The 109378-nt window shown below is 58.1% G+C and overlaps 5 protein-coding genes across 13 annotated transcripts; 2 read left to right on the top strand and 3 right to left on the bottom strand.

The window, feature by feature from the left end:
* Positions 1-22987: 22987 nt before the first annotated feature.
* MIS (mitotic spindle positioning) lies at positions 22988-40998 on the bottom strand. Of its 3 annotated transcripts, none has more exons than XM_071086908.1 (5): positions 40896-40998; positions 29694-31530; positions 27795-27925; positions 25565-25603; positions 22988-23763 (listed from the first exon to the last, which is right to left on the bottom strand). In XM_071086908.1, the coding sequence occupies exons 2-5, from the start codon at positions 31471-31473 to the stop codon at positions 23674-23676; spliced, it is 2040 nt and encodes a 679-aa protein (XP_070943009.1). In that variant the 5' UTR covers positions 31474-31530; positions 40896-40998; the 3' UTR covers positions 22988-23673. The 3 variants fall into 3 exon arrangements, with proteins under 3 accessions (XP_070943009.1, XP_070943008.1, XP_070943010.1); XM_071086907.1 differs by lacking the exon at positions 40896-40998 and adding an exon at positions 38245-38347; XM_071086909.1 differs by lacking the exon at positions 40896-40998 and adding an exon at positions 36488-36846.
* Positions 40999-41097: 99 nt separating this feature from the next.
* Positions 41098-80946, bottom strand: LOC105486515 (paralemmin). 5 transcript variants are annotated; one of them, XM_011749420.3, is made up of 9 exons: positions 80676-80946; positions 62735-62786; positions 61848-61928; positions 61187-61317; positions 58134-58284; positions 55062-55083; positions 53754-53813; positions 49159-49290; positions 41098-43074 (listed from the first exon to the last, which is right to left on the bottom strand). In XM_011749420.3, exons 1-9 carry the CDS (start codon positions 80678-80680, stop codon positions 42545-42547), a joined length of 1164 nt encoding a protein of 387 aa, XP_011747722.1. In that variant the 5' UTR covers positions 80681-80946; the 3' UTR covers positions 41098-42544. The 5 variants fall into 5 exon arrangements, with proteins under 5 accessions (XP_011747722.1, XP_011747727.1, XP_011747737.1 ...); XM_011749425.3 differs by lacking the exon at positions 80676-80946 and adding an exon at positions 71850-71967; XM_011749435.3 differs by lacking the exon at positions 80676-80946 and adding an exon at positions 69889-70045.
* LOC139360281 (protein SPT2 homolog) lies at positions 69050-72582 on the top strand. 2 transcript variants are annotated; one of them, XM_071086910.1, is made up of 2 exons: positions 69050-69866; positions 71962-72582. In XM_071086910.1, the coding sequence occupies exons 1-2, from the start codon at positions 69154-69156 to the stop codon at positions 72263-72265; spliced, it is 1017 nt and encodes a 338-aa protein (XP_070943011.1). In that variant the 5' UTR covers positions 69050-69153; the 3' UTR covers positions 72266-72582. The 2 variants fall into 2 exon arrangements, 1 of the variants encoding a protein (XP_070943011.1); XR_011617579.1 differs by lacking the exon at positions 69050-69866 and adding an exon at positions 70497-70974.
* A 10669-nt stretch (positions 80947-91615) lies between the features above and the next one.
* On the top strand, positions 91616-98530 carry LOC105486487 (serine protease 57). 2 transcript variants are annotated; one of them, XM_071086911.1, is made up of 5 exons: positions 91616-91827; positions 92208-92364; positions 94696-94840; positions 96511-96774; positions 98089-98530. In XM_071086911.1, exons 1-5 carry the CDS (start codon positions 91749-91751, stop codon positions 98293-98295), a joined length of 852 nt encoding a protein of 283 aa, XP_070943012.1. In that variant the 5' UTR covers positions 91616-91748; the 3' UTR covers positions 98296-98530. The 2 variants fall into 2 exon arrangements, with proteins under 2 accessions (XP_070943012.1, XP_070943013.1); XM_071086912.1 differs by having other exon boundaries at positions 91617-91827; positions 92211-92364.
* Positions 98531-100420: 1890 nt separating this feature from the next.
* On the bottom strand, positions 100421-108142 carry LOC105486528 (follistatin like 3). The gene is made up of 5 exons (XM_011749442.2): positions 107989-108142; positions 106545-106730; positions 103783-103998; positions 102291-102518; positions 100421-102201 (listed from the first exon to the last, which is right to left on the bottom strand). Exons 1-5 carry the CDS (start codon positions 108089-108091, stop codon positions 102143-102145), a joined length of 792 nt encoding a protein of 263 aa, XP_011747744.1. The 5' UTR covers positions 108092-108142; the 3' UTR covers positions 100421-102142.
* Positions 108143-109378: the final 1236 nt, after the last annotated feature.

Genomic DNA, 109378 nt, shown 5'->3' with positions numbered 1-109378 from the left:
GCCTCCCGAGGAGCTGAGATTGCAGGCACCCGCCACCACGCCTGCCTAATTTTTGTATTTTCTTTTTTTTTTTTTTTTTTGAGACGGAGTCTCGCTCTGCCACCCAGGCTGGAGTGCAGTGAAACGATCTCAGCTCACTGCAAGCTCCACCTCCTGGGTTCACGCCATTCTCCTGCCTCAGCCTCCCGAGTAGCTGGGACTACAGGCGTCCGCCACCTCGCCCGGCTAGTTTTTGTATTTTTTAGTAGAGACGGGGTTTCACCGTGTTAGCCAGGATGGTCTCGATCTCCTGACCTCATGATCCACCCGTCTCAGCCTCCCAAAGTGCTGGGATTACAGGCTTGAGCCACCGCGCCTGGCCTTCTCTTTTTTTTTTTTTGAGACGGAGTCTTGCTTTGTCGCCCAGGCTGGAGTGCAGTGGCGCAATCTGGGCTCACTGCAATCTCCGCCTCCCGGGTTCAAGCAATTCTCCTGCCTCAGCCTCCGGAATAGCTGGGATTACAGGCATCCACCACCACGCCCGGCTAATTTTTGTATTTTTAGTAGAGACGGGGTTTCACCGTGTTAGCCAGGATGGTCTCAATCTCCTGACCTCGTGATCCGCCCGCCTCGGCCTCCCAAAGTGCTGGGATTACAGGCGTGAGCCACCACGCCTGGCCTAATTTTTGTATTTTTAGTAGAGACGGGGTTTTACCATGTTGGCTAGGCTGGTCTCGAACTCTTGACCTCAGGTGATCCGCCCACCTCAGCTTCCCAAAGTGCTGGGATGACGGGCGTGAGCCACCGCGCCGGGCCCCGTGTGATCCCATTTCTATGAAATAGCCAAGCTGGGGGTGGTGGCTCACACCTGTCATCCCAGCCCTTTGGGAAGCCCAGGCAGGAGGATCACCTGTGGCCAGGAGTACAAGGCTGTAGTTAGCTGGGATCCCACCACTGCACTGTATCCCAGGCGACAGAGTGAGAGCCCATCTCAAAAAATTAAATAAAGCCAGGCCCAGTGGCTCATGCCTGTCATCCCAGCACTTTGGAGGCCTGAGACAGGCGGAAAACCTGAAAACCCGTCTCTACTAAAAATACAAAAATTAGCCAGGCGTGGTGGCGGCGCCAGTAGTCCCAGCTACTCGGGAGGCTGAGGCAGGAGACCTGCTTGAACCCAGGAGGCAGAGCTTGCAGTGAGCCGAGATGGCGCCACTGCACTCCAGCCTGCGTGACAGAGCGAGACTCTGTCTCAGAAAGAAAAACAAGGAAAGGATGGGGCCGAGTGTGCAGTGGTTCATGCCTGTAATCCTGTCACATTGGGAGGCCGAGGCAGGATTGCTTGAAGGCCAGGACTTTGAAACCACCCTGGGCAACATGGCAAAACCCCGTCTCTACAAAAGAAGTCAAAGAATTAGCTGGGCATGGTGGTGCACGCATGTGGTCTCAGCTACTCGGGAGGCTGAGGCCGTAGGCTCACCAGCGCCCAGGAGACGGAGGCTGTAGTGAACCGAGATTTCACCACTGCACTCCAGCCTGGGCAACAGGGCAAAATCCAGTCTCTAAAACAACAAAAAAAGCAAATAAATAAGGAGGCCGGGCGCGGTGGCTCAAGCCTGTAATCCCTGCACTTTGGGAGGCCGAGACGGGCGGATCACGAGGTCAGGAGATCGAGACCATCCTGGCTAACACGGTGAAACCCCGTCTCTACTAAAAAATACAAAAAAAAAAAAAAAAAAAAAACTAGCCGGGCGTGGTGGCGGGCGCCTGTAGTCCCAGCTACTCGGGAGGCTGAGGCAGGAGAATGGCGTGAACCCGGGAGGCGGAGCTTGCAGTAAGCTGAGATCCGGCCACTGCACTCCAGCCTGGGCGACACAGCGAGATTCCGTCTCAAAAAAAAAAAAAAAACGGCCGGGCGCGGTGGCTCAAGCCTGTAATCCCAGCACTTTGGGAGGCCGAGGCGGGTGGATCACGAGGTCAGGAGATCGAGACTATCCTGGCTAACATGGTGAAACCCCGTCTCTACTAAAAATACAAAAAATTAGCCGGGCGAGGTGGCGGGCGCCTGTAGTCTCAGCTACTCGGGAGGCTGAGGCAGGAGAATGGCGTGAACCCGGGAGGCGGAGCTTGCAGTGAGCTGAGATCCGGCCACTGCACTCCAGCCTGGGGGACAGAGCGAGACTCCGTCTCAAAAAAAAAAAAAAAAAAAACAAATAAGGAACGGGGGGCAGGGGGCTTTCTGTCAACCACCCGCAGCAGCTTGTGGTTCGGAGGGAGACGCGTGGCCTACTAGGTCCCTGCTCCTGCTGGCAATGAGCTGTGTTGGAAGCCGGGGTTGCTAACGACGGACATGAAACAGGTACGGGACAGGGTGCCGCCGGCAGCTGCAGCCAGCCCTGCAGGAAACAGCCGCAGCCAGAGAGAAAGGCAGGAAGGGCCCGGGAGGGTCAGGAAGGCCTGGCTGAGGAGGCAGAATTCGATCTGAGGGGGAAGGGCCGGCCCCTCGGGAACCAGGGCCGCAGAGGAGAAAGCCACAAAGGCAAACTCCCCGGCGTGGGGTGAACGGAGTTCCCTCGAAGATCTGTGTTTGCGCTAACCCCAGGCACCTAGAAACGGGACCTCATGTGGACATAGGGTTTCTGCAGATGTCATTAGTCAGGATGAGATCATTAGGGTGGGCACCACAGCAGCAACAGGCAACTTCAGGAGACAAGGGAAACGTGGACACAGATGCAGAGGAGGCGGCTGTGGGGTGGCAGAGGCAGAACTGGGAGGGGAGCGGCCGCACGTCCAGCAGGGTCAGAGGCGGCCATCAGCACCAGGAGCTGCAAGAGGCCGGGAGGGTCCTCGCCTGGAGCCTCACATACCTTCACTTCAGACTTCCGGCCTCCAGAGACGAGAGTCTATTTGTGTTGTTTTAAGCCGCATGGCCTGCGTACCCGGTCCCGGCAGGCCCCGGAAGCCCGTTTATCCTGCGGGGACTGAGGCTGGCCAGGCGTGCTGGGGCCTCGCGTGGTGATGAGGATGGGAGACAGACATGGGCCGGAGCGCTGGCCCCCCTCCGCGGCCTTGCAAAATTTATTAAAAGGAAGATGTCTTGATACAGAGAGGGAACGTGAGCCGGGCTGTCAGTGATCCAGCGGCCATCTGTTCACCAGCCTGACCACGGGGTCAGCGGCCAAACCCGCAGAGCGGGGAGGGTGGGGAGGGTGGCGGGGGCGGTGGGGGCACAGAGGGCATGGCAGGCCCTGCTCCATGCTTTCCCCCTGGGAGTGGAGACCCCAGCCCTGCAGGCTGCTGCACCCAGGGCTTGTTCTGGGGAACACTCAACACTCTGTCTCCAGCGTCCTCCAGACCTCGGCGTTTTATCCATGGCAGGTGGAAGTTCTGCTCTTTGTAAAAAAAATAGTAAAGTCAGGCCAGGCGCGACGGCTCACGCCTGTGATCCCAGCACACTGGGCGGCCAAGGCGGGTGGATCCCCTGAGGTCAGGAGTTCGAAACCAGCCTGGCCAACCGGGCGAAACCCTGTCTCCACTACAAATAGAAAACTTAGCCAGGCGTGATGGCAGGTGCCTGTAATCCCAGCTACTCGGGAGGCTGAGGCGGGAGCATCGCTCGAGTCCGGGCGGCGGAGGTTGCAGTGAGCCATGATCGCACTAATGCAGTCCAGCCTGGACAACAGAGTGAGACTCGGTATCAAATGAATAAATAAAAGCAAAAACACACAAATAAAAACGTGGCAGTGCCCCTGTCATTCTGCTTCCCCAGAGGTCAGAACTCCGTTGTGAGGGGATGTGGGACCTGGATAGGAAGCTAATTGTGGAGGGAACCAGGCCTAGAAGGAAGAGAGCCTCAGGTGGGCCCAGGATGAAGGAGGAGCAGACACCCGCCAGGCCGCAGCTGCCCCGGGCTTCATTACCGGGAACCCAGGACACCGAAGCCGGAGCTCCCGGAGGTGACTGCTCAGGCATCAATAGTTGATAGCAGGACAGGACACTTGATCTCAGGTCACCCACAGCCGGCTCGGGTGGCCTGGGGCTGGGCCCTGGGGCTGGGTGGAGGCTGCATCACAGGTACCAGTTTGTTCTGGTTTTGATGGGCGTACGGGCCGTGGAGGCTCAGGTGCTTATCCAAGGAGGGCTTCGGGGCTGGGCGCCGTGGCTCCCACCTGTGATCCCAACACTTTGGCAGGCTGAGGTGGGCGCATGGTTTGAGTCCAGGAGATTCAGACCAGCCTGGGTGACACAGTGAGACCCCATCTCTTTTAAAAATTAAAGACAGGGCGCGGGGGCTCACGCCTGTAATCCCAGCACTTTGGGAGGCCGAGACGGGTGGATCACGAGGTCAGGAGATCGAGACCATCCTGGCTAACACGGTGAAACCCCGTCTCTACTAAAAAATGCAAAACACTAGCCGGGCGAAGTTGCGGCGCCTGTAGTCCCAGCTACTCGGGAGGCTGAGGCAGGAGAATGGCGGGAACCCGGGAGGCGGCGCTTGCAGTGAGCCAAGATCCGGCCACTGCACTCCACCCTGGGCGACAGAGGGAGACTCCGTCTGAAAAAAATAAATAAATAAAAATAAAGGCCGGGCGCGGTGGCTCAAGCCTGTAATCCCAGCACTTTGGGAGGCCGAGACGGGCGGATCACGAGGTCAGGAGATCGAGACCATCCTGGCTGACACGGTGAAACCCTGTCTCTACTAAAAAAAAATACAAAAACTTAGCCGGGCGAGGTGGCGGGCGCCTGTAGTCCCAGTTACTCGGGAGGCTGAGGCAGGAGAATGGCGTAAACCCGGGAGGCGGAGCTTGCAGTGAGCCGAGATCCGGCCAGTGCACTCCAGCCTGGGCGACAGAGCGAGACTCCGTCTCAAAAAAAAAAAAAATAAAAAAATAAAAAAATAAATAAAAATAAAAATAAAAAATGAACACTGCCAGGCTGGTCGCAGTGGCTTCCTCCTGTAATCCCAGCACACTGGGAGGCCAACGTGGGCAGATGGCTTGAGTCCAGTTCAGACCAACCTGAGCAACAGGGTAAAACTCTGTCTCTAAATAAACAGCAAAAGAAAGATAAAATGAAGGGCCGGGCGCGGTGGCTCACGCCTGTAATCCCAGCACTTTGGGAGGCCGAGGCGGGCGGATCACAAGGTCAGGAGATCGAGACCACGGTGAAACCCCGTCTCTACTAAAAATACAAAAAATTAGCCGGGCGCGGTTGTGGGCGCCTGTAGTCCCAGCTACTCGGGAGGCTGAGGCAGGAGAATGGCGTGAACCCGGGAGGCGGAGCTTGCAGTGAGCCGAGATCGCGCCACTGCACTCCAGCCTGGGCGACAGAGCGAGACTCCGTCTCAAAAAAAAAAAAAAAAAAAAAGAAAGAAAGATAAAATGAAAACAACAACAAGAAAAGAATAAAAAAAAAAATAAATAAAAATATAAATAATACATAAATAGCAGAAGCGGGAGGACCACTTGAGGTCAATAGTTCAACACCAACCTGGACAACATGGTGAAACCCCGTCTCTACTAAAAATACAAAAATTAGCCAGGCGTGGTGGTTCCTGTAATGCCGGCTACTCGGGAGGCTGAGACAAGAATCCCTTGAACTGAGGAGGCAGAGGTTGCAGTGAGCAGAGATCACGCCACTGCACTCCAGCCTCGGTGACAGAGCGAGGTTCCATCTTCCAGGAAACAAAACAAGACAAAACGTAAACTCTTGTATATGTGTACATATTTATTTCAATGTATTTTATTGGGATTATATTTTCTTTTTTTTTTTTTTTTTTTTTTTTTTGAGACGGAGTCTTGCTCTGTCACCCAGGCTGGAGTGCAGTGGCCGGATCTCAGCTCACTGCAAGCTCCGCCTCCCGGGTTTACGCCATTCTCCTGCCTCAGCCTCCCGAGTAGCTGGGACTACAGGCGCCCGCCACCGCGTCCGGCTAGTTTTTTTTTTTGTATTTTTAGTAGAGACGGGGTTTCACCGTGTTAGCCAGGATGGTCTCGATCTCCTGACCTCGTGATCCGCCCGCCTCGGCCTCCCAAAGTGCTGGGATTACAGGCTTGAGCCACCGCGCCCGGCCTGGGATTATATTTTCTCCTTTATTTTCTTTTTATTCTGAGTTGGCTTAGCTAGGAAACATGCTAATATTCTCTCTTTTTTTTTTTTTTTTTGAGACGGAGTCTCGTCCTGTTGCCCAGGCTGGAGTACAATGGCTTGATCTCAAACTCACTGCAACCTCCGCCTCTCGGGTTCAAGTGATTCTCCTGCTTCATCCTCCTGAGTAGCTGGGATTACAGGCACATGCCGCCATGCCCAGCTAATTTTTGTATTTTTAGTAGAGATGGGGTTTCTCCATGTTGGCCGGGATGGTCTCGAACTCCTGACCTCGTGATCCACCCGCCTCGGCCTCCCAAAGTGCTGGGATTACAGGCGTGAGCCACCGTGCCCCGACAGAAACATGCTAATGTTCTAAATTCTGGTGAAAAATTACTAAGTATAATTGGAAGAAATTCACACAACCCGGGAAGAATATAAACTAAGCCTGCCCTCACATCCGTGGCCTGCCTCAGGTATGCAAGCTCTTCCAAGTTTGCTTCATTTGCCTCAGGACTTTTTTCAAAGCCTATTTCCAAGCCCCAGAATCTACAAGGATGATACAAATGTTTCTTTTTTCTTTTCTTTTTTTTTTTTTGAGACCGAGTCTTGCTTTGTTGCCCAGCTGGAATACAGTGGCTTGATCTTGGCTCACTGCAACCTCCACCTCCTGGGTTCAAGCAATTCTTCTGCCTCAGCCTCCCAAGTAGCTGGGACTACAGGCACCCACCACTGCGCCCAGCTAAGTTTTTGTATTTTTAGTAGAGACAGGGTTTCACTAGGTTGGCCAGGATGTTCTCGATCTCCTGACCTCATGATCCGCCCATCTCGGCCTCCCAAAGTGCTGGGGTTACAGGCCAGAGTCACCAGTCCTCCCCTGAAACATGTTTCTAAAATGTTTTACAAGGTAGCAGCGTAGTGTAACTGTCACACATCGGCTACTGTTCATTTCTTAAGTGGTCCTCAAGACTTTTGTATCCATTTTTTCCCTGATATGCTTGAAAACTAATTTCACGGCCGGGCACAGTGGCTCAAGCCTGTAATCCCAGCACTTTGGGAGGCCGAGACGGGGGGGGGGGGGTGGGGGGGGATCACGAGGTCAGGAGTTCGAGACCATCCTGGCTAACACGGTGAAACCCCGTCTCTACTAAAAAATACAAAAAACTAGCCGGGCGAGGTGGTGGGCGCCTGTAGTCCCGGCTACTCGGGAGGCTGAGGCAGGAGAATGGCGTAAAAACCCGGGAGGCGGAGCTTGCAGTGAGCTGAGATCCGGCCACTGCAGTCCAGCCTGGGCAACAGAGCTAGACTCCGTCTCAAAAAAAAAAAAAAAAAAGAAAACTAATTTCACATTTCCCAGACTTGTGTAGACCAACATTTAAAAATAAGAGTCGGGGTGGGCGCAGTGGTTCACGCCTGTAATCCCAGCACTTTGGGAGGCTGAGGTGGGCGGATCACAAGGTCAGGAGCTCGAGACCATCCTGGCTAACACGGTGAAACCCCGACTCTACTGAAAATACAAAAAATCAGCCGGGCGCAGTGGCGGCACCTGTAGTCCCAGCTACTCGGGAGGCTGAGGCAGGAGAATGGCGTGAACCCGGGAGGCGGAGTTTGCAGTGAGCTTAGATCGCGCCACTGCACTCCAGCCTGGGCGACAGAGCAAGACTCCATCTCAAAAATAATAATAATAGGCCGGGCGCGGTGGCTCACGCCTGTAATCCCAGCACTTTGGGAGGCTGACGCAGGCAGATCACAAGGTCAGGAGATGGAGACCATCCTGGCTAACCTGGTGAAACTCTGTCTCTACTAAAAAATACAAAAAACTAGCCAGGCGAGGTGGTGGGCGCCTGTAGTCCCAGCTGCTCGGGAGGCTGAGGCAGGAGAATGGTGTAAACCCGGGAGGCGGAGCTTGCAGTGAGCTGAGATCCGGCCACTGCACTCCAGCCTGGGTGACAGAGCGAGACTCCGTCTCAAAAAAAAATAATAATAAAAATAATAATAATAATAATAAATAGGCCGGCCGGGAGCGGTGGCTCAAGCCTGTAATCCCAGCACTTTGGGAGGCCAAGACGGGCGGATCACGAGGTCAGGAGATCGAGACCATCCTGGTTAACACGGTGAAACCCCGTCTCTACTAAAAAATACAAAAAACTAGCCGGGCGAGGTGGCGGGCGCCTGTAGTCCCAGCTGCTCGGGAGGCTGAGGCAGGAGAATGGTCTAAACCCGGGAGGCGGAGCTTGCAGTGAGCTGAGATCCGGCCACTGCACCCCAGCCTGGGCGACAGAGCAAGACTCTGTCTCAAAAAATAATAATAATAATAATAATAAATAGGCCAGGTGCGGTGGCTCACGCCTTAATCCTAGCAGTTTGAGAGGCAAAGGCGGGCAGATCACAAGGTCAAGAGATTAAGCCCATCCTGGCCAACAGTGAAACCCCGTCTCTACTAAAAAAAATACAAAAAATTAGCCAGGCGTGGTGGCGGACGCCTGTAGTCCCAGCTACTTGGGAGGCTAAGGCAGGAGAATGGCATAAACCTGGGAGGCGGAGCTTGCAGTGAGCTGAGATCCGGCCACTGCACTCCACCCTGGGCAACAGAGCGAGACTCCGTCTCAAACAAACAAACCAGCAAACACACACCAGCAAACACAGTAAACACATTACAGAGGCTCACGCCTGTAATCCCAGCACTTTGGGAGGCCGAGGCGGGCAGATCATGAGGTCAGGAGATCAAGACCATCCCGGCTAACTCGGTGAAACCCCGTCTCTACTAAACAAAATACAAAAAACTAGCCGGGCGAGGTGGCGGGCGCCTGTAGTCCCAGCTACTCGGGAGGCTGAGGCTGGAGAATGGCATGAACCTGGGAGGCGGAGCTTGCAGTGAGCCGAGATCGCGCCACTGCACTCGAGCCTGGGCGACAGAGTCTCAAAAAAAAAAAAAAGAAGGCCACACTGAGGCCAGTGCGGTGGCTCACGCCTATAATCCCAGCACTTTGGGAGGCCGAGGCAGGCGGATCACTCGAGGTCAGGAGTTCAAGATCCGCTTGGCCAACATGGCGAAACGCTAAAAATGCAAAAATTAGTTGGGCGTGGTGGCACCTGCCTGTAATCCCAACTACTAGGGAGGCTGAGGGAGGAGAATCGCTTGAACCCAACAGGTGGAGGTTGCGGTGAGATGAGATCATGCCACTGCACTCCAGCCTGGGCAACAAGAGCAAAACTCTGTCCAAAAAAAAAAAAAAAATGTAGCCGGGCGTAGTGGCATACGCCTGTAGCTACTTAGGAGATTGAGGCGGGAGGCTCATTTGGGCCAGCGGGGTCCAGGCTGCAGCAAACTATGATTATGTCACTGCCCTCCATCAGAAAGAAAAGGAAGGAAGGAAGGAAGGAAGGAAAAAGGGAAAAGGAAAGGAGAAAGGAAAGGAAAGAAAGAAAGAAAAGAAAGAAAGCCACAGTAATCCTCTTCCCGCCACCCCGAGCTTCTCCATCGAGCCAACAGGGTTAAAATTCCCGGGCATCGGCCGGGCACAGTGGCTCACGCCTGTAATCCCAGCACTTTGGGAAGCCAAGGCGGGCGGATCACAAGGTCAGGAGTTCAAGACCAGCATGACCAACACGGTGAAACCCCTTCTCTACTAAAGAACACAAAAATTAGCTGGGCGTGGTGGCGGCGCCTGTAATCCCAGCTACTCGGGAGGCTGAGGCAGGAGAGTCGCTTGAACCTGGGAGGTGGAGGTCGCAGTGAGCCGAGATTGCACCGCTGCACTCCAGCCTGGGCGACAGACTGAGACTCTGTCTCAAAAAAAAAAAAAAAACCCGGGCATCTTCCTAGAGGAAAATTCTAGAATCCGTGGGGCCACTGCAGGCCCCACTGCCTTCCATCACGCCTGGTTTTATGGGCAGCTTCCTTTTTTTTGCTTGTGATAAAATAGGTCCTAACAATAAAAGTAAACATACCCAGGTGCCCATGTTTATCTCCACGGCACAGCCTCCGGGTTCTGGAATTTTCTTGGTCACTTCCAGATATTGTAGAGAATTCCGGAAGAGCACCACGGACAGCCCAGGCGCGGCCCGGCCAAGGTTTTGGAAACACGTTTTCTTAAATCACCGGATTCCGCCACCAACCTGCAAAGTTGATGGTTTTTTCTCTCCGTGGAACTCTTGTCTCTGAAACCTTCCGCGGGGTTTCCTGGACCCCCAGAGACTGAACAGTTCAAAGCCTTCAGGACCCCTGCCCAGAGGCCCCCAAATCCCCTTCAGTGAGGGCTGCGGCCGGCAAGGAGGAGAGCTTGACCCTATCACCAAAGCAAATTCGGCCGGGTCCTCCAGAACCAGTGTCTCATTTTCTCCTGTTCTATCTCACAGCCAAGAATGAGGGAATGAAACAGAGAAGGAAATAGAGACGGGAGGGCTGGGCGCAGTTTCCACGGTTTCTCCAAGCAAAGCTCCTGCAGGGTTCTCTGGTTTGCAGGGAGAGGCTGGAGGCGCCTGGACATGGGTCCTCGGGGGACCTCCGATTTCTCAGCAGGTCCAGGGTGGCCCTGGCGGGAGGAGGACCCCGCCCACATTCCTGAGATTCCTTCTCTCCTTCCCACATTGTTTGTTTGTTGACTTTAAATTGGACTCTGCCAGGAATTCCTTTTCCTCTTGGGTTTAGAGCAGGAAGGACTTAGCATATCACAGAGTCCCCGCAGCCCAGCTACCGGGTATCCCGGCCTGCTTCCATTTCCCTCCCCTGTCCTGCTCGAGGACCCCCAGGCCAGGCACCCACACCACGGGGGGCTGCGGGACCCTGAGCCTCACTCGTGCCGCCGGCCACCCAGCGTCCCCTGCATCTTTCCCGGGGACTCACACGCCGCCTCGAGGCCACTCGCTCTCTCCGGGTGGATGTCCAGGCCTCCAGCCAGGGCCCAACTCCCGCCCTTCCCTGCTTTGTCTCCAGGGTTGACGGAGGTCGAAAGACCACATTTCTGCCACTTCCAGGGCAGGCTGGGTCGTGATGGACACTGAGGTCTGGACCCAGACGGTGGCCCAGCCTGAACCCCGGACAGCCTGGAACACAGCCACACAACGGCTTCTAGGACAAAACCGTGGTGGGGGTTAAGGTCACCCTCCCAGGCCGCCTGTCTGGAGACCGGCCCCCTCTGTCCGCCGAGCCTGCACTTTGCCCTGCCGCCCCGGGTGTGGCTCACAGAGGAAAAACACGGAGGGAGAGACGGGGACGGGGACTTGTGGCCGTCGCAGCGTCTCACTGCCCCAGCCTTGCTGGACTTGTCTGTAAAGTGGCGATTCGGCTCCCGGTCTGTGGCGACTGTCTGCTGGCCCGGGGTGGACGCGACTCTCCTGTGAGCCGTTGTTTTCCTGAGACAACGCCTGGCGCGATCTCAACCCCCGTTTCCCAGGTTCAAGCGATTCTCCCGCCTCAGCCTCCCGAGTAGCTGGGACTACAGGCACCCACCACCATGCCCGGCTAATTTTCTGTATTTTAGTAGAGACCGAGTTGCATCATGTTGCCCAGGCTGGTCTCGACCTCCTGGGTCCAGACAGTCCGCCCACCTTGGCCTCCCAAAGTACTGGGATTACAGGCATGAGCCTCCGTGGTGTGACTTTGACCTCCTCTCGGGAGGAAAAGTGGGATTAAGTGGGGATGATGTCTGCCGGCCCTCAGCAGGACCATCTGCCAGCGTCTCCACGTTGTGGACCTGAGATTGGTCTCCGGAAGCTGGGGTCCAAGCATTGCCAGGCTCAGCCCTGAATCCTCCACCCGGGCCACTGCCTCTCAAGGCGGCCTCTCCCTGCCCTTGCCCCTCCGCCGCCCCACAGGGCAGACCTGGGTATGCAACGGCCCCATCAACCTTTGTTTCACGAACAAACAAATGCCTGAATTCAGGACCCATGTCGGAGTCAGGCTGTTTCGAACACGTCCCCTTTTTCTTTTTGTGAGATGAAGTTCCCATAACATAGAATTCCAGTGTGGGCAGCCGGGCTCAGTGGCTCACGCCTGTCATCCCAGCACTTTGGGAGGCCAAGGTGGGCGGATCACCTGAGGTCAGGAGTTCGAGACCAGCCTAGCCAACATGATGAAACCCCATCTCTACTAAAAATACAAAATTAGCCGGGCGTGGTGGCGGGTGCCTGTAATCCCAGCTACTCAGGAGGCTGAGGCAGGAGAATCGCCTGAATCCGGGAGGCAGAAGTTGCAGTGAGTCAAGATTGCACCACTGCACTCCAGCCTGGGCAACAGAGAGAGACTCAGTCTCAAAAAAAAAAAAAAAATCCCCCACGGGCAACATAGCAAGACCCCATCTCTATTAAAAATAAAAGGCTGGGTGCGGTGGCTCACGCCTGTAATCCCAGCACTTTGGGAGGCCGAGGCGGGTGGATCACCTGAGGTCAGGAATTTGAGACCAGCCTGGCCAACATGGCAAAATTGTGTCTTTACTAAAAATACAAAAAAATTAGCCAGGCTTGGTGGTGGGCGCCCGTAATCCCAGCTACTCGGGAGGCTGAGGCAGAAGAATGGCGAGAACCCGGGAGGCGGAGCTTGCAGTGAGTCAAGATTGCACCACTGCACTCCAGCCTGGGCGAGAGAGCGAGACTCCGTCTCAAAAAACGAACAAACAAAACCCAACAGCAACAAAAAAAAGAAAGAAAGAAAAAAAAAAAGAAATGTCCAGGACAGACAGACGAAGCCACAGAGACAGGAAGGGGTGCAAGGGTTCCCGGGCTGGAGAGGGGACGGCGAGTGACAGACGATAGATGATGCTCCAATGACAAAGGGTGATGGGAATATCCTGGAATTAGAGGTGCAGGCGGCACAGCAGTGTGGAGGCACCAAATCCCGCTGAATTATTCACTAAAACGTTTAATCCTGTTTTCTTTTTCTTTTTCTTTTCTTTTTTTTTTTTTTCCATGACGGAATCTCTCTCTGTCACCCGGGCTGGAATGCAATGGCACGATCTCGGCTCACTGCAACGTCTGCCTCCCGGGTTCAAGCGATTCTCCTGCCTCAGCCTCCCAAGTAGCTGGGAATACAGACATGAGCCACGGCGCCCGGCCCTGGACATTTCATGGAAATGGGATCACACACTGTGTGGCCTTTTGTGTCTGGCGTCTCTCTGAGACTGACGTCCTCAGGGTGCATCCGTCTTGTGGCCGGCGTCAGAGCCTCGCTCCCCGCTCCTCTCCAGGGCTGAGTCGAGTTCCAGCGCGTGGAGGGCTGTGCTGTGTCCGTGTGTCCATCGCTGGACACCTGGGCTGCTTCCGTCCACGCTTGGCTCTCATGAATCGTGCTGCTGTTTCTTTTTTTTATTTTATTTTTTATCTTTTTATTTATTTATTTTTTTTTTTTGAGACGGAGTCTTGCTGTGTCACCCAGGCTGGAGTGCAATGGCCAGATCTCGGCTCACTGCAAGCTCCGCCTCCCGGGTTCACGCCATTCTCCTGCCTCAGCCTCCCGAGTAGCTGGGACTACAGGCGCCCGCCACCTCGCCCGGCTAGTTTTTTTTGTATTTTTTAGTAGAGACGGGGTTTCACCGTGTTAGCCAGGATGGTCTCGATCTCCTGACCTCGTGATCCACCCGTCTCGGCCTCCCAAAGTGCTGGGATTACAGGCTTGAGCCACCGCGCCCGGCCTTATTTTTTTTTGAGACAGAGTCTCGCTCTGTCACCCAGGCTGGAGTGCGGTGACGCGATCTCAGCTCACTGCAAGCTCCGCCTCCCGGGTTCACGCCATTCTCCTGCCTCGGCCTCCAGAGTAGCTGGGACTACAGGCACCGCCACCTCGCCTGGCTAATTTTTTGTATTTTTAGTAGAGACGGGGTTTCACCGTGTTAGCCAGGCTGGTCTCGATCTCCTGACCTCGTGATCCGCCGGCCTCGGCCTCCCAAAGTGCTGGGATCACAGGCGTGAGCCACCGCGCCGGCTGATGCTGCTGTTTCTGTCCACGCTGGGCTCTTGTAATCCTGCTGCTGTGGACAGGGTATGCTCGTCTATTGGGAGCCGCCGTGTTTGGTTATCTGGGGTGGGCTCCTCGCCGGGGCACCCTGGGGTTAGACGGCGCTGCCGTCTGGCTTTCCGAAGTGCTGGTCCGTGTTTTCCACGGCGGCTTCCTGCTTCCCATCCCGTCCCAGCAGCCGGCGTGGCTTCTCCTGTGGGACTAAACCCAGGGCCCAGGATTCAGACACCAGGGTGCGGCCTCAGCCTCGGCTCAGAGCTCAGGGCCCAGGGCTCAGGGCGTGTGTTCCTCCTCCGAAAACCGTGTGCCCAGGAGGAAATTGGGAAATTTCAGCAAGTTCAGGCAAATCCTCTTGGAAGCTGCTTCAGACCCGGTGGGCTGGAAAAACTGGCCTGGGATGTTTCCTGCCCCAGTTTTCTGAGTCTGGAAGTTCCTTTCCCTGAGAAGAGACGTTCCTGCAGGTCGGTGATGGTCTGTGTGTGGCCGCCCGTGGCTTCCTTGTTTGTTTGTCTCTTTGTTTGTTTTGATTCAAAGTCTCGCTCTGTCGCCCAGGCCGGAGTGCAATGGCGGGATCTCGGCTCACGGCAACCTCCGCCTCCCGGGTTCAAGCGATTCTCCTGCCTCAGCCTCCCGAGTAGCTGGAGCTAAAGGCATGTGCCACCGCGCCCGGCTAATGTTTGTGTTTTTAGCAAAGACGAGGTTTTGCCATGTTGGCCGGGATGGTCTCAAACTCCTGACCTCAGGAGATCCCAAAGTGTTGGGCCTCGGCCTCCCAAAGTGCTGGGATTACAGGCATGAGCCACCATGCCCAGCCTCTATTTTACTATTTAAAATTTTTTTTTTGGCCGGGCGCGGTGGCTCAAGCCTGTAATCCCAGCACTTTGGGAGGCCAAGGCAGGTGGATCACGAGGTTAGGAGATCGAGACCATCCCTGGCTAACATGGTGAAACCCCGTCTCTACTAAAAATACAAAAAACTAGCCAGGCGAGGTGGCGGGCGCCTGTAGCCCCAGCTACTCAGAGGCTGAGGCAGGAGAATGGCGTGAACCCAGGAGGCGGAGCTTGCAGTGAGCCGAGATCGCGCCACTGCACTCCAGCCTGGATGACAGAGCGAGACTCCGTCTCAAAAAAAAAAAAAAAAAAAAAATTTTTTTTTTCTTTTGGCTGGGCACAGTGACTCACGCCTGTAATCCCAGCACTTTGAGAGGCTGAGGCAGGTGGATCACCTGAGGTCAGGAGTTCGAGACCAGTCTGGCCAACATGGCAAAACCCCAGCTCTACTAAAAATACAAAAACTAGCTGGGCCTGGTGGCGGGTGCCTATAATCCCAGATACCCTGGAGGCTGAGGCAGGAGGATCGCTTGAACCCGGAAGGCGGAGGTTGCAGTGAGCTGAGATCATGCCGTTGCACTCTACTCTGGGTGACAGGGTGAGACTCTGTCTCAAAATAAACATTTCTTTTTTTTTTTTTTTGAGACAAGGTCTTGCTCTCTTACCCAGGCTGGAGTGCAGTGGTGCAGTCATAGCTCACTGCAGCCTCGACCTCCTGGTCTCAAGTGATCCTCCCACCTCAGCCTCCTGGGCAACTGGGACGCACCACCACGCCTGAATAATTTTTGTATTTTCTTTTTTAGAGATTGGGGTCTTGCTATGTTGCCCAAGCTGGTCTCAATCTCCTGACCTCAAGCAACCGTCCCACCTCGGCCTCCTGAACTGCTGGGATGAGAGGTGCGAGCCACTGTGCCCGGCCTGCAGCTCTGCCATTCAGAACAAGTCTGGAAGTCTGGAAGTCACCAAGGCATCCTTCAGCAGGCAAGCAGGTAAACGTCGACAATGGAACGTTATCTGGGGCTATAAGGAAAAGTGAGGAGGTGCCCTAAATGCATATTCTTTAAAAAAATAAATATATATATGTATATAGTATATATACTCTACAGAGTCTCGCTCTGTCGCCCAGGCTGGAGTGCAGTGGCGCGATCTCAGCTCACTGCAAGCTCTGCCTCCCGGGTTCACGCCATTCTCCTGCCTCAGCCTCCCGAGTAGCTGGGACTACAGGCGCCACGCCCGGCTAATTTTTGTATTTTGTTTAGTAGAGACGGGGTTTCACCGTGTTAGCCAGGATGGTCTCCATCTCCTGACCTCGTGATCTGCCTGCCTCGGCCTCCCAAAGTGCTGGGATTACAGGCGTGAGCCACCGCGCCTGGCCACACCCGGCTAATTTTTGTATTTTTACTAGAGACAGGGTTTTACCGTGTTGGCCAGGCTGGTCTTGAACTCCTGACCCCAGGCGATTCATCCGCCTCAGCCTCCCAAAGTACTGGGATTACAGGCGTCAGCCACCGCGCCCGGCCGTATTTTTTAATTTTTGAGATGGAGCCTCCGTCTGTCTCTCAGGCTGGAGTGCAGTGGTACAGTCTCAACTCATTGCGACGTCCACCTCCCAGGTCCGAGGGATTCTCTTGCCTCAGCCCCCTGAGTAGCTGGGATTACAGGAGCCCGCCACCATGCCCAGCTAATTTTTGTCTTTTTAGTAGAGATGGGGTTTGACCATGTTGGCCAGACCGGTCTCCAACTCCTGATCCCAGGTGATCCGCCCGCCTCGGCCTCCCAGTGTACTGCGATCACAGGCGTGAGGCACCGCGCCCAGCCTGTCTTCTCCTTTTGTTCATTGTGAATCAGGCCGCCTCGAACACTCCTAGGGACCTGTTTTCCTTTCTCTGGGTAGAGACCCTGTCGTGGGATTGTTTAGTCGCAGAGGGACCTCCAGGCTGTTTCTGCGGCCTGACTGGCGGCTTTGAGGTCCCAGGGAGGCTGCCCGGGGCACGGGAAGAATGAGGTGATACCTTGCAGATGCCCCCTGGGTGGAATCACTGATCCGGCCAACGACTTATTCAGGACAGCAGCTTGGTGGAGCCAGAACTTTCCATAGATTCCGGTTATAAACAGGGCTGGTGTGAGCACCTGGCTGTCGGGCCGGGGGGCAGGCTTGTCCTGTGATCGCTGGAGCCCCGGAGTTGGAAGCTGCAGTGAACTATGATCACGGCACCGCACTCCAGCCTGGGTGGCAGAGGCAGAGCCCATCTCTATCTTAATGAATTAATTTTTTTTTTTTTTTTTTTTTGAGACGGAGTCTCGCTCTGTCGCCCAGGCTGGAGTGCAGTGGCTGGATGGATCTCAGCTCACTGCAAGCTCCGCCTCCCGGGTTCACGCCATTCTCCTGCCTCAGCCTCCCGAGTAGCTGGGACTACAGGCGCCCGCCACCTCGCCCGGCTAGTTTTTTGTATTTTTTTTTTAGTAGAGACGGGGTTTCACCATGTTAGCCAGGATGGTCTCGATCTCCTGACCTCGTGATCCGCCCGTCTCGGCCTCCCAAAGTGCTGGGATTACAGGCTTGAGCCACCGTGCCCGGCCTTTTTTTTTTTTTTGAGACAGAGTCTTGCTCTGTCTCCCAGGCTGGAGTGCAGTGGCCGGATCTCAGCTCACTGCAAGCTCTGCCTCCGGGGTTCACGCCATTCTCCTGCCTCAGCCTCCCGAGTAGCTGGGACCACAGGCGCCCGCCACCTCGCCCGGCTAGTTTTTTTTGTATTTTTAGTACAGATGGGGCTTCACTGTGTTCGCCAGGATGGTCTCGATCTCCTGACCTCGTGATCTGCCCGCCTCGGCCTCCCAAAGTGCTGGGATGACAGGCATGAGCCACCGCACCCGGCCCTGCAGGCTCAATTTTCAACATCTAAATAGTTGGTCAGGGCCGGGCGCAGCAACTCACGCCTGTCATCCCAGCACTTTGGGAGGATGAGGCGGGAGAATCACTTGAGGAGTTCAAGCCCAGCCTGGGAAACATGGTGAGAACCCCATCTCTACAAATAATTTTTTTAAAAAAATGGAGTCTCGCTCAATTGCCCAGGCTGGAGTGCAGTGGCACGGTCTCAGCTCACTGCAACCTCCACCTCCCAGGTTCAAGGGATTCTCCTGCCTCAGCTTCCTCATGGCTGGGATTACAGGTGACCGCCACCACAACCCGGGTAATTATTTTTTTCTTAGTAGAGACGGGATTTTGCCATGTTGACCAGGCTGGTCTTGAACTCTTGACCTCAGATGATCCGCCTGCCTCGGCCTCCCGAAGTACTGGGATTACAGGCGTGAGCCACCGCGCCCGGCCCTGTCCAGGCTTTCAAGGAGCACGAAGCAAACCCCATCCGGTTACAGGAATGAAGACCTGAGAGCAGCAGGCATGTTTTCTCCGTGGCGGGGCGAGGGCTGCGGCTGCATCCTTGGCGTTTGCCGCCCTCTGGTGGCAGCGTACGTTGGCTCCTTGCCAGCTCACATCAGAACGTCACATGGAAGTGGCTGTTAATTTACTCGGTCAACAACAACCAGAACCAACATTCATGCTTATTCCTCACTGATTTTTGCCAGGTGTCCGGTGACCCTCATGACGTCCCCCAGGGCAGGGATGTCAGTGTAACGACTTCACTTACAGATAAGGACGCGGACGCTGGGAGAGGTGTAGGCCTTGTCCAGGGTCCCTCAGGGCCAAGTGGCAGAGCTGGGACTCCGTCCTGGGCTTGGAGCCTGAGCTCCCAACGCTGAAGGAACCTGGGGATACTGTGTGGCGCCTGGAACCAGCTGAGCCTGAAGCTGGCCCTTCATTGATGTTTCAGTTATGGGAAGCCATAAAGCCTGATTTTGCCAAAGTCAGTCTGAGTTGCATTTGCTTGTGTCCTCTCCTAAATCTTTCTTTCTTTCTTTTTTTTTTTTTTTTTTTTTTTTTTTTTTTTTTTTTTGAGACGGAGTCTCGCTCTGTCACCCAGGCTGGAGTGCAGTGGCCGGATCTCAGCTCACTGCAAGCTCCGCCTCCCGGGTTTACGCCATTCTCCGGCCTCAGCCTCCCGAGTAGCTGGGACTACAGGCGCCCGCCACCTCGCCCGGCTAGTTTTTTGTATTTCTTAATAGAGACGGGGTTTCACCGTGTTAGCCAGGATGGTCTCGATCTCCTGACCTCGTGATCCGCCCGTCTCGGCCTCCCAAAGTGCTGGGATTACAGGCTTGAGCCACCGCGCCCGGCCTCTTTCTTTCTTTCTTTCTTTCTTTTCTTTTTTTTTTTTTTTGTGAGACCAAGTCTTGCTCTGTTGCCCAGGCTGGAGTGTAGTGGCGCAATCTCAGCTCGCTGCCACCTCTGTCTCCCGGGTTCAAGCGATTCTCAGTCTCCTCAGTAGCTGGGACTAGGCACGTGCTACCAAGCCTGGCTAATTTTTTGTATTTTTATTACTTATTTATTTATTTATTCTTATTTTTTGAGGTGGAGTCTGGCTCTTGTTGCCCAGCCTGGAGTGCAGTGGTGTGATCTCAGCTCATTATAGCCTCCGCCTCCCGGGTTCAAGTGATTCTCCTGCCTCCGCCTCCTGAGTATCTGGGATTACAGGCGCCCGCCACAGCGCCGGCTAATTTTTTGTATTTACTAGAGACAGGGTTTCACCATGTTGGTCAGGCTGGTCTCGAACTCCTGACCTCAGGTGATCCACCTCCTGCCTCAGCCTCCCAAAATGCCGGGATTACAGGTTTGAGCTACCATGCCCGGCCCCTGCAGGGTTAATTAAAATGGAGTTGAGGCCAGGTGCGGTGACTCACGCCTGTAACCCCAGCACTTTGGGAACCTGAGGCGGGTGGATCATCTGAGGTCTGGAGTTCCAGACCATCCTGCTCAACATGGGGAAACCCCGTCTCTACCAAAAATACAAAAAATTAGCCGGACGTGGTGGCGGATGCCTGTAATCCCAGCTACTCCGGAGGTTGAGGCAGGAGAATGGCTCGAACCCAGGAGGCGGAGGTTGCAGTGAGCAGAGATTGCGCCACTGCACTCCAGCCTGGGCGACAGCGTGAGACTCTGTCTCAAAAAACAAACAAACAGAAAAGAGAATTCCGCTCCCTTTCCCAGCATATCATGATACACTGAGCCGGGAGGAAACCAGGAAAGAGTATGAACTCCCTCCTGCTAGCAGTGAGCGCCAGCAGACAGTTATACCCGCCCCACAGGCCTGCTGTGATTGCTGTGATGTCCCGGGCCTTCCAGACACGCTCTCCCGCCCCTGGGAATTTCACTAGGAATTCATCTAACCTCTCACAGAATACCTTCTGGAATGTGTCTGCTCAGCAGGCAGAATTCTGTCTGATTTTCCAAGGGGCTGACTCATTACAGGAATTAAACTAAATCTGTTTTTTTTTGAGAGACAGTCTTGCTCTGTCGCCCAGGCTGGAGTGCAGTGGTGCAATCTCGGCTCACTGCAACCTCCGCCTCTCAGGTTCAAGCGATTCTCCTGCCTCAGCCTCCGGAGTAGCTGGGATTACAGGTGCCTGCCACCACGCCCGGCTAATTTTTGTATTTTTATTAGGGACAGAGACAGGGAGACAGACATGGAGAGAGAGGCCAGAACACCAGAGACAGACAGACAGAGAGGAGACAGAAAGGGCTGGGGACCTGGCGTTAGGTCTGGAGGGTAGATCCTGGCCTCTGATCCAGAGTTGGGGGTGGATGTCACTTCCTGCAACGAAGCAGGCGGTTCTTCTCCAACCCAGAACCCGGGGACAGCGAGGGGCGTTACAGGGTCAGGGGAGATCCTGCCGAGCCCCTGACAGCTGGGGCCGCTGTGGGACCATCTCGCTGCAGGACGATGGGCAGGGTGAGTTGAGGTGTCCAACTGGGATTATATGCAAATAATGCAGACCTTGGTGACGCGGTGTCTGGCAACAGGCCACAGCCAGGGCCAGGGATATTGGAGACGGGGACCCTGGCAGCACGCAGAGCCTTGCCCTTTGGTCTCGGCAGGGGGCTTGTGCAGGGCACAACCTGTGCAACAGTCCTGGGCGGACCTGAGCAGAGGTGACTGAAGGGTCACGGAGAAGGGGGATGTCGAGATCTTCTGTGGTGGGCAGAACAACGGCCCCAAAGACATCCTTGTCCTAATCCCTGGGACCTGTGGCCATGTTGCCTCTCACTGCAGAAGCACCTGCAGCTGGGACTGAGTGACCCTGAGACAGGAGAGCATCCTGGGTGACCTGGAGGCCCAGTGTCCTCACAGCATCCTCACGAGAGGAGGCAGGAAGGTGAGCCTGAGAGAGACGGAAAGAGGTTGCTTTTTTTTTTTTTTTCAGGACGGAGTCTCACTCTGTCACACAGACTGGAGTACAGGGGCACCATCTCGGCTCACTGCAACCTCCGCCTCCCGGGTTGGAGCAATTCTCCTGCTTCAGCCTCCCGAGTAGCTGGGATTACAGGGGTGCACCATCACGCCCAGCTAATTTTTGTATTTTTAGTAGAGATGGGGTTTGGCCATGTTGGCCAGGCTGATCTTGAACTCCTGACCTCAGAGGATCCACCCGACTCGGTCTCCCAGAATGCTGGGATTCAGGTGTGAGCCACTGGACCTGGCCTTTTGTTTTGTTTTTGAGACGGAGTTTCGTTCTTGTTGCCCAGGCTGGAGTGCAGTGGCGCGATCTTGGCTCACTGCAACCTCCGCCTCCCCAGTTCAAGCGATTCTCCTGCCTCAGCCTCCCAAGTAGCTGGGATTACAGGCATGAGCCACCACGCCCGGCTAATTTTTTGTAGTTTTAGTAGAGCTCAGGTGATTCGCCCTCCTCGGCCTCCCAAAGTGTTGGGTTTACAGGCGTGAGCCACCGCGCCCGGCCCTGTCTGTTGTTTTAAGTCATTAAGTGGGTGATTTGTTACAGTGACCAGTGTACAGAGGCTCACACGTCCTCAGAGCACAGGGACAGAGGGACATATCATGGGGCATCGGGGGAGGATGGGCTGCCAGACGATGGAGAAACTGATGGGACTCACCCAAAGCTGTGCGTGAGGGCCTCCCTTTCTGCAGACCCCACATTCAGTTTTGGGGGCTGAAATAGAATTGCCCTGACATGAAAGAAGTCACCACTGTGGGCACCGAGGCTCCCTCTATGGACACATAACTTGCCTCCTCCATCAGACTGGGGTCTCCCTGAGGGCAGAGGCCTCCTCCGTCAGACTGGGGTCTCCCTGAAGACAGGGGCTGTCCCTCCTCCCTCAGTCTCTGCTCTGCCCAGACGTAGCCCCTCTGCCCCCTTCCCCAGCCTCCCCAGGGCCCCCACAGCCCCCAGTGCCCAGCTATTTCGGTTCCACATCTGCCTGCCTGGGCCCGGCGTGGGCCGCCTTAAAGATGGATTCTTAAAATAGTCACCGCGCAGTTTTCCCTGAGGCAGTGCGGCGGGCACTGAGCAGCCAAGGAGGGGCCGCTGGCCTGGCTGTAATTAACACCCGCTGCTCCCAGCAGGGTTGGGGGAGCCTGGGGGCCGAGGCCTGCTTTGGGGTGTGCCTGAGGACACCCCCCTGCCATCAGGCACTGAATCCGATGTCAATGGTCCCCATGGGCTGAGAGCTTTACATAAATTCCTCCTCCTACTGCCCAGGAGCCTGGTCCTTTCCTTACCCTGTGTGTCAGAGGGAAACTGAGGCATGGGCCAGTGAGAGGACCCCCCCACCTAAGGCCACACAGCAGGCAGCAGAGCCAGGACTCGGGTCCAGCGCCCACGCCTCTGACCAGTAGGATCTGGCTTCCCTAGATGTGAGCCTGGTATACATGCAGAGCCAAATTAATGACCCTCCAGCCTCCTCTGAGACCAGAGCGGCGAGGGATTCAGCAAATGCTTAATAAGCACCCTGGGTACTGCTAGGGACCTGGTGAGACTGGGCTGGAGGAGCTGGGCTGGGGAGTTTGGGCCCTGGGCCCGCTGTTGCTAACGGTGCCTCTCCATGATCAACTGTCAGTCACCGAACAAGCATCAGCTAAGCACCTACTGCATGCGGACGCTACGAACCCCCATGGGAACCTGACAACCTCACAGGCTCACGGCCTAGCCGGGTGGAACCTAATGTCGCCAAGAAAGTGAAACAGACAGGCGAGGCCCAGGGGGCTTTGTCCACACCAGGCAGGGGCCGAGGCAGGCAGCTCAAACCAGGTTTATTTCATGGCATTTTGGGGGTGTGGGACGAAGATCCCCCTCCAGCCCCTAAATTGGGCCTTTTTTTCTCCCAGGTGACGGGGACCATCCTCATGGGATCCCATCGATGTCAGAGCCCTGTGCCCACCAGGTGTGTCTGGGTACACCAAGGTGAAGGGTTTGAGGGCTGCACAGGGGCCCCCAGCACTGGAAGTTTGGCCTCCTCCCTCAGACTGGATGGTTTCCCAGGGTTGGAAAGGGGCAGGTCTCCTCCCTCAGACCCACGGCTGCTCAAGGTGCTGCATCTGTGCCTCCCTCTTTGACCGGTCCCTCCGCCCTCAGACCAGCAGAAACAAATTACGCCTGAAAATGGAGGGGTGGGTCTCCTTCTTTCTTAGACCCAGAGCATTTGGCAAAGTCTTGGAAGCAGAAAGAATCGGCAGGGGTACCATTTCATCCCCAAAAGCATTAGACCCCAAAGGCAGAAACATTTCTAAAGGAAGATAGACACGGAAACGAAAAACCCTCCAGTCCCAAATGCGCCCGTGGCGGGATTGTTGGCAGATGAGCTGTGGTTCTTGGATCCTGGATCTAGGACCCATTTCCTAGGGTGGGGGCTTGGCGATGGTCTTGGCAGTTCCCACAAGGGTCAGGGCAGGGCAGGGGGTGGGCGCCCCATCCTGAGGCTCAGTCATCCTCCTCACTGGCGTAGATGCGGGATTCCCAGCGCTCTGCCATGGCGTTCTTGTGACGGGTCACCCGTATGGCTTCCAGGACCTGCAAAAAAGAGGCATGAATTCCCCCGACCCAGGTCCTAGCCACACCCGCAAGACATCTCCTCCAACTGCCAATTCATTAGAGAGGCTTAGAACAGGGGTAAAGTAGGATCCCCTCCTCTGTTTCAGACCCTCTGCTCCTAGTAATATGACCAAAGAATATGCTAACTCATGCTGACCTCCAGCGCAGGAAAAGTGTCTGTATTTGACTTTTTTTTTTTTTTTGAGACAGAGTCTCGCTCTGTCGCCCAGGCTGGGGTGCAGTGGCCGGATCTCAGCTCACTGCAAGCTCCACCTCCCGGGTTTACGTCATTCTCCTGCCTCAGCCTCCCGAGTAGCTGGGACTACAGGCGCCCGCAACATCGCCCAGCTAGTTTTTTTTGTATTTTTTTTAGTAGAGACGGGGTTTCACCGTGTTAGCCAGGATGGTCGCGATCTCCTGACCTGTGATCTGCCCGTCTCGGCCTCCCAAAGTGCTGGGATTACAGGCGTGAGCCACCGCGCCCGGCCCATTTTTTTGTTTTTGAGATGGAGTCTCACTCTATCACCCAGGCTGGAGTACAGTGGCGCGATCTCAGCTCACTGCAAGCTCCACCTCCCAGGTTCACACCATTCTCCTGCCTCAGCCTCCCAAGTAGCTGGGACTACAGGCACCGCCACCTCGCCCGGCTAATTTTTTGTATTTTTAGTAGAGACGGGGTTTCACCATGTTAGCCAGGATGGTCTCAATCTCCCGCCCTCGTGATCCGCCCGCCTCGGCCTCCCAAAGTGCTGGGATTACAGGTGTGAGCCACTGCGCCTGGCCAGTAAATTTGGCATTTTGGATTCAGCTCAAAAAGGGGTCGGGTATGGTGGCTCATGCCTATAATCCCAGAAATTTGGTGGGCTGAGGTGGGAGGATCCCTTGAATGCAGGAATTCGAGACCAGCCCGGGCAACCTAGTGAGACTTTGTCTGTACAAAAAAATTAAAAATAAACTATCTGGGTGTGGTGGCACATTCCTATGACCCTACTTGGGAGGCTGAGGTGGGAGGATTGCTTGAGCCCAGGAGATCAAAGCTGCAGTGAGTTGGGATCACATCATAGCACTCCAGCCTGGGTGATAGAGTGACAGCCTGTCTCAAAATAAGTAAGTAAGTAAATAAATAAATAAAAATTTAAAAATGTAAAGGAAAAGAAAAAGGAGGGCCACACACGTGTGCCATAAACCAACTGGGGGCTCGGCTTGAACAGTCTCGGATGCATCTCTCACGCAAAGAAAGTGCCTTTGGCCGGGCGCAGTGGCTCACTCCTGTAATCCCAGCACTCTGGGAGGTGGAGGCGGGAGAATCACCTGAGGTCAGGAGTTCAAGACCATCCTGGCCAACATGGTGAAACCCCGTCTCTGGTGGCAGGTGCCTATAGTCCCAGCTACTTGGGAGGCTGAGGCAGGAGAATTGCTCGAACCTGAGAGGCAGAGGTCGCAGTGAGCCGAGGTCACGCCACTGCAGTCCAGCCTCGATGACACAGCAAGACTCCGTCCCTCCACCCCCCAAAAAAATTGCTTTTGTTTGGAGTCTAACCTCACAAACCTTCACCACGTGGTGGAGAGGTGGTGTGTAAACCCTCTTCTCCTAACCCATGCCCATGGCAGACATCACAAGCAGATCACAGCAAAATCCACCTCAAGCAGACACTACCAATTGAGAAGACACCCAATACGATCCCCACACCTGGAGGAAGGGGCTTCCATTGACCTCTGCGTGCAAGGTCACAGATGTGGGGGGAAAGACTTGAGTCTTCGTGCCCAGGAGCATACTCACCTCTGAGTTAATACCGTCCGAGGGGTCGATGCCAGCGTACTGCATGAAAGGAACACAAGTCAGCCCCGGCCTTTCTGCCCTGCCCCGGGCAGAGTCCACCCAGAGCTCCCGCATAGCCCTGTCCGTCACCATGTGCGGAAGAATGGAAGGCATCCCCTGCCCTCAGTGTTCTCAACACGTGTCCCACGGTCACCCAGACTCACAGCCATCCCCCTTGCTGTTCCCCTCAGTGCAGCCTCTGTCCAACATTCATGATTTTATTTATTTATTTATTTATTTATTTTGGGTCTGAGTCTTGCTCTGTCACCCAGCCTGGAGTGCAGTGGCACCATCTCGTCTCACTGCAGCTTCCACCTCTCGGGTGGAGCCTCCCTAGTAGCCTCCCTTTAGCCGGGCGTGGTGGTGGCGCCTGTAATCCCAGCTACATGGGGGACCGAGGCGGGAGAATCGCTTGAACCCGGGATGTAGAGCTTGCAGTGAGCCGAGATCACACCACTGCACTCCAGCCTGGGTGACAGAGTGAGACTCCATCCCAAAAAAAAAAAAAAAAAAAACCATAATATTCCTCACAGCATTAAATATTCCTCATGTCATTAAAAGTGACGTGAGGAATATTTTCTTTTTTTTTCGAGACAGAGTTTCACTGTCACCCAGGCTGGAGTGCAGTGGCACCATCTCGGCGCACCGCAAGCTCCGCCTCCCGGGTTTATGCCATTCTCCTGCCTCAGCCTCCCGAGTAGCTGGGACTACAGGTGCCGCCACCTCGCCCGGCTAATTTTTTGTATTTTTAGTAGAGACGGGGTTTCACCGTGTTAGCCAGGATGGTCTCGATCTCCTGACCTCGTGATCCACCCGCCTCGGCCTCCCAAAGTGCTGGATTACAGGCGTGAGCCACCGTGCCCGGCCAAGGAATATTTCATATCGACAGAAGGAGCTCTCATCCAAGAGGATAAACATATACGAACAATTTCGGATCTCACAATAGCATCGAAATTCATAAAGCAAAACCCCTAAGGCAAAGCTCTGTGACCTATAGGTCCTGGAGTCAAGCCTGGGTTCATGAGCTGCCTAACCCTGGGCATGTGAGACCACCAGGGCACTAACAGTGGGGTTCACTGGAAGCCCCGAGCCAGCGTACAACAGGCACAGCCCTCCTTCTCTCCCTCTCCCTCCCTCCGTCCCTTCCTTCCTTGCTTTGTTCCTTCCCTCCTTCCCTCCCTCCCTCCTGCCTTCTCTTCCTCGTTTTTTCTTTTCTTTTCTTTTTTTTTTTTCTTTTTTTGGAGACAGAGTCTCGCGCTGTCACCCAGGCTGGAGTGCAGGGGCATGATCTCAGTTCACTGCAAGCTCCGCCTCCCGGGTTTACGCCATTCTCCTGCCTCAGCCTCCCAAGTAGCTGGGACTACAGGCGCCCGCCACCTTGCCTGACTAGTTTTTTGTATTTTTAGTAGAGATGGGGTTTCACCATGTTAGCCAGGATGATCTCGATCTCCTGACCTCGTGATCCGCCCGCCTCAGCCTCCCAAGGTGCTGGGATTACAGGCGTGAGCCACTGTGCCCGGCCTCTCTCTCTCTTTCTTAGAACTAAATATCTGTGGCCAGGTGCAGCGGCTCACGCCTGTAATCCCAGCACCTTGGGAGGCCCAAGTGGGCAGGCCACTTGAGGTCAGGAGTTCGAGACCAGCCTGGCTAACATGGTGAAACCACATCTCTACTAAAAATACAAAAAAAATTAGCCAGGTGTGGTGGCGGACGCCTGTAATCCCAGCTACTCGGGAGGCTGAGGCAGGAGAATCACTTCAACTTGGGAGGCGGAGGCTGCAGTGAGCCGAGATCATGCCACTGCACTCCAGCCTGGGCGACAGAGCGAGACTCCATCTCAAAATTAAAAAAAAAAATGAAACTAATGCTGGTGATGACAAATTGCCAGTGTCCTCCTCCTGCAAGCAGAGTTGGTCCTTCGGTCTTTGATCCTGGAGATGACCTCCTGATGGGGACAAAGACCCCAGCTTATATGGCCTCTCCAAGCAAAAGCCCAGAGATAGGAGGGCACCCAGTTTATCATCTTTTACCTGACATCTGCAGGCGACTGAGGCACGGCCAGGGGTCGGGGCAGTAAGGGAGACAGTGCTTGAACCCGGGTCAGGCTTGAGTCCTGCTCGAACCTCCTGTGGCCCTAATAGGGGCTGTCTGATCTCAGCCTGGCTTCTGCAGAGACGGGTTCCAGACTCACCCACTGCTCCTTTTTTCTCTGCCCAGGAGAAGCACCGTCCACTGAATCTTCCACTGTCCACGCCAGGCTTGAGTGCAGGTGGATGGGGCTGAAGAAGGGAGACTCGGACACGGAGTAACTGCCTGTGATGCCTGTGGGGGGCAGGGAGGGCAGAACACGAGAACATTTGTCAGACTTCTGCTCGGGAGACAGAGTCTCTAGCCAGAGACAGGTGTATGGACAGACAGAGCAGATGACTAGCTGGGAAACTGACAGATTGACCGAAGTAGCCAGTCAGGAGAAGTTGGATGCACAGATGTGCTGACATGCAAGGTGAAAAATATTAAAAGTAACACAAGGGGCCGGGCGCGGTGGCTCAAGCCTGTAATCCCAGCACTTTGGGAGGCCGAGACGGGCGGATCATGAGGTCAGGAGATCGAGACCATCCTGGCTAACACGGTGAAACCCCGTCTCTACTAAAAAATACAAAAAACTAGCCGGGCGAGGTGGCGGGCGCCTGTAGTCCCAGCTACTCGGGAGGCTGAGGCAGGAGAATGGCGTGAACCCGGGAGGCGGAGCTTGCAGTGAGCTGAGATCCGGCCACTGCACTCCAGCCTGGGCGGCAGAGCGAGACTCCGTCTCAAAAAAAAAAAAAAAAAAAAAAGCCGGGCGCGGTGGCTCAAGCCTGTAATCCCAGCACTTTGGGAGGCCGAGACGGGTGGATCACGAGGTCAGGAGATCGAGGCCATCCTGGCTAACACGGTGAAACCCCGTCTCTACTTAAAAAATACAAAAAATTAGCCGGGCGTGGTGGCGGGCGCCTGTGGTCCCAGCTACTCGGGAGGCTGAGGCAGGAGAATCGCGTGAACCCGGGAGGCGGAGCTTGCAGTGAGCCGAGATCGCGCCACTGCACTCCAACCTGGGCGACAGAGTGAGACTCCTAAAAAAAAAAAAAAAAAAAAAAAAAAAGTAACACAAGGAATATTTCATATTGACAAAAAGGTGCCATTGTCCAAGAGGATAAACATATATGAACAGGCCAGGTGTGGTGGCTCACGCTTGTAATCCCAGCACTTTGGGAGGCCAAGGCAGGGTGGATCGTCTGAGGTCAGGAGTTCGAGACCAGGCTGGCCAATATGATGAAACCCCGTCTCTACTAAAAATACAAAAACTAGCCGGGCGTGGTGGCGCATGCCTGTAATCCCAGCTACTAGGGAAGTTGAGGCAGGAGAATCACTTGAACCCGGGAGGCGGAGGTTGCAGTGAGCTGAGATCACACCATTGCACTCCAACCTGGGCAACAGAGTGAGACTCCATCCGAAAACAAAACAAAGCAAACCACAAAACATACATGAACATTTATGCACCTAACAACAAGGCATCCAAATCCATAAAGCAAAAGCCCTAAGGTAAAGTTGACACTTCTCTCCAAAATCTACATTTTTTTTTTTTTTTTGAGATGGAGTCTCGCTCTGTCGCCCAGGCTGGAGTGCAGTGGCGTGATCTCAGCTCACTGCAAGCTCCGCCTCCTGGGTTCACGCCATTCTCCTGCCTCAGCCTCCCGAGTAGCTGGGACTACAGGCGCCCGCCAGCTTGCCCGGCTAGGTTTTTGTATTTTTTAGTAGAGACGGGGTTTCACCATGTTGGCCAGATGGTCTCGATCTCCTGACCTCATGATCCGCCCGTCTCGGCCTCCCAAAGTGCTGGGATTACAGGCTTGAGCCACTGCGCCCGGCCCAAAATCTACATTTTTAATAGACAGATAGACAAACCAGCAGACCCAGGGGATGAACAGTTAGGAGGCGTTGTCTCCCCAACCCCAGCCCTTCCTGACAGCCTCAAACTCCACCTCCCCACCCTCCCCTGCTCCAGCCTCTGCCGCCCTGATCCAAGCAGCCAGTCCCTGGAGCCCCTTCTCACCAGATGCCTGGGAGGAACTCCTGGAGTCCTGGTCACAGTTCTCGTCTGGCGTTGGGGAGAAGACCTCTGGGAAGAGAGCATTCCTCCGCTCCTCTGCCACCTCTCGCTCCCGGCGCAGGACACTCTCCCTCTCCCTTTCCAGCAGGTCAGATGACTGGGACTTCTGCAGCCTCAAGGCCGGGGCCCCGGCCACCTCCCGGCCCCAGCCACGGGGAACTTGGGCCTGCTGGGGCTCGTCTGGGGCCCTGAACCGCAGAGGACGCAGGCGGAAGTATTCCCACCTCACGACACCCCTGTTGGCTTGCAGGGATCCCCGAGGAGGCTTCGATGGCTCCTGCTTTGTGCTCAGGGGTTTTCCGGAGGACTCTGAGAGGTGCCTGGGGGACATCGTGGCCTTTGGTGAAGCTGTAGCCTTGGCCTCCACCGTGGAGAAGCTGCTGGGCTTGCCGAATGCTCTGAAGGCCGAGAATTCTAGCTGGGGGTTCCCGGGGCTCAGGTACGGCTGGTAGGCATCAGGTGGGATACGGTTTACCTTCCTTACTTCTGGAGCTGGGTCAGCCGCACGGGCATCTGGGGCCGGACTGAGGATGGAGTCCGAGCTGAGGGCTCTCCGGAGTCCGGGCTGGGGATCCTCCGAGACCCAGTCGGGTGTGGACGCCCGGCCCACCTGCAGGCCCTGCCGTCGGTGGTCCTCCTCGCGCTGTGTCTCCTGTACCATGTCCCGCTGCACGTAGAGGGACGGACGCCCTCTCTCCCGCCGTGGGGTTGTGATCAGGCTAACCTTGGTCAGCAGTGGCCTGGCTGGGATTTCCACCAGCTCCTGGTGGTCGGTTCCCCGCCCAAGCCCCCTCTGCTCTCGCAGGTCTGCCTCACGCTCCTGAGCCAGTCGGATCTCCCGCTCGATGGGCGTCTCCTTGGGGGTCTCCGGGGACTCCACTGGGGCCAGGGAGCCAGGGTCATCCACAACTTGGACACTGGCCCAGGTGGGCACGGCACGCACCTTGTTCTCTTCCCTGACCACCCCCTTCACCTGGGGCTTGATGGGGACTACATGCCCGTTGGCGAGGTGGGGCTTGTCGAAGGCCTTGGGGGCCTGGCTGACCCCTGGGGATGTGCCTGCGGGGGCCCCCCTGGCCGGGGAGCTATGAGGGACCTCCTTGTTCGCCTGCTCCAGACTCAGGAACTGCTGTCTCGCTGCCAGGAAGTCAATCTGCTCCCTGTCAACTGCGTTCTCCTCCAGGGGCGTGGACCGAGGTGGGCCGGGGGTCCTGGGGTCTCTGTGGTCAGGGGCGCCCTGGAGCGTGGCCACGGTGCCACTCTTCCTGACTGCCTGGCCCTGGATGACGGCCCAGCGCTCCCGCTCCAGGTCGCGTGGCCTCCTGGGGACAGTGTCCCCAGCATCCAGGTGGTACATCTTCATCTCCTCGTCCTCCTCGTCCTCCGGGTGCAGGGTCCGTGTTGAGCGTCCCTGGTGGGCATCCCTGGCGCCCAGGCGGTAAACCTTCGAACCCTCATCCTCCCCGTCCTCCGAGTGGAGTCCCCGTGGGGACGGCTGGCCAGGGTAGGCATGCACGCTGTAGGACACCCCCCGCCTCCCCACGCCCTGCTGGGCCTTGTGGTCAGTGGACCATGTCTGCGGCTCATCCTGGCCCCAGCCGCTGGCCTCGGGGCCCGTGCACACCAGATGGTATGTGTAGCTGGTGTCTCCATCCAGCACCAGGCCGGTGGCACGGTGTGTCTGCGGGATGCCCAGGATGGGGTATCTGGTCACGCGGTCCATCTTCTCCAGGGTCTTGGCCTCTACCTTCCTCCCGTGGGCTGGAGACCTCTGGGCTCACTGAGGGAGGAGAAGGAAATGATGGCCATCAAGTCAGAGCACCTGGGGAGAGGAACAGTTTCCAGTCCCCCAAAGGGCAAAGTGTCCATCAAATGGCCTTTGTGATTGGTTCAGGGTTGGGTGACACAGTCCAGCCAGTCGCACCCGCCCATTCTCTAACCTCTGTGATTGGCTCAGGGATGGGGAAGTAACCCAGCCTGGCCAATCGGAGCATCCCACCTTCTGGCCTCTGTGATTGGTTCAAAGATGGATAAATGACTCCTCCTGACCAATCACAGCAGCCCACCCTCTGGCCTCTGTGATTGGTTCCAAGATGGGTAAGTCACCTGCTCCAGCCAGTGAGCACATTTCACCCTCTGGCCTCTGTAATTGGTTCAGAGATGAGCACGTGACCCAGTCTAGCCAATGACATGAGACCCTGGGACTTTACACTTAATGCGGAAGATGGGATCGTCTTGCCGCTGGTCTTGTTAGGCTGATGGGATGAGACCGTGAATTGCTGGGGGCAGAAGTCCCCCCAACGGGTGCAGCTTGCTTGGGAGCAAGCCCAACACCAACAAAGCATCCTGAAAACTTTTAAGCTCCCTGATTCCGACTGTACCTGAATCTCTGAACGCCCCGTTACTACCCCAACAACTCGCATTATATGTATCTAACATTTGCAGCCCAATAAAATCAGGGTGCCCTGCCCACCTTATCTCCCAGACACACACCCCTGCCACGTGGAGTCCAGCTCAGCCTTGAGTTTTTTTTTTTTTTGAGAAGGAGTCTCCCCCTGTCACTCAGCTGGAGTGCAGTGGTGCCATCCCGGCTCACTGCAACCTCCACCTTCTGGGTTCAAGTGATTCTCCTGCCTCAGCCTCCCAAGTAGCTGGGACTGAAGGCACCTGCCCCCACACCTGGCTAATTTTTGTATTTTTAGTAGAGATGGGGTTTCACCATGTTGACCAGGCTGGTCTTGAACTCCTGACCATGTGATCTGCCTGCCTCGGCCTCCTAAAGTGTTGGGATTACAGGCATGAGCCACCGCACCCAGACTTTTACAATTTTTATTTATTATTTTATTTAGAGACCGAGTTTTGCTCTTGTTGCCAGGCTGGAGTGCAGTGGCGTGATCTGGGCTCACTGCAACCTCCACCTCCCGGGTTCAAGTGAGTCTCATACCTCAGCCTCCTGAGTAGTAGGGATTACAGGCGTCCGCCACCACGCTTGGCTAATTTTTTTTTTTGGATTTTTAGTAGAGATGGGGTTTGGTCATGCTGGCCAGGCTGGTCTCGAACACCTGACCTCAGGTGATCCGCCTGCCTCTGCCTCCCAAAGTGCTGGGATTACAGACGTGAGCCACCACACCCGGCCGTTTTTTATTTTTTGAGACTGAGTTTCGCTCTTGTTGCCCAGGCTGGAGTGCAGTGGCACGATCTCGGCTCACTGCAACCTCCACCTCCTGGGTTCAAGCAATGCTCCTGCCTCAGCCTCCCAAGTAGCTGGGATTACAGGCATGCGCCACCACACCCTGATAATTTTGTATTTTTAGTAGAGATAGCGTTTCTCCATGTTGGTCAGGCTGGTCTCAAACTCCCGACCTCAGGTGATCCGCCCACCTCAGCCTCCCAAAATGCTGAGATTACAGGCATGAGCCACTGTGCCGGACTGATTTTTATTTTTATTTATTTATTTTTGAGGTGATGTCTCGCTCTGTCACCCAGGCTGGAGTGCAGTGGCACGATTTCAACTCACTGCAACCTTTGCCTCCCAGTTCAACCGATTCTCCTACCTCAGCCTCCCAAGGAGCTGGGATTACAGGTGCCTGCTACCACGCCCAGCTAATTTTTGTACTTTGAGTAGAGATGAGGTCTTACCATGTTGACCAGGCTGGTCTTGAACTGCTGACCTCAGGTGATCCACCCTTCTTGGCCTCCCAAAGTGCTGGGATTACAGGTGTGAACTACAGTGCCTGGCCTGATTTTTATTTATTTATTTATTTATTTATTTATTTATTTATTTATTTTATTTTATTTTATTTATTTATTTATTATTTTTAAAGACAGGGTCTCCCTCTGTTGCACAGGCTGGATGCAGTGGCACAATGTTGGCTCACTGCAACCTCTGCTTCCCAGGTTCAAGCAATTCTCGTGCCTCAGCCTCCTGAGTAGCTGGGATTACAGGCGCCCACCTCCACGCCTGGCTAATTTTTTGTATTTTTAGTAGACACGGGGTTTCACCATGTTGGCCAGGCTGGTCTCGAACTCCTGACCTCAGGTGATCTGCCCGTCTCGGCCTCCCAAAGTGCTGGGATGACAGGCGTGAGCCACCGCGCCTGGCCTCAGCCTTAATCTCTGAAGCCTCCCTGGGCTGTGCCATGTTTATCTGCGTCTCCTGTGCACAGACCCTTTCCACCCTGAGCTCACTCTGAGACTCCTGGTGCGGGATTTTTCTGTCTGACAATGATAGATGGTCCCTTGCTGAGGGATGTCAAATGGAGAAACTGAGGCCCAGAGAGGAGAAGGACTGACAGCAACTCCAGTTTCCCGACTCCCACATCCTGGTTCTCCACCCTGCCCTGCCCAGCTGGACACCTTGTCCCATCTGAGACACCACCCCCACCTGGGTATTATCGCCATAAAGCCAGGATGGGCAAAGGAATGCCGTGGACCTTGTCCTGCTGGGCCCAGGTGGGGCCGTGGAGCCTGCGGGTGACACCCTGACCCAGTGCCCTCGGGCTCTCGGCCCTCTCCCAAGGGTCCAGGTTGCTGTGGGGCTCTGTTCCAGGAGCCTTCCCGAAGGTCACACACTGCTCGCACGCTTCTGTGGCTCCTGGCATCTGCAGGGCACAGTTCTCACACTGTGCTCCTGGCCTTAGCACAAAACCCCAAATTCTATGGGCACCTCCACCCGAAACCAGACCCTCCTCTTGTACCCCAAACCAGGCCCTCTTCCTCCACCCCAAACCTTGCCCTCCTCCTCCACCTGCAGCTCTCTCTGCTTCCAGGCCACCTGTTTCAGCTTCTCCACAGCTTCCTCTGCTGAAGCCCACGGACACCTCCTCCAGGAAGTAACCCAGATTGCCCCTCCCTCAGAGCCATCATCTGAGCACCTCCTTCATGTCAGGCCTTGTACGGAGCACCCATCTTAGGCATCGTCTTTTTTTGAGACGGAGTCTCACTCACTCTGCTGACCAGGCTGGAGTGCAATGATGTGATCTCGGCTCACTGCAACCTCCACCTCCCAGGTTCAAGCAATTCTCCTGGCTCAGCCTCCTGAGTAGCTGGGACTACAGGCGCCCGCCACTGCACCTGGCTAATTTTTGTATTTTTAGTAGATACGGGTTTCACCATATTGGCCAGGTTGGTCTTGAACTCCTGACCTCAGGTGATCGCCTGCCTCGGCCTCCCAAAGTGCAGGGACTACAGGCGTGAGTCACTACATCCAGCAGGCATCATCTTTTATAGTTGAGGAAAGGAAGGCTCACCTGAGGACACAGGGACCTCAAAAGCTTGAGCTTCTCCTGACTTAAAAAAAGCACTGTTGGCCAGGCACAGCAGCTCACGCCTGTAAACCCAGCACTTTGGGAGGCCGAGGTGGGTGGATCACCTGAGGTCAGGAGTTTGAGACTAGCCTGACCAACTTGGTGAATTTTAGTCTCTACCAAAAATACAAAAATTAGCTGGGCATGGTGGCGGGCACTGGTAATCCCAGCTACTTGGTAGGCTGAGGTGGGAGAATCACTTGAACCTGGGAGGCGGAGGTTGCAGTGAGCCGAGATTGTACCACTGCCCTCCAGCCTGGGCGACGGAGCAAGACCCTGTCTCAGAAGTAAAACAAACAAACCCCCAAAAGCAGGACTGTTGCTCCCAGGCCCACCAAGGCTATTATTTCGATCGGTTGCCTTTATACCAACCAGCAGCATTTTTTTTTTTAGAGACAGGGCGGCCGGGCGCGGTGGCTCACACCTGTAATCCCAGCACTTTGGGAGGCCGAGACGGGCGGATCACGAGGTCAGGAGATCGAGACCATCCTGGCCAACACGGTGAAACCCCGTCTCTACTAAAAAGACAAAAAAAATTAGCCAGGCGAGGTGGCGGCGCCTGTAGTCCCAGCTACTCGGGAGGCTGAGGCAGGAGAATGGCATGAACCCGGGAGGCGGAGCTTGCAGTGAGCCAAGATCTGGCCACTGCACTCCCGCCTGGGCGACAGAGCAAGACTCCGTCTCAAAAAAAAAAAAAAAAAAAGAGAGAGACAGGGGCTTGCTGTGTCGCCCAGGCTGGGGTACAGTGGCATAATCTTGGCTCACTGCAGCCTTGAACCCCTGGGCTCAAGCAGTCCTCCTGTGTCAACCTCCCTCATAGCTGGGACCACAGGCATGCACCACTGTGCCTGGCTCGTTTTTTAGTTTTTTGTAAAGATGGGGGTCTCACTATGTTGCCCAGGCTGGTCTGGAACTCCTGGGCTCAAGTGGCCCTCCTACCTCGGCCTCCCAAAGTTTGCTGAGATTACAGGTGTGAGCCACCGTGCCTGGCCCCTCGATGTAGTTCTAAAACGAAAAACTCAGCCCCTCTCTGAACTGGAAAGTGGCATCAAACAGCATCAAGTGGAGAGATTGTGGGGAGCTGTGTTTTAACCAACACGCAATGTGTCATGCAATCTCCCGCGCGTATCAAATGTCAGAAACGAAAATAGGGGAAACATTGAACACCAGGCAGCATTGGTGAATAAATCCCACACAAACGGACTGGGCTTTCCTCCCAAAGCGTGACGCACAGACAGCTCCCCTGACCTGAGGCCTCCTCCCCCATGGACGCCGCCTGCTCGGCTCACTGAAGGCCTCGCCTTCTCCCACCCAAAACCGTCAGCCCAGGCCTCGCCCTCTCCTGCTGTGGTCACAGGTCAGCATCCTTCCTGCAGCCCAGAGCCTGGAATACAGCAGGCGCCTAATACCGGCTGAGCAAACACCACTCACCCCAGCTGCTCAGACACGGGGGTCAGGCTCACTGCGGAATGCAGAACGGCCCCATCATGCCTTCTGGCCCTGAAGGGCGGGGCAGGTCCATGCCCTGCACCCTGGGACTCCCCGGGCAGGGCGGGTGCAGGAATGTTTGCCGAGTGAGTGGACAGAGGTTTACACAGCGGGATTTATAACCCACATCAGACGTCAACTCCAGGAGAAAGGGAGCTGTCCGCCCAGCCTTGCGCAGGTGCTGGGTCTTCTGGTGGGGTGGGGTGGGGATGAAGGCACGGCATCCTCTGCTCATTCCTCCCCAGTGATTCACTGAAGCCAGCGGGTGGGGCCTGGGGTCCGGCTCTTGGGTTCAAGGCCACTGGGCCCACTCCCCTGCTGCCTGTGCCTCCGTGCCACCCCCCCTCCTTTTTTCTGAGACAGAGTCTTGCTCTGTCGCCCAGGCTGGAGTGCAGTGGCGCGATCTCCGTTCACTGCAACCTCCGCCTCCCGGGTTCACACCATTCTCCTGCCTCAGCCTCCCGAGTGGCTGGGACTACAGGTGCCCGCCAGCACGCCCCGCTAATTTTTGTATTTTTAGTAGAGATGGGGTTTCACCGTGTCGGCCAAAAAAACCCTGGCTCCACGGTGGCTCTCGTGGCCGGCATTCCCCACGGGAAAGCCCTTGGGAAGTGACCCTGCCCATTCGGGGGAAAAGCCCCAGGACGGAAGACGGCCCCTGCAAGGCCCCGCGGTGGTTAAGGACCTCGGCGTCCTGCGACTCCTCCTGCAACATCTTGGAACCGTTTTTGACTCCGGTTTTCGGGAGAGGGAGCTGAGACCCAGAGAGGAGAACCTGCTCATCTGAGGTCACACAGTGATGACACAGCAAGTGTCTGAAGCCAGTGTTCAGACTTTGCTCCCAATCACCTCCTCCTACAGGAAGCCCCCCGAGTTGCTCCTCCCAGCCCCACCCCGCACCCTGCTGATACCAGAATGAAACTGGGTTTATGGACCCTGGTGCCGCACCTCCCTCCTCATCAGCCAGTTGGCCTCCATCCGAGGGGCAAAGGTTCCCTTGCGGGGCCGGGACTCAGGCACGGAGGCCATGCAGCAGGGAGGGGCGGTTCCTCTTTCCCATCCCTCAGGGTTGCAGTCATCTCTGAGTCATCTCGGCTCCTTGGGCTCCTGGGCGGAGCTCCACGGCAGACGCTGGCTGCGTCCCCTGCTGCCTCCCGGGATTCAGCTAGAACCTCGCCCCCACTCAAGGACCCAGGCCAAGTCCCCAGCCCAGCCTGAGGCTGCTCCACCTGCACTCAGCCACCCCTCCTCCGTGTCCCCAAACCAGCCCCCGGCCCCACGGGGGTGTTTTACTGCCCAGATCCTTCCAGTCAGGGGCCCGGCAGGACGGATAAGCATCTCTCCAGAAGCTTCTGAATTCCCAGAACATACAGGGGCCCCTTTGACCTCTGACCATGGGGGTGCCAACTCGGCCCCTCCCTCGGAGGGTTCTGGGATTTGGGGTTCAAAAGCCCCAGCAGAGTTCAGGACAAAGGGCCTCTGCTCTCCCAGTGGGTGCCCTTGAGGCCCCAGAGCACCTGGCGGGGGAGCAGAGGGAAGGCACCCCAGGAGGCTCCAGGGCGATGGCCTCTCTGGACCCCAAGTGCCCCAGGCAGGCAGATCCCGCCCACCAGACACACGACGCCCCCACCGCAAATGTGGGTCCAAGCACCTCACACAGGACCCCCGCCCGGCCTGACCCAGGGCGCCCCCAGGCTCACCCGCCGGCTCCTGGCTCCACAGCCTACAGCCTGCAGCCTCAGCTCTGGGGCCTGGATGGGCACAGAGGCCTCCCAGCTCCGCCCTGCCCGCCGGGTTGCCAGGGGACAGAGGCACCACCCAGGGAAGGCAGGTGTGCCCCCTCCCCCCGCCCCACCTGGGCTCAGGAAACAAAGTCCAGAGAAGGAGGAGGGAGAAAGACGATACCAGTCTGGGTGAGGGCGGGTACCGTGCCCGCTGCCCGCTGCCCTTCCGCCCCCAGGGCCTCCACACGGCCCCGAGGAGCCAGAACTCAGCCGAACCTCCCTTGGCTGCCTGGCCCTCCCGCCGCCTCTCAGCACCGCTCAGAGAGGGTCAGCAGGTGCCCAGGGTCACACAGCAGCTCAGCGGCGACAATGGCCTGTGTCTCCCGGAGGCTCGGAGGGGCTGAGTCCGGATCCCATCCGTGCCTTCCGGCCCAGCCCACCCCTTGGGGCAACTCCCCTAGACGGCCGCCTCCTTCTTGCATAAACCAGGCTCGGCAGACTCTGGAGGCAGATTCTCGGTGTGGTCTGGGTTCTGATCCCACCTGACCTCTCTTGGCTGTTTCCTCCTCTGGGACATGGGGGAACATCACGTCCAGGCTCCCTCACGGCTGCTGGGGGGAATTCCCCAGACCCCATCCACATAAAAATAAAATGTGGGGGGGCTGGGTGCAGTGACTCACGCCTGTAATCCCAGCACTTTGGGAGGCCGAGGCGGGCGGATCACCTGAGGTCAGGAGTTCGAGACCAGCCTGGCCAACACGGTGAAACCCCGTCTCTACTAAAAATACAAAAATTAGCAGGGTGTGGTGGCGGGCGCCTGTAATCCCAGCTACTCAGGAGGCTGAGGCAGGAGAATCGCTTGAACCCAGGAAGTGGAGGTTGCAGTGAGCCGAGATCACGCCACTGCACTCCAGCCTGGGCAATAGAGTAAGACTCCAACTCAAAAAAAAAAAAAAAGAACCGCACGAGGCCATCAAAAGACGCAGGCCCCCCTGAGAGATGGGGACGCGGAGCTCTCAAGGCGCCTGTGGTCCTCCTGGATTCTTGATCAAGGCGCAGAGGCCTTGCTGGGACTGTGGGGAGCCCAGCATCTGTGGGGAAGTCAGGCCACTGGGCCTAGCGCCGTCTGTGAGGGCAGCGAACACAGCTGAGGAGGCGGGGGACTCAGTTCCCCAGTCTGGGGCTCTGTCCTGACCTACCCGCTGGCTGCTTGTGGAGCCGCTCTGAACCTCGGTCTCTTCTTCCAGTAAAAAGGCCCCAGCTCTGAATCCAGCAGGGCTGCTGGATGGGGACGCTTGGTTTGTTTTGTTTTTTTTTTGAGACGGACTCTCGCTCTTGTCACCCAGGCTGGAGTGCAGTGGCCCGATCTCGGCTCACTGCAACCTCCCCTGTTCAAGCGATTCTCCTGCCTCAGCCTCAGGAGATTACAGGCACCCGCCCCCACGTGCAGCCAATTTTGTATTTTTAGTGGAGACGGGGTTTTCCCATGTTGGCCAGGCTGGTCTCGAACTCCTGGCCTCAGGTGATCCGCCCGCGTTGGCCTCCCAAAGTGCTGGGATTACAGGTGTGAGCCACCGCGCCCAGCCAGGATGGGGGTGTTTAAGGACAGATCTGGATAAACGACCCACCCCAAAGGACAGCATGTCACCTAATGCTGCTGGGTGTGTGAAAGCCCAGGGTGTGTGGCCTCCCACCGCCGCCCCCCACCACCGCCTCCCACGACCCCTTCATGTCCTTTCCTCCCTGGCTTGTAAATAGGGAAACTGAGGCACAGAACACTTAAAATCGCGCCCCAGGAATGGCCCGGGGTTAGGCTGCAATTGGAACCTGAGTTCCCTCATTCATACCCTCCACCACACTCACCACTTCATTGGGGAAAACTGAGGCCTCAACAGGGCGGAGGCTGGATCCCCCATGAGCTGGGGGCATTGTGGAGACGTCCCACACCCAGGCTGAGGCCGGCCTCCCACTCAGGGCTTCGAAGGCCTATTTTATTTTATTTGAGACAGAGTCTCGCTCTGTCGCCCAGGCTGGAGCGCAGTGGCGCGATCTCAGCTCACTGCAGCCTCCGCCTCCCGGGTTCATGCCATTCTCCTGCCTCAGCCTCCCGAGTAGCTGGGACTACGGGTGCCCGCCACCACGCCCGGCTAATTTTTGTATTCTTAGTAGAGATGGGGTTTCAATATGTGGCCAGGATGGTCTCGATCTCTTGATCTTGTGATCCGCCCACCACGGCCTCCCACAGTACTGGGATTGCAGGTGTGAGCCACCGTGCCCGGCCATGAAGGCTTATTTTACAGATGGAGAAATTGAGGCCCAGAGGAGGAGGCAGGGACTTCTCCAAGACCTCAGAGGGACACAGAGTGGGGCTGGGGTGGGGGACACCTTCCCTGGAGCACGACGCTGGTCTCTACAGACACCTCCTCCCCAGGCCTCCTGTGTCTTTCCCAGGGGCCGGCTTCTCTGCAGAGCTTGTAGGTGTCCAGGGGACCCTCTGTCATCACCCAGGGGCTGTGAGCCCAGTAAAGGAAGGAACCAAAGGACAGGACGGGGCGGCCGCAGAACCCAAGAGCTCCCCAGGAAGCCAAGCCTGCCCCCCACAGCAGCCCCTTACCGCCAGGCCTTACCTGCACAGTGGGGATTCCGACTCCTCCCACCACCACCCCTGGCGCCCAGGGGGAGCCCAGCAGGTGAGCAGGTGCAGGCAGGTGAAGCCAGCTCACCAGAACCCTGCTCAGCCTCCCCTTTATGGCTCAAAGGCCGGCAGGCCCCACCCCCTGGCCTGGTCACGCCTTCCTCGCCGGGTTGAAAGCCAAGAACTCTAGGAACTGGGGCTGTTCACGCTGTTTATTTGCTTCTCTGGGAAAATCAAGAACATCGGGGACCTCGTCACACACCAAAAGCGGAGGGGGCAGCAAGGGCACTTCAACGAAGGCTCGCGGCTCGAGGGACTCGGGCGGACTCGAGGGAGGAGGACGGGGTCCCGTGGCTGACGCCCAGGTCACCCCCGAGAGGGCCTCTCCTCCCAGCCACCCAGGGGCAGAGCGGAGGCAGGGACCCAGGCTCCCATCCGAGGTGGCCCCTGTACCTGGAGGTGGCCTGAGCACTGCGCACCAGGCTGGAGGCCCCCGGGGGAGGGACCAAGTTGGGGCCTGGTTGTCCAAAGCCAACGCGTGAGAAGTTGTCTGTGAGAATGTGCATGAATGCACCTCTGGGGACGGGTGTAGCTGCCCCCAGGAGGGAAGCCCCTTGCCATTTCCAGTAAGAGGGGGCTGGGGGCAGGCTCACATTGGTCTGGGTGGCAAATGAGGGTCCCTTGCTCCAACCAAGAGGCTTCCTGTCCCAGGCTGTGTCCCTCTCTCCACTGCCCAGTCATGCTCCAAGCCCAGCAGAGCTGGCAGGTGGGGCCTGATCTCTGGGGTGTGGTTGGGAAGACCCAGGATCCTGGCCCAGGCAGGTTGGAGAAGAGGCCGGGGCGGCCCCTGCGGTCCCCAAATTAGCACCAGGAGGAAGGAGGGCCCAGTGGGGGCGGGAGCTCGGGACAAGGAGTGGCTCACTCGGTCCCTGCCCCGTGCAGGGGACAGGTTGATGACCCCTGGTTCGCCCCCTCTAGAACACAGCCCAGGGTTTTCCGGCCCCTCCCGGGTGGGGGCATATCCCCGGTTCCCCCTCCCCCAGACTCCGCTGTCCACTGGTTGGGCCCATACAGGGCATGGGGGACACAGCGGAGGGGCCTGTCCTCCACCCAACGCTTTTGAGGCCCAAAGAGGCACGGCCTCACCCCAACTGCCTGAGATTGGGGGGCCAGCGCCTTGGCTAGGGAACCCCGTGGAGCCCCACTTCCCACCCCCGGCTCCCGGGGCCCTCTCTGGCAGGGTGTCCCCTCAGAGAAAGGCACAGGCGGGAGGCCCAGAGGGTGGCAGGCTGGCCTGGGCCACGTGGAGGCCGCGGGTCCCACCCGCCAGGACCCCGGTGGGCGCGAGCCGCGTCTGTGAAGCTGCCGTGACATGGGGGGGGTCCTTGTCTCGGGAGAAGCGGGTCTGTCCTGTCTCTCTCCTACCAGGCACGAGTGCACGGCTCTGGTTTCGGGGGGAGCGTTGGGGCGTGGTGACGGGTGGGGGGCCCCCGTCCCTCTTTCCAGTCAAAGAAAACTCGGAAGGAACATGTAACAACACGCCAAGTCCTGGACCCGTGAGGCCGTGGGTGGAGGGTGGGCAGGCGCCGGGCTGGTGGGTGTCTGTGGTGTGGGGTGGGGGCCGGGGTCTCGGGGGCCGGCTCACATGATCAAGCAGCATTTGCAACGCTGCTTCTTCATGTCGAGGTCCTGGGGGTCGCTGGTGGTGGCCTCCGGCCCGGCCTGATTCTCTTCCCTGGAGCCAGCCTCTGCGGGAGGCTCGGCGGCACTGCCGTTGGGCGGCGCGGGCTCCTTGGGCTCGGCCGCGTCTTCGATGACCACCAGCTCTGCCGTGATGGTGTCTTGAAGGCCCAGCACCTTCTTGGTCTCGGCCTCATCCTCTACATTCTGGTAACCCATGAAGATCATTGTGACCGGGGGCTCCTGGCCGGGCTGGATCCCCGGCGGGCCGGACGTGGCCTCGCCTGGCTGTGCCTGCACGCCGGTGATCTCCCGTCTGGAGGGCGTGGTCCGGGCTGCCTCCTCCACAGCGCCCCGGGTCTCTGCCGCCCCGGCTGTGGACCCTGCCTCGCTCAGCGTGACCTCGTCTGCTTTGTGGATGAGTTCGTCCACCTCAGAGGAGCTCAGGGGGTGGATCCCGTTCTCGGCGGTGCCGTCCACAGCATGGACCACTGTACAAGGAGAGACAGAGAGAGTGACCTGGCTCAAGGCAGGAGAGACAGAGAGTGACCTGGCTCGAGGCAGGAGGGACAGAGAGAGTGACCTGGCTCGAGACAGGAGGGACAGAGAGAGTGACCTGGCTCGAGGCAGGAGAGACAGAGAGAGTGACCTGGCTCGAGGCAGGAGGGACAGAGAGAGTGACCTGGCTCGAGGCAGGAGGGACAGAGAGAGTGACCTGGCTCGAGGCAGGAGGGACACCTGGGCAAGGCTTGTATCCTCCTCGAGGCTAAACAGGAAATCACGAACTAGATTACACCTTCAGAACTGACAATTAAAGCCCCTGCTGGCATCTGTAGATGCAGCCAAAGCGGTAAAATGAGGAAAAAAAATTTTTTTTTTTGGGACAGAGTCTCACTCTGTCGCCAGGCTGGAGTGCAGTGGTGCAATCTTGGCTCGATGCAAGCTCCACTTCCCGGGTTCAAGCGATTCTCCTACCTCAGCCTCCGAAGTAGCTGGGACTACAGGTGCCCGCCACTACGCCCGGCTAATTTTGTATTTTTAGTAGAGACAGGTTGTCTCCATGTTGGCCAGGCTGTTCTTGAACTCCCAACCTTAGGTGATCCACCCATCTCAGCCTCCCAAAGTGCTGGGATTACAGGTGTGAGCCACCGCACCCAGCCGACAAGGAAAATTTATAGGCACAAAAGTATTTATTAGGAATCGAAAAAGAGTGGAAAGGAATGAATTAGGATTTTTTTTTTTTTTTTTTTGAGACGGAGTCTCACTCTGTCGCCCGGGCTGGAGTGCAGTGGCGCGATCTCGGCTCACTGCAAGCTCCGTCTCCCGGGTTTATGCCATTCTCCTGCCTCAGCCTCCCGAGTAGCTGGGACTACAGGCGCCGCCACCACGCCCGGCTAGTTTTTTGTATTTTTTAGTAGAGACGGGGGTTTCACCGTGTTAGCCAGGATGGTCTTGATCTCCTGACCTCGTGATCCGCCCGTCTCGGCCTCCCAAAGTGCTGGGATTACAGGCTTGAGCCACCGCGCCCGGCCTAGGATTTTTTTTAAATTTTCTGAGATGGAGTTGCCCAGGCTGGAGAGCAGTGGCGCAATCTCATCTCACCACAACCTCCGCCTCCCTAGTTGAAGCAATTCTCCTGCCTGAGCCTCCTGAGTAGCTGGGATTACAGGCGTGAGCCAACATGCTTGGCTCATTTTTTGTATTTTTAGTAGAGACAGGCTGGTCTCAAACTCCTGACCTCAAGTGATCTGCCCACCTCCCCCTCCCAAAATGCTGGGATGACAGGCGTGAGCCACCGTGCCCGGCCTGTAATTCCATATCCTTTAGCCAACTAGCTCCCATGTGATCACCCTGAAAAGTAAGGATTCTTCTCCATCGTAAAGATAGCAAAAATGAAAGTTCAAAGAAGGGGCACGACTGGGCCAAGGTCACACAGCTAAACCCCTGTTCCTCCCCCGCGTCGAGGCCTGTTTCTCTTATACAAGACAGGACTACCCACCCTGGGGAACTGGAGGTTACACGTTACAGGGATTCTTTTTCTTTTTTTTTTCCTTTATTTGAGACGAGTGTCGTTCTGTCACCCAGGCTGGAGTGCGGTGGCGCAATCTCGGCTCACTGCAACCTCCACCTCCCTAGTTCACGCAATTCTCCTGCCTCAGCCTCCTGAGTAGCTGGGCTTACAGGTGCCCGCCACCCCATCCGGCTAATTTTTTGTGTATTTTTAGTAGAGATGGGGTTTCACTATGTTGGCCAGACTGGTCTTGAACTCCTGACCTTGTGATCCACCCGCCTCGGCCTCCCAAAGTGCTGGGATTACAGGCATGAGCCACCGCGCCAGCATTTTTTTTTTTTTTTTTTTGAGACAGAGTTTTGCTCTTGTTGCCCAGGCTGGAGTGTAGTGGTGTGATCTCAGTTCACTGCAACCTCCACCTCCCAGGTTCAAGCAATCCTCCTGCCTCAGTCTCTAGGGTAGCTGGGATTACAGGTACCTGCCACTACACCCAGCTGATCCTTGTATGTTTAGTAGAGATGGGGTTTCACCATGTTGGCCAGGCTGGTCTCGAACTCCAGGCCTCAGGTGATCTGCCTGCCTTGGCCTCCCAAGGTGCTGGGATTACAGGTGTGAGCCACCGTGCCCGGCCTTTACAGGGATTCTGATTTTTTCCATCTATGGGTGTATTTGATTGACCTTAAATTAACATTTTCATTCATTTTAACTTAAGTTAAAGTTTCATTCATTTATTTTTTGTATTCTAGGAACTGCCCTAAAGGCTACGCATTTTCCTCTGAGTTCTGCTTTGGCTGTATCCTACGAGTTAGATGTTACTCACTTTCAAGTGTAAATAGTTTTTAATTCCCAGTTTGACTGACTGCCATGGGAAGCCACAATTTATTTAGGAGGGTGTTTTTAAATTTCAGGGAGTAGAGGAACACAGACAGAAGATACAAACTCTGTAACAATCCTAAAACCTCCTTGGCAGCCTGGGTCGTGGTGGTCACTTTCTGACAGTGTTCCGTGCTTGAAAAGAACGTGTATTTTCCACTGGTAGCATTTTATATATATAATCACTCTTGCTAAATGTGCTTCCCAAGTCTTTCCAAATTTCCTTATCTGTGTCTGACTTGACACTTTTTCAGCTCTGTTGGACTCTCCAAGGGACAGAGTCCAGCACCCCACGACTCCCTGCTATGATCTGATGCCAGCCCCAGCTCACAGCCCTGCAAATTCCTTCTAGAATCATGTCTGCCTGGGCCGTGCTGGGAGTTGGAAGGGACGCAATGGGGGGCCCCAGGGACTCGCCTCCTCCCGGCCAAGGGTCAGGGCTCCCGTTCCTGGCTACAGGTCAGAAGGAAAGTGTTCTCCACTTTCAGTTTTGAAGTCCCCAGGGAGGGGAGTCCATGCTTCAAGGCCTCTCAGTGACTTTGGGCTGGAGGCCCGGAGGGTGGGGTGTGTCTGGATCAGGCGAAACTGAATTCAGTGTCTCCCACTGGCCGCTGTCCCAAGACAGGAATCGGAGCCCTCGGCTGCCATGGAAACAGATCACCTGCCTGTGGCTAAGCAACCAGTGTCCAGCCTGGCAGGTCTGGAATCCCCAGGGGCCAGGCTGAGGAGGGTGGAGTGACCGGGGGTGAGGACCTCGTCTGGAAGACGAGGCATGGGGACTTCCCAAGGCCACACAGCTGGGGATGGCTGGAGCTGAGATGCCGCCAGGGCCACACCCCAAGGCCACCCCAGAGCTGGGCTGTGGGGGTCCCTCTGACAGCATCTGGGGCACCGCAGAGGCCAAGGTGCCTGAGAACAGAAGGCTTTGGGAATGCAAACCACAGGGAGGCCCCCGTTCACGCCACCAGGACGCCACGAGAATGGGCTACAGGCGTTGGCGAGGACGTGGAGAAACTGGACCCTTGTCTGTGACCTGTGGGAACGGGACGGTGCAGCTGCCGTGGAAAATGGCAGGTCCTCACTGAGCTCAACACAGTCACCTCAGGACCCAGACGTTCGCTCCTAGGTGTACACCCAAAGGCCTCGGAAGCAGGGGCGGAAACAAATACTTGCACACAAATTTCCTAGCATGCTACTCACAGTAGCCAAAGGGTAGCAACAGCTCAAATGTCTACAGATGGAAGAAGGTCCACTCAACCTGTGGAATAGTATTCAGCCATGAAAAGGAGCCAGCTCCAACCCACACCACAGTGCCGATGCACCTTGGGGATGTCACGCCAGACACAGAAGGCCACGTACAGTGTGTGACCCCATTTCTTTTCTTTTTTTTTTTTTGAGACAGAGTTTCACTCTTGTCGCCCAGGCTGGAGGGCAATGGCACGATCACGGCTCACTGCAACCTCCGCCTCCTGGGTTCAAGTGATTCTCCTGCTTCAGCCTCCCAAGTATCTGGGACTACAGGCATGTGCCACCACATCCAGCTACTTTTTGTATTTTTAGCAGAGACGGGGTTTCTCCATGTTGGCCAGGCTGGTCTCGAACTCCTGACCTCAGTTGATCCACCCACCTCGGCCTCCCAAAGTGCTGGGATTACAGACGTGAGCCACCGTACCCGGCCATGTGATCCCATTTCTATGAAATGTCGAGGACAGGCCAATCCAGAGAGATAGGAGGGGATGTGTGGGCGCCAGTGCTGGGGAGGGGACGGGGGTGATAGCTGATAGGGACGGGGCTTCTGTCCTCTCTTTTTTTTGAGACAGGATCTTGGTGTGTTGCCCAGGCTGGAGTGCAGGGGTGCCATCTCAGCTCATTGCAGTGTCCCGGGCCCAGGTGGGTCTCCCAGTAAGGTGGAATTTTATGGTCTGCGAATTATATCTCACAAAGAAAAAGAGGCTGGGTGCGGTGACTCACGCCTGTGGTCTCAGCATTTTGGGAGGCCGAGGCAGGAGGATCACTTGAGCCCAGGAGCTGGAGGCTGCAGTGAGCCGCGATGGCGTTGCAGCACTGCGGCCTGGGCGACAGAGTGAAACTCTTCCTCCAGAAAATAAATCAATAAAAAGAAAAGAGAGAGAACGAAAGAGACTGGGGTTTTGTGCGGAGCTTCCCTCCTCCTCCTGGGATCCCTGGCATCTCCCACAGCCTGTTTGCCTCTTGACCGGGAGGAGCCCTTAAAACACAGACCTCAGCACCGTCAGGACCGAACCCACCCAAGGCTTCCCAAAGCCCTCAGGACACGGCCCTGCCTGTCCCTGTCCCCCTGCCTCCAGGCAAAGCACCCTTCTCCTGCATGAGACCAGTTCCTCAACTCCCTGATCAACCTGGCTCCCCTCACCCCTGCAGCCCGGCTCCCCTCACCCCTGCAGCCCAGTTCCCCTCACCGCTGCAGCCCAGCTCCCCTCACCGCTGCAGCTCAGTTCCCCTCACTTCTGCAGCCTGGCTCCCCTCACCCCTGCAGCTCAGTTCCCCTCACTTCTGCAGCCCGGCTCCCCTCACCCCTGCAGCTCAGTTCCCCTCGCCCCTGCAGCCCGGTTCTCCTCACCCCTGCAGCCCACCTCTCCTCACTCCTGTAGCCCATCTCTCCTCACTCCTGTAGCCCGTCTCCCCTCACCCCTGCAGATGGCCCCTCTCACCCCTGCAGCCCGATTCTCCTCATCCCTGCAGCCCATCTCCCTTTCCTCTTGCAACCCATCTCCCTTCACCCCTGCAGACTGACTCCTCTCACCCCTGCAGCCTGTCTCCTCTCACCCCAGGAGCCCGGCTCCCCTCACCCCTCCAGTCCAGCAAACTCCATCCTACTTCAGGGCCTTTGCAGGTGCTGCGGCTCTGCCAGGCGTGGTTCCCATGCACTGAGTGCCTCTGATGAGCCCCTGCTTACCTCCTCTGGGAAGCCTCCCCCCACCCCATCCTCGCCCTGTGAGACCCTCTCACAGCCCTCTGGATGTGCATTTTCTGTAGCTTTTATCACACTAGCAATTCTTTTTTTCTTTTTATTTTTATATTGTTAACAGACAGGGTCTCACTCGGTTGCCCAGGTTGGAGTGCAGTGGTGTGATCATGGCTCATTACAGCCTCAACCTCCTGGGCCCAAGGGATCCTCCCATCTCAGCCTCCCAAGTAGCTGGGACCACAGGCACGCACCACCATGCCAGGGTAATTTTTTTTTTTTTTTTTTTTTGTAGAGACAGGGCCTTGCTATGCTGCCCAGGCTGGTCTCAAACTTCTGGGCTCAAGCAATCCTCCTGCCTCAGCCTCCCAAAGTGCTGGGACTAAAGGCGTGAGCCCCTGTGCTAGCAGTAATTTAAATGAATTATTTGGAGCTCCAGATGGAAGGGCCTGGTTTGCCACCCAGCGAGGACAGAAGCTGAATCTACCTCCAGATTTCCCTCCAGAGCCCGGCTGGGTACCTGGCACCCGGCTCAGCTTTCTGGAGTGGACGAATGATTGGGCAGTGGGCACGGGGCTGAACGACCTCTGAGCCCAGCCGTGGGCCGCAGGGGGTGACGCCCTGGCCTGAAAGCGTCATCTGCTTCACGTCCCGACTCCGGGGTGACGCTGGGCCCACACGCCAGGAGCACACTCGTTCAGGGCTCCGGCCCGGGCGGAGGGAGGGCAGGGGCCGGGGTGTGCGTACCTTTGGTTTCGTCCTCGTAGACTTTGATGCCCTGAGGGAGCGGCTGCCGAGGGAGCAGCGTGGTGCTGGACAGCACCCTGGTCTCCCCTGTCACCTTGTCCTTCTCCACAGTGATCTCAACCGAGTACATGGCTGGCACGAGAGTCACGGGGTTACGCCACAGCCCGCCCGCCCCCGCGCCCCCCGCCGGGCTGCGGCCAAGCCAGGGAGGGGGGAGCTAGCAGCACAGAGCCAAGCAGCGATGGGGCAGGAGGAGCTGGGGATGCCGGGGCACCTTCTCGACGCGGCCCTCCCCAGTTCTACATCCCTCCATAGCTCCCCAGTACCCGGGGCGCCCGGTCTGAACACCTCTGCTTGGTGTTCGAGGCCCCATCCTGCTGTCCGCCCAGATGGTCCTCATCCCTGTCCTCTGCACTGTGTCCTCTGTTTGGCCACCAAACTCTTGTCTGTCAAGCTCAAGTTCCAGCCTAGCCCTTTGGAAAGGCTTCACTGTTCCCAGATCATTTTAATTTTTTTTTGAGATGGAGCCTCGCTCTGTCGCCCAGGCCGGAGCGCAGTGGTGTCATCTGGGTCCACCTCCCGGGATAAAGTGATTCTCCTGCCTCAGCCTCCTGAGTAGCTGGGATTACAGGCACGCACCACCACGCCTGACTAATTATTGTATTTTTAGTAGAGACGGGGTTTCTCTATGTTGGTCAGGCTGGTCTCAAACTCCTGACCTCAGGTGATCCGCCTGCCTTGGCCTCCCAAAGTGCTGGGATTACAGGTGTGAGCCACTGCGCCTGGCCTATTATTTAAATCGATAGAGGGTCTCGCTCTGTCGGCCAGGCTGGAGTGCGGTGCCCCGATCACAGCTCACGGCAGTCAGGACCTTCCTGGCTCAAGTCATTCTCCCACCTCAGCCTCCTGGGTAGTTGGGACCACAGGTGTGTGCCACCATGCCCGGCTAATTTATCTTTTCTGGAAATGGGGGTCTCACTATATTGCCCAGGCTGGTCTCAAACTCCTGGGCTCAAGCAATCCTCCCACCTCGGCCTCCCAAAGTGCTGGGATTATAGACGTGAGCCCTCAAGCGCCACCATTCCTGGTTTCTCAGAGGGGCAGGTGAGTCCCAGGGAGACCCTGCCTTGCCTGGGGTCATGGCCAAGATTGGGGCTCAGTCTGCAGACCCACAGTCCCCAGCCTGACCTGTGCCCCGCCCCGACCACCCAAACCCCCGGGACTCAACACCTCCTTCCAGCTGACCTTCTTTCTTTTTTTTTTTTTTTGAGACGGAGTCTCGCTGTGTCTCCCAGGCTGGAGTGCAGTGGCCGGATCTCAGCTCACTGCAAGCTCCGCCTCCCGGGTTCACGCCATTCTCCTGCCTCAGCCTCCCAAGTAGCTGGGACTACAGGCGCCCGCCACCTCGCCCGGCTAGTTTTTTGTATTTTTTAGTACAGACGGGGTTTCACCGTGTTAGCCAGGCTGGTCTCGATCTCCTGACCTCGTGATCCTCCCGTCTCAGCCTCCCAAAGTGCTGGGATTACAGGCGTGAGCCACCGCGCCCGGCCGCCTCCTTCCAGCTGACTGTTGGACATGCCATTATCTATTCAGACTCAGAGAATGAAGGAGACCCTCGTGAGATAGTTGAACATCGCTACTCATCAGGGCCCTGACTCCACACTCAGCTCCCCATCCCCTGCTCTGTAAAAGTGATTCCCACAGAAGCCACACACAGCCTACATCCTAACAGCGACTGGTGGCTGCCCTCCACCCCAGGCCTGCTCAACGATGCCGAGCACCGCGGGTCATCAAGCACCTCCCAGAGACCCCGCCCCGCAGTGGGAGCTGAACAGGGCTGCCAGGACTACTGGCCTGACCCGTGACACTGCACCCCAGGTGCGGCCCAGCCTCAGGGCCTCTGCACGGGCTGTTCCCAATGCCTGGCACACCCTTCCCCCAGATAGCCGCGTGACCTGCTCCCTCGCCACTTCTGAGTGCCCGTCGGTCCCCACTGTGGGCAGCCCTGCCATCGCCCAGCCCCTCGGCCCCCACAGCCACCTCGTTTCCTTCCTCCCACCCCACCTCGACGCTCAGGCCCGGCTGCGGCCCTGGACTCTGCTCCGGGGACCTCGTCCAGGCACCGGGCTCCAATCTCCTGCACGCCCATCCCCACCAGGACCTTGGCCTGGATTCAGCCTCTATCCACAAAAGCCCCACTCTCACATTCTGTAACACCACTCCCCATCTGCCCCTACGCCTGCCCACTACGCCTGGCTCTTCCCACCCGCTGGGGGCAGCTCAGTCCTCCCTTTTTTTTTTTTTTTTTTTGAGACAAAGTTTTGTTCTTGTTGCCAAGGCTGGAGTGCAGGGGTGCGATCTCAGCTCGCTGCAACCTCTGCCTCCTGGGTTCAACCGATTCTCCTGCCTCAGCCTCCCGAGTAGCTGGGACTACAGGCACCCGCCACCACGCCCAGCTAATTTTTTGTATTTTTAGTAGAGACGGGGTTTCACTGTGTTAGCCAGGATGGTCTTGATCTCCTGACCTCATGATCCGCCCGCCTCGGCCTCCCAAAGTGCTGGGATTACAGGCGTGAGCTACCGCGCCCGGCCGGTACTCCCTGCCTCTTATCCTCCCACACCCGTTTCTCTTCAAACCCTGGGGGCTCCACCTTCAGAACACAGGGAACCGCCCACTGCTCGCCCCTCCACCGCCCATCCCAGCCTCCTTCCCCAGCAGCCCTGTCCCCTCCGCCTGGCACCGTCCACGGTCTGTTCTCCCCGCGGTCACCAGAGGGCGTGAGTGACCACGGAGTCGGGGCGGTCCCGGCTTTGCTTACAGCCCCCTATGGTTCCCGCCTCCCTCCCTCTCCCATCCCGCCGCAGGGCCCTGAACAATCTCTCCATCTTCTCCCCTCCGCCCTCTCCCCCTCCTCACGCTGCTCCAGCCACACCGGCCTCCTGGCTGTTCCTCCAACACCCCAGGCCCTGTCCTGCCTCGGGGCCTCTGTACTGGCCGTGCCCTCTGCTTGGAACACCTTCCTCCAGATAGCTGCGTGCCTTGCTCCCCCAGCACCTTTGGGTCTTTACTCAGACGTCACCTCTCAAATGTTGAACGCTCCCCTCCCGAGCCCTGTGGTTCAAATCCTCCTTCCTCCAACTCAACGTCCTTGGCCTCACTTTTCTTCTGTAGTAGAGGCTGTGGCCCTCATTAGAACACCTGCTCCCCTAATGCCTGGCATACAGCAGGCGCTTGATAAGCATGTCGGGTGAAGGGACGACTGTTTTTCAACCCTATATCCCTGCACAGCCTCAGCCCTCCACCCCAGACAGCTAGTCCAGAGCTGCCCACACTGTTGAGCAGGTCGCGCACTGCACAAAGTCAGTGGCCATGGGGACCAGTGGGGGACCTGGTCCCCGGTGTCTGCCAGGGCTGGTCTCACTGGCACAGAGGCCCACAGGCACCACCTGCTCTGACACATTAATGCCTCTGTCTGCTGCATCCTGGGGCAACCCCCACCCTGGACCGTGCTGGAGACCTGGGCCTCTGGGTGGCTCTCCTTCCTTCCAGCCCTGTCCTGTCCTGGCCAGCCACCCCAGAGTCCTTCTTCACCTCCCTGCCTTCCTGCTTTTTCTGAGACAGAGTCTTGCTCGTGTCGCCCAGGCTGGAGTGCAGTGAGGCGATCTCAGCTCACTACAAACTCTGCCTCCTGGGTTCAAGCGATTCCCCTGCCTCAGCCTCCCGAGTAGCTGGGATTACAGGCGTGCACCACCACGCCAGGCTAATTTTTGTATTTTAGCAGAGACGGGGTATCACCATGTTGGCCAGGCTGGTTTTGAACTCCTGACTTCAGGCGATCCACTCACCCCGGCCTCCCAAAGTGCTGCGGTTACAGGTGTGAGCCACCGCGCCGGGCCCTCTGCCTTGCTCCTATGCTGTTCCAGCTCACTCACACCGCAGTGGTTTTGCCGACTGCGATGATTTTCCATTACTGGGCTCCTGTCCTGTGCCAGGCCCCAGAATGGCGTACCGAGGTCCCACCCCTCTGGCAGGTGGAGAAATTCAAGACACCGGCACCACGTGGCATGCCAGGGGTTCGAGCCCGACTTGAGCACCGTGTGGCACTCGGCGTCAACCCCGAGCTTCCCCTGCTTCTTGGAAGCGCAGCAGCGCCGGGGACCTGGCTTGGTTGCCTCCAGGGACGGGGAGCTCACTCTCCCGGGGCAGCCGGTCCTACTGCCCAAGGACCGGAGCAGGTAAGATTTGCAGCGAGCGTGTTCAGGCGTGAGCACCACCCCCCGTGGGCCCCAGGAGGGAGCCGTGAGGTTAGGGTGGAATGAAAGCCGTGGGGTTGCATCGGTTAGAGCCGCCATGCGTGGGGCCCGTCTTCTCAGGGAAGCATGGGCCGGCGTGGGACGAGGACACAAAGCACAGGGGGCCCCACCCCAGGCTCAGAGCCTCGGCCGTGGTCCAGCCACCACCCCCACAACCACAGCCCGGCCAGACGCTGCGGAGAGCAGGTCGGTGTCGCCCCCACCCCACCCGGCCCTCCAGGACCGAGACTTGGCCCGATGGCGGCTGGATCTGGGGCCCAGAGCCTGGGGGACCAACCCACCTGCCTTCATCATGGGGGAGCCGTCAACCGTCCTCACGGGCGTGTTGGAGACTCGCTTGTCTGCACAGGAGGGGAGGTGGAGAGAGAGACGGGGGTCAGAGGAGAGGTCACACGGACCCCCTAGACAGCCCAACACCCCTTCACACAAGTGCATCTGGACCCCCACATGCACCGGGGCCCCTGACCCCACCCAGACCCCACACAGATACAGGCACCTGGGCCCCCAGACCCTCGGACCCCACACAGATACAGGCACCTGGGCCCCCCTGACACCCAGACCCCACACAGACACAGGCACCTGGGCCCCCTAGACCCCCAGACCATACCCAGACCCCACACAGACGCAGGCACCTGGGCCCCCCGACACCCAGACCCCACACAGACACAGGCACCTGGGCCCCTCCAGACCCCTAGAAAATCCCACAGCCACCCCCGTAGTTCATTCCTCATCCTCAGTCCAGTGATTTTCACAAAATCCCTGAGAGGCCTGCCTAGATTTTTTTAATGATTAATTTTTAATTCTACAGTAAGACAAGGAGACACTTCCTTATGAATAATTAACACACACAAACCAGGCCAGAGGCACTTCAGACGCCAGCGTCAACCCTGGCTGCCGACTGTCCCGCTATCGATATGGAAGCGTGAAGTGCATTTTACAGACAGGGTCTCGCTCTGTCGCCCAGGCTGGGGTGCAGTGGTGCGATCACAGCTGACCGTCGTCTCAACCTCCTGGGCTCAAGCGATCCTCCCACCTCAGCCTCCCCAGCAGCTGGGACTACAGGCGCGCAACACAACCCGGCTAATTTTTTTGTATTTTTAGTAGAGATGGGGTTTCGCTATATTGGCCAGGCTGGTCTCGAACTCCTGACCTCAAGGGATCCACCTGTCTCAGCCTTCCAGAGCGCTGGGGTCACAGGCCTGAACCACTGGGCCCGGCCGGTGGCTAATTTTTTTATGTTTGGCAGAGACAGGGTCTCCCTGTGTTGCCCAGGCTGTTCTTGAACTCCTGGTTTCAAGCGATCCTCCTGCCTCAGCCTCCCAAAGTGCTGGAATTACAGGCATAAGCCACCGCACCCGGCTAATTGTTTTTGTATTTTTTCACTAGACACTGAGTTTCGCCATGTTGGCCAGGCTGGTCTCGAACTCCTGACCTCAGGTGATCCACCCGCCTTGGCCTCCCAAAGCGCTGGGATCACAGGCCTGAGGCCCCAGCACCTGTTACTTTGTAGCTGCACTCCCCGCCCTGCCATCCCCTCTGTGGCCACCAGAGTGCGCCCAGGCCCCACGAGTTCCTTCCAGAAGCCCTACCTTTGGGTGTGCCCACCGGGGTCTGCAAGAAAGAAGAGAGAGGGGTCGGGGTGTCAGCATCCCCGGGCAGAGGAAGGGGAGCCCCGGGGTCAGGAGCCTGGGAAGGGCTGGCACAGTGGGTGAGGTCACACGCGCCCGCTTCTCATCCCATCCTCTTGGGACTCTGGCCAGAAACACCCAGGTCATCTTTCTTTCTTCTTTTTTTTGAGACGGAGTTTTGCTCTTGTCGCCCAGGCTGGAGTGCAACGGGGCAATCTCGGCTCACTGCAGCCTCCGCCTCCTGGGTTCAAGCGATTCTCGTGCCTCAGCCTCCCCAGTAGCTGGGATTACAGGCACGCGCCACCACACCCAGCTAATTTTTAGTAGAGACGGGGTTTCTCCACGTTGGCCAGGCTGGTTTTGATCCCCTGACCTCAGGTGATCCGCCCACCTCGGCCTCCCAAAGTGCTGGGATTACAGGCGTGAGCCACCACTCATTTCTCGTTTCTTTTCTCCCTCCCCTCCTGCCCCCGCATCAGTGGCTCCCGCAGGCCGCCCTGAATCCAGCCGGCTCCTCTGTGCCCCTTCAGTCCGGTCTTGAACTCCTGCTCTCAAGTGAGCCTCCTGCCGTGGCCTCCTGGGAGCCACTGCGCAAGGCCCAGGGTCTAGCGTCTCCTGCCTGAGCCGGTTCTGCCCTGCGTGGTCAGACCCTGCACACAGGCCCTTCTCCCTGAACGGTGCCCTGGCCTCCCTGGTCTTCCTGCTGTTTCTGGGACACACTCTTGACTCACGGCCGTGGTGTCTGATGTTCCCTCGCTCCACTCTACCCCATCACGTCACCGGGTGTGCCCCTCAGGAAGGCAGGGACCGTGCACGTGTACTGCTGGGCCTCCCACACCAGCTCAATCACCCTTCAGGGAAAAAAGCGCCTGGAGAACTCCTATTCAAACTTCAAAACCCACTTCCTTGGCCAGGTGCAGTGGCTCATGCCTGTAATCCCAGCACTCTGGGAGGCTGAGGTGGGCGGATCACCTGAGGTCACGAGTTCGAGACCAGTGTGACCAACATGGTGAAACCCCGTCTCTACTAAAAACTAAAATGAGCCAGGCGTGGTGGCACATGCCTGTAATCCCATATACTTGGGAGGCTGAGGCAGGAGAATCACTTGAACCCGGGAGGCAGAGGTTGCAGTGAGCCGAGATCGTGCCATTGCACTCCAGCCTGGGTAACAAGAGTGAAACTCTGTCTCAAAAAAAAAACCACAAAGAAAATACCCCACGTCCTCCAGGACACCCGCCCAGCCCTCCCACGAATGAGGAACTTCCTTGGGGATTTCACAGCGCCTTGGGCTTCCCACCTCTTCAGCCTGACCATGCTCCCTGGGTGGTTACTGACTCATGGCCATCTTCCCACCTGACATGAGCTCAGTGAGGTCCGGGACTGTGCCCAGAACCAGGTCTTTTTTTTTGTTTTTGAGACAGGATCTCGCTCTGTCACCCAGGCTGGAGTGTCATGGCGGGATCTCGGCTCACTGCAACCTCTGCCTCCAGAGTTCAAGCGATTCTCAGCTTCCTGACCAGCTGAGATCACAGGTGCCCCCACGACATCCGGTGAATTTTTGTATTTTTAGTAGATACGGGGTTTCATCATGTTGGTCAGGCTGGTCTTGTTGAACTCCTGACCTCAAATGATGTGCCCGCCTCTGCCTCCCAAAGTGCTGGGATTACAGGCGTGAGCTGCCAAGCCCGGCCAAGGGTCTGGTTTTTTTTTTTGTTTTTTTTTTTTTTTTTGAGACGGAGTCTTGCTCAGTCGCCCAGGCTGGAGTGCAGTGGCCGGATCTCAGCTCACTGCAAGCTCCGCCTCCCAGGTTCCCACCATTCTCCTGCCTCAGCCTCCCGAGTAGCTGGGACCACAGGCGCCCGCCAACACGCCCGGCTAATTTTTTGTATTTTTAGTAGAGACGGGGTTTCACCGTGTTAGCCAGGATGGTCTCGATCTCCTGACCTTGTGATCCACCCGTCTCGGCCTCCCAAAGTGCTGGGATTACAGGCGTGAGCTGCCAAGCCCGGCCGAGGGTCTGGTTTTAACATAGTCTGGCTTAGATGGCAGATGCCAGATTCAACAGCTGAGACCACTAAGGACCACTCAGCTGCGTGGCCTCCAGCCAGCCTCTGTGGGCCGGGGTTTTACTCCCATCAAACGGAGATGCTGTTCCCATGGGAACGGCTTTCTGGAGGCTCAGCCACACAAAACAATGCAGGGGTTCAACAGAAACCATGACAACCCCAGCCCGGGCAGCAGAGGGAGACCCCGTTTGGTGGCGTGCACCCGTGGTCCCAGCTACTTGGGAGGCTGAGGCGGGAGGATCGCTGGAGCTGGGGAAGTTGAGGCTGCAGTGGACTGTGGTTGTGCCACCGCACTCTGGCCTGGGTGAGAGTGAGACCCTGTGTCAAAAACAAAAACAACAACAACAAAAAACAGGCCAAGTAAGGTGGCTCCCGCCTGTAATCCCAGCACTTTGGGAGGCTGAGGGGCGGGTCACCTGAGGTCAGGAGTTTGGGACCAGCCTGGCCAACATGCGGAAACTTCGTCTCTACTAAAAATACAAAAAAATTAGCCGGGTGTGGTGGCGGGCGCCTGTGGTCCCAGCTGCTCGGGAGGCTGAGGCAGGAGAATCGCTTGAGCCTGGGAGCGGAGGTTGCGAGACCGCACCACTGCACTCCCGCCTGGGCAACGCAACGAGACTCCGTCTCAAAAACCAACAAAAACAAAAACCAAAAAACACCATGGCCAAAACCACCAGCACCCACCAGCACCGGGTCTCCTGCCGTTCCCCGAGCCCTCTAATGCCCCCAGTGGTGGCTGCTCCCATTACTCCCCCGTCTTACAGATGGGGAAACCGAGGCCCAGCGAGGCAAAACCACATGTCCCGGCTCACACAGCTGGGAAGTGGCTCCGGTGAGCTTGAAATCGAGTGCCTGGCTCTAGTCTGTGCCTCTCCCCTCAGCCGCGCTGACATGGAAGGGCTGCGGTCTTGCTCTGGGGCCAACGGGAGTGGGGGCCTGGGGATCCGCCCCCCGGTCACCCCCTTACCTGCTGTGAATTCATCACCACCTCTGTCTTGCGCTCCTCCTTGGCTGGACTCGGGGCCGGGGCCCGGACCGGGCTCGGGGCCACTGCGTTCTCCTTGGCCGCGGCTGGGGCGGAGTCTCCATGCTCCAGCACCTCAATTTCCTTCTCCAACCTGGGGAGAGGGTGTGCGTGAGGGTGACTCCTGTATCCCCACAGGGCTCTGGGCACCTTTTGTACGACAGCTCCCAAATTTCTTCTTTTTGAGACAGATTCTTGCTCGTTGCCCAGGCTGGAGTGCAATGGCTTGATCTTGGCTCACCGCAACCTCCACCTCCCGGGTTTAAGGGATTCTCCTGCCTCAGCCTCCCGAGTAGCTGGGATGACAGGCATGCACCACTACACCCGGCTAATCTTTTGTATTTTTAATAGAGATGGCGTTTCACTATGATGGCCAGGCTGGTCTTGAACTCCTGACCTCAGGTGATCTGCCCGCCTCGTCCTCCCAAAATGCTGGGATTACAGGCGTAGCCACCGCGCCTGGCCCAGCTCTCTGAATTCAAAGCTCCCAGGCAACCCCATGGTGTTCACGGTGGGGGAAACTGAGGCACGGAGTGCAAAAGCTTCACAGCCAGCAGGTAGCAGAGGCGGGATTCAAACCAGGGCTGGCTCCCCGTGTCCCCTGACCTCCGGCCTGTGCCGTTTATGTCACTATCTGTATCAAACGAACTCTTTCCCGCTCAAATTTGTGTATTTTAACAGGAAACTTTATCTCACCGGGAAACTGGAAAAACCATGTCACTTTCCAAGTGTTAGAAGATAATGGGACAAATAGATCCAGGAAAACAAAACCGGGATATGAAATCCCAGCCCCGGGCTTTGGCAAGGGCGGGCGGCACTCACAGCAGCTCAGCCCCAGCCCCAGGACAAGGCAGACGGAGGCTGAGTCCGTAGGTCTAACAAGGTGGGCTCGGGCTGGCGGGCTGGACACAGAGCCAGACCCGCGTCCCCCCCATACAAGAAGAGGGGTCCAGCCCACAGTCAGCCTGGAGGGCTTCCTGTAGGAGGTGTCTGGGCAGAGCCCAAGCTGGCAGAAGGTAGTGGAGACCCAGAGCAGCTCAGTTTCAGCACCTGAGAAGCGGGTTTCCCCGGGGAGGGGTGAAGCCGAGGCCTCTGAAAGCAAACTAGGCCTCAAGCCAGGTCTTCATCCTCCATCGAGGGGCCTGAGCCTGGGCCCACTAGGGCTGTGTGAAAAGAATCCCAACGTGCCCAGCCACCACGGCCAGTAACTCCCACTGCATTCGCCCAGGTGTCTGACCGTCCACCTCTCTGCAAACAGGGCCAGGCCCGTCTCAGCTCCACCTGTCTGAACATCCCGTTCAGCCCAGGGACACAGCTGGTGCTTAATGTTTGCTGGAATTAAGATGCACAGTGGGGCCGGTTGCAGTGGCTCACGCCTATAATCCCAGCACTTTGGGAGGCCGAGGCGGGCAGATCACCTAAGGTCGGGAGTTTGAGACCAGCCTGACCAACATGGAGAAACCCTGTTTCTACTAAAAATGCAAAATTAGCCGGGGGGTGGTGGCGGGCGCCTGTAGTCCCAGCTACTTGGGAGGCTGAGGCAGGAGAATCGCTTGAATCCAGGAAGGGGAGGCTGCAGTGAGCCGTGATCACGCCACTGCACTCCAGCCTTGGTGACAGAGCGGGACTCCATCTCAAAAAAAGAAAAAAAAAAAAAGACACACCGTGGGTTTTTTGCCCTGGTCCACAGGTGAGGAAACTGAGGCCCAGGGAGTCGGTAACACTCAGCTCATTCCAAGGCCCCAAACCCACCAGAACTGCCCCACCCTGTCCATACCTTTCATTTTTCTTTTTTCTTTTTTTTTTTTAGATGGAGTCTCGCTCTATCTCCCAGGCTGCAGTGCAATGGCGAGATCTTGGCTCAAGGCAACCTCTGCCTCCCGGGTTCAAGTGATTCTCCTGCCTCAGCCTCCCGAGTAGCTGGGATTACAGGTGCGTGCCACCATGCCAGGCTAATTTTATATTTTTAGTAGAGACGGGGTTTCTCCAGGCTGGTCTCAAGCTCCTGATCTCAAGTGATCCTCCCGCCTCGGCTTCCCAAGTGCTGGGATTACAGGCGTGAGCCACTGTGCTCAGCCTGTCCATGCCTTTGAACGCCCTGCCAGGGAGGGAATTCCATCTCGAACACCCTCAACATGCTTTCTTCAAAGCGAATGGGCAGAACCGGGCAGGGAGGGGCCCCCACGGGGGTCAGAACCCAGCGTCCAGGCGGGGCCTGCGAGGTCTGAGTGACCCGGCCGGCCGGCCTCCCGCCTCTGGGCCCTTCCCTGGCCAGGGCAGACTCTGAAATCCTGGTTGTCACTTCCCTCCGCCCTGACCCTGCTGCCCCGAGCAGAGCCTGGGCCTCCTGCCCGCCGGAAACTCCAGGCCTTTGGTCCCAGCCCCCACAGGGATGGCCCCTTTCCCCATCCTGTCCCCATCCTGCCCCCGCCCGAGCTTCCTGCGGGCCCAGCTGCTCTGTGTCCCTGTTCGCACCGCGGGAGAGCTCGCCCGCCAGCTGGGCTGGCGCCAGGAAGCCCCCGGGGAGGCCAGTGCCGGCAACACCCAGCCCCAGGGACCCGCCAGCTCCATCCCGAATCCCTCGCTGGCTCGAATGGGGGTGGCGGGAGGGGAAAGGGGTGACTCCCTGCCCGAGGTCACGCAGCCAGCCTCTGCCCCCAGCAAGCTGCCCCAGGCCCAGGTGGATGCCCCGGCCTGCCCCGGCCTGCGTCCCCCTCAAAGCACGTTGGGTCCTGGCCTGCCCCGTTCACACATCCCCCTCAAAGCACACTGACGACTCTTCCCATACCCTCCCGGGAGCCTGTGGTCCCCGAGGCCCCGCCCAGCCTGGTCGCACCCACGCTGTGGCCCTCACCTGGACACCGAGTCCTCCAGCAGCCCCCGAGGCCCCGCCCAGCCCGGTCGCACCCACGCTGTGGCCCTCACCTGGACACCGAGTCCTCCAGCAGCCCCCGAGGCCCCGCCCAGCCCGGTCGCACCCACGCTGTGGCCCTCACCTGGACACCGAGTCCTCCAGCAGCCGTGTCTTCTGCTCATCCTCCTGCATCTGCCTCCTCAGGTCCTCGTCCCCCTCCGAGGCCGAGGACGGCGTCCCCTCCAGCAGCCAGCGCTCCCGCAGTGCCTTGGACTGGGCAGCAGGGGTCCAGGTCAGAGTCGGGGGCAGGACCAGGGTCAGGGTTGGGGTCAGGATTAAGATCGAGGTCAGGATCAGGGTCAGAATCAGGGTCGGGTTTGGGGTCAGGACCAAGGTTGGGGTCAGGTCAGGGTCAGAGTCAGAACTGAGGTTGGGGTCAGGGTTGGAGGCAGGGTCAGGGTTGAGGTCAGGGTCAGGGTTTGGGTCAGGGTTGGGGTCGGGGTCAAGGTTGAGGTCAGGGTCAGGTTTGGGGTCAGGGTCGGGGTCAGGTTTGGGGTCGGGGTCAGGGTTGGGGTCGGGGTCAGGGTTGAGGTCAGGGTCAGGCTTGGGGTCAGGGTCAGGGTCAGGTTTGGGGTCAGGGTTGAGGTCAGGGTCAGGCTTGGAGTCGGGGTCAGGGTTGGGCAGGGGTCCGGGGCTGGGTCACCTCCGCCTCACTGCCGACCCTGCTCCCCAACCCTGGGTCCTGCCCGCGCTCCCTAACCTTGGGCCCCGCCACGCTCCCTAACCCTGGGCCCTGCCCGTACCTTTAGATGCTGCAGCTGCCTCCGCTCGTCCTCCAGCTGCCGGCGCTTGTTCTCGATCTCCGCCTGCCGCTTCCGCTTCTCCTGTGGGGAGGGCCGGGTGGGGTCGGGGCTGGGCGTGGGGGCCCTGGAGATCCCCCAACACCCGCGCCAGGCTCTGCCCAGCCCGACCCTGCTTCCTCCGTCCGTGGATCCCCGTGGCCCACCGGCTCCCAGGTGACAGCGGTTCGCACCACTGTACTCCAGCCCGGGGCCGCAGCGCGAGACCCTCTCTTGAAAACGAATGATTGGCCGGGCGCGGCGGCTCACGCCTATCATCCTAACACTTTGGGAGGCCGAGGCGGGAGGATCACTTGAGTTCAGGAGATCGAGACCAGCCTGGCCAACATGGTAAAACCCCGTCTCTACTAAAAATACAAAAATTAGCCGGGCGCGGTGGTGGGTGCCTGTCATCCCAGCTACTTGAGAGGCTGAGGCAGGAGAATGACTTGAAGCTGGGAAACAGGCCACATCCCGGGAGGGTTGGGTCACGGAGAGGGTCTTCTGACCCCGAGGGGGCCTTCTTGGGCTGGAGACCACCAAGACGGCACCAGAGCACATCTGTGCTCCCCCCACCAAAGCTTATCTTCCTGCAGGACGAGGACAAGGCTCCAGGGAAGGCCAGGCTCAGTTTCCCCGCTGACCCATCAGGGAGAGGGAGGCCGGGGGTCCAGGAGCTATGGACTCAGGGGGTCTCCACTTTCATTCTCTGCGGGTCAGCAGGACTCAAGTTTCCCAAGCAAATAACTCACCACCCCCATGCCCTGGTTCCAGGTCCTAGGACAGGCCCAGGCCTGAGACCCCAGGTCCCCCAACCCCCCACCCCGACCACACTGTCTGCGGGGACTCACTGCGATGGCCTGCAGCCGCTCCTGCTGGGACGTGGTCTCTGCCACCAGGACCCTGTGGGAGGGAGATAAGGTCAAGCTCTGGTTCACTGAGCCCTGCCGCCCGTCAAACGTGGTTCAAATCCCAGCTCTGCCTCTTCCCCTAGGGGTAACCAGGGCAAGTGATTTCATCTCTGAACCCCAGTTTCCCCTTCTGTAAAGTGGGACCTTCCCTGTCCCCTCAGAGGCCAGGACAGGAGGGGACGAGGCTCTGCCTAGCGACCAGGAAGGGTTTGGGGAGAAGGGGACACTGAGGCAGGGCCACCGAGGATGCACAGGCGTTCACCAGGCATCAAAGGCCAGAGAAGCGTGTTTCAGGAAGAAGGAAGTGTATTACCTCCTGGCGCAGACCAGAAGACGGAGCGGGACAGTCCTCTCCGCACCCTCCTGCCCACCTAGACCTACTCTGCAGCCCCAGGAGGGCCAAACGGGGTGAAAGACCCACCAGCCCCACCTCCTAAGCCTCGGCTTGCAAAAGCCCAGAGAGGGAGATAAGCCTCCTGAGGACACACAGCAAAGAAGCCAAGTCCGGATTCAACCCCAGACTCGCTCTCATCCAATCGTTGTTGTTTGTTTTTTTGAGACAGAGTCTCGCTCTGTCGCCCAGGCTGGAGTGCAGAGGTGCGATCTCAGCTCACTGCAGCCTTCGCTTCCCAGGTTCAAGCGACTCTCCTGCCTCAGCCTCCTGGGTAGCTGGGATTACAGGCACCGGCCACCACGCCCAGCTAATTTCTGTTTTTTGTTTTTTTGAGACAGAGTCTCGCTCTGTCGCCCAGGCTGGAGAACAGTGGCATGATCCCCACTCACTGCAAACTCCGCCGCCTCCCAGGTTCCCGCCATTCTCCTGCCTCAGCCTCCCTAGAAACTGGGACTACAGGCGCCTGCCACCACGCCCGGCTAATTTTTTTGTATTTTCAGTAGAGACAGGGTTTCACCGTGTTTGCCAGGATGGTCTTGATCTCTTGACCTCATGATCTGCCCGCCTCGGCCTCCCAAAGCGCTGGGATGACAGGCGTGAGCCACCGCGCCCGGCCAGTTTTTGTTTTTTTAATAGAGACGGGGTTTCACCATGTTGGCCAGGCTGGTCTCGAACTCCTAACCTCAGGTGATCCACCTGCCTGGGACTCCCAAAGTGCTGAGATTACAGGCGTGAGCCACCCTGCCGGGCCCAATCATTGTCTTTTGACAAGAGCCCACCCAGTGCTGCTGTAGCCTCACCTCCCAGGGCTGTTATGCGGTAGGCACTTAACAAATATCAGGAGCAGCTGAGGCAGGCAAATCACTTGAGGTCAGGAGTTCAAGACCAGCCTGGCCAACATGGTGAAACTCCGTCTCTACCAAGAAATACTAAAATTAGCTGGGCATGGAGGCTGAGGCACAAGAATTGCTCCCAGCTACCCAGGAGGCTGAGGTGGGAGAATTGCTTGAACCTGGGAGGTTGAGGCTGCAGTGAGCCGAGATCACGCCACTGCACTCCAGCCTGGGTAACAGAGTTAGACCCTGTCACAAATCAAAACAAAACCAGAACCACGGCTGCTCACGCCTGTAATTTTAGCACTTTGGGAGGCCAAGGTGGGAGGATTTCTGCAGCCCAGGAGTTTGCGACCAGCCTAGGCAATCTGGTAAGACCCCATCTCTACCAAAAATAAAAAAAGTAAATTATCCAGGTGTGGCGGTGTGCGCCTGTAGTCCCAGCTACTTGGGAGGCTAAGGCGGGAGGATCGCTTGAGCCTGGGAGGTCCAGGGGGCAGTGAGCTGTGACCCCACCACTGTACTCCAGCCTGGGCGGCAGCACGAGACTCTGTCTCAAAAAATGAATGAATGAATTGCTGGGCACGGTGGCTAACACTTGTAATCCCAACACTTCGGGAGGCCGAGGCGGGCGGATCACCTGAGGTCAGGAGTTCTAGACCAGCCAGGCCAACATGGTGAAATCCCGTGTCTACTAAAAATACAAAAATTAGCCAGGCGTGGTGGCGGGCGCCTGTAGTCCCAGGTATTCGGAGGCCGAGACAGGAGAATCGCTTGAACCCGGGGAGTGGAGGTTGAAGTGAGCCGAGATAGCGCCACTGCACTCCAGCCTGGGCGACAGAGCGAGACTCCGCCTCAAACGAACGAACGAAATGAATGAATGAATACCAGTGCTGCCGGATACGCCTGAAGGGACAGGGCTTCCCGCCTCAAAGATACAGGGCCCTCTGCGGGGTGGGAAGGAGATCCAGGAACCGAAGCCCTGGCCACCCCCACCAGGCACCCACCACACGCTCACTCGCCCCGGAAGGAACCGAGGAATTCCGTGGTTCTCTGACCTCCCCACAGAACCTCACCCTGCAGCTCCAAAACCTGAAGCACAACCCCCCTCACCCCTCTGCCGGCCCGCGGTCCACACCCCGAGTTCAGGGTACCCTGCCCCCCTGCTTTCTCGCTTCCCCTCCCACCTGCCAGAAGAGGAGCTTTGCCACCCAACCCCTCCCGTCCCTGCTCTGTGGGCCCTCGGAAAGCTCCAAAAGTAGTTTTGGAAAGCTTCCCTCGAAAGCTCCTCGGAAAGTAGTAGGTGCTTAGTAAAATGCAAAGAGCAGGCCGGGCGCGGTGGCTCACGCCTGTAATCCCAGCACTTCAGGAGGCCGAGGCAGGTGGATCACCTGAGGTCAGAAGTTCAAGACCAGCCTGGCCAGCATGGTGAAACCCTGCCTCTACCAAAAATATAAAAATTAGCCAAGCGTGATGGCAGGCACCTGTAAAACGAGCTACTCGGCCGGGCGCGGTGGCTCACGCCTGTAATCCCAGCACTTTGGGAGGCCGAGGCAGGCGGATCACGAGGTCAGGAGATCGAGACCATCCTGGCTAACACGGTGAAACCCCGTCTCTACTAAAAATACAAAAAATTAGCCGGGCGAGGTGGCGGGCGCCTGTAGTCCCAGCTACTCGGGAGGCTGAGGCAGGAGAATGGCGGGAACCCGGGAGGCGGAGCTTGCAGTGAGCCGAGATCCAGCCACAGCACTCCAGCCTGGGCGACAGAGCGAGACTCCGTCTCAAAAAACAAAAAAACAGCTACTTGAGCTAAGGCAGGAGAATTGATTGAACCCAGGAGGCAGCTGCAGTGAGCAGAGATCACGCCACTGTACTCCAGCCAGGGCAACAAAACGAGACTCCACCGAAAGCAAAACGACGACGACAACAAAAACGCAAGCAGCACCGAAGCCCTAGACTGGGGCTGAGCTCAGCCTTGACTGCCAGCGACCCTCAGGCTTCCAGAGCTGGTGCAGTGGGGCAGGGAGAGGACGGCAGGGGTTGGCGGTGGGTGTCCCAGACCCAAGTAGGGGATTTCTGGAGAATCAGCCCCATGTCCCGAGCAATGCCAGGGCTCTGGGCAGCATCCACAGCGGGAGGCCCGGGCTGACGGGCAGGGACTGGAGGGAACCAGGGATGGGGGGGTGGGAGACAGGTTCCCCCAGTCCCCCGTCTTATCTTCCCAGAGACTGAAATTACAGCCCGCCCTTTGTGCCCGCCGCCACCCACAGCCCTCTCAGCCTGGTGTCAGGGCCCAGAGCCAGCCCTGCCTCCGAAGAGCCCCCATGCCTCTCTGGGCATCAGTTTCCCCATCCGCACAAACACGGAGGCACAGATACCTGCAGCTCCAAGGCCTCCTATGGCGTCCCCCTTGTGCTGCCGTCCCCTCCCCCTGTTCAGCAGAGAAAATGAAACTGCACAGAGCACTAGCTCACCACCCAGCCCCGGCCCGGGAGGCTGCTCCAGGTCAAGACCTCCCTGGAGCCCGAGGCGCCCCGCCTGCCCACCCCACTCGGGTTCGGTTTCCTGGCCCTGCTGAGGCCTGTGAAGTTGTCCGGCTCCCATGCCCCAGAGGCGACCCCACCGGCTCCTCCCTTCCTGGCAGGTGACACCTACCCTTCCCAGTGCCTCCCAGGGGCCCAGGAGCATGAGCTGCGCCCTCTCTGGCTTCCCCTTCTCCCTCCTCAGGGAGGCTGGGTTCAGCTGCGTCCACTGGGTGGGGTTCAGGAAAGGCTTGATCCAGCTTTCTGGCTTGGGGTCCTTCCTGAATGGCCAGATCAGCTGGAGTTCTGGGTCAGTCCCACATGAACGGGTGAAGCAGGCAGTGAACCCTCCACTGTGCGTTCCCCTGAGGCCCGGGCCCTCGCTTCCTGCCCACCCCACATTCCCCACCCTAGCCCAGGCATCCAGTGTTCCCTGACAACCCCCTGCCGCCTCACAGCTCCCTCTCCACCTGCCAGCCAGAGGCAGCTTCTCAAAAAGAGAATCAGACCCTAGACCAGGTGTGGTGGTTCAAGCCTGTAATCCCAGCACTTTGGGAGGCCAAGGCCAGTGGACTGCTTGAGCCCAGGAGTTCGAGACCAGCCTGGACAACGTAGCAAGATCCTGTCTCCACATAAATAAATAAATGCATGCCAGGTGTGTCCCTGTGGTCCCAGCTACTTGGGAGGCTGAGGTAGGAGGGTCACTTGAGCCCAGGAGATTGAAGCTGGGTCAAGCCGTGATTGTGCCACTGTCTCTGGCCTGGGTGATAGAGCAAGACCTTGTCTCAAAAATAAAAATTTAAGGCTGGGCGCGGTGGCTCACGCCTGTAATCCCAGCACTTTGGGAGGCTGAGGCAGGTGGATCACGAGGTCAGGAGATCGAGACCATCCTGGCCAACATGGTGAAACCCCGTCTCTACTAAAAATACAAAAAATTAGCTGGGCATGGTGGCAGGCGCCTGTAGTCCCATCTACTCAGGAGGCTGAGGCAGGAGAATGGCGTGAACCCGGGAGGCGGAGCTTGAAATGAGCCAGGATCGTGCCACTGCACTCCAGCCCGGGCGACAGAGCGAGACTCCGTCTCAAAAAATAAATAAAATAAAATAAAAATAAATAAATAAATATTTTTTAAAATGGGCCAGGCATGGTGGCTTACACCTGGAATCGAGCACTTGGGGAGGTCAAGGTGGGTGGATCACCTGAAGTTGGGAGTTCGAGACCAGCGTGACCAACACGGAGAAACCCCGTCTCTACTAAAAATACAAAATTAGCTGGGCATGGTGACAGGCACCTGTAATCCCAGCTACTCAGGAGGCCAAGGCAGGAGAATCGCTTGAACCCGGGAGGCGGAGGTTGCGGTGAGCCGAGATCACTCCATTGCACTCCAGCCTGGGCAACACAAGAGAAACTCCGTCTCAAAAAACAAAACAAAAAAATTTTTAAAAATTTTTGAAAAGGCCAGGTACGGTGGCTCATGCCTGTAATCCTAGCACTTCGGGAGGCCAAGGTGGGTGGGTCACTTGAGGTCAGGAGTTCGAGACCAGCCTGGCCAACATGGCAAAACTCTGTCTCTACTAAAAATACAAAAATTAGCTGGGGGTGGGGGCGCGTGCTCGTAATCTCAGCTACTCGGGAGGCTGAGGCAGGAGAATTCCTTGAACCCAGGAGGCAGACGTTGCAGTCAACCAAGATCACGCCAGTGCACTCCAGCCTGTTCATCAGAGTGAAACCCTATCTTAAAATAATAATGATAATCAGTCAGACCCTGTCCCTCTCCTGCTCTAGAAGCTCCTTGGCTCCCACCAGCCCTTGAAGGAACCCCCAGGTCGGCCCCTTCACTTCCCCCTTGGTCGGTCTATTCCTGCAGGGTCCCCCCGGCTGTGCACAAGCCCCTCTACCCCAGGGCCTCTCACACACGGTTCCCCCTGCCCGGCACCCTCTTCCCGTGGCTGTAAGCCACGTCCAGGGAGGGCACGGGCACAGACTGGAACAACCGACCAACCCCGGGCCACCCCACAGTCCTGGTTTCCAGCTGTAAGCGGGCTCGGGGCCAACCCGGAGGGAGCAGAGCTGGGGCAGGAGGGCTGCAAAACGGCGGGACCCCTGGGTCCCAGGATCAGGCTGGACGCCGCCTGCCCAGGGCCTGTCCCCATCCGTCCCCATCCGGCAAGCAGGTGGCCGCTCGGACCAGACCCGGGGACAGAGTGTGGCTGTGTGGCCGCCTCCCAGGCTGGAGACAAGGCGGTAGTGTCTGTCCTCGGGCAGCTTGTCCCTGCCGGGCCGGCCAGGGCGGGGAATGTCAGGCGGGCGGGCAGGGGACGCGCGGGAAGCAGCCTCAGGGCGCAGGCCCCTCCCCAGGAGGCACAGGATGCGCCCCCCTCGCCCTTCCCCAGGCCCAGGCGCTCCCCTGGCTCCTCCCCAGGCCCGGACACCTCCCTCGTTCCTCCCCCCTCCCCGGGCCCGGGCGCCCCCCTCGCCCCTTCCCAGAACACGCAGGATGCGTCCCCCTCGCCCCTCCCCAGGCCCGGGCGCCCCCCTCGCCCCTTCCCAGAACACGCAGGATGCGCCCCCCTCGCCCCTCCCCAGGCCCGGGCGCCGCCGCCCCGGGTGATGGATGGCGGGGCCCGCGGGAGGCGGTCGCCGTGGCAACCGCGCGGTCCCCATGGCAACGCCGAGGCCCGGCGCGCGGGGGTGGGGCCGGCGCAGCATCTCCCGCCCCCGCCCCTTGGGGGGGTTGGGGGGGCCGAGGCTTCGGGCCTGGGGCGGCCTAGAGGGGCGGGAGGGGTCGGGCATTTCTCCCCCGCGCTGCGGCTGGGGGCGGGGAGAGGGGTCCCGTCTGGGCGTCCGGGGGGCGCCCGCCCAGGAAGGGGCTTCCATCCGGGAGGGGTGTGGACCCGCCCCCGACGCCGGGTAGCCAAGGTCAGGTCGGCAGAACGCTCCACGTCACAGATCCGAAAAATCACGCGAAATAGGGCCACGACTCACGGATCAAAACGGCCACAAACCGAGAACGCCTCCCCCGGCGCTCACTCCCTCCTGCGGCCCAGTTCACAGATGGGGAAACTGAGGAAACGGCCACAAACCGAGAACGCCTCCCCCAGCACTCACTCCCTCCTGCGGCCGGGTCCGCCCCATTTCACCGACGGGGAAACTGAGGCCGAGCAGGGCGCTGTGCAGATGGCCTTCGCCAGGCGTTCATCCTCCTGCGGGCGGGGCCCGCCAGGCGCGGGGGAGTCTCGTTCCCGTTTGATCAGCGAGGCCGGGACCAGGACCCCGGAGCAGGGGCTTCCCGGGCTCCCCTGGGCTCCCGGAGGGAAGCAGAGGTCAGATCACAAAAGGTCTTACATGCTGGGCGGAGGAGCTGAGTCCGGGGCAAAGGCGTGGAAAGGCTCGGGGCGGCGGCGGTCCTGGTGCTGCTGGGGGTCCCGGGGCAGGTGCTGGGTCTCGGAGCCTCCCTGGCTCCCGGCAGCCGCGCAGAGCCCCTGGAGCGCCACACCCCCCGCCCGACGCCCACCCCGGCGCGCACAGGCCTCCCGTCCCCGCGATGCTTTTTACGGCGCGTGGCGGTGTGGGCGGCTCGGGGCCCGGCGAGGGCGTCGTCTGGAGCGCGTGAGATAATCCGGCTCCAGGAGATGAGCTACTGAGGCCCAAACCGCACGAGAGAGCCCCGCAGAGGCCTCCGCGGTGCGGGGCGTTGGTGCTGGAGGGGTCCAGAGAGGTTACGCAATGGCCAAGGTCACCCAGCGAGCAGGGCGGGCCCCGTCCGGGGCGGGAGGGGCGTGTGTGGGATGGGGGCGTCGCACTTGTCCTTCCAGAACCCAGCCCCGGCAGCTCCAGCCAGAACGAGGGGGTCCCTGCCCAGGCAGGCGCCGAGCCCAGCGCCGGGAACATTCCTGCTGCTAATTGAAAGGAAAGAGCTGACGGTGACCTTGGCCATGGTGGGGGGTGGGGGAGTCACGCGGGGCTGCGAGGTGTGGGGTGAGGGGGGAGCAGGGCGGCCCCTTCCCCCACTGGGCAGGGGATGGAGTTCGGGGAGTCTGGACCTCAGCTGCTTCCCAGTTCAGGTGATACTCGGTCCTCAGAGCCTGTGTCTGCCCTGAGTACTGGCGCCCCCGGCCCTGCTTCCTCCACCACCCTGCCCTGCTCCAAGCCCTAGTGTCAGCCCCTCACCCTTCAATAGCTCCCAGCTTCCCCTTTCCCTTCTCCACTGCCAAGATCAGATCCAGCACAGCCACCTCCTCCAGGCAGCCTTCCACGAAGGAACCTCCTCCCAGCCCTCCCAGGACACAGCACGGAGACCACCCCTGTCTCTGGGACACCAAGAACCCTAAATGGGTTAAGGCAGAGAAGCATCACCCGGTGGGGAGAGAAGACGGAGGTCAAAGCAGGCCACAGACGTACAGAAGCAGACCTGTTGCCTATTAACCTGGGGTAGGAAGGGAGAAAAGCTGGACCCTGCCCGGGCCCTCACAGGAAGATGGGGCAGTGAGGCGTGAACTGGGCCTTCCCTGGCTTTCTGCAGGGTCTCAGGGCAAACCCTGCTGCAGGGGCCCCATGGTCCTTCCCCACCCGACAGCACTGCAGCCACACTGCTGAGACACCCCACAGAGCTCCCACCACAGGGCCCCTGCGCTGGCTGCACCCCGGCCTGGTGCACAGTCACCCAGACCTCCACAGGCCTCACGCCCAAGGCCTTTCTGCAGACGTCACCTCCTCATTTAGGCCTCTTCCGGCCTAATTTTCAGCCCCGATCACCCCCTGCAGCCATCTCCACCAGGACCACTTTTCTTATCTTTTTCTTTTTTTTAAGATGGACCTCTCTCTGTCGCCCAGGCTGAAGTGCGGTGGCACGATCTCGGCTCACTGCAACCTCCGCCTCCTGGGTTCAAGTGATTCTCCTGCCTCAGCCTCTTGAGTAGCTGGGATTACAGGAGCCCACCACCACGCCCAGCTAATTTTTGTATTTTTAGTAGAGACAGGGTTTCACCATGTTGGCCAGGCTGGTCTTGAACTCCTGACCTCAGGTGATTCACCCGCCTCAGCCTCCCAAAGAGCTGGGATTACAGGTGTGATCTTGTCTTCCCACCAGGACAGCAACTGTGCCATTTTTGTCCCTGCCACATCCCTGGGACCAGGCATACAGTAGGTGCTCAATAAATGCTCGCTGCCCCAGGGAGTCAATGAGGGTCTTTCCATCTTCAAAGGAAGCCCCCAGCCCCCTCTTCTCACACTCCCGCCACTCCCAGGGCCACCTGTCATCTGATCACTTCCTCTTCTTTTTAAAGAAACTGACTGTCACGACTTACATTTCTGTAAAGCAGGACCCGGACTCCTCAGTGTGAACGGAGCAGAAGTTCCAACCACCTCGGGGGGGAACCACAGATTCACAGATAAACCAACCCGGGTGTCCCTCCACAGATGCTCTGGTAAACGCAACGTGGCTGTCCACACACTTGAACACAACTCAGCCGTGAACAGGAGCGAGGCTCTGACCCAGGCCACAGCACAGATGCACCTTGAGGACGTCACCCTCAGTGAGAGACGCCAGACACACAAGGCCATGCAGTGTGTGATCCCATGTCTGTGGAATGTCCAGGACCTGCTGATCCAGAGACAGGAAGGGGATTGGCTCCCTGGGGGCCGGGGAAGGGAATGGGAGGGGACACGTAATGGGGACAGGGCTTGTTTTGGGGGTGATGAAAGCGTTCTAAAATTGCGGTGAAAGATACACAACCCTGCTGGGCGTGGTGGCTCACACTGGAATCCCAGCACTTTGGGAGGCCAAGGCAGGTGGATCACAAGGTCAAGAGATCGAGACTATCCTGGCCAATATGGTGAAACCCCGTCTCTACTAAAAATACAGAAATTAGCTGAGCATGGTGGCACGTGCACCTGTAATCTCAGCTACTCAGGAGGCTGAGGCAGGAGAATGGCTTGAACCCGGGAGGTGGAGGTTGCAGTGAGCCAGGATGACACCACTGCACTCCAGCCTGGGTGACAGAGAGAGACTCCATCTCAAAAAAAAAAAAAAAAAAGAAAGATACACAACCCTGCAGCGTACTAAAAACGACTGAGCTGTACACTAAACAGCCAGACTGTGTGGCATGTAAATTATATTTTAATAAAGCTGTTAAGAATTATATACATAGAGACATGTGTATACATATCTGTGTGCGTGTGTAATGGGAACGCCAGCCTTCTCAACAAGGGCCAGGGCAAGGCAGGGACTGGGGTCCTTCCCAACCCCCATGGGGCGTTGAAGCCCCTGCTGGTCCTGCCCTGAGACTTTCCATGGTTGGAAGCATTTGAATACAAACTGTTGAGGACATCAGCTTCTTGCTCCCTGATGGAGTTACTGAAGCACCCCAGGCCTCTGTCCCACCCTGGCCTTCAGGGTCCCGCATCACTGCCTCCATTGCCCACAGCCTCTGCCCACCCAGGCGGGGCTCCCAGGCCTGGCCCCGTCCCACCACCAGTGTTGACCATGCAGTGCCTCCCACTCAGCAGGCCTCACTTTGGTCCTAATCTAAGTCTTTTTTTTTTTTTTTTTTTGAGAGAGAGAGTCTTGCTCTGTCACCCAGGCTGCAGTGTAATGGCACAATCTTGGCTCACTGCAACCTCTGCCTCCTGGGTTCAAGCGATTCCCCTGCCTCAGCCTCCCAAGTAGCTGAGACTACAGGCGCCCACTACCACGCCCGGCTAATTTTTGTTATTTTTAGTAGAGACAGGGTTTCACCATGTTGGCCAGGCTGGTCTCCAACCCCTGACCTCAAGTGATCCACCTGCCTCGGCCTCCCAAAGTCCTGGGATTACAGGTGTGAGCCACCGCAATTGGCCCTAATTTAAGTCTTGCCCATCCCAAGGCCTGCTCCTCTGGCTGGCTCCCCTTTCCTCTCCCCACCCAGTCCAGGCTCTGTCCCGGTGACCGGCTCTGACTGTCCCTGAATTCCTGTTTAAAACCCTGGGGCAGGAGACGGCCACTCTGGCCTGATTTTACACTCCTCAGACACCAAGACGTCCACTCAGCCATCCTCCCAGAGGGCCGCCTCCATCCCCTCATGTATCCAGGGTCCAGGCCACCTCTCCCTGGCCAGGGTGCCCTGTCCCTGTGGGCATCGCTGACCACACACAGTTCTGAAATCCTGTGTTCGCCCTCCTAGACATGGGGTCCTGCCCCCTCTGCCTCTGCCATTTCTCTCCATGCAGCCCCGGTGGCCAAAATCAAGGCTTGGCCATGACTTGCTCCTCCCTGGTCTTACCCCTCAGCTGCCAGAATCTTTTTTTGATGACCAGGTCAGCCATTGCTCCTCCCCTGCCCACACACTATCCATGACTCCCCGTCCTGGCACTCAAGGCCCAGCAGGAACAAACACCGGTCAGCCATTGCTCCTCCCCTGCCCACACACTATCCATGACTCCCCATCCTGGCACTCAAGGCCCAGCAGGAACAAACACCGAAGAATATTCTCTTCTTCCAACACTTTCCCACCTCTAGTCCCTCCACAAGGTGCACCCTTCTGCCGGCCTGGATGAACCCTGAAACATCCTTCTCAGAAAAGGTTCACGGACTGGATCAGGAAGCCCTTCTCACACGTCAGGGAAGACCCTCTATGGCCTTCCAGACCCTTCTGATCCTGCACAGCATGAGGATGGTGAGGAGGGAGCATTTGTTCGATAAACAAATGACGGGTTTCCTAGATCAAGAAAGGATGAGAAGAAACAGGGGCCCACACTCAGAAAAAAGTGATACAATTTTTTTTTTTTTTTTTTTTTTTTTTGAGACAGTCTCGCTCTGTCGCCCAGGCTGGAGTGCAATGGTGCAATCTTGGCTCACCAAAATCTCTGCCTCCTGGGTTGAAGCAATTCTCCTGCCTCGGCCTCCCGAGTAGCTGGGACTACAGGCGCCTGCCACCACACCCGGCTAATTTTTTGTATTTTTAGTAGAGACGGGGTTTCACCATGTTAGCCAAGATGGTCTCGATCTCCTGACCTTGTAATCCTCCCACCTCAGCCTCCCAAAGAGCTGGCATTACAGGCATGAGCCACCGCGCCCAGCCGAGATGAAGCTTTTAAAGAACATCAGGTTGGGTGCAGTGGCTCACACGTGTGTAATCCCAGCACTCTGGGAAGCTGAGGTGGGAGAATTGCTTAAGCCCAGGAGTTTGAGACCAGCCTGGGCAACACAGGGAGACCCTGTCTCTACAAAAACAAAACAAAATAATTAGCTGGGTGTGGTGGTGGCACCTGTAGTCCCAGCTACTCAAGATGCTGGGTGCAGGATCACGTGAGCCCGGGATGTTGAGGCTGCAGTGAGCTATGATCACACCTCTGCACTCCAGCCTGGGGGACACAGGGAGACTCAGTCTAATAAAAAGAAGGCCAGGCGCAGTGGCTCACGCCTGTAATCCCAGCAGTTTGGGAGGCTGAGGCTGGCCGATCACAAGGTCAGAAGATCAAGACTATCCTGGCTAACACGGTGAAATCCTATCTCTACTAAAAACACACAAAAAAAATTAGCCGGGCGAGGTGGCGGGCGCCTGTATTCCCAGCTACTCGGGAGGCTGAGGCAGGAGAATGGCGTGAACTCAGGAGGCGGAGCTTGCAGTGAGCCGAGATCACGCCACTGTACTCCAGCCTGGGCGACAGAGCGAGACTCCATATCAAAAAAAAAAAAAAAAAAAAAAAGAAGGCGGCCGGGTGCGGTGGCTCACACATTTAATCCCAGCACTTTGGGAGGCTGAGGAGGGCATATCATGAGGTGAGGAGATTGAGACCATCCTGGCTAACACAGTGAAACCCCATCTCTACTAAAAATACAAAAGTTAGCTGGGCATCGTGGTGCACGCCTGTAGTCTCAGCTACTCAGGAGGCTGAGGCAGGAGAATCGCTTGAACCAGGGAGGCAGACATTGCAGTGAGCTGAGATCGCGCCACTGCACTCCAGCCTAGGCGACAGAGTGAGACGCTGTCTCAAAAATGAAAGAAAGAAAGAGAGAGAGAGAGACAAAGAAAGAAAGAATGAAAGAAAGAAAAGAAAGAAAGAAGGAAAGAAAAGGAAGGAAAGAAGGAAGGAACGAACGAACGAACGAACATAGGCTGGGCACGGTGGCTCGTGCCTGTAATCCCAGCACTTTGTGAGGCCGAGGCAGACAGATCACTTGAGGCCAGGAGTTCGAGGCCAGCCCGGCCAACATGGCGAAATCCCGTCTCTACTAAGAAACATACAAAAAATTAGCCAGGCGTGGTGGCGCATGCCTGGAGTCCCAGCCACTTGAGAGGCTGAGGCATGAGAATCGTGTGAACCCAGGAGGCAGAGGTTGTAATGAGCCAAGATAGCACCACTGTGCTCCAGCCTGGGTGACACTGAGACTCCGTCTCAAACAAACAAACAAAAAGAACATAAGCCCATTTTCAAGCTTCAAAATCCGAGGCCCTTGAGGCCGAACCTGGCTAATGGGGTAGAGGCAGAGACGCCCCCACTACGTGGTGCTCAGAGGGTCCAGGCCCATAAGCACCTGCCCCTCCTCTAACCCTGCCTCCCCCAAGAATGGCAGTCACGTCCCCATTCGCCAGATGAGAATAGTGAGGCCCAGAGGAGAGAGACATGCCAGGGCGCGACGGGGAGTCGGGACACCCCCTATCCACACTCCTCTCCCAAATCACAGAACGGTGTGGGTGGGCACAGAAGCAGGGCAGATGCCCCAGGAGCCAAGACCACTGACAAGGCCAATGTCTGTGTTTCTCAGTAAACACACCACGAACGAAAGCTGACACCAGGATGTCTGATATCCAGAACCACGCCCCACAGGACCACAACCCCCAGACACAGGTACCCAAAACCCTCCCTCATCCCCGACCTCAGCGGCTTAGAGGGAGCACGCTCGGACCACCCAGCAGCGAACTCCCATCCACGCCTCTGCAGCTGTGTGTCCTTACACGTGCCACTGGACCGCCCGGTACCTCAGTTTCCCTCTCGCACAGGGCTTCCGTAAGGATCAAGGGAGTGGCTGTGCACGGTGCCTCACACTTGTAATCCCAGCATTTTGGGAGGCCCAGGTGGGCAGATCACCTGAGGTCAGGAGTTTGAGACCCACCTGCCCAACATGGCAAAACCTCATCTCTACTAAAAATACAGAGGTTAGCTGGGCGTGTTAGCGGGAGCCTGTAGTCCCAGCTACTCAGGAGGCTGAGTCAGAAGAATCGCTCGAACCCAGGAAGTGGAGGTTGCAGTGAGCTGAGATCGCACCACTGCACTTCAGCCTGGTCGACAGAAAGAGACTCTGTCTCAAAAAAAAAAAAAAAAAAAAAAAGGCGTCGTGGCTCACGCCTGTAATCCCAGCATTTTGGGAGGCCAAGGTGGGCGGATCACATGGTCAGGAGATCGAGACCATCCTGGCTAACACGGTGAAACCCCGTCTCTACCAAAAATACAGGCCGGGCGCGGTGGCTCAAGCCTGTAATCCCAGCACTTTGGGAGGCCGAGACAGGTGGATCACAAGGTCAGGAGATCGAGACCATCCTGGCGAACACGGTGAAACCCCGTCTCTACTAAAAAATACAAAAAAACTAGCCGGGCGAGGTGGCGGTGCCTGTAGTCCCAGCTACGCGGGAGGCTGAGGCAGGAGAATGGCGTGAACCCGGGAGGCGGAGCTTGCAGTGAGCTGAGATCCGGCCACTGCACTCCAGCCTGGGCGACAGAGCGAGACTCCGTCTAAAAAAAAAAAAAATTAGCTGGGCACGATGGCATGAACCTGTAGTCCCAGCTACTCGGGAGGCTGAGGCAGGAGAATCACTTGAACCCGGGAGGCAGATGTTGCAGTGAGCCGAGATTGCGCCACTGCGCTCCACCCTGGGCGACAGAGCAAGACTCTGTCTCAAAAAAAAGGATCAAGGGTCAAGGGAGTTTTCACACATAAAGCACTCGGAACAGGGCCGTGGAAAAAGCAAGTGCCGGCCGGGCGCGTGGCTCACGTCTGTCATCCCAGCACTTTGGGGAGGCCCAGGCGGGCGGATCACTTAGGTCAGGAGTTCAAGACCATCCTGGGCAACATGGTGAAACCCTGCCTCTACTAAAAATACAAAAATTAGCCGGGCGTGGTGGTGGGCGCCTGTAGTCATGGCTACTCGGGAGGCTGAGGCAGGAGAATTGCTTGAACCCAGGAGGCGGAGGTTGCAGTGACTGGAGATCCTACCGCTGCACTCCAGCGTGGACAACAGAGAGATACTCTGTCTCCAAAAGAAAAAAAAAAAAAAGCATCAAAGGAATTCACACGTAGAGCACTCAGAACAGAGCTGTGGAAAAGGCAGGTACCCACTTAATGGTTGCTGAGTGAATAAATTACATAAATTATGCCTACACTTCTCAAACCGCCTTCCTGTGCAATGACGCGCACCTGTCGTCCCAGCTACTTGGGAGGCTGAGGCCGGGAAGTCCCTTGAGGCCAGGAGTTCCAGACTGGCCTGGGCAACATGGAAAAAAAGAAAGAAACCACCTTCCCAAGTTCCACTGCCTCCCGGACAGCATCTGTCTATTCCTTGCCTTCAAAGCCACTGAAATTTAAATCAGATCACCTTGTTTTAGAAAGAAACATTATACTGTGATCAAGACTGAGCAAACCAGAACCAGAAGCCAGGTCCATAAACAAGAGAACACGGAGGAAGAAACAGATACAATGAAAATAAAAGCTTGCTGTTAAATTCAATTATCACTAGATACTGTTACCTTTTAACAGGCTCTGCCTCTCAATCAAAATGGGGATTAGCAAGTCTGAAGGAGCGTTAAGGACCCTGTTAGCACCCAACACGGAGAGTTTCTTCTTGAAAATTTCCAGGTCTGCGAGCAGGGAGGAGTCTGGGTCGGTCTTGACCATCTGTCCAGGCCCAAGTCTGTTCTCCCCATCCTGGAGGTTTGAGCCTTGCCTTTACCCAGGACGGGGCTGTGGGTGCTGGAGAATGGCTGCTCCAAGCCCAATTATCTTTATTTTACCAGCCAGACCATGTGTCACTCAGGGGCCACACAAACCCTCCCAGACCACAGAGATTCTCCCCAACTCCTTCCCGGACGGTCTCCTCACCCCAGCACCCTGGCAGCGGTTAGCAACCCCCTAGTTTTCCTTAAACCCTCACTTTAACAAAAAATTATTTAACCTGTTCTTGAATGACATTTACAATTCTTTAAATTCTTAAATTCATTTGTGAAACTTTCCAGCGAGACAGGCACCACCATAAACCACAGCCAGCTCCCGTGTCTTCGACTGGAAAATCTGTGGAAACGGGAGGAGGCAAGCGACCACGTTCTAGCGGACCGGGCCTTCGTGCCTGAAGCCCGCTCGGGAGAAGAACGAAGGGGCAGGTGTCCAAGACGGGCCAGCACCAGATGGGCCTGTCCCCACCCATTGTCAGCCCGGGAACCGGGGAGAGAGGCGTCCTCGCATGGCGGCTCACAGCCGGTTAATGCTGGGTGCCTGTCCCATATGTGTGTCCCCGAAAGCAGTGATGATCCAATGGGGACCTGTGGGCCACCTCTGACGCAGGACGGAGAAGTCGTGGGGCAGAGCAGGAGGCACCGAGCCCCCCACCACCAGGTGCTGTGTGACTGGGGGGGGTGAGGGGGGCAGCAGCTTCTTTCTAGGCCTCAGTATCCCCCGTGGGAAAAGGAAGGGGTGGCAGGAAGGAAACAATGGGCCCGACTCGGAGTGTTCCGTGACACCCCTCCTCTGGGTGGGAGATCTCCGTAGTCCTCCTAGGCAGCCCCTTCCCCACAGCCACACCCTGCCCAGGCCTGGCTGTCGGAGGCCCAGAGGCTCCCCCGGGGCCTGGAGAGCAGGGCAGATAAACAAGGCTGTGGGGTGGGGGTGTGGACCAGGCAAGTCTGGGCCCTGGCTCCCCTGAGCCCCTGGCTGAGCTCCCGGGGCGGGGTGACTAGGAGCGGGGTCAGGCCTTTGTCTGGGTTTTCAAAAGCGGAGGACACTGGGTGTCTCGCTTTCCCAGGGAGGGAGGGAGGCAGCGGCCCCCACCCAGCCGCGGGCGTGGCGGGTCAGGGGTGAGTCCCCCGGGGAAAGTTGGCGGCTTAGAAAACACGCCCAGTGGGAAGGGCAGGGGGCCACAGGCGGCCTCCAGATCCGGTCTTCTGTCCTCGGGCTGGGGTGGGGACCCGGGCCCCAGCAGGGCAGCTGGCCCCCCTGTCCTGAAGTGGGTAGGTGGGTGACCCCAGGAGGCGCCTCCTGACCCCTGCCCGTGCAGTGCCCACCTGTGGGAGTGAGGGGCAGGGGGGCACCCGAGCACCGGGAGGAGGGGACCGGTCCCCGAAATTACCATGCGCCCTCGCTTGGTACCTGTTGTGCAAAGGAACCCTCCACTGCCCAGCACTCCCGACCCCACACAGGCGCAGGCATGCGGGGGTCCAGGGATCCCAGCCCGGGGCCAGCCCACTCGTGAAGCTACACCATTGGAGCCCCAGCTCCGAGACACTTCCCCAACAGGGCATCCGACCCAGGCGCCCCGCTGGAAAGCGCCGGTTCCTCTCCCCTCTCACATCCCGGAGACCCGGGAAGCCGAGGGCAGCCCCTCTCCCGCCAGCGGTAACTCGGGACCTGGGCAGTGGCGGGGGGCTCGGGACACCCCTGGAGGCCTTTGGGAAGGGCGGGGGTGGGGGAGCACCGGCCCGCGCGCGCGTCCAGGGCGCCAGGAGCGGTGCGCTCAGGCTGGGGGGGGGAAGGGTGCTTGAGCGCGAGGCCGGACCGCTGCAATCCGGGGAGGGGTCGCTCCATCTCCCCGGGGCCACCCACAGGTGGCCGAGAGCCGAGGCTCGCCCTGGAGACGCGGGCGGGGCGCGGGCGGAGACTCGAGCCTCCCCCTCCCCGAGTCCTGGACTGGCCCGAGCCGCCGCTGCCCGGGTCCCCACGCGCCGGTGGGTGGGCAGCCGGGGTCGGGGAGCGGGGAGGCCTCCCGGCAGGCGCGGCCCAGCCCGAGTCTCTTCCCGGCTGAGCTGCGGCCCCAGCAGCTCCGCGCCGCCTCCTGCTCCTCGCGGGGGCCGCGACGCCCCCAGTGGGGGCGCGAGAGAGGGGGCCTCCCCCCTCCCCGGCTCCCGGCGCTCCGGGCCCCCAGCCCCGCGACCCGAGCGCGCCTACTCACTCCATCTCCCCGCCGAGGTCCGGGTGGGTCCGCGGTGCCGGGCGGGGGCGGGCGCGGGAGGCGCGCGGGGGAGGGGAGGGGAGGGGAGGGGAGGGGGACGCGGCCGGGCGGGGGCCGGGGAGGGCTAAGGCCTGGCGGCCGGGGCTGCGCGGCGCGGGGGCGGCGGCACCGGCTCGGGCATCGCCCCGCGCAAAGCGGCTGTTTATTGTCCGGGCGGCGGCGGGCGCAGGGGGTGGGCTGGGCGCGCGCGTCTCCGGCGCGCTCCCCTCTCCCTCCCGCCCGCCCCGCTCCCCGCCCCGCTCCCCTCCCACCTCCCCGCGCTGCGAGCGGGCGCTGCGCCTCCTGCCGGCCGTGCCACCACCCCCCGCCCCGCGCGCCCCGCCCCGGGGCACCCCTGAGAAGGGCCTAGGTCTGGGCGCGGCGCTGGGACCCGGCTGTCACCAAGTCCCGCCCCTCCCCAGCTCCCGGGCCCGAGCCGGGACCCTCGCGAAGTCAGACAACAAGCAAAGGCCTTTCCCGAGAGCCCAGGTGCCGAGGGGGACACACATTTCAGGGCGAGCGAGGGGATCGGGGGGTCGTGACAGCTCCCTGCACCCCAGGCCCCGCCCGCAGGGTCCCCAGGCCTCCTTTGCGGGAGTATCTGGTGGAGGGCGCTGTGTCTGCAGAGGCCGGCGGTTGGGATGGAGACAACCGCAGGTACTGATGTGTCTGGGCCCCGGCTGGGAGCTGAGCCTGGTCCGGGGCTGGAAGTAGGCCGATGAATTTAATCGGCCCCAGGGCTCCCATGGCACACTCAGTGAAGGCCCAGCGACCAGACCACCAGAGTGAGTGAGACGGACGATGGAGGATCAGGGAGAGCTCCGGCTTTGTCCTCAGAGCACTGGGGAGCCACAGCAGGAGACAGGCAGGACCTGTCTTCCCCAACATGTAGGTCGTGGGCCCAGCTTCCCGGTTTCCCATGAGAACACTGCAGCCCTGCCCCAGCACACCTACTCCTGCGGGTCCAGGCTGGGCAGGAAGGAAAGATTCTTCCAAACTCCTTAGTTTTCTTATAAAACGGTTGTCCTCTGCCGATGTTTGCTGAACGGCTGTAGATTTAAAGGAAAGTAACCCTGATGAGCTGTGGAGAAGGATGTACCCCAGGCTGAAGAGGGCTATCAACACCTTTTCTATAGTCCTCCCTTTTTACAGTGAATGTGTATTCCTTTTAGCATTTAAGACAATAAATTAGCAAAGGTAAACAAAGCAAAGATCTTATGGAATATCAGGGGTCCTGGGTCTGATTCTTAGCTCACCCACCTCCAAGCTGTGTGACCCTGAGTCTGTTTCTTAACCTCTCAGAGCCTCATTTCCCGCCCCCCACTTAGGACTGTGGGAGGGTTAACTGAGTGAGTACACACAAAGGGCTTGGCACAGGGCCCAGCACACACTCGCTCAGGGCTTGGCAAACTTTTTCTGTAAAGGGCCAGAGAGTAAATATTTTCAGCATTGCAGGCCACAGTCTCTGCGGCAATGACTGTGCTCTGCCATTGCAGTGAGAAAGTAGCCAGAGGCAATATGTAAAACCATGGGCACGGCTGTGTACCCATAAAACTTTATTTACAAAAACAGGCAGTGGGCCAGAGCTGATCCGAGGGCCATAGTTGACTGACTCCTAAACTAGGCACCCAATAAAACTGACCTGTGAATCATTTCTTCACTGCCCCTTGGCCTCTGTGTTCTTTTAGTCCAAAGTGATTTATTGAACATCTACTGTATGCCTGACACCGTTAGTCACCTGGGATGCAGAAATTCTGTTTTTGTGGCCGGGCGCCGTGACTCACGCCTATAATCCCAGCTCTGAGGCGGGTGGATCACAAAGTCAAAAGTTTGAGACCAGCCTGGCTAACATGGCAAACCCCTTCTTTCTTTTTTTGGGGGGGAGGGGTGGGGGACAGAGTTTCACTCTTGTTGCCTAGGTTGGAGTGCAGTGGCGCGATCTCAGCTCACTGCAACCTCCATCTCCTAAGTTCAAGCGATTCTCCTGCCTCAGCCTCCCCGGTAGCTGGGATTATAGGCATGCGCCACCATGCTCGGCTACTTTTGTATTTTTAGTACAGATGGGGTTTCTCCAAGTTGGTCAGGCTGGTCTCAAACTCCCGACCTCAGGTGATCGCCCCGCCTCAGCCTCCCAAAGTGCTGGGATTACAGAATGAGCCATCGCGCCCAGGGAGCAAAACCCCTTCTCTACTCAAAATACAAAATTTAGCTGGGCATGGTTGTGCGCACCTGTAATCCCAGCTACTCGGGAGGCTAAGGCAGGAGAATGGCCAGGTGCCGAGGGGGACACACATTTCAGGGCGAGCGAGGGGATCGGGGGGTCCTGACAGCTCCCTGCACCCCAGGCCCCGCCCGCAGGGTCCCCAGGCCTCCTTTGCGGGAGTATCTGGTGGAGGGCGCTGTGCCTGCAGAGGCCGGCGGTTGGGATGGAGACAACCGCAGGTACTGATGTATCTGGGCCCCGGCTGGGAGCTGAGCCTGGTCCGGGGCTGGAAGTAGGCCGATGAATTTAATCGGTCCCAGGGCTCCCATGGCACACTCAGTGAAGGCCCAGCGACCAGACCACCAGAGTGAGTGAGACGGACGATGGAGGATCAGGGAGAGCTCCGGCTTTGTCCTCAGAGCACTGGGGAGCCACAGCAGGAGACAGGCAGGAGAATGGCTTGAAGCCGGGAGGCAGAAGTTGCAGTGAGCAGAGATTGCGCCACTGCACTCCAGCCTGGGCGACAGAACAAGACGCCATCTCAAAAAAAAAAAAAAAAAAAAAAGTTCCGTCCTTGGAGAAACAGTGTTTTTTGTCCCCTACATAAATGATTCAGGGTGAATGAAGTGACTCTTACCTGTAATCCCAACACTTCAGGAGACTGAAGCAGGAGGATCACTTGAATCCAGGAGTTCAAGACCCTGGGCTACATAGTGAGACTCCCATTTCTACAAAAGATTAGAAATTAGTTGGGCATGATGGTGTGCGCCTGTGGTCCCAGCTACTTGGGAAGCTAAGGTGGGAGGATCGCATGAGCCTGGGAGGTTGAGGCTCCAGTGAGCCATGATCATGCCACTGCACTCCAGCCTGGGCAACAGAGCCAGATCCTGGCTCAAAATAAAATGAATGATTCAGGGCCAGGCACAGTGGCTTACACCTGTAATCCTAGCACTTTGGAGGCTGAGAAGGGAGGATCATTTGAGCCCAGGACTTTGAGATCAGTCTGGGTATCATAGCAAGACCCCATCTCTACAAAAATTTTTTAAAAATTAGCCAGGTGAGGTGTCATACACCTGTAGTTCCAGTTTCTCACAGGCTGAGGTAGGAAGATCAGTTGAACCCAGGAGATGGAGGCTGCAGTGAGCTGTGATAGCACCACTGCACCCCAGCCTGGGTGACAGAGCTAGACCCTATCTCAAAAATAAAATTTAGGCCGGGCGCGGTGGCTCAAGCCTGTAATCCCAGCACTTTGGGAGGCCGAGGCGGGCGGATCACGAGGTCAGGAGATCGAGACCATCCTGGTTAACACGGTGAAACCCCGTCTCTACTAAAAAATACAAAAAACTAGCCGGGCGAGGTGGCGGGCGCCTGCAGTCCCAGCTACTTGGGAGGCTGAGGCAGGAGAATGGCGTGAACTCGGGAGACGGAGCTTGCAGTGAGCTGAGATCCGGCCACTGCACTCCAGCCTGGGTGACAGAGCGAGACTCCGTCTCAAAAAAATAAATAAATAAAAATAAAAAATAAAATTTTAAAAAATTAAAAATAAAATAAATGATTCAGGGTTTGAAGGTGGTGGATGCATTTTGTGTAAAAATAAGAGGACGTGGAGGAGGCCGTGGGGAGGCAAAGGGACTGCTGGGATCATTTCTCCCACCATCCCAGCTCTAAACCTCCGGGGCTCACACCTCCCTCCAAGCAAAAGCCAAATTCCTCCTGCCACTCTCAAGGCCCAGCACGAAAAACACGCGCCGCCCACACATCCAGACTCAAGCACACAGAGGCCTGGAGGTGGGGAGGGAGGCATTCCGGGTGGCCGGAAAGGCCTGGACAAAGAGGCCTGGAGGTGGGACAAGGTGGGGTGTGGAGGTGGGACAAGGTGGGGTGTGCAGGTGGGACAAGGTGAGGTGTGTAGTGGACCCGAGAGAAGCTGCCTTGAGTTGACCTTCACACCCTCACTTCCACCGCCTCACTGCGCTCACCCACCCACAGGCACTGCAGCGCCCATCCGCGTCCTGGGGGGAGCAGTCACTGCACTGAGGCTCAGTCCCCTGCACCTCGGACGCCCCACCCAGCTTCCGAAGCAATGTTGGCCCCGCCCCCAGGACGCTGGCCCCGCCCCTGAACCTCGGACTCGCCGCCCGGGCAATCTCGGCTCCGCACCCGGCCCCGGGCCCCGCCCTCTGCACCCTGGTCCCGCCTCCCAGCCGCCTAGGCCATCTCGGCCCCGCCCCGACCCCGCCCCATGCACCACGGCCTCGCCCCCGACATCGGCTCCACCTCCCAGCATCCCAGGCAATGTCGGCCCCGCCCCCTGCGCCTCGGCTCCGCCTCCCAGGCAATGTAGGCCCCGCCCCTGCACCTCGGCCCCGCCTCCCAGGCAATGTAGGCCCCGCCCCTGCACCTCGGCCCCGCCTCCCAGGCAATGTAGGCCCCGCCCCTGCACCTCGGCCCCGCCTCCAGGCTTCCAGGGTGTTGTTGACCCGACCCCTTCCTGGACTCAGGGACAGGGGAAGATTGAGGTTTCCCGGAGGGCGCCCCTGCCCTTCCTACTTCCCTAGAGCTCCACCCCAGGGCTCCGCCCCCCACACTCCCCCACTCCTGGCAGATCTGGCCACCCTCTGGAGGCTTGGACGACCGGAAGCTCTAGGGGGGCCCCAAAACCTCACTCCACCCCTGTCCCTGAGTCAGAGACCCCCTCGCCTCTCCCCAGTTGTGACTTTAGCTGAGGCCTTGTGGCCCCCACCCCAACCCTGAGCCGTGTCACCTCCAGGTCTCCCCAACTCCTCTCCCCACTCCACTCTTTCTCCAGAGAAATATGCCCTGGCCTGCCCCAGCTCAAACATCATCTATGGCTCCCCAGTGCCCTGCAGCCCCACAAGGCAGAGCTGAGACCAGACAATCCCGTCTCTTCCCTGTTCACCTCTCCTTGCCCCACAACCAGCTTGGGCTTCAACCGTCCAGACACCTGCTGTTAGACGCCTTGTGTGTTCCTCTGGGAAGAACTTCCCCAGCTTCCCCATTGTCACTGGGTTCCCTCGGTACCTTTTTATTTTAAGTTTTTTGAATAAGATAGGGTCTCACTCTGTCACCCAATCTGGAGTGCAGTGACGTGATCTTGGCTCACTGCAGCCTCGACCTCCCACATCAGGTAATCCTCCCACCCCAGCCTCCTGAGTATCTGGGACTACAGGCATGCACCACCACACGTGGCCAATTTTTTTTTTTTAGATAGAGTCTTGCTCTGTCGCCCAGGCTGGAGTTCGGTGGCACGATCTTGGCTCACTGCAACCTCCACCTCCTGGGTTTAAGCCATCCTTCCACCTTAGCCTCCCGAGTAGCTGGGATTACAGGCGCCCACCACCACGTCTGGCTAATTTTTGTATTTTTAGTAGAGACGGGGTTTCACCATGTTGGCCAGGCTGGTCTGGAGCTCCTGATCTCAGGTGATCTGCCTGCCTCGACCTCCCAAGGTGCGGGGATTACAGGCGTGAGCCACCATGCCCGGCCAGCCTTGCTGAATTCTCACCAGCAGTCTCAGTGTTGCCCCAGGGCCACCCGTTCCCTAGATGGGAAAACCAAGGTCAGAGAGCTCTGGGAAGCAGGGCCTTTAGGCAGCTCAGGGACCCCCAACAGCGGCCAAGCCAGCCCTCTTTTTTTTTTTTTTTTTTTTTTTGAGACGGGGTCTTGCTCTGTCACCCAGGCTGGAGTGCAGTGGCCGGATCTCAGCTCACTGCAAGCTCCGCCTCCCAGGTTCACGCCATTCTCCTGCCTCAGCCTCCCGAGTAGCTGGGACTACAGGCGCCCGCCACCTCGCCCGGCTAGTTTTTTGTATTTTTTAGTAGAGACGGGGTTTCACCGGGTTCGCCAGGATGGTCTCGATCTCCTGACCTTGTGATCCGCCCGTCTCGGCCTCCCAAAGTGCTGGGATTACAGGCTTGAGCCACCGCGCCCAGCCAAGCCAGCCCTCTTCAGTCTGGCTGGAAGGCGGTGTTGGGTTGTGCTATGTGTATTTTTTTTTTTTTTTGAGACAGAATCGAACTCCTGACCTCTTGGTATCCGCCTGCCTTGGTCTCCCAAAGTGCTGCGATTACAGGCATGAGCCACTGTGCCCAGCAGTGCTATGTGTATTCTTTTTTTTTTTTTTTGAGACGGACTCTTGCTCTGTCCCCCAGGCTGGAGTGCAGTGGCCGGATCTCAGCTCACTGCAAGCTCCGCCTCCCGGGTTTACGCCATTCTCCTGCCTCAGCCTCCCTAGTAGCTGGGACTACAGGCGCCCGCCACCACGCCTAGCTAATTTTTGGTATTTTTAGTAGAGACGGGGTTTCACCGTGTTAGGCAGGATGGTCTCGATCTCCTGACCTCGTGATCTGCCCGTCTTGGCCTCCCAAAGTGCTGGGATCACAGACGTGAGCCACCGCGTCCTGCTTTTGCTTTTTTTTTTTTTTTTTAATTACCCTGGTGGTTTTGTGAGCCTGTGGTCCCAGCTATGGGGAAGGCGGAGGCAGGAGGGAGAGGCTGCAGTGAGCTGTGATTGCACCACTGCATTTCGGTCTCAGCAACCAGGCAATATCTTGTCTTGAAAAACAATTTTTTGCAGGGGAGGGGCCAGGTGTGGCGGCTCACGTCTGTCACCCCAGCACTTTCGGAGGCCGAGGCAGGTGGATCGCCTGCCGTCAGGAGTTCAAGACCAGCCTGACCAACATGGTGAAACCCCATCTCTACTAAAAATACAAAAAATTAGCCGGGCATGGTGGCAGGCACCTGCAATCCCAGGTACTTGGGAGGCTGAGGCAGGAGAATCACTTGAACCCGGGAGGCGGAGCTTGCAGTAAGTTGAGATGGTGCCACTGCACTCCATCCTGGGTGACAGAGCGAGATTCCGTCTTAAAAAAATAAAATAGGCCGGGCGCAGTGGCTCACGCCTGTAATCCCAGCACTTTGGGAGGCCGAAGCGGGTGGATCACGAGGTCGTGAGATAGAGACCATCCTGGCTCACACGGTGAAACCCCATCTCTACTAAAAATATGAAAAATTAGCCGGGTGTGGTGGCGGGCGCCTGTAATCCCAGCTACTCGGGAGGCAGGAGAATGGCGTGAACCCTTGAGGCGAAGCTTGCAGTGAGCCGAGATCGGGCCACCACACTCCAGCCTGGGCGACAGAGCGAGACTCCAACTCAAAAAGAAATAAAAATAAAAATAAAATAAAATAAAATAAATATTTAAAATTAAATACAATAAATGAAGCCATTGTCACCACTGCTGTTGACTCCTTGCAGTGGCTGGTGTCTGAACTCCTGAAGAGTCCCCCAAATCCGCCATGGAGAGGCCCTCCGGGAAAATCGCAGTCCAGCAGTTCATGCACCAACACCCTGTGCTGTGCGGCCCCAGACAAACCGGCTCCCCTCTCTGGGCCTCAGTTTGGTAAGTGGGAACAACGATCCCCACTCAGCTCCTCCTCAGAGCTGCCAGGAGCTCGGTTTTCTGAGATGCCGGAGGACGGTTATTTATTTCACAACTGTTCACCAAAAGGGAAGGAAACGGCCCAGCTCTGGGTAGAATCGGCCGTGACAGGCAGTGGGAGCTCCTCTGAGGCTGCAGCCCTGGCCCCCTGGCTCCTGACTGTGTGGAGGGGCTAAGGTGCTTACCCTCTCTGTACCGTGTCCCCGTCAGCGACCAGGAGAGGGACAGCACCCTGGGGGCATGAAGTTCCACACTCCTGCAGCTTCGGGCAATTCTCCTTCTGAGGCCCCTGGAGCTGGGGCCGTTTTCCAGGTCTCTGCCTTGGTGCTCCCCGACGGAGGGCAGCAGGAGAGGTAGGAGCAAGCCCAGGGGACCCACTAGTGCTGACGTGATGACCTGGAGACCAGAGTGCCCGCTGTCCAGTCCTTCAACCGTATTGACGGACGGCCGGGCGCGGTGGCTCATGCCTGTAATCCCAGAACTTTGGGAGGCCGAGGCAGGCAGATCACTTGAGCTCAGGAGTTTGAGACCAGCCTGGGCAATATGATAAAACCCCATCTCTGCCAACAAAACCAAACAACACAAAAATTAGCTGGGCGGGGTGGCAGGCACCTGTAATCCCAGCTACTCAGAAGGCTGAGGCAGAAGGAATCACTTTAACCCAGGAGGCAGAGGCTGCAGTGAGCTGAGATCGAACCACTGCACTCCAGCCTGGGCGACAGAACGAGACTCTGTCTCTAAAAGATAAAAACAGGGCCAGGCGCAGTGGCTCACACCTGTAATCCCAGCACTTTGGCAGGCTGAGGCAGATGAATCACCTGAGATCAGGAGTTCAAGACCAGCCTGGCCAACATGGCAAAACTCTGACTCTACTAAAAAGTACAAAAATTAGGTCGGGCGTGGTGGCTCACGCCTGTAATCCCAGCACTTTGGGAGGCCGAGGCTGGTGGATCACGAGGTCAGGAGATTGAGACCATCCTGGCTAACACGGTGAAACCCCGTCTCTACCAAAAATACAAAAAATTAGCCAGGCATGGTGGCAGGCGCCTGTAGCCCCAGCTACTGAGGAGGCTGAGGCAAGAGAATGGTGTGAACCCGGGAGGTGGAGCTTGCCGTGAGCCGAGATCGCACCACTGCACTCCAGCCTGGGCAACAGAGCGATACTCCATCTCAAAAATAAATAAATAAATAAATAAATAAACAAAAAGAAAAAAAAAAAAAAGGAAACAAAAACCAGTATTAGGAGGGGCGCGGTGGCTCACATCTGTAGTTCCAGCACTTTGGGAGGCTAAGGCAGGCGGATCATGAGGTCAGGAGATCGAGACCAGCCTGGCCAACACGGTGAAACCCCGTCTCTACTAAAAATACAAAAAAAAATTAGCCAGGCGAGGTGGCGGGCGCCTGTAGTCCCAGCTACTCGGGAGGCTGAGGCAGGAAAATGGCGTGAACCCGGGAGGTGGAGCTTGCAGTGAGCTGAGATCCGGCCACTGCACTCCAGCCTGGGCGACAGAGCGAGACTCCGTCTCAAAAAAAAAAAAAAGAAATGGCACCAGTTTATTCTCTGACAGTGCTGGAGGTCAGAAGCCCGCACAGGCCTCGCTGAGCTGGTGAAGGCATCAGTAGGTCCGGCTTTTCCCGGAGGCTCCAGGGGAAAACTCTTCTCCTGCCTGCACCTCACAGATCCCGAGTTCTTTGTGGGACCTTTATATACCTTCCTCTCGATGCGTTTCCTGTTGCTTCATTTCACTTCCTTCTTTATTGGGAACACTTTACATTTGGTAAAACACAGGTCTGGAGCGTTCACCGGTGACTTCTTTGTATTTTTTTTTGAGATGGACCTCAGGTGATCCACCTTTTTTTTGAGACTCTGTTTCCCAGGCTGGAGTGCAGAAGCACGATCTCGGCTCACTGCCACCTCCATCTCCCGGTTCAAGCGATTCTCCTGCCTCAGCCTCCCAAGTAGCTGGGATTACAGGCGCCCGCCACCACGCCCAGCTAATTTTTGTATTTTTAGTAGAGATGGGGTTTCACCATGTTAGCCAGGCTGGTCTAAAACTCCCGACCTCAGGTGATCCGCTCACCTCGACCTCCCAAAGTGCTGGGATTACAGGTGTGAGCCACCGCGCCTGCCCCAGCCTGTCCACTGTTAAACGCTGACGAGCACCGCACTGCCAGCCACCACTGTGAATGCCATCACCCAGCTGTGTGAGCTGCACTTTACGACCTGAGCTTCGCCACTAACAACACTCCCACTGAAAGGTGAAGACCTGCCAGGCCAGGCGCGGTGGCTCACGCCTGTCATCCCAGCACTTTGGGAGGCTGAGGCGGGTGGATCACCTGAGGTCGGGAGTTCGAGACCAGCCTGACCAACATGGTGAAACCCCGTCTCTACTAAACACAAAATTAGCCAGGTGTGGTGTCAGGCGCTGGTAATGCCAGCTACTAGGGAGGCTGAGGAAGGAGAATCGCTTGAACCCAGGAGGCAGAGGTTGCAGTGAGCTGAGATCATGCCATTACACTCCAGCTTGGGCAACAAGAGCGAGACTCCTTCCACAAAAAAAGAAAAAGAGGCCAAGCACAGAGTGGTGGCTCACGTCTGTAATCCCAGCACTTTGGGAGGCTGAGGCGGGCGGATCTTGAGGTCAGGAGATCGAGACCATCCTGGCTAACACGGTGAAACCCCGTCTTTACTAAAAAATACAAAAAACTAGCCGGGCGTGGTGGAGGGCGCCTGTAGTCCCAGCTACTCGGGAGGCTGAGGCAGGAGAACGGCGTGAACCCGGGAGGCGGAGCTTGCAGTGAGCCGAGATCACACCACTGCACTCCAGCCTGGGCAACAGAGTGAGACTCTGTCTCAAAAAAATAATAATAATAAAATAAAGGCAGAAATCATCAGAGCTTCCCAGGAGACCAGCCTTCCTCACTGTCCCCACAGTCCTGAGGTGGGCACTGGGGTTGGAGATGGGAAGACTGGGGTTTGGGGGGGGGGGGGCCGGAGGGGAGCTGCAGGGTCTCCAGTGCCGCTGTGACCTCGGCTCTTCAGAAAGCTCCCCACACATGCTGAGCTGTGTTGAGGCTGGGTAAACTGAGGCACAGAGGGGTTGAGCGCCTTGCTGAGGTCACTTGCAGCCCCAGAGCTGTCTCCCCCACCCCTGTTTCCGGCCCAGGCGGCGGTGATTATTATCAACATGATTATTATCAGCCACCACCTGCGACCATCGATTTCCCAGAAACGGCCGGCTGGGGTTCAGGCGTTGCTGGTGGGGCCTCCTGACCACAGGCCACAGTCGGGCTCCCCCTTTCCGGCCGTTGGCTGAGGGTGGGAGCCACGGCCCGGAGACCTCTGCAGGGAGACACCAGCCCGTATCCGCCATGGGGCCTGGGTCGGGGGCCTGGGGACGTCTGCTGCTGACCGTGGCCACTGCCCTGATGCTGCCCATGAAGCCCCCCGGTGAGGAGCCCCCCGGATCCCCACCCAGGCCCCCGCCAAGTCCCCGTAGGGCGGCCACACCCAGGAGCCCCCAGTCCCCGGAGAACCCTGGGGAGAGCTCCACCCGCTCCATCTGCCAAGCGCCCGTGACTGCCTCTGCTGGAAATGGGTGCAAATCCGACGGGGGTCTCGGGCCGGCCCGCCCCGCCCTGGATCTCCCGGTCTCGGGAGCCCCTCCCAGCACAACTGGGGGGCTTGTCTGGGCTGTGTCTCCAGCTCTCTGTGTCTGTCTGTCTCGCATCTCACCCGTCTGTGTCTCGGCCGCTCCTTCTCCCCCTGCCCTGACCCCAGCCCGTCAGCCCTTCCTCCTGCCTCGTTCCTGACTCGGGCTGTCCCTCCAGCAGGCTCCTGGGGGGCCCAGATCATCGGTGGCCATGAAGTGACCCCCCACTCCAGGCCCTACATGGCTTCCGTGCGCTTCGGGGGCCAGCATCACTGTGGAGGCTTCCTGCTGCGAGCCCGCTGGGTGGTCTCGGCCGCCCACTGCTTCAGCCACAGGTGAGCTCACCTGTCGGGCCCCTTCTCTCTGGACACCGTGTCCCAACATGAGGGGAACTCCAGGCTGGTGGGGGGGGCTGGAGGCGCGGCAACCCGGGACGGACCCATCCCTTGCCTGTGGGGGCTCCTGTAGGAGGGGGCGTCTCAGTGGGGGTCAGATTTAAGGGGCAACAAAGGGAAAACAGGAGGAGAAGTCAGGGAGGCAGAGGAAGCACAAAAGAAGCACCAGGGGCAACAAGTATATATTCTGTGACTGTAACTGTTACTATGTTCTTTTTTTTTTTTTTTTTTTTTTTTGAGACAGTCTCTGTCCCCCAGGCTGGAGTGCAATGGTGCAAACTCAGCTCAATGCAGCCTCTGCCTCTCGGGTTCAAGCGATTCTCCTGCCTCAGCCTCCCGAGTAGCTGGGATTACAGACATCTGTCACCACGCCTGGTGAATTTTTGTTATTTTTAGTAGAGACGGGATTTCACCATGTTGGCCAGGCTGGTCTGGAACTCCTGACCTCAAATGATTCACCTGCCTCTGCCTCCCAAAGTGCTGGGATTGCAGGTGGGAGCCACCGCGCCCGGCCTCATTTTAAATATGCTGTTATAATAACTATTAAGATGAATATTGGGGCCAAGGTGGGTGGGCCCCCTCCTGCCGGAGCCGCCACCAGGCAAGAGATGGGTTGGTCCTGGGCTGCGGTGTCCCCTGCTCCCCCGCCAGCCTGGAGTCCCCTCACGTTGGGACATGGTGGGTTGTTTGAGGTCAGGAGTTCGAGACCAGCCTGGCCAACATGGTGAAATTCTGTCTGTACTAAAAATACAAAAATTAGTCAGGCGTGGTGGTGAGTGGCTGTAACCCCAGCTACTCGGGAGGCTGAGACAGGAGAATCACTTGGACCCGGGAGGTGGAGGTTGCAGTGAGCTGAGATGGTGCCACTGCCCTCCAGCCTGAGTGGCAGAGCCAGACTCTGTCTCAAAGGAAGAAAAAAAGAAAGGAATATTGGGGCTGGGCGCAGACAGTCACATCTGGCAGGAGGCCAAGGCAGGAGGATCACTTGCCTCCAGGAGTTCAAGATCAGCCTGGGCAACAAAATGAAACCCCCCGTCTCTACAAAAAATACAAAAATTAGTCAGGAGTAGTGGTGTGCTTCTGTGGTCCCAGCTACTCAGGAGTTCGAGACCAGCCTGGCCAACATGCTGAAACCTCGTCTCTACTAAAAATACAAAAATTAGCCGGGTGTGGTGGTGCGTGCCTGTAGTCCCAGCTGCTTGAAGGGCTGAGGCAAGAGAATCACTGGAACCCGGGGTGCGGTGAGCCAAGATCACACTCCAGCCTGGGGGGACAGAGTGAGACTCTGTCTAAAAAATAAAAAAAAGAAAAAGAATATAAAGTTGGTGTAAAAGTAATTGTTTTTTGTTGTTGTTGTTGTTGTTGTTTTTTGTTTTTTTTTTTTGTTTTTTTTTTTTGAGACGGAGTCTCGCTCTGCTGCCCAGGCTGGAGTGCAGTGGCCGGATCTCAGCTCACTGCAAGCTCCGCCTCCCGGGTTCACGCCATTCTCCTGCCTCAGCCTCCCCAGTAGCTGGGACTACAGGCGCTGGCCACCTCGCCCGGCTAGTTTTTTGTATTTTTTAGTAGAGACGGGGTTGTTGTTGTTTTGTTGTTGTTGTTTTGAGACGGAGCCTCGCTCTGTCGCCCAGGCTGGAGTGAGCGGCGCGATCACAGCTCACTGCAAGCTTTGCCTCCTGGGTTCCCGCCATTCTCCTGCCTCAGCCTCCCGTGTAGCTGGGACTACAGGCGGCTGCCACCTCGCCCGGCTAATTTTTTGTATTTTTAGTAGAGACGGGGTTTCACCGTGTTAGCCAGGATGGTCTCAATCTCCTGACCTCGTGATCCGCCCGCCTCGGCCTCCTAAAGTGCTGGGATCACAGGCGTGAGCCACCGCGCCTGGCAAAGTAATTTTTTTTGAGACAGAGTTTTGCTCTGTCACCCAGACTGGAGTGCAGTAGGGTGATCTCAGCTCACTGCAACCTCTTCCTCCCGGGTTCAAGCGATTCTCCTGCCTCAGCCTCCTGAGTAGCTGGGATTACAGGCGCCCGCCACCACGCTCGGCTAATTTTGTATTTTTGGTAAAGACAGGGTTTCACCACGTTGGCCAGGCTGGTCTCGAACTCCTGGCCTCGTGATCCGCCCGCCTCGGCCTCCCAAAGTGCTGGGATGACAGGCGTGAGTTACCGCGCCCGGCCTGGGCCTCTGTTTCATAGATGAGTAGACTGAGGCCCAGGACAGGCCCAGGACAGGCAGCCTCTCACCCCTGTCTCGCCTACCCCTTCCTGCCCGCAGAGACCTCCGCACCGGCCTGGTGGTGCTGGGCGCCCATGCCCTGCGTACCGCAGAGCCCACCCAGCAGGTGTTTGGTATCAGCGCTATCACCAACCACCCCGACTTCCACCCTGTGACCCACGTCAACGACATCTGCCTGCTGCGGGTGAGCCTGGGGTGGGGGGGCCCGTAGGAGTATCTGACACACGTTTGGTTTTTGAGAGAGTCTCGCTCTGTCGCCCAGGCTGGAGTGCAGTGGCGCGATCTCGGCTCACCGCAAGCTCGACCCCCCGGGCTCAGGCGATTCTCCCGCCTCAGCCTCCCGAGTAGCTGGGATCACAGGCGCCTCCACCACGCCCGGCTAATTTTTATATTTTTGGTAGAAATGAGGTTTCACCGCCGGGCGCGGTGGCTCAAGCCTGTAATGCCAGCACTTTGGGAGGCCGAGGCGGGTGGATCACGAGGTCAGGAGATCGAGACCATCCTGGCTAACACGGTGAAACCCCGTCTGTACTAAAAATACAAAAATTTAGCCGGGCATGGTGGCGGGCGCCTGTAGTCCCAGCTACCTCGGCTGAGGCAGGAGAATGATGTGAGCCCGGGAGGCGGAGCTTGCAGTGAGCCGAGATCGGGCCACTGCTCTCCAGCCCGGCCGACAGAGCGAGACTCCGTCTGAAAAAAAAAAAGATAAAAGGAGGCAGCAAGCGCCAGTGGCTGAAGCTTTTGGGTGAATTTTTCTCATCCGTGAAACCCTGAAGCCTGGAAGCTGCTCTGGTTCACCCAGGCCATTGTACAGATGGGGAAACTGAGGCTGGGGGAGACATCAGGAATGTCAGGGATGTACCCAAGATGCACGAGTCAGAGAACCAGAGCCAGGGATTAGAGCCATCCTTCCCAGGCCTGTTCACTGAGTATCAGCCACGTGCCGGGTGCCAGGGCCAGGGCCAGAGGCCCGGTGCTGGGCCACGCAGAGCCCAGAGTGTCACACAATCTTCACTTGGTAAACCAGCCTTGACGGGCTGCAGGGAGCCCAGAGGAGACTCATGTCCTAGCCTGGCAATCTGGGAAGACTTCCTGGGACAGGTGGCATCCGTGCTGAGATGTGGAGGCTGAACAGGAAAACGGTCCAGGCTGGGGGTCTGGTGTGAGCAGAGGTGCGTGGCAGGCCCAGGGAGTGGCTGTAAATTCATCCTGTCCGGCCAGAGGGGAGGCTGAGGCTGGAGAGCCCTCAGAGGCCCTGGCTGGTGAGCAAAGAGGTTTTGTCCTGAGGGCACTGGGGAGCCAAGGGAGGGCTTAGAGCAAGGAAGGAGATGGGGTTTGAAAGACTCTTTGAGACCGGGCACGGTGGCTCACTCTGTAATCCCAGCACTTTGGGAGGCCGAGGCGGGTGGATCACCTGAGGTCAGGAGTTGGAGACCAGCCTGGCCAACGTGGTGAAACCCCATTCCTACTAAAATAACAAAATTAGCCAGGTGTGGTGGTGCACGCCTGTAATCCCAGCTACTTGGGAGGCCGAGGCAGGAGAATGGGTTGAACCCGGGAGGCGGAGGTTGCAGTGAGCTGAGATCGCACCACTACAGTCCAGCCTGGACAACAGTGAGACTCTCAAAAAAAAAGAAAAAAAGAAAGACCCTTTGGGCAGCTGACGGTGACACTGGAGACCCAAGGGATAGGGGTTTATGTTGGCAGAAGGAACGGGGCCTCCTGACCCGGCCTCATGGTGGCCACCATTGATTTCACTTCACAAGGGCAGAACCAGGGGTCCCATGGATAAACTGAGGCAGGACCGGGGATGGGGAGGGAGCCTGGTGGCCTGAACTCATGCTCTCCCTGTAGCTGAACGGCTCTGCTGTCCTGGGCCCTGCAGTGGGGCTGCTGAGGCTGCCAGGGAGACGGGCCAGGCCCCCCACAGCCGGGACACGGTGCCGGGTGGCTGGCTGGGGCTTCGTGTCTGACTTTGAGGATCTGCCGCCTGGACTGATGGAGGCCGAGGTCCGAGTGCTGGACCTGGACGTCTGCAACAGCTCCTGGAAGGGCCACCTGAGCCATACGATGCTCTGCACCCGCAGTGGGGACAGGCACAGGCGAGGCTTCTGCTCAGTAAGATCCCCTCCCCGCTCCACCCACTTACTGTACGGGGAAACCAAGGCCCACAGAGACAGTCAGGGCCAGGAAGGGCCTTGGGAACTGAGTCCCATTGATATTGGACCAGATGGAGAAGTTGAGACCCAGGAAAGGCAGGGAGTTGGCAAGGGTCACGCAGGGCTGTCATGTTCAGTTGCGCAGGTTGTGCACTGCACAAAGAGCCACACACTTGTGTATTTGCACAAGCAGTGTTCAGTAGAAGGTAGTAACAGATTGAGAGGAAGCAGCTCCCACTCCTAAAATCTTGTCGGATAAACGAATCCCCTGGTGCTAAGGGAGACACGGGGCCTGGAAGGTCTTTTGCAGGCAAGAGAGCGACTTGGTTCAGGACACACACTCTGGAGCCCGGCAGCCCAAGCCCAGGAGAAACGAGACTGTCCACTTTCCCAATGTGTGACCTTGGAAATCTCATTTGATTTCTCTGGGCTTCTTCTTCTTTTTTTTTTTTTTTTTTTTTTGAGACGGAGTCTCGCTCTGTCGCCCGGGCTGGAGTACAGTGGCCGGATCTCAGCTCACTGCAAGCTCCGCCTCCCGGGTTTAGCCATTCTCCTGCCTCAGCCTCCCGAGTAGCTGGGACTACAGGCGCCCGCCACCTCGCCCGGCTAGTTTTTTGTATTTTTTAGTAGAGACGGGGTTTCACCGTGTTAGCCAGGATGGTCTCGATCTCCTGACCTCGTGATTCGCCCGTCTCGGCCTCCCAAAGTGCTGGGATTACAGGCTTGAGCCACCGCGCCCGGCCGGGCCTCTTCTTCTCTATCTGTAAAACTGCCACCCGAATAGTTTCTGGTGTCAGAGTGGATTCCAGATGGCAGTTAGGAGGGTAGGATGAGGGATTTTAGGGTGAGTATTCGGGGAGCCCTCTCCAAGGAGAGCACCTTTGAGCTGAGACTTGAAGGAATCCTTAGAAGATTGGAGGAAACACATGCAAGGCAGAGAGACCCATTACTGGAGGGCGGCCGCGTACAGCTGTGCAGGTTGTGCACTGCCCAGAGCACTGCAGACTCGAATGTACATAGGCAGCCTCCAGCACAGGCCAGGAACAGGCCTCCAGGCTGTGCAAAGGCTGGAGCACCGAGGAGGCTGGTGGGGGAGGCGGGCAGAGAAGTGGGTGGGGGCCGGGTCCTCAGGGCCTGGATGGCAGAGATGAGTTTACTTTTTCCTTGGAGAGCAGTAGGGAGTCACAGAGGGTTCTGAGGCAGGGAGGGCGGTGGTGAGATGTGCCTGCCGCAGCTCCCAGAGGCCCTGACCTCACCTCTCCTTTTACTCCAGGCCGACTCCGGGGGGCCCCTGGTGTGCAGGAACCGGGCTCACGGCCTCGTGTCGTTCTCCGGCCTCTGGTGCGGCGACCCGAAGACCCCCGACGTGTACACGCAGGTGTCCTCCTTTGTGGCCTGGATCTGGGACGTGGTTCGGCGGAGCAGCCCCCAGCCCGGACCCCTGCGTGGGACCACCAGGCCCCCAGGAGTCGTCGCCTGAGCCACAGCCTTGCGGCATGCAAATGAGGTTGCTGCTCGAGGCCTGGAATGTTCCATGGCTGGGGCAGGGGGTCCCTGGGGCCCCAGACACCGGGAAACCTGATGTTCAGGGTTGGGGTGGGACGGCCAGCGGCGGGGGACACCCGTTCCATATGCAAAGGCAGAATCTAATCCAGTAAAATGTTAACTGACTTCCAGCCTCACCCGCGGGCGGTCAGCGGCAGGGTCCACCCGTGTTTGTGTCACGGCTCCTTGTCCGCAGCCCCTTTCCACCTTCCCATGCCCCCCACCGTGAACCCCTCTGGGTCCACCTCCGCAGGCCTGCAGCCCACACTCCTGCAGCCTCCCACCTGGAACGCTGTGCCTCCACCTCCCTCCAGCCGGCTAACCACAGCACAGATGAGTAGGCTGGGAAACGGAGGCTAGGAAGCCCTGAGCTCCCTCTGCAGGGCGTGGGGGCCGCTGGACACCAGTGCGGGCTTGCGCCGGCCACACCATAGAATCCCAAGAGGGTCTGGCCTCCCATCCAGCCTGGCGTTCATCCTCTGAAAACCACGGAGAATAGCGCCAGGTGCACGGCAAGTCCCAGCTGATGTTACTGTCACAGCTTGTTATTGTGTTATTTTTTATTTTTAAATTTTATTTATTTCTTTCTTATTAATTATTAATTTTTATTTTTATTTATTTTTTTGAGATGGAGTCTCGCTCTGTCGCCCAGGCTGGAGTGCAGTGGCGCAATCTCGGCTCACTGCAAGCTCTGCCTCCCGGGTTCATGCGATTCTCCTGCCTCAGCCTCCGGAGGCTGGGACCACAGCACCCGCCACCACGCCCAGCTAATTTTTTTTGTATTTTTTAGTAGAGACGGGGTTCCACTGTGTTAGCCAGGATGGTCTCCATCTCCGGACCTCGTGATCCACCCGCCTCGGCCTCCCAAAGTGCTGGAATTACAGGCGTGAGCCAACGCGCCCGGCCTTTTTTTTATTATTATTATTTTGAAACAGAGTCTCCTTCTGTCACCCAGGCTGGAGTGCAGAGGTGCGATCTCGGCTCACTGCAACCTCCTCCTCCTGAGTTAAAGCGATTCTCTCGCCTCACCCTCCCACGTAGCTGGGATTACATGCACGTGACACCACAGCTGGCTAATTTTTTTTTTTTTTTTTCAAGATAGAGTCTTGCTCTGTCACCCAGGCTGGAGTACAGCGGCACGATCTTGGCTCACTGCAACCTCTGCCTCCCAGGTTCAAGCAATTCTCCTGTCTCAGTTTCCTGAGTAGCTGGGATTACAGGCACCCGCCACTACACCTGGCTAATTTTTGTATTTTTAGTAGAGACAGGGTTTCACCATGTTGGCCAGGCTGGTCTCGAACTCCTGACCTTGTGCCTCACCTGCCTCAGCCTCCCAAACTGCTGGGATTACAGGCATGAACCACCACTGCTGGCTGATTTTGCTATTATTATTATTTTAGAAACAGTGTCTCACTGTGTCACCAGGCTGGAGTGCAGTGGTGCCATCGTAGCTCACTGCAGCCTTGACAACCTGGGCTCAAGCCATCTTCCCACCTCAGCCTCCTGAGTAGCTGGGACTACAGGGGCACTTGACCTTTTTTTTTTTTTTAAATGTAGATACACGGGGGTCTCACTATATTGCCCAGGCTGGTCTGAAACTCCTGGCCTCAAGTGATCCACCCACTTTGGCCTCTCAAAGCGCTGGGATTACAGGGGTGAGCTACCCTGCCCTGGCCCTAATCCTGTTATTGTTATTACTGCTATTGTTCACCCAAGTCCTTCAAGGCTGGGCCTCCATTTCTGGGCCCCAAGCCAGCTGGTGTCTTAGGGGTGCCCTAAGCCATCTTGTTTATCCTGTGTGCCCTCCCAAAAGGCCAATTTCCTCTCCCTCCCCTCCCGCACTGCCTCAGCCCCTCCTGGGCTTGTCCACTGCCTGGAGAGGCACTGAGGCCCAGAGGTGGCCAGAGGCTGCCCAAGGACTAATGCTGGGTCTCTCTTCTGGTGCCTCCAGAGCCCCCACACAGCACCCCAGGCCCCAGGCCCCAGGCTGCCAATCCCATGGCCGAGGGGGTGGCCTGAAGCCCTGAGAGACGAGACAAACTGAGGCCTGGACACCCCAAAATAGCTTGAGTCTTTATTTCTTTGGTGAGGCAGGGCCCCAGGGTGGGGAGGGCTGCCTGGTTGAGGCTCCCGTAGACCCACCAGCCCAGGGGCACTTTTCTGGGCACCACAGGTAAGGCACTACCTGGGGGCTGGAGGAGGATGCCCAAGCTCCCGGCACTCCTCACCCCAGACCGGGGAAGCTGGATTTCCTCCACATTGTCCCCTCCCCATAGCTGGTCTGAGGCTCTGGTTTACACGCAGGCACAGGTAGGCAATTCTGAGCGACAACCCAGATGGAGGGGAGGGTGAGCCGTCGTGGGACAACTGGCCCAAGACCAGCACCTGGCTGGTGTCGCCAGCTCCGGCTGTGCTGGTGGGTGAGGCAGGTCTGGCATGTAGCCGGGGCGGGCTACATGTAGGGGACCGAGAAGCTCTGGGTGTGAACCCCACTGTGGAGGCAGCAGGCACCTAGTGGTGCTGCTGGGACACCCGGCTCCAGGACTCCAGATGTCACACATCCGTGAGTCTTGGTGTCTACACCCCCCTCGGGGCCAGTGGGTGAGCAGGGGTCCGTGGTCCCTGCCGGAGTCCCCCCAAAGTGGACTGGGCTCCCCTGGACACAGTGCCCTGTGCTGAGCTGCCGCTGGCTGCCGCATGCCTGAGACCATGTGATGTCGCCTAGTGAACTGACCATGGACGGCAGCAGGGGAGGCGCTGGGCAGTTCTGTGGCTGAGCACGGCCCGTGTCAGGAGGACAGGCCGTGCCCTTTCCCATGGGTCACACTGGGCATTTCTCAACGGCCTTCGCAGGATGGGAAGGGGCATACAGAGGCAGTGGGGAACCTGGAGTTCTTGGGCTGGCAGGGAACAGTGGCAGCCTTCTTGGCCTTCATGAAGGGCCTGGCTTGCTGGACTGAGGTCACAGTGTTCTGAGGTCCCCACACGCACTCAGACTAGACCCTCCGTACACACCCAGGCTAGACCCTCCTTACACACCCAGGCTAGACCCTCCGTACTCACCCAGGCTAGATCCTCCGTACTCACCCAGGCTAGACCCTCCGTACACACCCAGGCTAGACCCTCCGTACACACCCAGGCTAGACCCTCCGTACTCACCCAGGCTAGACCCTCCTTACACACCCAGGCTAGACCCTCCGTACTCACCCAGGCTAGACCCTCCGTACTCACCCAGGCTAGACCCTCCTTACACACCCAGGCTAGACCCTCCGTACTCACCCAGGCTAGACCCTCCGTACTCACCCAGGCTAGACCTTCCGTACACACCCAGGCTAGACCTCCTCTGCTCCTCCTGGCCTAAGCCCAAGGCCCCTGTTCTAGGATGGTTGGGGCTGAGAAAAGCAGTCATGCCTCTTCAGGAATTACCAGCAGGGAATGCCCAGCCCTCTTAATGGTAGCAATAATTAACAGGTTTATCCCCAAAGGAGCAGAGCAGAAGTGTGGAGTCCTCCCCAGCAATAGGTCTTAGGGTAGGGGCTGGAGCTTCTTAGAGAAAGGCCCTAAATCAGGGGCTCGGTGTCCGGAATGCAGGTCTACCCCACCCACCAGCCGGCCCCCAGGCCTCCTTTCCTCAGTCCTTCCAGGGGGGTTCTGGGATCCCCAAGTGGTCCGAATCCAGGCCCTAGGGAGTGTCCGTGGGATATAAATTAGACTCTGCTGTGGCAATAAATAACGGGGTGGGGGGCGGCCTCGGGCACCAGGCCCAGGCCTGTCCTGCAGGCTCACACGAAGTTCTCTTCCTCTTCCTCCGACTCACCATCTGGCGGCTCCTCAGGGGTGCCTGCAAGGGTGGATAAGAGCATTGAGGGCGCGGGGCAGGGGGTTCTCCGGCCCCCAGGACAGGTCTGTGCCCTCGCCCTGCGTTTGCACCTGCGCAGCTGCCCGCGTGGCGCACACCGATGGAGCGGCCCAGGAAGCAGGTGGCCTGGCGCAGGTGGCACGAGGAGATGTAGGTGACGTTGTTGTTGCCGCAAAGCTCCTGGCCGGGGCTGGAGGGCACAGGGCAGGGCGCCGCCCGACACACCACGCAGTGGGCGCTGCCAGTCTGGTCCACGACGCACGACTGTGGCCGCGGGCACACCACGCGCTCACAGGACTCTGCAGGCCAGGTGCCAGGGACAGTTCAGGAGACATCTCGCTGAGAACCCCGCAGGGCTCTTGGCCCCAAGACCTGCCCTTAACCCCCAAGTTGAGAAAACCCTCTGGTAGGACACAAGCCCCCCGCACCTCCCCATGAGCCCCCCTCTCCATCCCACCCCTTGAGCTCCACCCACAAGCCCTGCCCCTCCAATTGTACCCAGGAGCCACACCCATTCCAGGAACCCCGCCCCTTATGTTACCCAAAAGTCCCACCCCCTAAAGCTCCCACAAGCCCCACCCCCCGATTGTACCCAGAAGTCACTCCCCTTCCAGAAGCCCCACCCCTTACATTAGCCATAAGCCACACCCCCTTACCACCACAAAGCCCCGCCCACAATCAAGCTCCACCCAGAAACCCTGCTCCTCCCACGAGCCTCGCCCCTTGTTACCCAGAAGTCCAACCCCCCATAGAACTCACAAGCCCTGCCCCTCCGATTCTACCCAGGAGTCTCTCCCCTTCCAGAAGTCCCACCTCTTGCTTTAGCCATAAGCCCCACCCTCTTACCACCCACAAAGCCCCGCCCCTCCACGAGCCCAACCAACCCCCTCAGGCTCCACCCACAAGCCTTGCCCCTCCCATTTTACCCAGGAGCCACACCTCCTCGTAAGCCCTCACCCTTGTTACCCAAAGCCCCGCCCCTCCGCGACTGCGGGGCCGCCCACCCAAGCTCCACCCACAAATCCCCGCCCATCTCCACCCAGGAACCACGCCCCAGTCAAGAGCCCCGCCCCTTCCATGACCCAAAGTCTCACCCCCTGGTTCCATCATGCCCTTCTGCTTACACCCACAAGCCCCTCGCTGCGTCACACTCCCGCTCTGACCATGCCACATACCTCTCGCCCAATGTGAGCCCCAGAGGCCCACTACTTTCCAAATCCCAACCCTACAAAAGACCCCACCCCGTAATACTCCCTCGGAAGTGTAAACGCGCCCTTAATTAGGCCCCACCGCGACCCACGTGACATATAGTGGGCTGGAGGCCCCGCCCCCACGCACTGCGGCAGCGGCCCCGCCCCTCCAGCAGGCCCCGCCCCCAGAGGCCGGGCCGTCACGTAGGCCTCGCCCTCACGCATTGCAGCAGCAGCTCCGTAACGTGACGCTCAGGTCCGGGTGGCCCCGCCCCAGGCCCCGCCCCCACGTACTGCGGCAGCAGCCTCGATACGTGACGCGCAGGTCTGGTAGGTCCCGCCCCGCCCCTCCACAGACCCCGCCCCCACGTACTGCGGCAGCGGCCCCGGTACATGACGCGCAGGTCCGGGTGGCCGCGGCAGCGCGCGGCTCGCAGCTCGCACTCGTCGCGGTAGGTGGCGCCGTCTGAGCCGCAGACCTGCAGCCGCGCCGGGAGCCCAGAGCAGTCGGGCGCGCACTCGCAGCGCGGGCGGCCCCCCAGCATGCGGCACGCCTTGCCCGGGCCGCACTCCACGCCGTCGCACGAATCTGCGGACACAGGACACGCGCGTGGGGCCGGGCATGGGAGGTTCCCGGGCGTGGGGCCGCGCGAAGGCCTCGGGGCCTCTCCCTGCGCCCCCTCTGCAGGGCGGAGGCGGGGGCGCCGTCCCAGGTCAGGGTCAGTCGGAGTCGGGGCGTTCGGGTTCCCAGGGGCAGGGCTACGGGTCGGGGCGCGGGACCGGTGGGGCTGGGGACGGGGGCTGGGCTCGGTGCGCGCAGGCCGCGGGGTCTCTGCCCGGAATCGGGGTCCGGCGGAGCTACGCAGCCTCGGGCCGCTCCTCCTTGTAGCTGGCTGACGTCTGCCCCCGATGCACGCGCTTTTCTGGGAAGGCCGGAGGGGCCCCAGCTGCGTCAGCCCGGGGTGTTCCGCCCTTGCCAGGCGCGAGTCTGGGGCTGCCGGAATCTTCCCCAGGAGGCGTCGGGGAGGGCGGGGCTCTGGACACCCCTCCTGGCCTGGGGAGCGATTCCAGGGGAGGGGGCCGCCCACAGCCCTAGGCCTCTGAACCAGGAGTTGCCCCGCAGCCCCACTGCTCAGGCAGGGATACTGAGGTCCTGCTAGGAAACTCTCTCTGGGGTCCCCGCCCCCGCTTTTCATGTGATGTTCATCGCCACCTAGGCTCATTGCATCCTCCCATCATTTTACAGATGGGGAAACTGAGGCCGGGTCGCAGCTATGAGTGCAGGGGACCCAAGCACCTCAGCTTGAAAGCTGCAGCAGGACCCAGATGACCGATCCCCTTTCTGTTGTCTGTGGGTCTGGTGGGGCCTCTGAACACAGCTGTTGTTTTATGTGTCAGCCTCAGTTTCTCTGTGTGTAAAGCGGGGCTGACGGGGGAGCCCCAATTACAAGGCAGTCAGGCACTCCTTAGAGGATGGCCAGCGCCCCCCACGCAGCCCTGCAGGGCATGTGGGCCGCACCTGGGCGGCCCACGCACAGCGGCTCACAGGCACATCTGGAAATGCTTGGCCAGGATGGCTTTCATACAAGCGAGAACGGAAGGGGGCCTGAGTTCCCGTCCCCAGGGCGGCCAAATGAGGTTGGGGGTGGGGGGTCCTGGGCCGTCTCATGCCCAGGCCAGGCACTTTTTGAAGTCTGTCCTCCTTCCAGAAGCCAGAGGGGGGTCTGGAGGGAGCCAGGGGTATGTGGCAATGAGTTCAGGACAACCCAGCCAGGCTGATCTGGGATTAATCACATCTCAGAGGCCAACAGAGTTCCTCAGCCTGGCCTTCGGGTCTGCACCCCTCAGCTCCAGCCTCCCCCTGGCTCCTCTGACTCACCCCACCCACCAGGACCTAACCTCAAGCCATGTTCTCTCCTGATCCCCACTCCCATACTGACTCCATCTGGCAAACTCCTAGACATCCCCCAACACCCCAGCTCTAATGCCCACCTCCTTCAAGTTGTGTCCCAACAAAGGCATGGTGGCTCATGCCTGTAATCCCAGCACTTTGGGAGGCCAAAGCTGGCAGATCACTTGAGGTCAGGAGTTTGAGACCAGCCTGGCCAATGTGATGAAACCCCATCTCTACCAAAAATATAAAACTTAGCCAGGCGTGGCAGCGCACACCTGTAGTCCCAGCCACTGAGGAGGCAGCGGAAAGAGAATCGCTTGAACCCAGGAGGCCGAGGTTGCAGTGAGCCGAGATCGCACCACTGCACTCCAGCCTGGGTGACAGAGCAAGGCTCTGTCTTAAAAAAAAAAAAAAAAAAAAAAAAAAAAAATTCATCCTCCAGTGCGGAGAGTATATCTTAACTCATTCATTCGTTCTCTGCCACCCAAGAGCCCCTAGTTTGATGGGGAAGGCATTGTCTCAGAAGAGTGGCTGGGCGCGGTGGCTCACGCCTGTAATCCAGCACTTTGGGAGGCCAAGGCAGGCAGATCACCTGAGGTCAGGCGTTTGAGACCAGCCTGACCAACATGGAGAAACCCCGTCTCTACTAAAAATACAAAAAATTAGCCGGGTGTGGTGGCGCACGCCTATAATCCCAGCTACTAGGGAGGCTGAGGCAGGAGAATCGCTTGAACCTGGGGGGTGGAGGTTGCGGTGAGCCGAGATCGTGCCATTTCACTCCCGCCTAGGCAACAAGAATGAAACTCCATCTCAAAAAAAAAAACTGGGTCCCGAGGCAAATGCTTGTTAATCATGCAGCTGTAACCCCACCACAGACCCTGGAGTCTGCAGTGAAGGTCCCTGGTGTGGACATTTGGGGTCACAGGCCAGAATGGCAAACCCACCTTCCCAGGAGCTAGGTGTAAGCCAGACATTTATCGAAGAGCCACCCAGGCAGCGAGCTCAGCCCCAGCAAAGGCTCAGCCACGTGGGGAGTCCTTAGGGCCTCTTCCTGAGTCCTAAACTGCAAGAGACTGAAGCCTGGGAACTGGGAGGTGCCCCCAGTCCCTCTCTGAGACCAGGATCCCCCCTGCAACCCCTGTGACAGGCTCAGCCCCGCATGTTTTGCCCTCGACCACCGTGACTGTTTTTGGCTGGTCCTGAGCTGAGATGCCTGCCCTGCTTCTGGCCTGGGGTCTCACCTTTGCAGGGAAGGCAGTGGACAAGGCCCAAGAAGCCAAGGAGGTTGATCTTGTTCCCCGGGTGAGTGAGGTTGGACCAGGCGGTGTCAATGCTGCCGGAGGCACAGCACTCGGCCCGGGTGACGTCAGTCCGGAGCACCAGGCTGCAGGTGGCCTCCTGGCCCTGCTGGAGCCAACAAACACCACCTGCGGGCCAGGGGACGGGGTGCTCTCCTGGGCCACTCCTGACACCCAGCTTCTGGCCCGCCCACAGATGCATGCAGGTGGTGCTCAGTAGTTACGCACGGGATGATCTACCCCAACCCAGGAAGAGGGGCAGAAAACCACATGGGGGTCCTCACCCTGGCTCCGGGTCCCTGGAGATACCTCCTCCCCTCTAGCTCTATGCCCCCCCCAACACCCTCACCACCAACCCTCACCCATCCCAGGAGGTCCCCCCTCGTTCCCTCCGAGCCCCCAGGCCGGGGGCTGGCACCCTGCCCAACCCGTCAAACACCACCCAACGCCAGGCACTGGGCATGTCAGGGTCAGCGGGCCCTGGAACCGCTTCTCCCGCCTCTGCCCTCTGTCTAGACAGCACCCGAGGGCGAGGGCACGTGGAGCCCCGCGCCTGGCAGCCCCCCCCACCGCCTGGCCCGCCTCTTACTCACTCCAACTTGGGAACATTCCCCTTGCATGAGCTCACTGTCTCCCCAGGGACGTGGCCTTCGGGGAGGGGGCTCTGCTCTCCCTTTGGCGCGGGGCTGGGGTGGGGTGGGGCTGCAGGGATGGGGGGTGGGGAGCCAGAGAGCCCCCAGTTTCTTCCCCTGTCCCTGGGGGCAGGAACGGCCACAGCCCCCTTCCCAGAGTGCTCGGTGGTTCACAGACACTGCCAGGGACCAGTTTGAGGAATGCAGCACCTTAGCACCCATCATAGGGGAAACTGAGGCCAGGAGTGGGGCCGTCTCCTGCCTGGCGCCTCCCAGCAAGTCCCAGGTGTGAGTCTCCATGCCTGGTCTACCCAGGACCCGGGGAAGCTCTCAGCCCCAGCTGGAGGGCCTGGCTCCAGACACCCAGCGCTGCCTCTCAGGGCACCAGGACCGACCCAGACAGTCCCGGCTAGAACCCTGGCTTTGCCGCCTACAGTCTGTGTGACCCTGAGCCTCAGTTTCCCCATCTGGAAGACAGAGATGAAGAGAGCTCCGGCACTACTGGGATGGCACGGGTTCAGGGAGGGGAGAGGTAGACACTAAGCGCTCAATAAATGTCAGCGGTCATTGTGATTAGGAACCTCTGCTCTGCTGACCTCCTGGTGACCCCCCTTCAGACCCTGCCGGTTCCAGCTTGCGCCGGACACCGCCCTCGCCCCCACCGCCGCCGCGCCCCCCGACGTCCCCCCGGCCGCATTCCGGGCAGCCCCACGTGGGTGGCCCGCCCCGCCCGCCCCTCTGGCCGCCCCACTCACCGGGCGCGGGATCCCCCGAGCCCATGGAGCCCACGAAGCCCACGGCCCAAGCCAGGGCCCCCCAGGGCAGAGGCCAGAGTGGCCCTGGCGCCCCGGGACGCATGGCGAACGCAGAGGCGGCAGCGGCACCGACTTCCTAGCGCGCGGCCGGCGCTCCCTATAAAGGTCCCGCGGGCCGCGGGCGGGGCGGGGCACGGGGCGGGGCGCGGCGCGGGAGTGGCGGGGGCGAGGCCGTGTCCCGCGCGGGGTGGGCAGGCGCCGGGCCCGGCCGCTGCGGGGGGCAGCTGGGGGCGCGCGCCCGGGTCCCCTCCCGGAGCCAGAGAATGCATCTGGGGAGATGTGGCTGGACCCAGGGCGGAACTGGGACCGGGGTGTGGGTTCGAGGTGGTGGCAGCCTTTTGGGTGGATGGAGGGGCGGTCTCCAGGAGTCAAAGTGGGTGTGGGGATCTTCAGTTGCAGGGGTGGTGGTGAGCTAGCGGGGACCCACGAGGAGCACGTCTGTGGATCCCTGCACCCCGTTTCTGTGATTTGCATGTGGTCACTTTCATAGTCTGAGCCCCCCAACCCGGCCTCCTTGGTCCCGACCTGCCCCACACACCCAAAACCTCAGCTGGATATGGTTCCCTGCTCATGGCGCAGGCCGCCCACCCGTCCACCTGGCCGCTGGAGCCGGCCTGTGGGTGGGGAGAGGTTGCGTGTGGGACAGAACGGGGTGCGGCCGGGACAGACCCAGAGACACAGCTCCTTCCAGCATCGTGGACAACAGCAGGCCTCGCCCAGCCAAGGCCCCCAGGGAGGCCACTGTCTGTGTGTGTGCGTGTGTGCGTGCACGCCAGGCCTTTGTCTGGGCCCCTGGGCAACTCTGCCCCCAACAGCCTTCCAAGCCTTTGGGAAGGTTCCCCCAGGTCATATCAACAAGAATGTTTACTAGGTTTTTTCCTCTCCCTCCGCGATTCAGCAAACACTGTTTCAAACACTGTTTCCAGCAGAGGCGTTTCCCACAATTTATGACAGCGACATCTGCGTGGGCCCGGAGGCGCTGTGTCCGGGGGGCTTTGCTGCAGCCAGACACATTTCCTACTTGGGAGCTGATGCTGCGGTGGAGGCCTCCGGATCTGTCAGGGCGCCCGTGGCGAGCTCAAGGGTTCTGCGGAGCCCCTCTGTTCCCGCTTCTAAGGAACCATCAGTGAACATCTCTTGTTGGCCAGAGGGGCCCTGCAGGGTGCTGGGGTGCCGTGGTGACCAAGGCAGACCCCATCACACGCTCACCGAGCTCCTGGTTTGGAGGGGCCATAGACAGCAAAATGCAGAGACAAATTAATCTGTAACTTCAAAGACTGGTTAATGCTTTCAGGAAAATAAAGAAGGTTGAGGAGATGGAGAGCAGTTG

Source organism: Macaca nemestrina, chromosome 20 (assembly GCF_043159975.1).
Source record: "Macaca nemestrina isolate mMacNem1 chromosome 20, mMacNem.hap1, whole genome shotgun sequence".
NCBI lineage: Eukaryota > Metazoa > Chordata > Mammalia > Primates > Cercopithecidae > Macaca > Macaca nemestrina.
This window is presented reverse-complemented; position numbering and strand designations above follow the sequence as displayed.

Coding starts and splice junctions, on each gene's coding strand:
- LOC139360281 (XM_071086910.1), top strand. CDS start 69,154: ATGGATGGCGGGGCCCGCGGGAGGCGGTCGCCGTGGCAACCGCGCGGT. Junction 69,867..71,961: donor GCTCCCGGAGGGAAGCAGAG/GTCAGATCACAA, acceptor GTCCCTCCACAG/ATGCTCTGGTAAACGCAACG.
- MIS (XM_071086908.1), bottom strand. CDS start 31,473: ATGGACCGCGTGACCAGATACCCCATCCTGGGCATCCCGCAGACACAC. Junction 27,926..29,693: donor GAGTTCCTCCCAGGCATCTG/GTGAGAAGGGGC, acceptor TGCCCCCCACAG/GCATCACAGGCAGTTACTCC. Junction 23,764..25,564: donor CGGACGGTATTAACTCAGAG/GTGAGTATGCTC, acceptor TCTTTTTTGCAG/GTCCTGGAAGCCATACGGGT.
- LOC105486528 (XM_011749442.2), bottom strand. CDS start 108,091: ATGCGTCCCGGGGCGCCAGGGCCACTCTGGCCTCTGCCCTGGGGGGCC. Junction 106,731..107,988: donor CTCGGGGGATCCCGCGCCCG/GTGAGTGGGGCG, acceptor CCTGGCCCGCAG/GTGGTGTTTGTTGGCTCCAG. Junction 102,202..102,290: donor CCACGCGGGCAGCTGCGCAG/GTGCAAACGCAG, acceptor CCACCCTTGCAG/GCACCCCTGAGGAGCCGCCA.
- LOC105486487 (XM_071086911.1), top strand. CDS start 91,749: ATGGGGCCTGGGTCGGGGGCCTGGGGACGTCTGCTGCTGACCGTGGCC. Junction 92,365..94,695: donor GCCCACTGCTTCAGCCACAG/GTGAGCTCACCT, acceptor TCCTGCCCGCAG/AGACCTCCGCACCGGCCTGG. Junction 96,775..98,088: donor ACAGGCGAGGCTTCTGCTCA/GTAAGATCCCCT, acceptor CTTTTACTCCAG/GCCGACTCCGGGGGGCCCCT.
- LOC105486515 (XM_011749420.3), bottom strand. Junction 49,291..53,753: donor CTCCCCCATGATGAAGGCAG/GTGGGTTGGTCC, acceptor CTCTCGTGCCAG/CCATGTACTCGGTTGAGATC. Junction 43,075..49,158: donor CTACGAGGACGAAACCAAAG/GTACGCACACCC, acceptor CTCCTTGTACAG/TGGTCCATGCTGTGGACGGC.